The sequence below is a fragment of the Cetorhinus maximus genome, chromosome 1 (assembly GCF_964194155.1).
Source record: "Cetorhinus maximus chromosome 1, sCetMax3.hap1.1, whole genome shotgun sequence".
Lineage (NCBI taxonomy): Eukaryota > Metazoa > Chordata > Chondrichthyes > Lamniformes > Cetorhinidae > Cetorhinus > Cetorhinus maximus.
The window spans coordinates 158,099,314-158,221,209 of record NC_135879.1 but is presented as its reverse complement, the minus strand read 5'-3'; the positions used below and the strand labels follow the sequence as shown (position 1 = coordinate 158,221,209).

Below are 121,896 nucleotides of genomic sequence, written 5' to 3'. Positions count from 1 at the left end.
CACTCTCCATTGCTTGTGCTATTTCCATAGCGCAGTTCAAATCAATATTAACTTCTGCAAGTAAATAGTGCTGAATGGTTTTGTCATGTATGCCACAAACCATCCATTCCCGCAACATGTCAGTGAATGTATCTCAAAGTTGTAGTGCTCAGTCAATTGTTTGAACTTTACTATATAAGTTCCAGTGGACTCTCCTGGGGCCCTTACTCTGGAGTTAATGTTAAATCTCCACATAATCACTGATGGCTTCGGCTGAAAATGCTTCTTCACGAGGCCTGCCAGCTCGTTAAAAGATTTAGAATTGAGCGCTTTTGGGGCCATCAGAATACAGATGAGGTTATATATCTTGCTCCCGCAGGCACTTAAAAGAATTGCTTTCTGCTTCTCCTCTGCTGTTATTTCATTCACCACGAAATAAAAACCTAGGCGATGTACTTAATGGCTCCAGTCTTACATGGATGCCTCATAAGGATCGATTCTGCCAAAAAGTGGCATGACTGGTGAGTACACTTTTCTTTCCTTCCTTAAGAATCGATGTACTCACATTCAGGAGGCAAGGTGCAGCGTGGAGCTATTTATCCTTGTTGCCAAATGTAATGAACTTGGTGTGTCAGACAGGTTTCTTACTTGAAACAGATAACTTTATTTACAGAGCTCTTGTAGGCTCTACATGCTTGAACCAGGTCCACGACTAGGAAGCAGCGCCCCTAAGATTACCCGCGCTTAGGGCTGATTCGTCAGTACAATCACATGACCCCTAAAGGCGGAAGGGAAGATTTTACCCATAATCATTACAGTTTTGTTAGAATAAGGAGAAATAATTTCTGGTGACAGGAGGGTTGGTAACTATATAATACAGATTTAAGATAATTGGCAAAGAAATCAGAGAGGCAACAGCATTTTTAAAAAATGCATTACTGAATGCACTACTGGAATGCACTACCTGTAAGGTGAGGAAACCATTTGAATAGTAACTTGCAAAAGTAAATTTTATATATCCTTGAGAAGAAAATATTTACAGGGCTATGGAAAAAGAGCAGTGTAGTAAGGCTAATTGGATAGTTCCTTCAAAGAACCAGCACAGGCAAGTTAGCCCGATACATCTCATTCCACGTTCTAAGATTCTATGATACCAAATTGACTAAATCCCAGTCACAGTTTAGGGCTGAGGTTATATTTGAAGAAAAGATAAGCTGGTCAAATTATAGGCTCTAAAGATTATAGTCATCCTTTCAGTGATTCATAACAGCCCGAGCTCTTCATTATTATTTGTACTTAGATTAGGTTTGTTTAATTTTATATTTTAGCCCTGAATATCCTCCTCTCCACCTGTGAAGACACCAGCTCATGCTGGGATGAGATTTTGCTGAATTACCTTTCATTCATACTTCTTCCAAATGGTCATTATTCATGTCAGAGTGCAGACTGAGTGGCTTCAGGTTACTCAACTGCAGTGAGCATCACAGTTGTGCCTGTGGAAGAATAAAATACATCTACAGGTCAACTAAGGGCTAAACAGTTAGCACCATGGTGGAATACTAGTTCCCTCTCTCGTTAGCACAATGGTGGAATATTACAGCACAGTTCTCTCTTTTGTTCTAGCAGGCACACCTGCAGCTGCCAGCTAATTGAGCAGGAGGGGAGAAAGGGGAGTGTCATAGGCAGGCTTCCTGGAGTCCTTGAGACGGGATGTCTGCCCCCGGGATCAAGCAATGGTCATCTGTTCTCTAGAGTGTACACCCCCTAGCACTAAAGATAAGGTCAAGCATGGTTATCTATTCTCTGTCCCACTTCTATTACTATGTGAGCTTCCCCCAATATCCTGTATAGTCATAAACTTAGAATAGACTAATTGTGTGACAATGATTCTCAATGTAATTGATCATTGAAAGTTAGACAGCCTTATCACCTTCAAGCTCTTTGATATGTACAACTTCTACTATAAATACGTGTGTGCCCTGATGCTTCCTCAGAGTGTCAGCTAGCTACCTTGTATGCTACTGGGCTCTCCGTGATATCACGATTAATAAAGGCTTCCGAGACAAACCTCCAGGGTCTGAGTGTTCACTCTGATTTCCGCGACAGTGCCTGTTCCTGTTCTCGCTCAATATCCAGAAAGTGCATTTTCAAGCAGAATCTCCAGATGTTGCAGCCACTTTGAATGTTCCACCACCACCTAAACAGAAGAGAACTGGTTCACATTTAATCCCTCTGCACTTAAAATCTCCACAATTTCAGGCCCTGTTAATATTCAGGGCTTTGGTAAACACTGGTTCCACGCATCTCATTACCTTGGACAAATATAAATGCTTCGCACAAAGGTTCTATTTGCCAGGTGACAAAGGGTATCCACTGTGTAAATGCATCTAGGAAACATTGCTGGAGAAAATCAATCCTCTTTTCGGATCGGATAAACTGCTGGCATGAGACAAAATCAGGTAATTATGTTCTTTGTAATGACATGCTAGTATAGTTAGTAGACAGCTCTTAGTGCAACGTTTACTGAAATTTCCAAAAATCTTACTTTGGAAGATTGTAACATGCAGCCCTGGCCCAAAGCTAGCCTGGCGTGGAGTTCATTTATGTATTCTGCCCAGGAATCAGTGCAACCTGGGCTGAAATAACTGTATGAGCACTGATATCGCAGAGTTTAATTTATTAGTGAGTTATACCCATAAACACTTTCACGCTAGTTTCTAAGGTCTTCAATGCTGGTTCAAAAGTCGATTTGTCCAACTTCTTTTCCTTTAGAAAGATATTTTGTGCTGATTCCACTGTTAAGAATGCCATTGGATACAAGTTTTTGTGCTTCTGTGTATGTTGCATAATTTTTTCAATTACCTCATGTTATACCAGATAATAAATGATTTTATTGAAGCATGGTTTGTTTAATGTTAATTTTCACATGTTGCTTAGCATAGTGTGAATACCCAAAGTCAAATGTGTTCATGTGTTTCTGAAGACAGTAACATAACCTCCTCCGGAGGTCCCCAGCATCACTGATGCCAGTCTTAGCCAATTTGATTCACTACACATGATGTCAAGAAACGACTGAAGGCACTGGATCTGCAAAGGCTTTGAGCCCTGACAATATTCTGGTAACAGTACTGAAGGCCTGTGCCCCAGAACTTGCACCACCCCTAACCAAGCTGTTTCAGTATAACTACAACACTGGCATCTAACCGGCTATGTGGAAATTTGCTCAGGCATGTCCTGTACACAAAGAGCAGGACAAATCCAGCCCAGCCAATTACCACCCCATCAGTATACTCTTGATCATGAGTAAAGTAATGGAAGGGGTCATCAACAGTGCTATCAAGCGGCACTTGCTTAGCAATAACTCACTCATTAAGGCTCATTTTTGGTTCCGCCAGGACCACTCAGCTCCTGACCTCATTACAGCCTTGGTTAAAACATGGACAAAAGAGCTGAACTCCCAAGGTGAGGTGTCTGTGTTTGACTGAGTGTTGCATCACGGAGCCCTGACAAAACTGGAGTCAATGGGAATCAGGAGGAAAACTCGCTGCTGGTTGGAGTCATACCTAGCACAAAGGAACATCGTTGTGGTTGTTGGTTGTCAATAACCTCAGTCCCAGGACATCACTGCAGGAGTTCCTCAGGGTAGTGTCCTAGGCCCAACCACCTTCAGCTGTTTCAGCAATGACCTTCCTTCCATTATAAGGTCAGAAGTAGGGATGTTTGCTGATGATTGCACAATGTTCAGCATCATTCACGCCTCCTCAGATACTGAAGCAGTCCATGTCCAAATGCAGCAAGACCTGGACAATTTCTGGCTTGGGCTGACAAGTGGCAAGTTACATTCACACCCCACAAGTGCCAGGCAATGACTATCTCCAACAAGAGAGATTGTAACCATTGCCACATGACATTCAATGGCGTTACCTTCACTGAATCCCCCACTATCAACATCCTGGGGGTTACCATTGATCAGAAACTGAACTGGGCTAGCCATAGAAATACTGTGGCTACAGAAGCAGGTCAGAGGCTAGGAATCCTGCAGTGAGTAGCTTAGGGAGCTGACTCCCCAAATCCAGTCCACCATCTACAAGGCACAATTCAAGAGTGTGATGGAATACTCTCCACTTGTCTGGATGATTGCAGCTCCAACAACACTCAAGAAGCTTGACACCATCCAGGACAAAGCAGCCTGCTTGATTGGCACCCCATCGACAAACATCCAATCCCCCCCATCATCGATGCACAGTGGCAGCAGTGTGTACCATCTAAAAGATGCACTACAGGGACTGACCAAGGCTCCTTATGTAGCACCTTCCATGACCGCTACCATCTAGAAGGACAAGGGAGGCAGACACATGGGAACATCACCGCCTGGAAGTTCCCCTCCAAGCCACACATGTCCTGACTTGGAAATATATTGCCATTCCTTCACTATCGCTGGGTCAAAATTCTCAAATCTCCTCCCTAACAGCACTGTGGGTGTACCTACACCACATGGACTGCAGCAGTTCAAGAAGGCAGCCCACCACCACCTTCTCAAGGGCAATTAGGAATGAGCAATAAATGCTGGCCTAGCCAGCGACACCCAGAATGCATGAATTAATAAAAAGAATTTGGATAATATTAGGCAGTAAGTAATAAATTCTTAACTCATTACTTATAAATCCTGCAATTAACAAAAACATATATTTATTTTCATAGTAATTGAACAAAGGGATTAATCAGCATTGAGAAGCCAAAGGATGAAGAAACTTCTATATTTTGTTTATTTCGTGGGGTGCTTTCCTGAATTTCTTTCACAAAATAGTGAAGGTAACATTCTTTCTCTCCTTTTGCTTTGTAAATTAAGATTAAATATATAGAACAGCAGAGTTGATCAATTAAACATTGATCATTTTACAAGATGTAAAAATTATTCATGAAAGCTAATCACCACTAAACATTTGTAGGAGATTACTTTGGTGCACTATATATATATATATATATATATATAGTGACCATAATTACATAGAATTGCATTAAGAATTACAACATGGAAACAGGCCATTCCACCTAAACAATTCATACTGGTGCTTATCCTTCACATGAGCAGCAGTTCTACTCCCAATGTTGCCAGTCTTGTCCCGTATCCCTTTATTTCGCTTTCCTTTGACAAGCTATGTAACCTCATCTTAAATGTTGACATGTACTCTGCTTCAATCACCAATTATGGTGGCACATCAAAACCATCTGAGTAAAAAAAAAGTTGTTCTTGCTCTGTCCTAAATCTATTGCATTTAATCTTATGGGACAGATTTTTGCTACCGAGGCGGGTAGCCCAAATTGGGAAATTTTGCAAGACTCTTAACCAGGGGCTCTCACTACCCTCGAATGTCCCCACCATGTACTTTGGTATCAACGACATGAAACAAACTAAGGATACAATTTCCAATTTATGCGGAAAACCTTTATTAATCTACAAGGCAATAGTATATACTTACAACACTAGTTGCCCAGTAAGACCCGCATTCAAGTGCTCATCCCCGGGTAGTCAGCCCACTGAACGAATTCCTCCACACAACTTCCAGTGACTGAACAAGTCACACTTTCTGGTTGCAGCCCAATGTCCTTGGGAGCTGTGGCTTTATACCCCTTTCTAACCCTGGTCTCTTGGTGTAAAAGGTCATAACTTAAACCGAGTCATCCGATTGGATTACCAATCCCACCCTGGCTATGCAAAGATAACCTGCACATGGTCATTTCCTGCTCTCAGCAGGGGTGTGTCTCCAGGTACCTGCCAGCAATGGATGTGATTTCTGTATCTTGGGGAGGCAGGAAGGGAGCCACTCACACATACCCGAGAGACCATTGTCTAGTTCCGTTTCTGTAATCAGCATGTCTGGCGGATAGCCAGTGCCCCAATGGTATGTTCTGACAGTCTGTGTCTGTGTATGCATATATCCTTGTCCAGGCTTTATTTTTTGTAAAAAGTTCCACGTAAGCCTCAGCTTCTTCGGTCATAAATCTTTGTCCAATGTTCTCTGCACTCCACGTTCCTACCACTCGGTTTTGAGCTCAAGACATTGGTCCACTCATAACTGATTTGGATGCAAGTCTGAAGATTAAAAAGAAATAATGATGCCTTACAGCATCACAGAAATACACAAAATATCAAAATGCCTTACAATTTCCTGACTCAGCAGACCCGGCTCGCAGAAAGTGGCCTGTTAGACCAAATTTGTGCTTGAGGGGTGGGGGGTTGCAGGAAGGGGTGGGGAGGGTGTGGGATGGAGCAGGGTCCACCAACACCAGAAGAGGATCGGAGGTGGTTGCAGGAGTAGCTGAGTGCCGAGGCGGGCTGCCCCGGTTCTCTGGGCTTTTGTCCCAGATGTTTGCTTATATTTTAGGCCCTCCAGTCCTCATCCTGTGCATGCTGTGCATGGGTCAGGATGCCCTCACACCCCCATCTACTCCCATGCCACCTCCATTCCAATTCATAACCTCATAACCTCCATGCCAACTTATGGCACTTCCATGACTATACACCCAGTACAGTCCATACAGGACCAATGAACCCCACAGTAACAATGGCATGTATAGAACTGTTTAAAAAACCACCTGTTCATAACTTTCTTAAAAACACTGCGATTACGACAACTCTATAAAGGTGTCAATCAACCAGACATTTAAAATATCAATAACAGAAGGTATAAGCATTTGACACATTTTTATCTTGTGTAAATAAATATTGAATTATTGGCAAAAGAGATCACAGAAAAAATAACAAATTATAAGACCATAAAGCTGTCAATCAGGCAAAGTTTTCTCTTCTACCCAGCTTTGTCAACAAAATAAAATGAAGCTTGGCTTCTCATTAAAGGATTACCTCTGTTGACACCTTGCAAGTGGATTTTAGTAAAATAAGGCAGGATCAGGCCAAGGTAGACTGGGAACAGCTACTTGTGGGGAACTCTAAAGTGCAGGGTGGAGCTTAAGAAAGCAATTAAAACAGCAAAGAGCGGATATGAGAAAGCTGTGGCTGGTAAAAGTAGGGAAAATCCCAAGATATTCTATAAGTATATCAATGGGAAGAGGATAACCAGGGAAAGAGTAGGGCCCAATAGGGACCAAGGGGGCAATCTATGGGTGGAGCCAGAGGACATCGCTAGAGTGTTGAATGAATACTTCACATCCGTCTTCACCCAAGAGAATGAGGACGAAGGTATCGAGCTCAGGGAGAGAGACTGCGAGGTTCTTAAGCAAATTGATATAGAGAGTGACAAGGTATTGGAGGTGTTGACAGGCTTAAAAGTGGACAAACCTCCAGCTCTGGATGATTTGTGTCCCAGACTGCTGAGGGAGGCAAGGGAGGAGATCGCAGGGGCTCTGACCCAAATTTTTAATTCCTCTCTGGCCACGGGGGAGGTGCCAGAGGACTTGGAGAACAGCTAATGTGGTTCCGCTATTTAAGAAGGGTTGTAGAGATAAGCCAGGGAACTACAGGCCAGTGAGTCTCATGTCATTGGTAGGGAAACTATTGGAGAAAACTCTGAAGGAGAGAATCTATCTCCACTTGGAGAGGCAAGGTTTGATCAGGGATGTCAGCATGGCTTTGTCAGAGGGAGGTCCTGGCTAACAAATTTGATTGAATTTTTTGAGGAGGTAACCAGGTATGTAGATTAGGGTAGTGCAGTTGATGTAGTTTACATGGATTTCAGCAAAGCCTTTGACAAGGTCCCACATGGGAGACTTATAAAGAAGGCAAATGCACATGGGATACAGGGTAATTTGATAAGGTGGATTCAAAATTGGCTTAGTTGTAGGAGACAGAGGGTGATGACAGAAGGATGCTTTAGTGACTGGAAGCCAGTGTCTAGTGGCGTACCACAGGGATCTGTGCTGGGTCATCTATTATTTGTTATTTATATAAACGACATAGATGACTAGGTGGGAGGTAGGATTAGTAAGTTTGCGGATGACAGAAAGATTGGCCAGGTGGTTAACAGTGAGGTTGAATGTCTTGGGCTACAGGAAGATATAGACGGGATGGTCAAATGGGCAGATAAGTGGCAGATAGAATTTAACCCTGAAAAGTGTGAGGTGATACACTTTGGAAAGAGTAATTTGACAAAAAAGTATTCAATGAACGGCATGACACTAGGAAGTTCTGAGGAACAAAGGGATCTTGGCGTGTGTGTCCATAGATCTCTGAAGGCGGAGGGGCATTTAGTGGGGTGGTGAAAAAGGCATGTTGGACACTTGCCTTTATCAATCGAGGCATAGATTACAAAAGTAGGGAGGTCATGTTGGAATTGTATAGAACCTTGGTGAGGCCACAGCTGGAGTACTGTGTCAGTTCTGGTTGCCACATTATAGGAAGAATGTGATTGCACTGGAGGGGGTGCAGAGGAGATTCACCAGGATGTTGCCTGGGATGAAACATTTAAGTTATGAAGAGAGGTTGGATAGACTTGGGTTGTTTTCGTTGGAGCAGAGAAGACTGAGGGGTGACCTGGTCGAGGTGTACAAGATTATGAGGGGCATGGACAGGGTGGATAGGGAACAGCTGTTCCCCTCATTTGAAGGGTCAGTCACGAGGGGACATAAGTTCAAGGTGAAGGGCAGGAGGTTTATGGGGTATGTGAGGAAAAACTTTTTTATCCAGAGGGTGGTGACGGTCTGGAATGCACTGCCTGGGAGGGTGGCGGAGGCGGGGTTGCCTCATATCCTTTAAAAAGTACCTGGATGAGCATTTGGCACGTCATAACATTCAAGGCTATTGGCCAAGTGCTGGTAAATGGGATTAGGTAGGTAGGTCAGGTGTTTCTCACGTATCAGTGCAGACTCGATGGGCCGAAGGGCCTCTTCTGCACTCTGTGATTCTGTGATAATTGACACTGCTGTTGGCAAGTCCATCTCTTCAAAGAATTCTTGACTCTCCCAGAAGTGATCTGGCTATTAACCTCCATAGTAATTTCCAAAAATAGAACATGTAAAACGCTTGTCCACTGTACTTCAAACCTAACACCTCTATCCTTTTCATGTTTATCCCCCCAGGCAACTTGTCTCCTATTAATCTCTGCACAGGTTAATTAAATCACTCTCTCTCACACATACGCGCACACACACACACACACACACACACAGCCTTTTCCACAGAAAAGCACAATATTCGCCAAATATATTTTAAAAAAGCATCCATTCCTCACACCTCCCTCCTTGGCAAAAAATGCACCAATATAATTTCAAAAAGATAGTTTTGCTATTCAACCCATTTCTTATTCCTTACCACATTTAACTATACAAGCAAAACTATTACACTATAGTGTATATGCATTAGCCATGAAAATGTACACAGGTCTTTTGTAAAAATAGAGTTAATTCCAGCCCATTCTCCATTTGCCAATATCCAAGTTCCTTTTAATTTTAGATTATTGGCAACACATCTGCAATCAAATTTTCTCAGCCAGCCACATATACAATTTGTAAATTTAACAGTTGCAATAATAAACTCCACTGAAACAATCTTGGGTTTTTGTCTCAAAACTTTTCCAGAAACTTCAAAGGATTGCCGTCAGTATATACAACGGTCTCTGAAGAATTGTTTGCAACATACAGTTCAAAATACTGCAAAGCTAACATCAAACTTAAAGTCTCTTTCTCTGTAGATGAATATTTCTCTTGATGTACATTCAACTTCCGTGAGAAATACCCTAACTGCTTCTCAGTTCTTAATTCATCTTCTTGTAGCAACACGGCACCAAAACCCACATCACTGGCATCAATGGCCAACTCAAACTGCTCTGTATAGTCAGGTGCTGATAGAACAGGCTTTCTGTTCCTTTTAACAACCCAGTCAGCAAAGCAACTGCACTGCTAAAATTTGGCATGAACTTCCAATAAAATCCACTCAAGCCTAGAAATCTCAAAACTTCCTGTTTCGTTGTAGGCACTGGAAATTCCACAACAGCTTTTACTTTTGCATCTTGTGGGGCCACTTGACCTTGTCCAACAGTGTGGCCTAAATATGTAACTTGTGCTTTCACAAATTCACTTTTAGCCACATTCACAAGCAAATTGGTTTCCTGCAGTCGATCAAACGGTTGTAAATGTTCCTCCCACATTTGACTGAATACTACTAAGTCATCAATACAGACAGTACAATTGCTCAGTCCCTCAATCACTTTGTTTGTAAGTCTGAAATGTTGCTGCTGCATTTTTCATACCAAAGGGCATTACTTTGCATTGATATAGGCCATCTGGCATCACAACAACTGATGTCTCTTTTGCCCTTTCCGATAAAGGTAATTGCCAATATCCTCCAGCAAGTCAATTCTTGTGATAAACATTGACTGTCCCACTTTCTTGATACAATCCTCCAATCATGGAATAGATATGAATCTGCCTTTGTTACTGCGTTCACTTTTCAGTAACCAATACATAGTCTTTGCGATCCACCCGGTTTTGGCACCATTACAATGGGTGAACTCCAATTATTGTGACTGGGCTCTATGGTGTCATTTTGACACATAATTTTGATTTCTTTCTCTACTTGAGCTAATTTTACTGGGTTTAATCTATATGGGTGTTGCCTTATTGAACCTGAATTCCCCACATCAACATCATGTATAGCTAAATCTGTTTTCCCCAGTTTATTTCCACAAGTTGCTTTGTGTGACTGCAATAGTCTTTTAAATCGCTTCGACACTTTTCTGGAAGGTAATCCAACATCAAATCTAGATTTTTAAGCGCTTCCTCATTGTCTAATTTAATCAGAGAAAGATCAATTTCAGAATCCTGACTTTTACCCCCATTTCCTTACTCACAACTACTAGTGCCTCTTCCTGAGTAATATTTTCAAAGATTGATCCAGCCAACTGAATTTCAGCATCCCCCTCTCACTGTTTAAACTTGTGCACTTGTGACTTCATCACCACACAATCCAGAAACAATTGTTATGGCACAGATTATGGTAAATGTCAAGCTGCTCAAATCCGAGAGGGAAACTTGAAATATCTGCCACAATTGTTTTGCAATTTGTATTTTATTTTGAGAGGTGTGCCTTGAATTCAGTAGTAATAAGTCTACTCAGAGGTTTTTTTTTACAAAATTAAATTAAACATTTATTTATAAAAGAAAAGATTTTAAGCACATACATAGGTCTAAAAATTATTACTATGATTACTCCTAGCTCCCCTAATTAATCTGACCCTCGGTTACATCTCCGTTAAGGCAGCAGTAAAAACAAATAAATTTCAACAGACCCAGGCAAAGCACACAATACCCCGGACAAGGATATTTACAGTGAGTTCTTTTAGCTTCGGTTCCTGTAGACAGCAACCTGATGCTGAGAGGCTGGAGGCTCTTCACAATTGTGTTAGATCTTAGAATGCCTTCCCTCTTACACATAACCTAATTTCCCTTATACGTGTTTCTCCCTTTTTAATGTAAATCCCATTGTCCAATATGTTTTTCCAACTTTACTTTTTTCATAATATAAATCTTTCATAGTACTCATATTATCAGTATGCTTTGGGAAAAATAAACACACTGTTTGGCTTAGCCTCTTATGGATAGGTGTAACATCTCACCATCTCTCTGAAATTCAAACTACTCTGGTTTATCTAAAAATGCAAATGTTCCTCACACCTCACATTCTAAAACTTCAATCATGTTTACGTATTGAGGATTTCAAACCTAGCTTCCCTTTTAATAACTCATAAGCTCCAGACTACTTGCCTTCAATTCAATTAAAACCCCCACGCACATATCCACACAGAGAAACTAATTCAAACCCCACTATTAACCTACCTTTACAGTAAATCACAATAATATTATGAAAATTATTATACTTTAATGAAAACAATCCAGGGTGATCTTTCTGGTAAACATCAGTTGATTGTATCTCAACATGCTGCATTACTACAGTAGGCATTGTCAATATCTATGATCCAGCCTTATTACAATGGAAACATATCAATTTCTTTCCTTCAACTCTACTTTCCATCTTTGCATCTTTAGTAGACTGGCGTCCTTCAGCTTGATCTTTATTACTAATATTTTTACCATCACTAGGTTTTCTAGATCTCCAACTTCCCTGCTGATTTCCATATGACCCTTTTCCTCCACTGTTTGTGTGAAGTAGCATATGCATCGGCTAAAACAGCAGCTTCCCTGATCTTTTTGCTTTGTCTTTCATCTAAATATGTCTTAACGCTTAATGGAATGCTATTTCTAAGTTCTTCCATAATCATAACCTTTCTTACATTTTCAAACGTCTTGTCTAATTTTAATACCCTGGACAACTGATTTCAGATAATTTCTCTTTCTCTTGCAAACTCTACAAATGTCTGATGAGTTATTTTCCTTTTAGTTCTAAATTTCAACTGATAAGCTTCAGTGACAAGCTCATAAGTATCTAATATTGCCTCCTTTACTATCTCGTAATCTGCAGACTGTTCCTCTGATAAACTAGCATAAACATTCATTGCTGCACCTGACAAAATGCTTTATAGCATGATAGCCCAAATACCTCTTGGCCAATTCAATTTCATAGCCATCTTTTCAAATTAAGTGAAATATTGTTCAACTCCATCCTCTGCTTTGAAATATCTTTCAACTCCATTCCCTTTGATATTCAAACAAACTCTCAACTTACCTAAAAATGCACGTGTTAGATCCAGCCTATTCACTTGTACCTCAAACCTAACACCTCAATCCTTTTCATGTTTTAAACCCCCCAGACAACCAACCTCCTACTAATCTCTGCTCAGATTAATTAAATCATACACACACATGCACACACAAATAGCCTTTTTCACAGAATAACAGTATTCCCCAAAAATATTAGAAAAAGCATCAATTTCTTACACACATGTAAGAGGGTGGTGATGAGCTCTGTATATTTGTTTTTTTGGTGGAGATGCACTTTGAAAGGCAGCCAAAGGTGCAGTTGACCTTGGACGGTTGATTGTCTATGTCCTTGTTGACAGGGGCATTGTTTGAGATTATACTGTCGAGGTAGGTAAACTAGATAGGTACTGCATTAGATTGTTGCTATCAATGCTGATCTGCTGTGGATTATAAATCCCTCGGAACCAATGTTGGTACAGCATTTTTGATCTCTTTAAGATAATAGTAGGGTCAAAGGTATTTGTTGCTTCAGCGGAATAGTTTATAAGAGTGTCTTTGCCGCCTATGTGTGTGCCAGAAAGGCGTAATTGTCAGCAAACAGAAGCTCCATGATAAGCTCTTCTGCGGTTAAGAAAAAACAGAAAATGCTGGAAATACTTAGCAGGTTAAGTTTTGGCATGTGCCAGTAGTCGTTAGAGCTTCAAGAGACAATTGTATGTTCAGAAGTAGATTTATCTCTCTTGAGCATTATGCTGTTTAAAAAAAGGAGTTGCCCATTTAAAACAGAGATGAGGAGAAATATTTTCTCTCAGAGGGTTGTGAGCCTTTGGAAACCTCTTCCTCAAAAGGTGGTGGAAGTCTTTGAATATTTTTAAGGCAGAGGTAGATAGATAGCAAGTGGGTGAAAGGTTATCGGGGTAGGTGGGAATGTGGAGCTGAGGTTGCAATCAGATCAGCCATGATCTTATTGAATGGTGGAGCAGGTTCGAGAGGCCGAATGACCTACTCCTGTTCCTAATTCGTATGTTTGTAAAAGAGGGAAAAGGGTCAATGCTTAACACCGTTTGAGACAGGGAAGCTGTCTGAGACGGCTCCATTTTGCTTGATCTTACTTTCTAGCCTCCATGCATTTGACAGGGAATGGTGGGGAACCTTGGAGGACACCCCAATCTAGAGAGCATCTTCCAAAGTCTGGTCCATCTGATGCTGTTGAATGCCTTGATGAGATCACTACACTTTTCCTGGATTTTTTTCAGCACAAAAAGTATGCCTGGAGTTCTCCTATTGGGTCTAATCCATACTGACTTTCAAGGAGGCTTTCTTCAGCTATTGTTGGAACAAGTCTACTTAGAAGCAATTTGCATAAGATTTTACCTGAAATGGAGAGTAAAGTGACATATTGTCCCTTTCTCCCAGCATGCTGTAAATAGCTTTGTAAGCCTATCAAATATCACATCTCCTCCCTGTTTATAGACCTTGCTGGAATCCCATATATTCTGGGGGCTTTGTTTTTGTTTTGAATTGTGCTGTAGGTCTTGATCTCTTCAAAGCTTGCTGGTTCATCCAGCTCAGACTTCACTTCCCTCTGGGAGATCTTTTGTACCATCTACTGGTCACCAAACAGCTCTCAAAGTGTTCTGGCCATCAGGGAAAGATGGAATTTTTACCTATGACAAGGTTGTGCCATCCAAAGATTTCCACATAGCCAGGTGGATGCCAGTGTTGTAGCTGAACTGGAACATCTTGGCTAAGGGCACAGCGCAGCAAGTTCTGGAGCACAAGTCTTCAGTACTATTGCTGGAATATTGTCAGGGGCTATAGCCTGTGCAGTATCCAGTGCCGTTTCTTGATATCACGTGGAGTGTATTGAACTGGCTGAAGACTGGCACCTGTGATGCTGGGGACCTCAGGAGGAGGCCGAGGCAGATTATCCACCAGGCACTCCTGGCTGAAGATTGTTGCGAAAGCCTCAGCCTTATCTTTTGAACTGCTGTGATGGGCTCCTTCAGTATTAAGGATGGGGATATTTGTGGAGCCACCTCCTCCAGTGAGTTGTTTAATTGTCCACCACCATTCATGACTGGATGTGGCAGGACTGCAGAGCTTAGATCTGATCTGTTGGCTGTGGGATCGCTTATCTCTGCCTATCACTTGCTGCTTGGCACACAAATAGTCCTGTTTTATGGCTTCACCAGGTTGACATCTCATTTTTAGGTATGCCTGGTGCTGCCCCTGGCATGCCCTTTTGCACTCTTCATTGAATCAAGATTAATCCCCTGGCTTGATGGTAATGGTAGAATGGGGGATATGCCGGGCCAGGTTGTGCTTGAGTACAATTCTGCTGCTGCCCCACAGAGCCTCATGGAGGCCCGGTCTTGAGTTGCTAGATCTGTTTGAAATCTACTCCATTTAACACAGTGGTCGTGCCACACAACATGATGGAGGGTATCCTCAATGTGAAGGCGGGACTTCATCTCCGCAATGTGCAGTGGTCACTCCTACTGATACTGTCATGGACAGATGCATGTGCAGCAGGCAGGTTGGTGAGGATGAGGTCAAGTATGTTTTTCCCTCTTGTTGGTTCCCTCACCATCTGATGCAGACCCAGTCTAACAGCTATGTCATTTAGGACTCGGCCATCAGTAATACTACTGAGCCACTCTTGGTGATGGGGACATTGAAATCCCCCACCCAGAGAACATTCTGTGCCCTTGCCACCCTCAGTGCTTCTTCCAAGTGATGTTCAACATGGAGGAGCAATGATTCATCAGCTGAGGGAGAGCAGTACATGGTAATCAGCAGGAGGTTTCCTTGCCCATGTTTGACCTGATGCCATGAGACTGGAGTCAATGTTGAGGGCTCCCAGGACAACTCCCTCCTGACTGTATGCCACTGTGCCGCCACCTCTGTTGGGCCTGTCCTGCTGGTGGGGCAGGACATACCAGAGATGGTGATGGTGGAGTCTGGGACATTGTCCGTAAGGTATGATTCCGTGAGGATGACTATGTCAGGCTGTTGCTTGACTAGTCTGAGAGACATCTCTCCCAATTTTGACACTAGCCCCCGATGTTAGTAAGGAGGACTTTGCAGGGTCGACAGGGCTGAGATTGCCGTTGTCGCTTCCAGCGCAGTCAATGCCGGGTGGTCTGTCCGGTTTCATTCATTTTTTGTAGTGGTTTGTTACTGAGTGGCTTGCTAGGCCATTTCAGAGAGAATTTAAGAGTAAACCACATTGTTGTGGGTCTGGAGTCACATGTAGGCCAGACCAGGTAAGGATGACAGATTTCCTCACCCTAAAGGGGCATCAGTGAACCAGATGGGTTTTTACAACAATTTCATGGTCATCATTGGACTTTAATTCAAATTCCACCATCTGCCGTGGCGGGATTTGAAACTGGATCCCCGGAGCATTACCCTGGTCCAGCAACAATACCACTACGACATCGCCTCCGTTGATGAATTCATGCATTGTGACTGATGTCCATGATTCTAAACAAGGGAAGGAAATTTCCTTTGTGCATTAGGTGTAAATCAATTCTTAAGAACAGTTTTATAGTTTTGTTATATGAATATCATGATAGGAACGACCCCACAAGATGAGTCCTGGACTTAAATTAAGTTAGCCAGTGGAGGTGTTGAATGATGCTGATTGTAGATATCCAAGAAGTTTCTGAAGGGATCTGACAGGGTAGATACTGAGAGGATGTTTCACCTGGCTGGGAATCTAGAACATGCGGTCACACTCTCAGTTTAAGAGGTCGATCATTTGGGACTGACATGAGGGGAATTTCTTCACTCGAAGGATTGTGAATCTTTGGAGCTCTTGAGTCCACGGTGTTGTGGATGCACCATCATTGAGTGCATTCGAGGCTAAGATTGATTGATGGTTGTTCTCTCAAGGAATCAAGGATATAGGAAGCAGATGGGAAGTGCAGTCAAGGGAGAAAATCAACGATTTGAGAACTGAGAAAAGTTATTTTCGGGTATCTTCTACTGCTTTCTCATTTGTTAGTCCTAATGTCATGCGTTGTTTATCCTCAGAAAAACGCTGGGTATGGATGGGATGGGGTGTGGGGGTGGGTGACTGGGGTTAGGAAAACTATTATGTTTGTAGTGGCAGAAGGGACAGGAACCACAGATCAAGGATTTCAGTTCATTGACAGAAGAAGCAGGGGAATCACAAGAAAAACAAATCATGCAGTGAAATGTTGTGAGCTGGATTGCACAGCCTAATGGGTGGAAGAAATAGAATCAAGAATAAATTTTAAAAAGGAATGGATGAATACTTGGAAGGAAAAAGTTTTAAATGCTATGGGTTAGGAATTTGGAAGTGGGACTAACTGGACCCACCCTACATCCGTTCATAAACATTTCTGACAAACAGATTATTAATACAAAAACTTTTTAATTGCAGGATGTGTACGTGATCTGGTTCCAAATGTAGATTTTCCTGGAAATGACATTGAACCAGTCATTGCTCCAGACGCTAAGTATTGCCAAAAAGTATGCACGGAGAACAGCCAATGCCAATTTTTCACATTTTCAACAAGAGATCGGGAGGTTGACAACCAAAGGTAAATCAGTAACTACTTCATTCAGATGCTTAAATGGAATATGCAGTGTTTATATCAAATTTAGTTTATGGCAAGGCTTATCCACAGAGGTTGATGCTGACTGAAATTGGAGCAGCCCCTCACAATGGCCCAGCAACCTAGCATTCTTATACTTCCTCAATAATCACTTGTTGTTGCAGTCCTTGCTGTTACATGTGAAATCCTGCTAGTTCCATTTTTTGGCAATTAACCAAATTTCTTTTGAATTAAGTTATTACTAGAGGAATGCTTCATGTCTAATATTTGAAATAGAGCATCCATTTCGAATGTCCATGTCAACAATGTGTCATTAATCACAGCCTAACAGTAAAAATTAGAGTTTGGAATTCAGTTTCTTTAAGATTCAAACATCAGCATTTATAAACCTGGGACAAATCATGATAACACAGGTCAGAGCATCAACAACTTTCTCTGTGACTCTTTATTTTTGATTGAGGATGAATGAGGAAGCATATCCGCCTCATCACTGCAAAGTTATTATTCCAACCAGCATTTTGGCAGGGATTAGACATTCTGCAGATAATTGATGATCAAACCCCACCAATTTCTATGTTTCTAATTTGACCATCTGGAATCCAAACAAATGGATTGAATTTGGTAGATTTAGGTGAAGAAGAGGTTTTTGATCTCATTCTCCCTGAGAAACAATCTAACTGTTTTCCGAAAGCAGCAGCACAGACTTTACTCTCCAGCATTTACGTTCATTCCAAAAGCTCATGTTAACCATCTTCCAATTTTCATCATCTTTCAGATTTATTTGTTATTTGAAGATGAGCACATCTGGAGAACCGACTGTTAAAGCTGATTTACCCAATGTTGTCTCAGGATATTCCCTGAAACATTGCAGGACACAAAGTTGTGAGTAAATGCTAACACGCTAACCATGTTGGGTTATTTGATTTGCTGCCTAACTATATTTCCATGCAAGTGCTTAGTTATTGTGCAATACGTGGAGAAATTTGATTGGCACCCCACCAATAAACATTCATTCTCTCCACTGCTGATGCAGAGTGGCAACAGTGCATGTCAAGTGGAGGTGTTGGCATAGTGGTATTGTCGCTGGCTAGTAATCCAGATACCCAGTGCAATGCTCTGGGTACATGGGTTAGAATCCTGCCACGGCAGATGGTGGAATTGGAATTTGAAGTCCTCCTTACTATCCTCTGGGTGCTAGTGCCAAAATTGGAAGGGCTGTCTCATAGACTAGTCAAGCAACAGCCTGATATAGTCACCCTCATGGAATCATATCTTACAGCTAATCTCCCAGATACTACCATCACGATTCCGGGGTATGTCCTGTCTCATTGGTAGGACAGACCCAGCAGAGGCAGTGGCACAGAGCTATACACTTGGGAGGAAGTTGCCCTGGAGGTCATCAACATCAACTCCCAACCCCATGAGTTCCCATGGCATCAGGTCAAAATGGGCAAGGAATCCTCCTGCTGATAACCATGTACTGCCATGCCTCAGCTGATGATTCAGTGCTCCTCCATGTTGAACACCACTTGGAGGAAGCACTGAGGATGCAGAATGTACTCTGGGTGAGGGACTTCAATGTCCATCACCAACAGTGGTTCAGTAGCACCACAACTGACCGAGTCCTAAATGACATAGCTGCTGGACTGGGTTCGTGGCAGGTGGTGAGGGAACTAACAAGAGGGAAAAATATACTTGATCTCATCCTCACCAACCTGCCTGCCACAGATGTATCTGTCCATGACAGCATCGGTATGTGTGACAACAGCACAGTCATTGTGGAGATGAAGTCCTGCCTTCACATTGAGGATATCCTCCATCATGTTGTGTGGAACGACCATTGTACTAAATGGGATAGATTTCAAACAGATCTAGCAACTCAAGACTGGGCATCCATGAGGCGCTGTGGGCCATTATCAGCAATGGCAGAATTGTACTCAAGCACAATCTGTAACCTCATGGCCTGTCATAACCCCCACTCTACCACTCCTATCAAGTCAGGGGATCCATCCTGGTTCAATGAAGAGTGCAGAAGGGCACACCAGGAGCAGCACCAGACATACTTCAAAATGAGGTTTCAACCAGGTGAAAAACACAGGACTACCTGCATGCCAAAAGCATAAGCAGCAAGTGATAGACAGAGCAATGTGATCTCACAACCAATGGATCAGATCTAAGCTCTGCAGTCCTGCCTCATCCAGTCGTGAATGGTGGTGGACAATTAAAAAACTCACTGGAGGAGGAGGCTCCACAAATATCCCCATCCCCAGTAACGGGGCAGTCCAGCACATCAATACAAAAGATAAGGCTGAAGTATTTGCTACAATCTTCAGCCAGAAGTGCCTAGTGGATGATCCATCTCGGCCTCCTCCAGAGATCCCCAGCATCACAAATGCCAGTCTCCAGCTAATTTGATTCTCTCCACATGATATCAACAAATAGCTGAAGGCACTGGATAGTGCAAAGGCTATGGGCCCTGACAGTATTCCGGAAATAGGCCCGAAGACCAGTGCTCCAGAACTTGCTGTTCCCCTAGCCAAGCTGTTCCAGTACAGCTACAACACTGGCATCTATCTGGCTATGTGGAAAATTGCCCAGGTATGCCCTGTAAACAAAAAGCAGGACAAATCCTACCTGGCCAGTTACCACCCCATCAGTCTACTCATGATCATCAGTAAAGTAATAGAAAGGGTCATCAACAGTGCTATCAAGCAACACTTGCTTAGCAATAACCTGCTCACAGACGCCTGATTTGGGCTCTGCCAGGGCCACTCAGCTCCTGACCTCATTACAGCCTTGTTTCAAACATGGACAAAACAGCTGAAGACCCGAGGTGAGGTGAGAGTGACTGCCCTTGACATCAAGGCTGCATTTGACCGAGTGTGGCATTAAGGAGCCCCAGCAAAACTGGAGTCAATGGGAATCAGGGGGAAAACTTTGCACTGGTTGGAGTCATACCTAGCACAATGGAAGATGGTTGTTCTTGTTGAAGGTCAGTCATCCCATCTCCAGGACATCACTGCAGGAGTTCCTGAGGGTAGTGCCCTCAGCCCAACCATCTTCAGCTGCTTCATCAATGACCTTCCTTCCATCATAAGGTTACAAGTGTGGATGTTCGCTGATGATTGCGCAATATTCAGCACCAACCATGCCTCCTCAGATATTGATACAAATGCAATATGACCTGGACAATATCCAGGCTTGGGCTGACAAGTGGCAAGTAATATTTGTGCCACACAAGTGCCAGGCAATGACCATCTCCAACAAGAAAGAATCTGATCATTTTCCCTTGATGTTCAATGGCATTACCATCACTGTATCCCCTACTATCAAAATCCTGGGGCTACCATTGACCAGAAACTGAGCTGGAATAGCTATATAAATACCATGGCTACAAGAGCAGGTCAGAGGCTCAGAATCGTGTGATGAGTAACTCACCTCCTGACTCCCCAAAGCCTGTCCACAATCTACCAAGCACAAGTCAGGAGTGTGATAGAATACTCTTGACTTGCCTGTTTGACTGCATCTCCCACAACACTCAAGAATCTTGACACCATCCAGGACAAAGTAGACCACTTGATTGGCACCACATCCACAAATATTCACTCCCTCCACCATGACGCACAGTAGCAGCAGTGTGTAACATCTACAAGCTGCACTGCAGGCATTCACTAAGGCTCCTTCCGCAGTAGCTTCCAAACCCACGACCACTACCATCTAGAAGGACAAGAGGACCACCTGGAAGTTCCCCTCTAAGCTACACACCGTCGTGACCTGTGAATATATCACCATTCCTTCACTGTCGCTGGGTCAAATCCTGGAACTCCATCCATAACTGCACTGTAGGTGTACCAAGGTGTACCAAGGTGTACTCACAGACTCATAGATGTCTATAGCACAGAAGGAAGCCATTTGGCCCATCATGTCTGCACCTGTCAACTGAGATCTGACTACACTAATCCCATTTTCCAGTGCATGGCTCATAGCCCTGGAGCTTATGGCAATGCAGGTGAATATCTAAATACATTTTAAATGTTATAAGGGTTTCTGAATGAACCACCCTTTCAGGCAATGAGTTCCAGGCTCCCACCACCCTCTAGGTCAAAATATTTCTCCTCAACTTCCCTCTTATCCTTCTACCTCTTACCTTAAATCTATGCCCCTGCTTACAGACCCCTCTACTAATGGAAAAAGTGCCTTTCCATCCACCCTATCTATGCTTTTCATAATCTTATACACGTGTATCAGTTCCCCTCTCAACCTTTGCTGCTCCAAGGAAAACAACCCCAGCCTTTCCAATCTTTCCTCATAGCTCAGACCCTCCAGTCCAGGCAGCTTCCTGGCAAATCCTCTCCAGTGCAATCACATCCTTCCTATAATGTGATGGCCAGAACTTCACACTGTACTCCAGTTGTGGCCTAACCAGCATTTTACATAGTTCCAGCATAACCTCCTTGCACTTGTATTATATGCCTCGGCTAATAAAGGCAAGTATTCCATATGCCTTCTTAGCCACCTACTCTCCCTGCCCTTCACAGGTCTATGGATATGTACACCAAGGTCCCTCTGATCTTCAGTACTTTCCAGGGTTCTGCCATTCAGTGTAATCCCTTGCCTTGTTAGCCCTCCCCAAGTGCATTACCTCACACTTTTCCGGGTTGAATTGGATTTGCCCCTGCTCTGCCCACCTGACCAGTCCATTAATAGCCTCCTGCAGGTAACAGCTACTCTCCTCACTGTTTACCACCCTACCAATTTTTGTGTCATTCGTAAACTTCTTGATTATACCCCCTACATTTAAGTCCAAATCACTTATGTACACCACAAATAGCAAGGGCCCCAGCACTGAGCCCTGCGGAACCCCACTCTAAACAGACTTCCAGTCACAGAGACATCCCTCTACCACCACCCTCTCCTTCCTGCCTCTCAGCCAATTTTGGATCCAACACACCACTTTGCCTTGGATCCCATGGGCTCTTACTTTCTTGACCAATCTGCTATCAAAAGCCTTGCTAAAGTCCATGTAGACCACATCAAATGCATTACCCTAATCAACACTGCTGGTTACCTCCTCAAAAAAGTCGATCAAATTTGTCAAACACGACCTTCCCTTAACAAATCCATGCTGACTATCCCTGTCCAAGTGCAGATATATTCTGTCCCTCAGAATTCTTTCTAGTAACTTCTCCACCACCAAGGTTAGACTGACTGGCCTGTAATTTCCTTGTCTCTCCCTTCCTCCCTTTTTTCATAATGGGACAACGTTAGCAGACCCCCAGTCGTCTGGCACCTCACCTGTGGCCAGAGAGGATTTTGAAAATTACTGCCAGAGCCCCTGATATCTCTTCCCTTACCTCCCTCAATAGTCTAGGATACATCTCATCCGGGCCTGCGGATTTATCCACTTTTAAGGCCTCTAAACCCGTTAGTACCCGCTCTCTCTCTCTATGTTAATTTCCTCTAATATTTCACAGTCCTCCACCCTGATGTCTATATCTGCGTCATCCTTTTCCATTGTGAAGACCAACGCAAAGTATTCATTGAGGACTGTACCCACCTGTTCCGGGTTCCACATACAGATTACGTCCATGGTCCCTAATTGTCCCTACTCTTCCCCTAGTTATTATCTTGCTCTTTATATATTTAAAAAAAACCCTTTGGGTTTTCCTTTATTCTACCCACCAATGCTTTTTCATGTGCTCTCTTAGCTTTCCTAATTTCCTTTGTAAGCTCCCCTCTGCACTTCTTATACTCCTTTAGGGACTCTGCCGTATTAAGCCCCTGGTATCTGATATCAGCTTCTCTTTTTTTCTTAATCCTAGCCTTTATGTCCCTTGACACCCAGGGTCTCTTGAGTTGGTCCACTCCTTTGTCTTTATGGGAACATATTTGCTTTGTACTCTCGGTATTTCCTTCTTAAATGCCTCCCACTGCTCTGACATAGTTTTATTTGCAAATAGCTGCTCCCAGTCCACTTGGGTCAAATTACATTTCATATTAGTAAAAATAGCCTTTCTCCAGTTTAGAACTTTTATTCCTGGCCCAACATTTTCCTTTTCCATAACTATCCTAAATCTAACTGGGTTATGGTCACTTTCTGCAAAATGCTCCCGGACCAATATACCTTCCATCTGCCCAGGCTTATTTACGAATATTAGGTTCAGAGCTGCCCCCTCCATTGTTGGGCTTTCTACGTACTGGCTAAAACAGTTCACCTGGATGCAACTTAAGATTTTGCTCCCTCCCACCTTGCTTACTAAAACTATGCCAGTTAATATTTGAATAATTAAAATCCCCTACTATTACTGCCTTATTTTTCCCACACTTCTCTGAAATTTCATTACATTTTTGATCCTCTATCTCTCCCTGACTCTTTGGGGGCCAGTAGTACACAAACAACAGCATGTTTGCCCCTTTTGTGTTTTTAATTCTACCCATATAGCTGATTTGATGATCATTCCAAGATATCATCCCTCCTCACTGCTATAATTGATTACTTGATCAATATTACTGCCCACCCTCCTCTTCTATTCCCCTCTCTATCTTGTCTGAATACCCTATAGCCAGGAATGTTCAGCTGCCAATCCTGCCCTTTTAGCCAAGTCTCGGTCATAGTTATGATATCATACTCCCACGTGCCAATCTGTGCCCTCAGCTCGTCTTTCTTATTCCTCAGGCTCCTTGCATTAAAATATATTCCATTTAGCCTTGCTAAACTCACTTCTTTCTTATCTGGCCTATGTTTCCCCTACCTTCCAGACTCACTTACTAGTGTTTTAACTTCTAATTCCATTTCAGCTTCTCTCCCCTCTCAACTACATTTCAGGATCCCATCCCGCTGCCAATTTAGTTTAAATCCACCCCAACAGCATTGGCAAACTTCCCCGCAAGGATGTTGGTCCCATTGCTGTTCAGATGTAAACTGTCCAACTTGTACAGGTCCCACCTCCCCCAGAGAAGGTCCCAATGCCCCAGGAGTCTAAAGCCCTCCCTCCTGTACCATCTCTCCAGCCACGCATTCATCTGCTCTATCCTTCTGTTCTTATACTCACTACTGCGTGGCACTGGGAGTAATCTGGAGATTACTACCCTTGAAATCCTGTTTTTCAATTTCCTACCTAACTCCCTAAATTCTGCTTGCAGGACCTCTTTTCTCTTTCATCCTATGTCATTGGTCCCAACATGGACCATGACCTCTGGCTGTTCACCCTCCCCCTTCAGAATGTCCTGCAGCTGTTCCATAACATCCTTGACCCTGGCACCCGGGAGAGAATATACCATTGTGGAGTCACAAAAGTGCCTGTCTACTCCTCTCACTAATGAATCCCCTAACATTATTGCCCTTCCACACTTCTTCCTCCCACCCTGAGCAGCTGGACCACCCACAATGCCGTGGCCTTTGCTCTATTCAGCCTCCACAGAGGAACCGTCACTCTCACGGTTTTCCAAGGCCGAAAAATGGTTTGTGAGTGAGATGCACTCGGGGCATTCCCTCACTACCTGCCTGGCCCCTTCCTTCTGTCTGGTGGTCACCCACTTCCTCTCTGCTTGCACTTCCTTAAGCTGCGGCGTTACTGCGTCCTGAAAGGTGCTATGCACGAACCTCTCAGCCTCGTGAATGCCCCCAGCTGGGGCTCAAGCTCCAAAACCTGGAGCTCGACTTGCTCCAGTCGGAGGTACCTCCTGCACACATGGTCATCTAGACTGCTAGGAGCATCGAGGATTTCCCACATAGCACAGGATGTGCAAATCACGGAACTGAGCATCCCGGACATATCTTAACTAAATAGAATATAGACCCTTTCTTTTATTTGACCCTTTTTCCTAATTATGTATTTTTTTTGAAAAATATACTTTATTCATAAAATATCTCGAAGAACATTACAAAACATTTCAAAATCGCCATCACAAAAAGTGCAATCAGATTCAACTTTTACACATGGATCACGAAGTGGGTCAATACAATCAATGAATATTACAATCATTTCAATATGGTCATTACAGACAGTCAGACAGTGCAATGGTCTTGGAGTTATCAACATACATCATGTTGAGGTGAGGTGCTTCCATACAATTATAATACAATTAGTATTAGTATTCAATGCATACATTCATTGTGAGCCGTACAGCCCAAGGGGATCTAAACAATTCTCAGCCCCTCAGTGCACTATTGCAGAACGGTCTTAGACAGCGAACTTTCCCCATTGCGCCTTTGCGGCGGCTGCCCCAAACTTTAGTACGTCCCTCAGCACATAGTCCTGGACCTTGGAATGTGCCAGTCTGCAACACTCGGTCGGGGAGAACTATTTGCACTGGAAGACCAACAAGTTTCAGGCAGACCAAAGAGCGTCTTTCACCGAGTTGATGATCCTCCAGTTGCAATTAATGTTTGTCTCGGTGTGTGTACCTGGGAACAACCCGTAGAGCACAGAGTCCTCAGCACGTAGTGACACTTCTGTTTGCGTACTGAGGGTCTACGCATAACTTGATTCAGCCACACACAAAGGTGGCCATCAGGATGAGGGTGATGTTGGGCACGTTTTTTCCCCCTTTCTCTAGAGGCTTGTACATCGTGCCCCTGCAGCCACAATCCATTTTTGACCTCCAGATAAAGCAAAAGATGGCTCGGGTTATCGCCATCACGCAGGAGTTTGGAATGGGCCAGACCTGCGCCACATACAGCAACAGCGAGAGTGCCTCACACCTGATGACCAGGTTCTTACCTGCAATGGAGAGGGAGCGTCGCTCCCACATGCCCAGTTTTCTTTCCACCATAGCCGCTCACTCCTTCCAGTTTCTAACACATGCCCTGGTCCCTCCAAACCATATCCCCAGCACATTCAGGCTGTCAGCCCTGACGGTGAAGGGGACAAATGCTCGGTCAGCCCAGTTCCCAAAGAACTTGGCCTCGCTCTTCCCATGATTTACCTTGGCTCCCTTTTTCCTACTTATGTATAGACTAGATGCTAGATTCTCCTCTCATACTCTTCTCTAGGTGCTGCTGACTGCCTGTCCCAGGGTCCTCCTCTCTCATTCTCTTCTAGGTACTGCTGACTGCTTGTCCCAGGGTCCTCCTCTCGCACTGTCCTCATGGACTGCAGTGGTTCAAGAAGGCAGCCCACCAACACCTTCTCAAGGGCAATTAGATATTGGGCAATCAGCGCTGGCCTAGCCAGCGATGCCCACATCCCATGAATGAATATTAAAAAAAACAGGGAATGATCTATATTTTCTTTGATTTAATTTGACGTAAAATTAAGTCTTGAGAGGATATTCTCTGCTGTAATGCTGATACTGATTCCTCAAGGGAAGATAAGAACTCACTTAGAAAAGTGAAGTACAGAGGATGTTGGGAATCTGAAATAAATCACATGCTGAAAAAACTCGGTAGGTCAGGCAGTCACCTTTGGAGAGAGAAACTGAATTAACATTTTGAATTATTGAGAAAGGAATGTTGACCTAAGCGCCTGCAAGTTGATCTTGTCCAGGCTGAAAGAGCCCTTACATGTTACTGAATGTGAGACTTAAATGTAATGGGCTCATGACCTCAAATGAGGAAGATTTGGGTACAATTTAATGCCCTCCCTCAAGGCAGGTTTGGGGGTGGGGGTGCATGTAATCAGGCAGGAGGGGGCTGGGTGGAGATCTGCCAAATTCTGCCCCGACCCCGATTAAATCCGATGTGGGAAGTATCGTGGGTGGCCTTCCTGCCCCAGCCCAATTAAGTTCCTGAAGTGAGTAAATAATACCCACTTAAAGCCCTCATCCCACCAACACCAGGGGCAGTATGGTCAAGTGGAGTGTCGGATCAAAGCGTGCGTTTATGTGGTGACCATGAGCTAACTGCCAATAAAGCGGCCAAACTTGATAGACACCTGATACCAAAGATTGGGGAATTGTTATTGAAGCTGGCATGGGGCACCACAGATTCAAAATTAGACATGAGCCATGTCTACCAGCAGGTAGAGTTGGAAAAGGACTTTTGGTGACTCATCACCATTAATACACACCGCGAATTGTATCAATACATAGTGCCTAATGCCTTCTTAGGTAGCTTAAACTACTACGGCTGATTCCTCCCAAACCTCTCGACTGCGTTTGCCCAATTGTACGGCCTGCTTAAGAAGAAACAGAAATGAGGTTGGCAAGCCCCGTACCTGGATGCAATCCTGAAAGTGAAGCAATCATTAATATCGCTGGCCTTGTTGGTCCACTTTGACCCCAAGAAGGTCTTAGTTTTAACACATGACACGTCCCCTTATGGAATAGGGGCTGTCCTTTCACATCGGATAGCGGATGGCTCTGAAAGACCCATCGTACACTGTCTCGTACACTGGTCTTAGTGCTAAATTTTCTGGATTCCTCCCCTGTTCAGATCAGACAAATCCGTGTGTGGACAAGCTGGGATCCACAACTGTCTAAAGTCTGGGTGCAGGCCTCGAATGGTTGGTTAGGTGAATCTAAATCCGAGGAGGTGAAGCCCTATTCTAATCGCAAACATGAACTCTCCTGCCGGGATGGCATATTAATCTGGGAAACAAGGGTTATCGTGCCCCCGAGGGGGCGAAGGCCGTTATTAGCAGAGCTACATAGTGCTCACCTGGGCATTATCAGAATGAAGATGCTCGCATGCAGCAATTTGTGGCGACCAGGCACGGACTTGGATATCAAAACCCTGGTCAAAAGCTGGCCTCGATGCCAGCAGGTGCATAAGCTCCCCTGCTTAGCTCCATTGTACCCCCTGGGAATGGCTGGGCCGGCCATGGGTGCTCCTCCACCTCGATTATGTGGGATCCTTTTTGGGCACAATGTTCCTTTAACTGATTGGCTCCCTCTCCAAATGGGTGGACGTCAATGAAGTTCGGTCGCCCATGTCAGCTGCCACCATAGACAGTTTGCGGCAGAGTTTTGCAGCGCATGGGTTGCTGGAGGTCCTTGTGCTCGACAACGGGACTGCTTTTACCAGCAGGAAGTTCCACAGGAGGATCTGTTGGCCTCTGATTGGCCGACAGCTCTCAGGTTGGTGGGATTTCCATCCCTGGGATCCTTGATCCCGGTGGAGGGGAAGGCCCACCGCTGGCCACTAACGTGCCTGACTGGCATTTAATATGTCGGGCCTACCCCAAAGGGGCGATGCAATGTTCTCGCCCCATGAGTTGGATTAAATTCTGCTCAAGATGTGTGAGACAATGAAGGCAAATAGCATTATGAAATGAAGTCATCTCATCCACTTCAGTCAATAGTTTAACTTTGCCTATTGTAATGCATGTTGTAATAGAGCATTTAGATCAGTGATTTTAATTAAGAATGGTAAAAAGGAAATCGCAAATTATAACAGGAAATTGCATTTATCCCTTCAAGCTTCAGCCAAGAGCTGTATGTTCAGTATGACTTGTTCTCCAAAATCTGTTTTGCTTGATTTGTAAGTGCTTCAGGTTATTTGGAGGATTAACTTTTAAAACACAGAAGTACCTAAAATTTAGCACAGACATTAGACCTCTTTCAGTCTGTCGTGTTACCTTTGGGAATCTGTGAACTTGCACCAGAATGCCCCTCTGTCCCTCTACACTTCTCAGTATCCCACACTTTATTTATCATTTCCTTGTCATGTTTCCTGTCCACAAATGGATTATCTCACACTTCTCTGGATTGAATTCAGTTTGCCACTTTTCTTCTCACCTGACAAGTTCATTGATCTCGTCAAATACGTTTGATTAATGGAAACTTTGCTGTGAGCCTGCAGGATCCCTCAGGCTTCTGCTTTGCTGGGTGTGCAGCAATGGTGGGGCTGGTGGGTTAGTGTGGCATAAGAGGGAAGGTTTGCACAGAGACTCAAGGAATGGGAGAGAGCATTGATCTTGTAGTCAGTCATGAAGGAACCAGAGAGCTGAGTGAAAGGCAGTCTTACTCCCTGGACTGGGGCCAAGAGGTCAGGGTGAGAGATTAAAGGTCACCCTGGGGCTTTGTGGACCATGTTATAGGGCTGTGTATGGCATGCACGTCCTGGTCATACATATGTCCAGGGAGGGGAGAGGCCTGTGAGTCTCTGTAATAATCTCTGCAGAGGGTGTCCTGCGTAATCGCAGTCTGTTGTGCCCTGCACAACCTGGCGCTTCAAAGGGGAGATTCCTTGTAAGAGGACACATGGAGGAGGCTGCAAACTCCTTGGACAATTAAGCCTTGGAAGGGCAGGAGTCTGAAGAGGGCGATATGGGTCAGCTTCCATGTGAGGATGCCATCGAAGTGGCACAATGTGGAAGATGTGCCCATTACACACTGATAGCTGAATGTTCCAGGAGGAGTAAAGTACAGGCATGCACAGGAACTGAGCACATTTCTCCTGGCCCTTAGTGACATGTCATTGCTCTGAAGGCCTTTACAGGCACTGATATCGCAAGTTCTCCTTAATAATATCTGGGGGTTTGTGCCAAAATTGGGAGAGCTGTCCCACAGACAAGTCACACAACAGCTCAACATAGTCATACTCATGGAATCGTAACTTACAGATAATGTTGCAGACACCATGATCACCATCCCTGGGTATGTCCTGTCCCTCCGACAGGACAGACCCAGCAGAGGTGGCAGCACAGTTGTTTACAGTCGGGTGGGAATTGCCATTGGGAGTCCTCAACATCGACTCTGGATGCCATGAAGTCTCACGGCATCAGGTCAAACATGGACAGGGATACTGCCTGCTGATTACCACATACTGTCCCCCCTCAGCTGACGAATCAGTACTGATCCATGTTGAACACCACTTGGAGGAAGCACTGAGTGTGGCAAGGGCACAGAATGTTCTCTGGGTGGGGGCCATCAATGTCCATCACCAAGAATGGCTCGGTAGCACCATTACTGACCGTGCTGGTTGACTCTTAAATGACATAGCTGCTTGACTGGGTCTGCAGCAGGTGGTGAGGGAACCAACAGAGGGAAGAACAAACTTGATTTCATCCTCACCAACCTGCCTGCCGCAGATGCATCTGTCCATGACAGTATCGGTAGGAGTGATCACCGCACAGTCTTTATGGAGATGAAATCCTGTCTTCACATTGAGGATACCTTTCATTGCATTGTGTAGTACTACCAGCATGCTGAGTGAGATAGATTTCAAACAAATGTAGCAACTCAGGAGGCGCTGTGGGCCATCAGCAGCAGCAGAATTATATTCAAGCACAACCTGTAACCTCATGGTCTGGCATATCACCCACTCTACCATTACCGCCAAGCCTAGTTCAATGAAGTGTGCAGGAGGGAATGTCAGGAGCAGCACCAGGAATACCTAAAAATGAGGTGTCGACCTGGTGAAGCTACAACTTGGGACTACTTGTGTGCCAAACAGCGTAAGCATCATACGATAGACAGAGCAAAGCGATTCCAAACCTACGGATCAGACCTAAGCTCTGCCGTCTTGCTACATCCAGTTGTGAATGGTGGTGGGCAATTAAACAACTTACTGGAGGAGGAGGCTCCACAAATATTCCCATCATCAATGACTGGGGAGCCCAGCACATCAATGAATGAGATAAGGCTGAAGAATTTGCAACAATATTCAGCCAGAAGTGCCAAGTGGATGATCCATCTCGGCCTCCTCCAGAGGACCCTAGCATCACAGATGCCAGTCTTCAGCCAATTTGATTCACTCCACGTGATATCAAGAAACAGCTGAAGGCACTGGATTCTGCAAAGGCTATGGACCCTGACAATATTCTGGCTATAGTACTGAAGACTTATGCTCCAGAACTTGCCGTGCCCCTAGCCAAGTTTTTCCAGTAGAGTAACACACTGGCATCTACCGGCACTGTGAAAAATTGTCCAGGTAGATCCTGTAGACAAACATCCGGACTAATCCAACTCGATTATTTACCGCCCCATCACTCTACTGTGAATCATCAGTAAAGTGATAGAAAGGGTCATCAGCAATGCTACCAATTTTCACTTGATTAGAAATAACCTGCTCACTGATGCTCAGTTTGGGTTCTGCGAAGATCACTCAGCTCCTGACCTCATTACAGCCTTGGCCCAAACATGGACAAAACAGCTGAAATCCAAAGGTGAAGTGAAGTGACTGCTCTTAACATCAAGGCAGTATTTGACCAATGGTGGCATCAAAGGAACCCGATCAAAAGTGGAGTCAATAGGAATCAGGGGGAAAACTCTCCACTGGTTGGAGTCATACCTCGCTCAAGGGAGATGGTTGTGGTTGTCAGAGATCAATCATCTCAGTTCCAGGACATCACTGCAGGAGTTTCTCAGGGCAGTGTCCAAAGCCAAACCATCTTCAGCTGCTTCGTCAATGATTTTCCTTCCATCATGAGGTCAGAAGTGGGGATGTTCGCTGATGATTGCACAATGTTCAGTGCCATTTGCGACTCCTCAGATACTGAAGCAGTCCATGTCCATCTCCTTCCCTAACAGCACTTTGGGTGTATATACAACACATGGACTGCAGCAGTTCAAGAATGCAGCTCTGACCACCTAATTGAGGGCAATTAGGGATGGGCAATAAGTGCTGCCCTCGCCAGTGATGCCCACATCCCATGAATGAATACGGAACAAAGGGTCAACAATCGGCCTTGCACGTCCCACCTGCATGTTTCACCACGTTCTAATCTTCGGCAAATTCAGCAGCAAAATCAGTGTCCGGCTGCTCTGGGAAGTGAAAGTCAGGACACCAGCACAAACCCTGTGTCAACTAGACCTGATGTAGTCATTGCCACCTTAACCAGACACTTCTTGTTGACACAGAGATGTGCACATGGCTGGAGATGCCATCATGGCTGTTGACCTTGTGCTTTGGCACTACAATGAAGATAGCTATTTGATTATGAGACAATATTACTGGCAATTCTCCAAAATTATTGAGCAGGCATCACTCCAAGGTCCCTAGTAAACAGTACAAGTTTTAAGTGGAATTTGCAGTCACTTCCAGTAAAGAGTTTGACACATCTCCCTGACATTACGCAAAGGCTGAGTAACTAACAGGACTCAATGCGTTCAACTGACGAGACCATTGTCAGGAACAGCAAATGTATTTACAAAGGTGCATTATATATGATTGAATACCCATGACCCAATGGTGATTTCAATGGGTGGAATTTTCCCATCCTGCCTGTGTTGACTTTTAAGGCTCGTGCGAGCGGCAAATTTGGAGAGATGCCAAAAATCAGATTCCCGCCAAAAGGAAAGCAGTTTGGAATTTCCCCCTCAGCACTCCCATGGCGGGATGATGGATGGTCAGGTTTCCCGCTGATCCATGGCAGGAATGCTATTTGCCTGCATTACCATATCATGAATTCTTATTAAAAACGCTACCCGCCGGAATCACATTAGCCCCTGTCAATCTAGAGCCACATCAGCGGGAAATTAGACTGGCCTGAATCCCGTTTGGAAATAAATGGTGTGCAGCTGCCGGCCCTCTCTTCACTCATGACTTTGAGGTGAGTGCAACATTCAAAGCCTACCTGCAAGAGCACCACTCTGGGTTCTCATCAATGTTCATGAGACCCTACAATGGTGGGGGGTGTAATGTTGATCTGCTCACTGGCTTCCTCCATTCTCTGGGTGGGTGTTATCTGTGGGGTTCAGGCAGGGCAGCAAATCAGACAGAGACCAGCATTGTGACAGTGGAGAAGGAGGAAGGAGACACAGGGGTACAATGGGCAATGGTGAGGGTGGGGAGTGCTTCCACAGCATCCTCCTCTGATGTGTCTGGGGGCTGGGGCCTGTGTTGCCAGTGCTGCTCTGTGTGATCCTGCTGCTGCCTGTAAGAGAGAGAAGATAGATTTAATTCATGAACAGGCTGAATACAACATTGCACATCTCTCACTGTGGTTGTCAGAATGCGATCAACTCACAGGGGGCTCATCCGTACTGCTTTGCTGGGAAAGGCCGATCTTGCCTTCCCCACAGGAGCGACCTCTGTCCTCGCCTGCCAACTCATTGGTATCCTCCTCAATCTTGGAGAGTTCCTATGTGTCGGCTGCCTGTCTTCCAGTCTGGGCTGTCTCCCTTTTATCGTGGGCAAGCTAGGCCTGCATGAAGATAAATGCATAGAATGTGATGAGAAGGGATGCAGCAGAGATAGAGAAGCTTGCAGGCCTGCTCTGTGTGGTGAACCCGCCCCACTAAATGCTGAGGATGAAGTTTGCACAGGATGATTGATGAGATGCCGGTGAAGAAGCATTCAATGCCGATATCCCACCTGCTAATATCTTGTGTGATCCCTGAGCTGTGTAATGCTTTGAGTGCATAATGCCATTATGGGAGTGTGATTTTGGCGTGAGCTGAAGGATGACTTACCCTGGCAGTAAAAATGAGATCATTCACCCTCTTCCTGCACTGTGTGGTGTTTGTCGGTCGTGTGCCTCTGAGCTGACCTCCCTTGGAACAGCCTCCCAGGCTGGAGAGGTGACATTGGTGGACCTCCTGGATCCATCCCTCGGGCAGAGGACATCCCAGTGTTGCGTGACACCTTGAATCAGGGCCACAAGGCAATCATTGTTGAATCTTGGAGCTGCCATCTTCTTCTGGGGAGCCATCTCAATGTTCTTGTAAACACAGCTGGGCTTCAAAGAGTAATGTGTGCATTTGGGTGGTGTCTAAATATGGTGTTAGGACCTTCTACCCCAATAAGTGACAGCTGGGTGAATGAATCAGTGTCCGTCTCTCCATGTGATTTGGAGACCTACTCCTGATTTTTATTAATGAGCTTCCGAGCCCAAAATCGGGCGCTATTTCCTGCTCCACCGGCCAGCAGGAAATGTGTCGCTAATCCCGCCCGCCACCGAATTTAGTCTCCAGGACGTCTCTATAAATGCCACTTGAGATTCGTTTGAGAAAGGAATGTACCATCATTTAATGAACTAAGACTAACAGGAGGAATATGAAAAGTGGATGTGATTATGGAGAAAAATTGCATTGTAAATGACAATTTTGGTTGTAATGCAAAGTTTCTTTGTTCATTCTAGCTGAGACTGAGTAATGATATGATCACTGATAGAGTAATTTTTACCATGCTGATTTTGTTTTGATTGGCATCAATGCTAAATAAATTCTAGCATGGTGTAAAATAGGTTCTGTTTCGCTACTAGTCTGTTTTGTACACCCAACCAAAACCAATTTCAGTCCTTAGTATCTATTTTTCCTGAGTGTAGCACCAGTTTCTTGGCATTATTTGTACAGTAAAAGCAGAAAGATGCACCCTGATATATTCCAGTAGTTGAGCACAGAATACAAGTTCAGAATTATAATCGCTGGTTCTTCTTATTTGTTTGCCTATGTAATGGGCAGTAAAGGTGTATTTGTATTATAAAGCATTCAGGATCTGCTTACTGGGGTGAGTGGTGACCCTGAATCCAAGTATATATCTGGTATAAAGAATTCAAAATTGTGACAACGACAGTACAGGGTGTTTTTGCCATTAGGAAGCCATTGAACCTGTATTTTGAATGTCAATGTGAAATTATATTATGAGTGAACATGTGTTACATTAAAATGTGCTTTCAAAATGATCACATTTGTTTATATTTGTCGTTGTTTTCCAATCATTCATTAGTTCCTTCTCTCATCTTTTTCAGCCTGTTTTGAAAGCATTTATGAAGGTTTGGACTTTCGGGGAAATGACATTCATAACTCTGTCGTAGAGGATGAACACAGTTGTCAAAGAAAATGTACAGAGGAACCTGCCTGTCAGTTTTACACCTTTTTAAATGGAGAATATCACAATCATCAATACCGGTTAGTCAGTGGCTCAAATAATCTAGTTTGTACAAAAAATCTCATCATTTAAATAGATGAATGTCCCCTCAAATCCATCATTTGTTAATAATTTTTCTGACAGTTTTTATCTAACTCTTCTAACTCAAGGGGTGCTTGCTAAGAATAAAAAGAACTTGTTAGTGAACATGACCAGCTCAGAGAATTAAATTCACCCAATATCAGCAACAGAGAAGACATGCAGAATCAGAGGATGGGTAAGGATTTTGTAAATATTTCAAAAGCACATGTTTCTCTGTAATGTTTCTGTGATTCTTTTTAGGTACATTTGCTACCTCAAAAAAAGTGAAAGAGGAACTCCAGGAAGAATAACTATTCTTCAGAATGTTGTATCTGGATTTTCTTTAAGGGAATGTGGACACAAGAACTCAGGTAATTCCATAATAAGTTTTTTTATTTTGATTGTTAAAACAGTGATGTAGAAGCTGACTATCAGTACAAATTTCTGTCAAAATTTCTTGTTTCTGGTAACACATTCTCTTATAAAGAAGATACCGTGTGACCTGATAGTGGAGCTAAATTGATGAATTCATGCATGGTGACTGATGTCCATGATTCTAAACAAGGGAAGGAACTTTCCTCTGTGCATTAGGTATAAAGTTTTAGATTTATAGATTTGCCTTTAATGATGACCACTCATTCAGCTTTCTAGCCTTAATTTAAAAAAAAATGTAGACTTCTTACCCAAAAATGTACACACTCAGTCCTAGATTAAATAGAATTTGCTAGCTGATTTCACATCCTCCTAACACAAAAGCCCTACCTGAGTCATTTAATGAGGACCCATTTTCAGCTGCTTCTTAATTAATTTAGCTGCTCTATCACTGGAGGAAGTGCAGGAGGAGGATCTTGCCATGCAGGTGGCAGCTCCCCCCCAACATTCAGGTAAACCGAATGATGACATACTGAGATCTGGACAATGACTTAATGAAGTATGAAGCTTTCCAGACCCTGGATGGAGATATTGATCTGAAACTGCTGAGTCGTGTGTTATCAGCAGAGTGGGAGGTCAGAGGGGAGGATGAATGCTGGAGTTAGAATCACCTATTCAATGAAGCGTCCTCAGAGCTGCTGACTGAACCTGCGGATGGTGCTGGGCAGGATGAGGAGGAAGCCAAAGTGCTGTTTGCACCAGCCTGATTGAAACAGGAATCTGGCTGTTAGTTTATCAACCTATTGTTGCTGTTTTTTTGATGATCTGATATTTGCCCTGGATATTAATGTTAAAGTGCCAGAACTTGAAAAGTAGAAAAAACCCTGTTTAAGGCTGGGAAGTACAGAATTTAAACTGTAGCATTCAGTTTAATGCCAGATATAAACTACAAACTAAATTAGATTTGTACAAAGTAAAAATAAAACTTTAGACTTCTTACTCAAGAATGCAGGCTCTCAGTCCTCCAGTTTGTTTGCAGCTCGAGGAAATTCGGATCCGAGCTGAGGAGCTGGAGTCCGAGTTGCAGACATTGCGCCACATCAGGGAGGGGGAAAGTTACCGGGACACTTTGCTCCAGGAGGCGGTCACACCCCTCAGATTAGGTCATCCAAATTTGGTCTGTGATCAGGGACAGGAGGGTGTGACTGCAGGTGAGGTAGATATGGGGACCCAGGGGGCAGTGTTCGAGGAACCTCAGACCCTCCAAATGTCCAACTGTTATGAGGTTCTTGCAAGTTGTGTGGATGAGAACAGGGACTGCAGGGAGGATGAACCAACTAACAATGGCACCGTGGTACAGGGATCCATTCAAGTGGGGGGAGGAAATAGGAATGTAGTAGTGGGAGGGGACAGTATAATTAGGGGGATAGATGCTGTTCTCTGCAGCTGTGAGTGTAAATCCCGAAGGCTGTGTTGCCAACCCGGTGCCAGGGTTAAGGACATCTCCTCAGGGCTGGAGAGGAACTTGGTGTGAGGGGAAGGATCTAGTTGTCATTGTCCATGTTGATACCAATGACATTGATACGACTAGAAAGGAGGTTCTGTTGAAAGAATTTGAACAGTTAAGAGCTAAATTAAAAAGCAGAACCTCCAAGGTAATAATCTCGGGATTACTACCTGAGCCACTGGCAAACTGGCATAGGGTAAATAAAGTCAAGGAATTAAATGCGTGGTTCAAAGATTGGCATGGGAGGAATGGGTTTCAGTTCATGGGACACTGGCACCAATACTAGGGTAGAAGGGAGCTGTTCTGGTGGGATGGGCTTCACTTGAACTGTGCTGGGACCAATGTCCTGGTGAATCGAATAACTAGGGCTGCAGAGAGGACTTTAAACTAAATAAAGGTGGGGCAGGGGAGGGTTCTGGAGAGGGGATACATAGGCTTACAAAGAAAAGTGATATGGCAGCATCTCGTGAATGAATAAAAAATACATAATATAATCAAGCAGAGTCAGCATAGCTTCATGAAGGGGAAATCATGCTTGAAAAATTTATTAGAATTCTTTGAAGTGGTAACAAGCAGGATAGATAAAGGGGAACCAGTAGATGTAAAATATTTGGATTCCCAAAAGACGTTTGATAAGTTACCGCACATAAGGCTACTTAAGAAGATAAGAGCCTATGGTGTTGGGGGTAGTATATTAGCATGGATAGAGGATTGGCTAACTAATAGAAGACAGAGGGCAGAATTTTCTGCCTGTCAGGTGGGCGGGCCCGACCCAATCTCTGGCGGGCGGGGAGCTGATCTCCGCCGGAGAAGCGGGCCGCCGCCATTTTACATGGGTGGGCCAATTAAGGGCGCGTGACGTCCGCCGGGAAGCGCTATGTGCTTCCTGTGCGGGAGGGGGGAATCCCCAAAAGTGAGAGTGCGCTCTTTCATGCATGCGCTTGAAAGAGCGCACATCTCCCTGAGGCAAAGTGCAGCCTCAGGGAGATCACTGACAGTTTTAAAACTATTAAAAATAGAAAAAAAAAATTCCCTAACATGTCCCCCACATGAGATGGGACATGTTCATAATTTACATTATAACTTTATTAAAATGTTTAAAACCCTGCATGAAACCTCATCCCGCCAGTGGGATTCATGCACAAGGACCCCCAAATCCCTCTGCGCTGCAGCTTTCTGCAGTCTTTCCCCATTTAAATAATATTCAGCTCCTCTATTCTTCCTGCCAAAGGGCAGGTCCTTTAATTGTTTTAATGATCCTGTCAATGGCCTCAATTGGCCATTGACAGGTTGGCGGGCCCGCAGCTGATTTTGCTGCGGGCCCGCCTTCCTGAAAATTTTAATGGGGTGGGATGACGTCGGGGGTTCCGCCTGATGTCATCCCGCATCATTTGATGCATCGGTGAGTGGGCCCCACCACCTGCTCGCCGACGGCAAAATTCAGCCCAGAGAGTTGGGATAAGGGGGGCATTTTCAGGATGGCAACCTGTGGAATGCCACAGGGATCAGTGATGGGGCCACAATTATTTACAATATATATTAATGACTTGGATGAGGGAAGTGAATGTACTATCGCCAAGTTTGTGGATGACAAAAAAGTAGGTGGGAGGGCAAGTGGTGAGGATGACACAAAGAGTCTCCAGAGGGATATAGATAGGTTAGGTGAGTGGGAAAAACTTGGCAGAAAGAATATAATGTGGGAAAAGGTGAGGCTATGCACTTTGGCAGGAAGAATAGAGGAGCTGAATATTATTTAAATGGGGAAAGACTGCAGAAAGCTGCAGCACAGAGGGATTTGGGGGTCCTTGTGCATGAATCACAAAAAGCTAGCACACAAGTTGCTAGCATGCAGGTAATAGGGAAGGCAAATGGAATGTTGGCCTTGGAGTATAAAAATCGGGAAGTCTTGCTAAAACTATACAAGGCACTAAGTTATACCATACCTAGAATACTGTGAACAGTTTTTGTCCCCATAACTAAGGAAAGATATACTGGCATTGGAGGTAGTCCAGAGAAGGTTCATTCAGTTGATCCTGGGTATAGAGGGATTTTCTTATGAGGAGAGGCTGAGTAGGTTGTGTCTATACTCATTGGAGTTTAGAAGAATGAGAGTTGACCTTATTGAAACATATAAGATTCTTAGGGGGCTTGACAGGATAGATGCTGAGAGATTGTTTCCCCTTGTTGGAAAGTCTAGGACTAGAGGGTATAATCTCAGATTAAGGGGTCGCCCATTTAAGTCAGAGATGAGGAGTCATTTCTTCTCTCGGAGGGTACGGAATCTGTGGAATTCTCTACCGCAGAGGGTTGTAGAGACTGGGCTGTTAAATATATTCAAGACTGCGATAGATTTTAAACATTAAGGGAATCAAAAGTTATGGGGAAAAGACAGGAAAATGCAGTTGAAGATTATCAGATCAACCATGACCTCATTGAATGGTGGAGCAGATTTGATGGGCTGAAAGGCCTACTTCTGCTGCTATGTCTTGTGGTCTTGTGGTTTTGCCAGATAATTTATTGTTTTCTTGTATGTTGTGCCCATCTTCAATGGGACTCAACAAGTTATTTACAGATACATGAAAGTCATCAGCCAAAAATAATTAGTGAAACATACATTTATTGAAATACAGGACAGCTACAGACAACAGACAAGTACAGGATAATTTCTGCACTTAAACTTCGGCAGAGAGTATTATTTTGATGAATATGGTATTGTGGTGTTGGGGAATTTTCTACTTTTTTGTGCAGAGTGGGAAAATCACAATTTCAAATAGCCTCTAAAGTTGATTTTGTGCAAGTTGCGCCCAGGCTCAGTCAATGCCCTCTCTTAAACACGAGGGAGGCCTCGCTGGCACTATTTAAATGGCTAACCATGCAATTTCCTGGTAAGGTGCTTCTGACTTTTTTTTATTCTTTCATGGGATGTGAGCATCGCTGGCAAAGCAAACATTTGTTGCCCATCACTAATTACCTTTGAGAAGTGGTGGTGAGCTGCCTTCTTGAACAACTGCAGTCCATGTGGTGAGGGAAAACATACAGCATTGTTATAGAGGGAGTTCCAGCATATTGATCCACCAACAGTGAAAGAACACCCTGCTAAGTTACAATGTTGTGTGGCTTGTAGGGGAATGTAGGGTGAAGGGTTAACATCAGAAGGATACATGATGTTGATGCAATAATGATGTCAGATCACATGACTGAGAAGGAGGAGAAGCTCTAGTCTTGTGTCGGGGTCCACCTCGTGGTGTAAATGCTTGCTGTAAATAAAGAGTAATGGTGTTAAGAAACTATAGACTTGATAGCATACTTTGGGAGAATAGGAAATCCCCAAAACCCCTGTCTAGACCCCTGGTACAATGAAACATAGTGGAAGCAATTAAAAGACCCAGCAAACCTTAAAAAGTGAAAGCGCTGGCAAGAAAAGAGATCCTTGAAGGATGGACAAAATAAAAAATAAGACTCACTCAGACATCAGAATATCACAGGAGCAGCAGATACAAGCTGGAAGCTGAACCGCAGTGAGCACAGGCCCATGTTGTAATAAGGGTGTCGGTTGTTGTGGCTCATTGATGAGACCTTGAATCTTGTATGTTTAAACATGAACCCTTTATTGGTAGTCTTAAACTATTTACAGATCCTAGGTTACTGTCATGCATGGCGTTGATCACCATGCAGGTAGTTGCTTCTAGAGCGTTCTCTCTAGATTGTTCTCACAGACTCTATTACCATGTGACTCTACACATCATACCGTGGGTGATGCTATTCCCCAGTCCCACATGAGCCCTTGCTCTGCCCAGCACCTTTACATTACAATGGCATGCAGGCGCGTACCTTGTCGGGTGGGCATGGTGGGCGGGCCAGGAGCAGTCGCAAAGCCAACCGCGATGGCCCTGACATTGATTTCATGCTAGCTGGCCAATTAACGGCAAACCAGCGTGAAATGTGCACTGCAGCGCTCAGCACTGCCGGGGTGGGGGTGGGAAGAGGGCGAGTGCAGAAGCGCGAGTGTGCACAATGAAAGCTCCCTGAGGCACAGAGCTGTCTCAGGCAGCTGAAGATTTAAAAAACACAAAAATTAAAAATTTACCACTGTGAAAACCATGTCCCCTCATGTGAATCTGTCACATGAACAGGGACATGTTATGAATGAAATTTCAAAATTTTTATTTAATTTTTAATTGCTGTTGGAAACCTTATCCCTCCTGTGGATGAGGTTTCCTAAAAAATCCAAAGGCTGCTTGGCCTTTTTGCCTGCCCGCCATCCATAATGTTGGATGGGCAGTGGAAAATTTCAGTCAATTATTATTTTACTGACCTTCATAGGCCTGTTAATTGTCAGTGGGCGGGCTGCCAACTCTTGCATGTGCCTGCCGCCCGAAATAACGCGATAGTGCATGGTGACGTCGGGATGCTTGCCCAACGTCATTGTGTGTCATTTATGCTCGAGCAGGTCGGGCACGTGCCTGCCCACTCAGGGTAAATTTCTGCCCATAGAGTTGAGATCTTATTAGTTCTCCCCATAAACTAAGATAAAGGCTGCAACAACGACACTTTATATTTTGATTGTAAGTGTTAAACTAGTTTGTTAATTGTTTGGATATCTTAACTATTTTCATTCTTAAGTGGACCTGGGATTTGAAGATAGTACTTTTAGATGAACTTATTTATCTTGGATTTACACCTTATAGTGTTCAAAACAATATTATAATGTAATCCAAGATTTAAACTTGTAATAAAGTATTATATAGTAACCATTAAAAATGTTGTAGTCTCAGTCTGTAACTTCACAAACCCTATAAATCTTCTAGAATTCTTAATTATAAGATTCTATAAATTTTCTAAGAGTGTTATTCTTAGAAATAATGGATGTGTTTCAATATAACATATTTATTTCTTGCTGAGATAATTTTGTTTAGTCTAAAATCTCCTAGAAGAAAGGACATTTTATCATAGGACCAAATCGCTAGTTAGCATAGCTGACTAAACTCGTATGATAATTTAGAATTTCTTTTAATTGAGCTTTTAATTTAGCATAAAGTTCAAAAGGAAAATTGACCCTTGCCAGTGGGGAGTGGAAGGGTGCGGGTGGGTGGTAAGGGTGTAAAGATAACAGAACTCTTAACAGGTGGCACCCACCACTTAGGGCATGAGGTTAAATAATATTTTAAACCATTCTAAACAAAGTTACCATCTGATATACTAGAGGTTAAATAAGGAATTCCTGCAAAACTCATACTTAATAAATAGCAGTCCTCGCTGGAATTTTTCAAATTCAAACTAATCTCCTTGAGGCAGCTCTGTGTCTCAGGGAGATTTCTGATGCACGCAAAAGAGCGCAGGCCCTGACTCAGCCTACCCCCCCGCCCGCACAGGGAGCGCTCAGCGCTTCCAGGTTCGTGTCACGCTGGGCGGGTCTGTCCACGTAAAATGGCAGCTCGCAGCTGTTGTGTCGATTTTCACTCCCTGCACGGCTGCAGGATTCACTGCTGACTTTTCCAAAGATTAGGGCCTGGTGAATCATGAGGGTTGAAGATTCAAGTCCAAATGCTGAACTTGCTCTCGATGTTACTGGTTGTAAAGGCCTTTCAGTGGCGTGGCACTAAGGGACTTGAAGAAATGTGGCAATGTCTAGTTGCCTGCACCTTACTCCTGGAATCTTGTGGCTATCAGTGTGGCATGGGCAAGTCTCCCATGTCATGCTTCTTAGGTGGCATCCTCATGTGGAAGCTGACCCTCACCTCTCTCTTCAGGTTCCTGCCTTTGCTGCTCTTCTGTCTGGGGAGCTCTCAGCCTCCTTCATTTCTTGCTCTGGCAAAGGATTCCCCCTTTGAAGTGGCAGGTTGTGAAGGGCACAACAGACCATAATAATGTGGTACACCCTCTACAGAGAGAACTGCAAGGCCCCACCTGAGCAGTTCAAGCATCGGAAACACATTTTCAGGGTGCCAATGGTCTGCTATGCACTGCATTGTATCTCTCCACCAAGGCACTCTGAGGATGACGTGCGGGTGTCATGAGCCATTGTTTGAGCGGGTACCCCATATCCCCAGGCAACCATTCATGTAACTGCCAAGGCCCTTCAAGAATGTGAGGAGCCTGGGAGTGACTCAGGAAGTATGAGTGGGAACTCCCAGGGACCTGGCACAAACGTGCATGATGTGTTTCTGATGATCGCATACCTGTTGAACATTCAGGAAGTGGAAACCTTTCCTGTTAATGACACCACGAGCTGCTGCCATGGAGAACTCAAAGCCACTTGTGTGCAATTGATTGTACCCTATACTCTGGGGAAGCCTGAGATAGCTGCAAACCCCAGCCTGGCTAGCCTCATTGAATGTGAACTTCATGTAATGATGACCATTACTGTCACCTTCTTGATACATTTATGTGTCAAGGGCTGTGAGATGTGGATTCCTGTAACGATGAGCAGACAAAACTTCCAGTCTTCCATGTCGGGCTCCAGCTTCCCCACCCACAGTCTCCCCTCTGCCTGCCATCATTTCCCTACCTCCTAACCCCACCATACCCCATGGTCCTCCATGTGTCTGTCATCCTTCTCCGCACCACCCCAATCCCAACCCTGGTTGCAATGCTGGCCCCTGTTTCAGAGTGCAACCCTGCCTGAGACCCACAGCACAAACTGAGTGCTGTCCTCCTCGAGTACGAAGGTATCCACCATGAGCAGAACAACCCTACACCCCCACCAATGTGGCGTCACACTGGCATTGGTGAGAACCCTGAGCAACACTGTGGCAGGTAGGCTTTGAATGCTGCACTCACCTCAAAGTCATGAGCAGAGTGAAGGCAGACAGCTGCACACCACTTATATCTGCTCGTGATGTAGACCAGTCTAATTTCCCGCTGTTGTGGCTGGGAGGGGGAATGTGATTGCAGTGAGAAGTGTTTAATATGAATATTCATGACATGGTAATGCATGCAAATGACGATCCCGACATGGATCAGCAGGAAACCCGACCCGCCATCAGTCTGGCATGCAAATGGTGAGGGGAATATTCTGAATTGATTTCCTGCTAGCAGAATTCTGAATTTTGGCCTCTCCCTGGATTTTCTGCTCCTACCTGCCACAAAACCTGTCACTGGCAGGACTGGAAAATCCAGCCCATGTAACCAACACAGAACCCCCAGACGGGATGATAATAGGAAAGACATGGACAAGACCACAGTGTCCTAGCTACTCGTAAAGCCCCAAAGCTGAACAGTTCTAGAGATAACGCCAGTAAACCTAAAAAAGTGAAAATGGTAAAAGAGGAGGCAGCATTCGATGAGGATGTCACTCAAAAACTCAGGAATGACTAGGACAAGAAGAAGGTTTCCCTTGGACAAAAGGGAATCAAGGACCCTATAATATATATCATGATACTGGCTCTGATATGTCAGTTATCAAAGAATCTATTATTTACTCTGTTACAGATGATTCTCAAGTAAAAAAATATGAAAATCTTTTAGCGTATGAAGGAAATAAAACTGCTTAAGTCCCTATTGTAAAATTACATGTTACTACTGGGACAAAAACAAAAAGTTTACATTTAGCTGCGGTAAAAATCCTGTCTGCAGACATCCTAATAGGACAACCAAACATATATCAATCTTTCACTACGAAACAAAACCTGATGACAGAGAAATACATGTATAGTCACAATCAGATAAGACTATGTTAATCAGAAAAAAGCAAAGAAAGGCTTGAAAACCTCAAAAGAAAATATTATAAAGGATGACAACAATTTGCAAAGCAATTTGGCATGTACATTTGAATAAACCTCAACAAAGGAGGATATCATAATGTACAAAAACAATGATAATTAAAGAGGGAAATGACAAACCATCCCTAATGGAGACTATTAACAAACTTGAAGAACAGGGAGTATTAATAAAGTAAAATTCTAGAATTAACTCTCCACTGCTAGGAGCTGCTGAACCAGATGGAAGATGGAAATTGGTGACACATTACATGGCCTTAAACAAAGTCACAAAACTTTGTACGGCCCAAGCCCAAAGCTGAGCCCAGGTATTGCAAGGGGTTGACAGAGGAATGTACAAAACTACAACTGTCTTAGCATAGGAAAACAAGAGCAGGAGTAGGCCAGTCAGCACATCATTCAACATGATCACGGCTGATCATCCACTTCAGTACCTTTTTCCACACTATCCCCATATCCCTCTACGTCATTGGTATTTAGAAATCTGTCAATCTCTGCTTTAAACATACACAATGACTGAGCTTCCGCAGCCCTCTGGGGTAGAGAATTCTAAAGATTCACAACCCTCTGAGTAAAAAAAAATCTCCTCATTTTGATCCTAAGTGACTTCACACTTATTTTGAAATTGTATCTCCTGGTTCTAGATTCCCCAACCAGGGAAAACATCTTACCTGCATCTATCCTGCCTATTCTTTTAAGTATTTTGTAGATTTCAATGAGGTCACCTCTCATTCTTCAAAACTCTAGAGAATACAGGCCCAGTTTCCCCGCCTCACTTCATAGGACAGTCCCTCCATCCTGGGACAAGTTTGGTGAACCTTCATTGCACTTCCTCTATGGCAATAATATCCTTCCTAGGTAATGGAACCAAAACAGCACACAGTACTTCAGGTGTGGTCTAACCAAGGTCCTGTATAATTGAAGCAAGACTTTGTGACTCCTGTACTCAAATCCTCTTACGATAAAAGCTAAACATGTCATTAGCCTTCCTAATTGCTTGCTCACCTGTATGTTAGCTTTTAATGACTTACTGATGAAGGCACCCAGGTCCCTTTTTACATCTACAATTTCTAATCTCTTACCATTTAGGAAATACGCTGCACATCTGTTTCTCCCACCAAAGTGGATAACCTCACATTTTTCCACATTATATTTCAGCTGCCATGTTCTTGCCACTCACTAAGTCTGTCCAAATCCTCATGAAGCTGCTTTGCATTGTCTACACAACACACATTCCCATCTAGCTTTGTGTCATCTGCGAACTTGGCAATATTATATTCGGATGCCACTTCCAAATCATTGATATATATTGTGAACAGCTGGGGCTGAGTACTGACCCCTGTGGCACCCCACTAGTCACAGCCTGACAACGCGAGAATGACCTGTCTATTCCTACTCTTTGTTTTCGGCCTGTTAGCCAATCCTTAATCCATGCCAGTATGTTACCTCCTATCCTATGTGCTTTAATTTTGCTAATCAACCTCCTGTGAGGGACTTCATCAAAAGCCTTCTGAGAATCCAAGTACACTACATCCACTGACTTCCCTTTATCAATTCTGTTGGTAACATCCTCAAAAAACCCCAACTGGTTTGTCAAACATGATTTCCCATTCATAAATCAATATTGACTATGCCCAATCAGATCTTTATTATCCAAGAGTCCATTTATCACACTCTTTATAATAGATTCTAGCATTTTCCCTGCTACTGATGTAAGGCTAACGGTTCCGCAGTTCTCTGTTTTCTCTCTCCCTCCCTTCTTAAATAGTGGGGTGATATTTGCCACCTTTCAGTCTTCAGGAACTGTTCCAGAATCTATAGAGTTTTGGAAAATGATCACCAATGCATCCACTATCTCCATAGCAACCTCTTTCAACACTCTGAGATGTAGAATAGCCGGTCCTGGGGACTGATCTACCTTCAGTTCCATTAGTTTCTCCAATGCAACCTTCTTTCTAATCTAATTTCCTTCAATCCCTCATTCTCCCTAGTCCTTTTGATCTCTAATTCTTGGAGATTTCATGTATCTTCCTCAGTGAAGATAGACACAGAGTAATCATTTAGCTTCTCTGCCATTTTTCTATTCCGCATTATAAATTCTCCTGACTCTGCTTGTAATTGACCCACGTTTGTACTGCTGAAAGGAGAGACATGTGGAATCTTTTCATCTTGCACTCTTCAGGACACTTGCAAGAATTCCAATATAGGGGGAAGACAACAATTTATACTGCTTGTGAAGTGAGCGCTGATTGGTTGGCAAGTGGACTATGATTGCCATGGAAAATGCACCAGTGATGGTGACTGACAGTTAACTACTAAGCATTGTTTGGAATTTAAACCAGGTAGTTTGACCCTGATTGGTCAAGGCATTGCCCTGAGGAATGAATGTTTAGCTGAAACAGACACAATGTGTGTACATGTTCTTTCTGTCTATAAGGAACAGGGCCCTGTGTATTAATATACGTAGTTTCCAGTACACATAAATGTGTCACATTGTGAGCCCAACTGACAATCTTAAATTGATTGTCAGCATAATTCTTAGCACACTGAGGATTATTTAGCAAATATTGTCCGATCGCAGAATCACATCTAATGTTGGACACTGTTTTTTTAAAATTCATTCACGGGATGTGGGCTTTGCTGGCTGGACCAGCATTTATTGCCCATCCCTAGTTGCCCTTGAGAAGGTGGTGGTGAGCTTCCTTCTTGAACCACTGCAGGTACACCCGCAGTGCTGTTAGGAAGGGAGCTCCAGGATTTTGACCCAGCGACAGTAAAGGAATGGCGATATATTTCCGAGTCAGGATGGTGTGTGACTTCAAGGGGAACTTCCAGGTGGTGCTGTTCCCATGTATTTGCTGCCCTTGTCCTTCTAGATGGTAATAGTCGTGGGTTTGGAAGGTGCAGTCTAAAGAGCCTTGGTGAATTCCTGCAAGAGGATCCCACAGCTGGGAGGGCTGCAAGCACAGGCTGGTTGGGTACAGTCTATACCTTGCCCATTGTGAACAGCATTTGGGACATGCTGTTTGATACGATCCACCAGTCTTTGGGACGGACGGCCTATATACCTAGCATCACATGGCACTGAAATTCATACACCACATTACTCATTTGTGTGATAGGCAGAATACCTTTTTGGCTTGATGGCAGCATCCTTTTAGTGGTGAATAGCACTCGTGTTGCTACTGCATTGTTCACCTGTTGCTCAAATGTTTGAGATACCTTGCCATTCCAGGGTAATCTGAGGTAGACTGGGCACTTTTCAGGGCTGAAAGTGATGACCTTAGGTCTGTTCATGAGTATGCGTGATATACAGCGTGAAATGATCTGATCAGGGTAGCCACTATGCTGCAGGATGCCTTTGATGTGCCCTATTTCAGCATCAAGCTTGTATGGTGAGCAAATGGCTCGAGCCCTCTTTACAAGGTTGCCGATAAAAGCAATTTTATTGTGTGTGGAACTGTAAGAAACCCAAAGGGTATATTGACCAGTGGAGATAGGCTTGTGGTAGACTGTGGTAGAGAACCATTGGATAGAATTATAATTGATTTTATTGGACCATTACCTAAATCGAGTGGATACAAATATGCACTCATTTGTGTTGACCATTGTACTAATTTTGTATGGCGTATCCCCACCAAAGATGGAATGGAATGTGCGCTTATTGGAGCTCTTGAAAGAGAGTTAATTCCTATTGTGGGAATGCCTAAGGTATTGCACTTTGACAGAGGCAGTGTCTTTGACCGGAGTTTTCCGGCGCTCCCACCTGTGAGATCTTCCAGTTGTGCCGGTGTCAATGGGCGTTTGAATGGTTCATCGCATCCTCCGCAGGAGAACCCAAAGCAGCAGGGCTGGAAAATTCTGACCTTTATTTCTAAAGCTTTCCAAGAATGGGCAAAAGAAAAAAGAATCCCCCTCTAGGACGATATACGTTATCAACTGAACCAGCAGGAGTGGTGGAAAGGAAAACTATGAAGTAAAGGAAGCTTTAATGAAACCACTTTCGATTTGCGGCGGTAAGTGGAGCACTAGAAGAGATACAAATAGCTTTACTCAGCCATCCAATATTATCCATCTGTATAGTGTCTCCAATGACTCTGCCTTCAGTGAGCTCAGTGGAAAGGCTCACCGTGCTCGCGGTGACATCGTCGCCTGCACTCTTCCCGCCCCCACCCCGGCAGTGCTGAGTTTTTCAGTGCAAGTTTCATGCTGGCTGGCCAATTAATGCCCAGCCAGCATCAAATCGCAGTTGGGGGCCGATCATGACTGCTCCCGGGCCCACCGATCGCTCGGACTCGACGAGTGCAAAACTCAGGCCCTTGACTCCCTGAAAGAAACTACTAACAATTTTGACCTGTCACCTGAATAGTTACTAAAGGAACTGCCCCATAAAAAGCGCTATAAAAATTTAGGATATTGTTGTTTGGTAACATGGGAAAAGATACAGAAACCGCCTAAGACAAAGAAAGGACAGGAAGAAGGATATGTATGGAATCATTATGAAACAACACTAGCCTTAAATAAAATTGAGGGTTGGGGACAATCATTATACCCTCTTAGTCCTTACATCCCTTATAAAATAATAATTAATGGAAAGAAAGAAACATTTAGGAGATGGGAATATCAATAAGAACATCAGTGGAATAATTTAGAAATTCCAGAATCATATAATGTGACAGTTTTTTGTACTACACAATATTATACAGATAAATTCGTTAAAAACTTGGAATTCGGATGGGTAATCAGAAATGGATATTGTTTGGGACGACTGTATAAATATAGATAATACAGTAAATGTAGGTTGCTTATCAAAAGACTGAAAAAATGAAACTAAAGTGAATCCCACAACTGGGTATAAGCTTTTTAAGGCAAATCTGCCAGGAACACATCAAGTGTGCATAATTCCTTTTTTGACAATTTTCACAGGCATAACTTTCTATGCCATATTTTGAGGGAAAACAGATATAGAACAAATGAAAGGATATAATTCATCAAGCTGCTGGGAGAGAGAAATCTTAGGAGGGAAAACAGTTAATGTGGGAAATACAAGATATTGTGGATTTATAAAAGGACCATTATGTCATAGCAAAATTGTCGTACAGATTAATACACATCAGCCATGTTCAAACAGAATCAATAAGACCATAAGACGTAGGAGCCATTCGGCCCATCGAGATCATGGCTGATCTGATAATCCTCAACTCCATTTTCCTGCCCTTTCCCCATAACCCTTGATTCCCTTACTGATTAAAAATGATGATGATCAAGTAACAGCATCAAATGCAAAAGTTTATTCACTTCATTATTTGTGTAAGCTCCAAGGATGGGATTTAATAAAACAAAAAATTGGAAAAAAAATCATAATTAAATAAAATAGAACAAAAACATTACAAGACACCACAGCAGGAATAAACGCTATTGTTTTATGAGCTGAGTGAATTGCGGTCAGCAACAGGTATGTTAGTTAATGTTGACAACATTATAAATAATAAAAACATCATTCAACAGAAAACACCATAGATATAATTGCTAATTCAAATCAAGCAAATAGCAGAATGGGGATAAAGGTTTTAACATCAAAAGCTTAAAGGATTATTTAGAATTTCAGAAAGAAACTCTCATATCAATACTGAGACTATCTCTAAAAGAACTATGATCATTGTCAGAGATAAAAAATAGAGACACTAATTGATCAACTAATGAAAGAAAAATTAATTTGAGATTGACAAAGAGCTACACTAATTAGTCATTTGAAAGAACAGGAATTGTCTTGGTGTAAACAAATCAGAATATTAGAGAGCTTATACAACAACTAAACAAACCTTTAACTGAAGTCAGGCTGGAGGAAGCGAATAAAATTCCAAAATGGTTAGGTGATATTGGGAAAACTATTTCACATCTCATGCCAAGAATGGGAGAAGGAATAGCTTCAATATTCTCTTGGACAGGACTCACTTTTACAGGATAAATGGATCTATCTTAAATTTTGGAAAATACCTTATGGCAATTATTATTGTTGCAGGGATTGTACTTCACATAATACTTATAAAATAATGAAATTTATTTAAGTATACAGGTTCCAATGCAGAGGACCAGGTCATACTCTTCTACAGGAACTTGACTCAGGATAAATACAATTTCTTTACATGACGCTGGAACATTGAAGTAACCAAATACGTAGTGATTTCTTGAGACAACAGGTGATCTAGAAATAGAAATGAAGAAGTTTTCATTCTCAAAAGTGAACTTTCAGTGTAAAACTTGTGGTAAAGTATATCATTAAAAAAATACAGAACATCAGGTTGTTTTTTTTAAATTTTGGACATCAGGAAACCATTACATTACAGAATGAAAACTAAAATCACAGCTCAAAACCTCATCTAATAAAATAAGATGGCAGATGGAAGTACAATTGTGAAGCAACTTTTGCCATACGTGACTATGTTAAGCACATACATTGTTTTGGCCTTCTATCTGAGATATAAGAGAAAAAGGCCTGGAATCACAACTAGTTATTCACAACAAGAACTTCTTTTACATAGATATCCTTATGGGTATTTCCAAAATTTTAAAAACTGGACAAAGACCTTTTAAAATGTCTAAACTTATGTCTGCCTGTGACCCTCAAACAAAAGGAGCTACCTGGCAGTATCAGGGAAACACCCACCTTGTTATCTCTGAAGAGACACTAATGACTACACTGTGGGCTGCACAGATGAAATTCAAAGAGATCTACACAAAGGCCATCTGCATTTCATAACCCAGATTGCCAACCAGAGTCTATTCGTTTACTAGGACAAATGGCCCCACAACCTTCCTTTCAATTCTTAATGGTTGGGACTTTTAACAATCTCGGAGGCCCAGATGTGGGATACACATCCCTTTTCAAAGACAATGTGGAGAGCTTGTGTAACCGATAATATTGCCTTGCTGTACTACAAAATCTCAGTCTATCATTTTACCATCCAACTATTAGCATCACAGAAAAGGAGCTCTGCCTAGATTGAATACCTGGCCACATCTATACAGTTTCTGCTGGAACTTCTGTACCATTGCCTATAAGACGATTCATCTTTGCATGCCTATCTCATCATGTGACGTCAATTTTACTGCATAGGTGAATTATACAGCCTCGGTTTTCAGTCTGCCAACATCTGTGAAGGAATACCTTATTGGACTTTGATTCTGAACTCTGGAACCCACATGAAACAATATTTATTTTCTCTGTCGTCTTTGCACTGTAAATCTTTCTTTTCTCTATCCCTCTTTTATTGTATGAATGCAAAGGAGGCAATTTTACGACACTCTTCCCACATTTTGAGCCTGAGCAAATAAATTAACTCATTGAGTTCATCCTATCTTGAGTTTGCTGTGGGGTTATTAATAGAAAATTACATCACACAAAAACCTAGCATCACACTGGCATTGAAATTCTTATGCCACATTACACATTTGTACGATAGGTCGAACTTCTTTTTGGCCGTATGTCCCAAAGACTGGCGGAGCATATCAAACAGCATGTCCCAGTCGCTGTTCGCAACGGGCAGGGTGCAGACCATACCCAACCAGCCCGTGCTTGCAAAACTCAAAACACAGTGTCTAACATTGGATGTGATTCTGTGATTGGACAGCATTTGCTAAATAATCCTCAATGTGCTAAGAATTACGCTGACAGCCAATTTAAGATTGTCAGTTGGGTTCGCGATGTGGCGCATTTGCATGTACTACATATATTAATGTATGTACATACATTAAAAGGAGACCCTTTTCTTTGCAGACAGAAAGAACATGTACACACATTGTGCCTGTTTCAGCTGAACAAAATAAGTGACAACAATTCACTAACTCATTCCTCAGGGTAATACCTTGACAAACCAAGGTCAAACTGCGTGGTTTAAATTTCAAACAATGCTTGGCAGTTAACTGTCAGTCACCATCAGCGGTGCATTTCCCATGGCAATACCACTGGCCGACCAATCAGCACGCTCTTCTCATACAGTATAACATGTTGTTTTCCCCTTGAATTGCTATTCTTGGGAGTACCCTGAAGTGCTGTAACCTGCGAGGCTACGGACCAGGAGCTGGAAAGTGGGATTAAAATGAGCAGCAAGTTTCTTTTTTCTCTTTTTGACTGGTGCAGAGACAATGGGTTGAATGGCCTCTTTCTGCATCGTAACTTTTCTGTGGTTCTATGGAGTGTAAGGCAAAAAGCTTAGACATGTTTATTTTTTCAGCAATACTCAAGTTCTATACAATCGAACGACCCTTATTAAAGAATTGTCCAGTTTATATCTTTGCTCTCATTTGCTCACATTGTTTTATTTACTTTCAGGGTGCACAGCTGATCTTTTTAAAGACATAGATTTTCCTGGAAATGATATTACTTGGGTCCTCGCACCTGATGCCATATTCTGTCAAAAAATTTGCACTTATCACCCTCGGTGTTTATTCTTCACTTTTCTTAAAAAAGAGTGGAACTTTGACCGTAGAAGGTAATTTGGCTGCTATGTGTGTTTGGAAATGTGTTTAAACTGGAAGTTCCTTTTTAAAAAATTTCTTCTAACTTGGTAGTGAAATTTCAGTCTGAAGTGGAAACATTGGGTGATTTTTAATGGAGATGAGAGGGGTTTCAGTTGTAAGCTGGAGAGCTGGTGAGAGTCCCACATCACCTCTTTTTGGGAAGACCCACCACATTAATTGCCAATCAGTCATTTAATTGGGCAGGAGTGGGCCTTCCCTGGGATCATGGACAGTGCGGGGGGGTGCAGAAATTCCACCCCATGAAAGCCACTGGCCAAGCAGAGGCTGGCAGCTGTCATTGCAAATAGTGCCACTGGGATATTGGTGGGTGCTACCGGCAATACACCCAGCTGATGCCCAGGATTGCCGAGGGATCCAGACTGCAGGTGAGTGATCGTGGAATGGGGGTTGCCGGCTGGTGGAGGATTGACACCAAGGATGGGCAGTGTGGCTTTTAGCTGCAACCCCCTCCCAATGTCGAGTCTGTTGATCAAGCACTGATTGCTTTTGAACGAGGAACCCCACCCCACCCCCAAGCCGGGAGCCCGTAAGTGACCCCAGCAGGGTTTGCTTTTCGAGCTTCCCACATTCATTAGGGAGCCCCCTGCCACCACTGGGTGAATACCAGTGGCGGCAGGGTGAGGCCCTTAAGTGGGCATTAACCTTAGGGCCTCAATTGGCTGTGGGGCGGGAAGGGTCCCACCTGGCACCCTCCCACCTGACTAAACGTCCCTTTGTCATCAAACTCGCCTTAGTGGAGGGCATTACATTTTGTCCACTGAGTCGTATGCACAGAAGGAAATTAGTTGCCTGTGCTGGGTCTTTGGCAAAGCTATCTAATTAATTCCATTCCATTGCTTTTTCCACATAGCCTTTCAATTTTTTTCTTCAGTACTTCTGACATTTAACATAATTTGTTAGATGGCCAGCCCAACTTTGGATCAGTTTTGTTTTATGTACATTGCTTACATTGTTTCTTACTTAAGTGGAATTGATTTTTTAAAAATCCATCCTTATTGAGGAATAGATGATTATGAATATTTTTCTACCAAGTATTTGGACATCATGCTGAATGATGGGAGATGGTAGCATAGTGCTAATATTGCTGGCCTAGTAATCCAGAGACCCAGGCTAATGCTTTGGGAACATGGATTTAATTCCCACTAAGGCAGCTGGTGGAATTTGAATTCAGTTCATAAATCTGGAGTTATAAGCTAGTCTCAGTAATAGAAACCATGAAACTATCATTGATAGTCATAAAAAAACCCATATGGTTCACTGGTGCCCCTTTAGAGATGGGAGATTTTAATTTACATATAGACTGGAAAAGTCAGATGGGAAAAGGTAGCCTAGATGAAGAGTACATTGAATGTTTTCAAGATTGTTTCTTACAACAGCATGTTCTGGAGTCAACCAGAAAGCAGGCTACACTAATCCTGGTATTGTGCAATGAGATGGGAGTAATTAATGATCTCACAGTGAAGGCGCCCTAGGAAGCAGTGACCATAATATGATTGAATTTTGCATTCAGTTTGAGGGAGAGAGGAGTGGGTCTGAGACTCAGTTTTAAAATTTAATTAAGAGCAATTATGAGGACATGAAAGCTGAGCTAGCTAATGTGAATTGGCAAAGTAGGCTGAAGGATAAGCCAATGGATTTGCAGTGGATAATATTTAAGGGGATATTTCAGAATGCACAAAATAGAGACATTCTAACCAGTAAGAAAAAGTCCAAGGGACAGACACACCATCCGTAGTTAACTAGAAAGGTTAAAGATAGTATCAAACTTAAAGAAAAAGCATATAATTGTGCAAAAATAGGTGGCAGGTCAGAAGATTTGGCAGGATATAAGGAACAGCAAAGGATGACTAAAAGATTAATAAAGAGGGAAAAATTAGAGAATGAGAGAAAGCTAGCCAGGAATATAAAAACAGATAGTAAGAGTTTTTATAAATATTTTAAAAAGTAAAGAGTTACCAAAGTGAGCATTGGTCCTTTAGAAAGTGAGTCTGGAGAATTGATAATGGAAAACAAGCAGATTGGCAGATGAATTGAACAGGTACTTTGCATCAGTTTTCACTATAGAGGATATAAGTACCATCCCAGAAGCAGCTATAAACCAGGAAAAGGAAATGGGGAAGGAAGTCAGGAAAATTACAGTCACCAGAGAAGTGGTACTGAGTAAATTTTTGGAGCTGTGGGCTGACAAGAGCTCAGGTCCTGATGGACTTCACCCTAGGGTCTTAAAAGAAGTGTCTAGTGAGATGGTTGATGCATTGGTTTTAATTTTCCAAAACTCCCCAGATTCGGGGAAGGTCCCATTACATTGGAAGATAGCAAATGTTACTCCATTATTCAAAAAGGGAGGGAGACAGAAAGCAGGAAACTATAGGCCAGTTAGCTTAACATTTGTCATAGGGAAAATGTTAGAACTTTTATTAAAGAAGTTACAGCAGGGCACTTGGATAAGTTCACAGTCATCAGGCAGAGTCAACATGGTTTTGTGAAAGGCAAAATGTGTTTAACCAACTTACTGGAGTTCTTTGAGGAAGTAATGTGCTATGAATAACGGGGAACCGGTGGATGTACTGTACTTAGATTTCCAGAAGGCATTTGATAAAGTGCCATATCAAAGGTTATTGCAGGAAATAAAAGCTCATAGTATGGGGGGCTAACATATTGGCATGGATAGACGATTAGCTCGCTAACAGGAAGCAGAGAGTAGGTATAAATGGGTCTTTTTCAGGTTGGCAAGATGTAACGTGTGGTGTGCCACAGGGATTAGTGCTGGGACCTCAACTGTTTACAATTTATATAAATGACTTGGGATGAAGGGATTTAAGGGATGGTTGCCAAATTTGCTGATGACACAAAGATAGGTATGAAAGTGAGTTGTGAAGAAGACATAAAGAGGCTAAAAATATATATAAATAGGTCAAGTGAGTGGGAAAGGATCTGGCAAATGGAGTATAATGTGGGAAAATGTGAAATTGTCCATTTTGGCAGGAAGAATAAAAAATAAATATATTATCTAAATGGTGAGAGATTGCAGAGCTCTGAGGTGCAGAGAGATCTGGGTGTCCTAGTGCATGAATCACAAAAGGCTAATGTGCAGATACAGCAAGTAATTAGGAAAGCTAATACAATGTTATCATTTATTGTGAGGGGAATTGAATACAAAAGTAGGGAGGTTATGCTTCAGTTGTACAGGGCATTGGTGAGACCACATCTGGAGAACTGTTTACAGTATAATGGTCACCTTATTTAAGGAAGGATGTAAATGGGTTGGAAGCAGTTCAGAGAAGGTTTACCAGACTGATACCTGGAATGGGTAGGTTGCCTTATGAGGAAAGGTTGGAAAGGCTAGGCTTGTGTCCGCTGGAGTTTGGAAGAGTAAGAGGCGACTTGATTGAAAGATACAAAATCCTGAGGGGTCTTGACAGGGTGGATGTGGAGAGGATGTTTCGTCTTGTGGAAGAATCTAGAACCGGGATCACTGTTTAAAAATATGGGGTCGCAAATTCAAAAGATGAGATGAGGCGAATTTTTTTCACTCAGAGGGTCATGAGTCACTGGAACTCCCTTCCTGGAAGGGTGGTGGAAGCAGAGTCTTTGAATACTTTTAAGGCAGAGGTGGATAGATTCTTGGTAAGCAAGGGGTGATAGGTTATCGGGGGGTAGGCAGGATGCCAATTTGGGGTTATTATCAGATCAGCCATGATCTTATTAAATAGTGGAGCAGGCTCAAGGGACTGAATGGCCGACTCATGTTCTTTGTTTATATGTTCGTATGTTCGTATGTATGCAGAGAAGGAAATCTGTCAACCTTACCTGTGATTCCAGACTCACAGCAATGGCTCTTAACTGCTCTCTGAAATAGCCTATCAAGCCACGCAGTGGACAAGAAATGCTGGCCTTGCCAGTGCCGCCCTCATGTCATGAAAGAATAAAGAAATAAATGTTTAGCTTACTAAATAAGGCAGCACTCATTCCTACATTGCATGTCATTGACAAAGTTTAGGCACTTGAAACATATTAATGTTACATACAGAGCACGACTGATTAAAAGAAAGTTTCTTCTGTGCATGGGGGAAAACAAAATCGTGCTTTTAATAAGAATATGTTTATAATTAAATTACATCGCTGTATATTTATTTGGTTAAAATTTGTTCTAGCGGCAGTTATGACTATCAATGAGTTGCAGTACTTTGCTTCACAATATCATTTAAAACTGAACATTTTCCAGATTTAACTGTTACTTAAAGGAAAGTAGAACTGGAAAACCATCAAGAGAAACAAAGTTACCGAATGTTGTGTCTGGATTTTCCCTCAAATTGTGCAAGCACCTAATAAATCGTAAGTGAACAAATTAAAAGTCACATTTAGTTGCTTTTTAAAATTTGTTACATGAGAGTACCCGCAATGAATAAAAGTCTGTTGACACTCATTTTTGAGCCTCTTAAAGGCAGCTAGCCCCTCTTAAAGGGGAGGTGCACTCAATGGAAGGGAATTGCTGCTGACGGTCTGTACTAACACTGGCTGAAATAGGGGCTGCACAAATTGAGCACCAAGGAAGAAAGAGGGCTCCTGGGTTCATGGAAATGGGGTGGGGGCAGCGCTGGGGCCCTTTATCATGGAGGTCGCAGGAGGAGTGAGGCCATGTTTCATGCTTTCATGAGTAGCCAAAGGTGATAGAAGTAAATGACCAGGGAAATCAATGTCCAGATTCTGGTCCCAAGGACTTGGCAGCAAACCAGCAAGAAGTCCAACACACAGGTGGTCAAGATCAGCAAATGCATCTTCAAAGAATATCTCCTACTTCCCGCACTACCAACTTTTCACACTGCTCAATACACTTGCCCCCGTCACCCATTCATCACCAATCCATAGCACTCAGGCCCAAATTTAAGACACTTCACCCTCACTCACATTCCAATCCTGCTTAAGGGCCTCATCCTGCCACTACTGGTTTTTAACCAACGGTGGGCGGGGGCCACGATATGTGGTGGGTATCCTGTAGCCTGGTGTGGGGGCAGATGGTCCCTTTTACTTGAGCAGCCCATGCTTAACGGAGATAACTGCTGGAGGCATCGGCGCCCATGGGATGAAATGCCAGCTGCCCTAAATGCTAACCTCCCTCCACGCGCACCACCCCTCCACAACCCCTCTTCACTGGATCCGCCTTGTGAGGAGCTGAGAGATGAAAATTAAAATCACTGCAGCATCATCACTGAAACAAGTGTGCAATTAATGTGTGACAAGTTTACATAAACAGTTCCTATTATAGCTAGTAGTGGACTTTATAATGGGAAAAACTGCCAACAGGAAGTAATGTTTTTATAGACAGGAATACAAGCTGATATAAGGGGCAGGTGCCCGCCTGACACACCCAAGCATGAAATAGCGTGCGGTGGTGTTGGGCGAGCGTCCTGACGTCATCGCACACTCGCGATTAGCAGGTGTGCATGAGAGTCAGCAGCGTGCCTGCTGACAATTAAGAGACCTATTAAGGCCATTAATCGATTAATTAACCACTATTTTTCGCTGCCCATCCAACATTACAGTTGGCAGGCGGGCGAATCGTCCAGGCAACCTTAGGATTTTTGAGGAAACCTCATCCTCCAAGGGCGGGATGAGGCTTCCGATATTAATTTAGAAAAAAATGTTTGGGCAGAATTTTTATCATCAACATGTTTAGGTGAGTGATTCTTATGGGTGGAAATTTTTTCCGGGATTTTAAAATCTTTATTTAAAGGTTTAAAATTCTTCAGCTCCCTGAGGCAGCTCTCTGCCTTCAGGAGGCTTTCATTCTGCGCTCCCCCGCGCCTGTGCTGACTTCAGTGCTTGCCCTCCTCCCGCCCCCACCCCAGCAGCGCTGAGCCTCTCAGTGTGTGTTTCACGCTGGCTGGCCGTTAATGGGTTAGGTGCAGGTCGCATGCGACAGGCTGTTTTTCGGCCGCTCTCGGGCCCTCACACTGCGTCCACCCGCAACTCCAAAATCCTGCCCAAGGTTTCTATATAACCAAAGACAAGAGGTTGGTCAGCAATTGTCAGTAAAGAAGTGCAAGACTAATTTATTCATTTAAATATAATTTGTCCTGGTACCCAATATTTTTAGTTATTGTAAACCTTATTGACATTAACTGTGTGAATAATCTATAGGGCTGTTTTGTTGAGCCTATGTAATGTCTCATTGTTATTGGAGTACCACTGAAAGCAGTACCAGAATAGGAGCATTACTCAGTTTTAACCTTTTGGAAAATTGATGGGTTTGCAGATTTATTTGTTTCTTTTATCAATGAAGTTTTTGTAACAAGTTACTACATACATAAACTGAGAATTTTGCAGTGTATGTTTGAACTCATTTTAAAATAATTTTACAGCCTGTGCTTCCAGTGTTTATGAAGGATTGGATTTTCTGGGGAATGACTTTCGCACAGTTGATGTGAAAAATTATCAGGATTGTCAAAAAGAGTGTACAGAGGACCGCCATTGCCAGTTCTTCACTTATGTAACACAAGATTACCATAATGTTATTCAGCGGTAGGTTCATACATTTATTAGTCTAAATCTAAGCAACTGCAAAATTGATGCTCCCCAGTCAGAATTATGAATGAATTTTGCTTGATCACATTCAGCCTAGAACCAGAACATAGGAACAGGAGAAGGCCATTCAGCCCGTCGAGCCTGCTCTACTACTCAATATGATCATGGCTGATCGAACACTTCAATGCCCTATCCCCATAACTGTCTGTTTACGTTATTGTTAATCAGGAATCTATCAATCTCTATCTTAAACATGCACAATGAGTGAGCTTCCATGGTCCTCTGGGGTAGAGAATTCCAAAGATTCACAACCCTCTGAGTAAAGAAATTTCTCCTCATCTTGATCCTAAGTGGCTTCTTCTTTATTTTGAAATTGTGTTCCTGGTTCTAGACTCCCCAACCAGGGGCAATATCATACATCCATCTACCCTTTTAAGTATTTTATAGGTTTCAATGAGGTCACCTCTCATCCTTCGAAATTCTAGAGAATACAGACTCACTTTGCTCAATCTCTCTTCATAAGACAGTCCTGCCATCCCTGGTCTGGTGAACCTTCGTTGCACTCACTCTATGGCAATAATATCCTTTCTGAGGTAAGGGGACAAAAAGTGCACACAGCACTCCAGGTGTGGTCTAATCAAAGTTCTGTACAATTGAAGCATGACTTTGTGACTCCTGTACACAAATCCTCTTGCAATAAAAGGCTAACATTCCACTAGCCTTCCTAATTTCCTGCTGCACCTGCATGTTAGCTTTCAGTGACTTATGGACAAGGACATCCAGGTCTCTTTGTACATTTACACTTTTCTAACCTCTTACTATTTAGGAAATACTCTGCACATCTGTTTCTTCCACCAAAGTGGATAATCTCACATTTTTCCACATTATATTCCAGCTGCCATGTTCTTCCCCACTCACTAAGTCTATCCAAATCCTCCTGTAGCTGCTTTACATCTTCCTCACAACTCACATTCCCGCCTGGCTTTGTATCATCTGCAAACTTGGAAATATTACATTTGGTCCCCATATCCAAATCATTGATATATATATTGCAAACAGCTGGGGACCAGTACTGATCCTTGCGATACCCCACTAGTCACAGCCTGACAATGCAAGAATGACCCATTTATTCCTACTCTCTGTTATCTGCCTGTTAGCCAATCCTTAATCCATGCCAATATATTACCTCCCATCCCATGTGCTTTTATTTTGCTAATCAACCTCCTGTGAGGGACTTTATCAAAAGCCTTCTGAAAATCCAAGTATACCATGTCCATCAACTTTCCTGTATCAATTTAGTTAGCAACATCCTCACAAAACTCCAACAAATTCGTCAAGCATGATTTCCCATTTGCAAATCTATACTGACTATACCTAATCAGATCATGATTATCCAACTATCCATTTATCACATCATTTATAATAGATTCTAGCATTTTCCCTACTATTGATGTCAGATTAACAGGTCTGTAGTTCCTTGTTTTCTCTCTTCCCCCTTCTTAAATACTGGGGTGTCATGAAGCTATTAATGTATATAATATTATTGGAAAATATTTTTCTTTTAAAATAGAGGTTTAGTCTGTGGCTGTGTCTTAATTAGATTGAAACCAGCTAGTCTGGGTGCTTTGATGTGTACTAGTTTTGATATGTTAGAGAGATAGCATGCATTTGCATTTTTTTCAATAGAGCATTCAAGAAGTGGGGTGAATTCTGGCACCTAGCGAGCAGAGACCAAGCAAAATGTTTATATTGCTAATAAAATTGGTACTATGAAAGGGGTTTTATTGTTAGAAGAGGCTGGTGACACAATGAGAATTTACATTCAATGAGCTGTGCTATGTATAACTTCAGCAGTTTTGTGTGTGTAAAGCAGAGGCGATGTGAGATCAAATGCAGCTATAAGCCTCCATCTGCCTCCATAGGAACCAAAGTGAAAAGAACCTCATTTTGAATTTGTAAGGTGAAAATGCTTTGCCTGGTGTCTAGTTAAGTCCATGGGTGCTGTTGCCTTAGTGGAGATTAGTTTGGAAATTTGTTAAAAATTATGATTGTAGTAATTTGTAGCCATGTGTATATATACTTAACTTGTGTAAATTAATAAAATGTTTAATTTAGCTTAATATAAAACCTCTGAATCCTGAATTTAGAGTTGCACCTCAAACCTAACGCTTAAAATTATAGGTTATGACAGTTGTTTAAAGTTTCCCTCTGGGATTTAAAAAAATAACTCAGCTTTACCAATTGCTCAGTCACAACATGGGATGACATTTGCCAACTTCCAATCTTCAGGAACCATTCCATAATCTGTAGAATTTTGAAAATGATCACCAGTGCATCCACTATAGCAACCTCTTTCTGGGATGCAGAATATCAGGCCCTAGGGACTTATCAACTTTCAGTCCCATTCATTTCTCCAATATAACCTTCTTACTTATACTAATTTCCTTAACCTCCTCATTCTCCCCAGTCCCGTGGATCTCTAAAGCTGGGAGATTTCCTGTATTTTCCTCAGTGAAAACAGACACAAGTAATCATTTAGCTTCTCTGCCATTTCTCTGTTCCCCATTATGAATTCTCATGACTCTTCCTGCAATGGACCCACATTTGTCTTGGCCAAACACTTCCTTTTTATATACCTATAGAAGCTTTTACAGTCCATTTTTATGTTTTTTGCTAGATTGCATTCATATTCTAGTCTCCCTTACTTTACCAGTTTCTTGATCTTCCTTTGCTGTATTCTAAAAACTTCCCAATCCTCAGGTTTAACTCTACTTCTGCAATTTTATAAGCCTTTTCTTTTAATCTTATACAATCCTTAATTTCCTTTGTCAGCCACCATTGACTGACATTTTTTGGGTTTTTGCACCTTGGAGGAATGTATAGATGCTGTAAGCTTTGTAATAGTTCTTTAAAGACTATCCATTGGCTATGCACAGTCATACCTTTTAATGTATAGAATAAATACAGCAATGTACAGGTTTATGGATTTATCAGGATGCTACAAAGGTAGAAGTACCATAAGTTAAAAAAATGTCTACAAATGTGAAGTTGTATCTTTGCCTAGCTGGATTGCCAGAACAAAGTAATGTTTATGCATGTTCATTTGCCCCCTTTAGTCAAATCTGCTACCTGAAAAAGAGTGTAAAAGGAATTCCACCGAGAATTAATATTCTTGACGATGTTGTATCTGGATTTTCCTTAAAGGAATGTGGACTAACTGCCTCAGGTAAAGGAGTGACTTATTCAATCTTTGGATGACATAAATCAGTCCGAGTTGATTTTAATAGCGCTACCATAAGCTTTGTAGAAAAAGGTTTGTTTGGAGTGGCTGATTGATCTCAATTGGTCTTCAGTTTTACTCACTAAATTAATATGTGGTATGTTGTACATTTCAGAATTATTGGGCAAGTAGAGCAATTGCACTATTTATGTAAGTAATTTAAGACTATCTTTGGAGAAGTTGGAGATTGAGAAGTAGCCTCCTTTATATGATTAAAATGTCACCTGTGAGTTCTCCTGGTGACATCATGTTAAATGTAAGTTCTCAGTCACATACCTAGACAGTTTCAAGTTTGATTTGAGATGGCAGTAAATGTCTTATAGTTAGCCTGAGTATTCCTGGGGAAAATCAGCCAGAGTTTGCTCTTCAGTCAGCCTTGCTGGAAAGCGTTCAACTGCTAGTTCTGGGTAAGAAGATGATCCAGCTTGACTGCAATGTCTACCATTAGACTGCTGGCATTTAAAGCAGGATTTACCTCAGTTTATTATTTGATTTTGGGCATATCAGGGCAACAGCAACAACATGTATTTATATAATGCTTTTAACACAATAAAATATCCCAAGGTGCTTCACAGGAGCATTATCAAATAAAATGTGACACCAAACATTTGGAGAGATAATAGGGCAGATTCCCAAAAGCTTGATCAAAGAGATAGGTTTTATGGCAACTGGAGGCATGAAAGATGGATCTGTATCTCTGTGTATTTTCAGCAGGACAGGACCAACAAGTATTTGAAGTGCCCACCTCAAGTGGGCAGATATTTCATTTTGTTATGTATTTGGGAGCATGTCAGGTCTGCACTGCAGTTTCCAAATTTCTAATGTTCAGAGTACACTCATTAAGAACATTCTTTAATGCATGCACTTTTCCTCTTCCACTACTAGTCTACTTTTCAGTTACATTAAACTCATACCTGAAATCATACTAAGGATCTGACAGAGTAAAATTGCTTGTAAATAGTTCACTTCCATTTCATCTGTCTAAAACCTGCTATTTGCCACTCTGACAACAATAACAATAAAGACAAAAATCACTGACTAGCCTCATGCATGGAGAATGGGGAGTGTGACTTCAACAAGTTACTGAAAAGTAGCTGATAGCCTCAGAATCCCACTGCAGCAATAAGTGTCACCCTGAGGAGTGGTGAGAACAATTTAGCTTTCGGATTACTGGTAATAATAAGAAAGCTTTGAGCAGGTTGGGCCATTGCTGGTAACCCAAATTACTGCAGACTGACAAAATGGCTGTCAATACTTCGAAAATACACAGAATAGAGAGAAACTTTCCCCTCCAATATGTGCAACGAAATAGTAAAACTGACTTTTATAAGTGGTTTGTTCTTTATATACGCACAAAAGAAATCTTCACCCATAATTCTTCCTACTTGGACATTTAAAATATTGTAGGATTTCTGCAATCCATACAAGTTTTTTTTCATTTTATCTTATCTACAGTTTGCAAGAAGGAACTTTTGCACAACGTTGATTTTCCTGGAAATGATATTACTAGTGTACTGGCTCCCAGTGCTGAGACATGCCAACTGATTTGCACATACTATCCCAATTGCTTGTTTTTTACATACTTAAAAAACGAATGGAGAAGGGACTCCAGGAAGTAAGTCTTTGTTTAAAAAAAAATCAAAGTTTTGCTTTGGCCAAGTGAGCCGTAATATTAAAGCAAAATACTGCAGATGCTGGAAATCTGAAATAAAAACAGAAAATACTGGAAATACTCAGCAGGTCAGGCAGCAACTGTGGAGATAAACAGAGCTAATGGGTTAGATTTTACCAGCCCTTTAGGACTGGGCTGGGAGGTGAGAAGGTTGACAAAATGGTGTGTGTCAGGAAACATTTGAGAAGAGAGAAACTAAGATAATGAGCAGAATTGTAACTGCCAAAGGTCATCAATTCAGGTGCAGGTGGAGGGAGGGGAGTTGGTTAAATCCCCAAGAAGTGCTGGCGTGTTGGAAATCCAGCATAATCCTGCTCATTTCTGGCTTTTACTGGGGCATATTCTGAGTTTTGTGGGAAATCTTCATCAAGCTGCTGGGACAGTTATTTAAATATTCAATTAGTTGTGCCTATAACCCAGAATTCTGGCTTTAACAGGTGGCACAGAGGTTTCCCTGAGTGCGTGGAACTTGCCAGGGTCATCAAGGTGAGAGAAGAGCAGGGAATGGTTGATCAATGAAACTGACAGCTTGGAAAGCTGAATCTGTATAGCCGCTACCCTCCCTAAGTGAAAGGTTTATGCTCACAGCACTTGTTCTGAGACTGTGCTTTCATTGCTTTAAAGGTGATTTCCAACTTTTTGGGAGTCATTTCACCTATCTTGGACTTCGTCCACTTTGATCTGCACTTCACTGTTTTCAGCCTTCCCTACAGTATGGAAGCATATTATGCAACTATACCTTGGGACCTCTGAGGAACAAGAAGAGCAGACAGCAGGAGCAGCAACATCAGCAGCACCAGAAACAGTAATAACACCAATGGTGGCTGCTTTGTCTATAACCACTCCATAGACAGAGGGGATGGATACAGAGTTCCAGCTCAAAGGAGGTGAGCCCCTCAACACAGGGTATACAGGCAGAGAATCAGCTCTCTCATAAAGTGCATCAGGAGGCTTAGGCTTCTGTGGCAGGTCACTGCTGACATCTGCAAGTCAGCCTCCTAGAACAAGACCTCTTTTCAAGAGGGCCAGGTGAGCATGCATTGCCAGTAGCCATCAAAGTTACCACATCCTGAATTTCTGCCATTGCGACTTCTCCCAGAGATCTGCTGGTGACATCTCCAGCATTTTCCGATCTGCTGCCCACAAGCATATCTCCCAAGTGACTAATGTCTTGTTTGCCACTTATGTCAACTTTGAGTCCAGTCAGAGGGCTTTCACATTTGTTGCAGTGGCTGGGTTCCTACAAGTACAGGGAGTCATTGACTGCATACTTGTGGCACTCACGGTGCCCTCTGATCAGTCCGGAGGGATTCCACTCCTTGAATGTTCAACTGGCATGTGGCCAGTGGAAGATTTTCATGTGCAAGATATCCTGGGAGTTGTACTAATGTCTTCATTCTGCCACAGTCACAACTCCCTTTGCACCTTCATACAGAGTGACTGGGCGGTTCCTTGGAGACAAGGAGAACCCTCTGAGGACCTGGCTCATGACTCCTGTAGGAGCCCAACTCTGATGCAGAGGAATAGTGCAATATGAGCCACATGATCACAAGGGTGATCATTGAACAAACCATTGGGTTACTGAGGATGCAAGTGAGGCGCCTGGACAGATCTGGGAGATGAACCTTAAGTATATACCATCTGTACCTTGAATGTTTGTGATCTGCTATGGCTTGCACAGCATTCATGGAATGTGGGCTTCACTGGCTGGGCCAGCATTTATTGCTCATCCCTAGTTGCTCTTGAGAAGGTGGTGGTGAGCTGCCTTCTTGAACCGCTGCAGTCCATGTGGTGTAGGTACACCCACAGTGCTGTTAGGAAGGGAGTTCCAGGATTTTGACCCAAAGACAGTGAAGGAACGGCGATATATTTCCAGGTCAAGATGGTGAGTGACTTGGAGGGGAACTTCCCGATGGTGGTGTTCCCATCTATCTGTTGCCCTTGTCCTTCTAGATGGCAGTGGTTGTGTGTTTGGAAGTTGCTGTTTAAGGAGCCTTGGTGAATTCCTGCAGTGCATCTTGTAGATGGTACACACTGCTGCTGCTATGCATCGGTGTTGGAGGGAGTAAATGTTTGTGAATGTGGTGCCAGTCAAGCGGGCTGCTTTGTCCTGGATGGTGCCAAGCTTCCTGAGTGTTGTGGGAGCTGCATTCATCCAGGCAAGTGGACAGTATCGCATCACACTCTTGACTTGTGTCTTGTAGATGGCGGACAGGCTTTTGGGAGTCAGGAGGTGGGTTACTCGTCGCATGATTCCTAGCCTCTGACCTGCTCTTGTAGCCACAGTATTTATATAGCTAGTCCAGTTCAGTTTCTGATCAATGGTAACCCCCAGGATGTTGATAGTGGGAGATTCAGTGATGGTAATGCCATTGAACATCAAGGGACAATGGTTGGATTCTCTCTTGTTGGAGATGGTCATTGCCTGACACTTGTGTGGCATGACACTTGTCAGCCCAAGCCTGGATATTGTTCAGGTCTTGCTGCATTTGGACATGGACTGCTTCAGTATCTGAGGAGTTGCGAATAGTGCTGAACACCATGCAAGGAGTCCAGGGGAGGAATGAATCCAGGGGAGGAAGAAGTCTGTGGGGAGGAAAGAGTATTGGGGGAGAGAATGTCCAGGTGAATGTGCAAGGGAGGAGTCTGTGGAGTCAATGATTGCCTCCTGGGGAGTGAAATGAGAGTGGGCACGGTAGGAGGGAATGGTGAGTCTAAGAGGGAGCAGAGTGAGCTGGTAAGGTGAGAGGGTGAAGGTGCAACAGTAGCAGTAGAAGAGACGTCAAGGGCGGTTGGTGGGGGCCCAGAGGCAGACATGGACCCTGGGGGTGTGAAGAAAGAGGCCGGGGAGGTCAATGTGGATGCGGGTGGGATTATCAGGAATGTACGGAATGTACATGTTCACCCGGACATCCCGGAAAGAAAAGGGTTCTGGTTGGTTGGTGAGGTGGGGAGGTGGAAGGTGATGTCAGGGGGGACAATAGTAATGGGGGAAGGGACATGGTTTACTGCGGGAGGGGAAAGGACGGGGGGGGCCTAAAGACATATTTCTTGAAAAACTGAAAGTGAAAGGAGCCTTGTGTTGGGCAGGAACAGGTTCTGCATGGGAGTGTGATCAGTGGGTGGGCAGAGATGCAGGTCAGCTCAGATAGACAACAGAAAGAGAACCCCAGCAGGCAGCATTGAAAATGCTCGGGACAGTAAGATGAGTGCAATGGAGGAAGGATCCGCCTGTGTGGGAGAGTGCTTGCAAAAGGCTCCGAAAGGTCCTGCCACACGCACACTTCTCCCTCCAGAATCACTCGTGGACCAGCTGCATGCAGCTGACCTGCTAGTGGGGGAGGATGCAGGGGGTGAACTTGCGAAGCCTGTAAATGAAGCTGAAAGGCAGTACTACACGGATTTTCGGGTTGTCGGGTGGCTGGGCCTGGGTGCGGCTGGGAAACGGTCCCCCGATAGCGATTTCATGCCAATTAATGGCCAGCCAGCCTGAAAGGTGCACTGAGAGGCTCAGCGCTGCCGGGGTGGGAGCAGGGAGCTGCCTCATAGAGCTGAACCATAGAACCATAGAAAAGTTACAGCACAGAAGGAGGCCATTCGACCCATCTTGTCCATGCCAGCCCGAGGGCACCCAGGTGCCCTTTCTAATCCCACCTTCCTGCCACCCGGCCCATAGCCCTGCTGCTTACAGCACTTTAGGTGCAGATCCAGGATCCAGATCCAGAGTTTAGAGTTTCTGCCTCTCCCACCAACTTGGGCAGCGAATTCCAGACACCCACTACCCTCTGCATAAAAAAGTTCTTCCTCATGTCCCACCTACACCTTCTGCCACTTATCTTGAATATATGTCCCCTGGTTCTAGAATTCTCCACCAAGGGAAACAATTTTATCCTGTCCACTCTATCTATTCCCCTCATAATTTTGAACAATTTTAAAATCAAAAATAAAGACTTTCAAAATCTGAAAAAAAATGTCCTGACATGGGGCTAACACACAATAACATGAACAGAATAAAAATTCTGCCCAAAAATTTATATTTATTTTTTATTTCATTGTGGAAACCTCATTCTGCCCTTAGATGAGGTTTGCTTAAAAAATCAAAAGGCCACCTGCCCGATTCATCCACACGCCAACCATAAGGTTGGGCAGGCAGCGAAAAATATGCTCAAATTAATTGACTAAGGACCTTAATAGGCCTCTTAATTGTCGGCAGGTGTGCTGCCGATTCTCACGTGTGCAGACTGACCAAAATATCGCATGAGTGCGCGACGACATTGGGACGCTTGTACGTTGTCATCGTGCAATATTTTTTGCCCGATCTGATCGGGCTTGTGCACGTCCATGGGACATAAAATCCTGCTCATTATTCAGTGAAAGTGAATACATTTTCAGATTATAAAATGATAAAATGTGTTCATCCACTCGTGATCAGAATTTCTTAACATTTCTAGGCCTATCGCTTCTTCTAGGTGCTGCCCTGACATCCGCAGCAGCTGTGGAGACAGCCTGTGCAATGGTTGGCCCTGTTGCCTCTGGCTTCAGCGTGGGTCCTCTGAAGAGCCGTGGCCTTGAGGGCCCTGGCTTGCTTTGACTGTCCTCCTGTGGGCCAGCTGCTCCCTCTGTGGTGACAAAGGACGAGATTGAGGGGGGTCACAGGCTAAGGTAACTCAGAGGGAGAGGACAGCCTCTGCGATTCCTGACTGGATGACCCAGGGGTGCCCAGGTGCCACTCCTCCTCCCTTTGGGTGCCCAAGGGCCCCAGCTTGATTCCTTGAGGGGAAGAAGGACCTGGAGGGACATTGAGGTGCCCTGTTTCCCCCTCATGCTGCCACTGCAGGAACTCACCCAAGGCTACTGCGATGGAATGCAGATCTGCACGCATCCTTGCATTCTGCTGGACTAGGGTCTCCATGGCATCTCCCATGGAGATCTCCATATGCACACATGTGTGCACCACTTCATCTGAAAGCAGGCGGATGCAGTCCTCTGACTCACGTGCTACTCTGTTGAGGGTTCCTAACAGCTCTGCGTGATGTTCCCCCACCTTCCGCTGACTCTCCATGATGAGTTGGAAGGCCGAATCCAGAGGCTCGTTACATGAGTCCGACCTCACAGATGCCTCTTCCCCAGCAGTCCTCCGAGTGCCGGGGAGCTCGGATGAACCTGCTTCCTCCTGTTGCGGACACATGTCCATGTGGTGACCACCAGATTGTGAACTCGAGCCTGCTCTAGATCTAGGTCCCACCGAGTTGTGAGTCTCTGTGCTAGTGGAGGGTGTGGGTAAGCGCTGTAATGGGTCTTCCAGGCTGTTTACTTCCAGCTCTTCAATGGAGGAGGTGTCCTCTTGGCTGGAGGTGATGACCTGGATAGAGCTGAGGGACTGGCTGGCTGAGGGTGTCAGTCACTTGGCAGAATTCCCTGTGAATCAAAGTCGAGATAATTAGGGCATGTCAGCAGAGTCAAAAGCAGGAGAGCGAGCACTCACAGTTACGTTGGGAGAGGGATGATGTGATGCAGGATCCTCATGTGGGTGTTCACCGCCGAGCTCACCACCACTGCAGGCACAGTCCACGTCTTCATCAGTCAGTGCTATGGCACGTTTCCTCAAAGTGAGTAAGGGGCCTAATGTGGGCCACTCCCCCCACTGGTCTGGGACCTGTCCCTAATGTTGTGAAACTGCTTCTCCTGCATGAAAACAGATGGAGAGTGTGTGAGCAGGATACATGGCACTGTGTGGAATGTTTGTGTGGTGAGAGGGGCCATGGACAGGATGAGGACACAAGTTCGAGAGGATGTGAGTCTGATGGAGATGTGAGGGTGTGTGTGAGAGTTAGTGGTGTTGTCCCTTGAGGTGTGAGATCCCTGTGGATGTGTGATGGGTTTGCGAGTTTGAGTTGAGAGTGACTTACCCTGGCAGAACAGATGAGACCATTCATCCTCTTTCTGCACTGGGTGGCTGACCTCTTTTGCAGGACATTGGCACTGACCACGGCTGCCACTGCTCGCCATGCAGGATTGGTGACCTTGATGGCCTTCGTCCAGAGCTGGGTTACAGGACATCATGGCGGGCCTCCATGGCATCCAAAAGGCATTCCAGGGACGTGTCACTGAATTGGGAGGTTGCAGTCTTCTCGCCTTTCGGGGCCATGTCTTCTGTGCAGCAGTCCTGGATTGGAAGCACTGAGAGGTGTGTGTGTGGCTGCGCTTTAAATATGGCACCTGGCATGAGGAAGGAGCGAGTTGACGGCATGGTGGATGATTAGGATGATACGGTGAGAAAAACTGCCATTGCGGCCTGTGGGAAAAACGTCCTTTTTCCTGCTCGCTACCGTACTTAGTGCAAATCTGGAACGATTCCATCCCTTGAGTGCAGAACATGACTTATTTTGGAAAGCTAAAATTGGCAGTGATGTCACACAACTTCAGTGGGTGGGAAATCATAGCAGGATATGGAGCAGCACGCATTGAGGAAAACTTAGAAGAAATACTAAAAATGTCAGAACCATACCCTATGGTTGACTTTGGCAGTGGATTCTTTTCTGGACAATATGGGTTGGATTTTCAAATTGGGGTCAGGAACCTAATACCTGGACAATTTCCGATCCCAACCCCGCAACGCGTTGCTCACATGACGCTATCTTGAAATGTAAATGGCTTAATTGGGCCAGAGGTGAGCTTGGTATACAATTAGTGGCACTGCATGTAACCAGGAGGCAGGAGGTGCCTGCAGAGCATGAGGTGAAAAGAAATGTGGCAGCCATGATGAGGCCTGCTTGCCTTGAAGAAGAGAGCAGGCAGCACCTTGGAGCACCAACAGCCTCACTGAGCACAAAAGTGGCCAAACAGTCAAATGGAAGTTAAAGCATATCATCCGGTGCAAGAACCCCTAGCCCCCGAAATTTTTAATGTATCTTAAATAAACTTTATAATCTTCCCACCTTGAGCCCAGCAGCTTTGTACCGGCATGTGCACTAACATGTACCAGACTATTTGGGTTAAGTGATTTCAACTTTGAAAATTGCTGCCTTGCCTTCCCCGGCCCATTAACAGGCTCCCCTGCCCCCCACCCTGTCTGACCATTAAAAAAGTGTTGCAGAGGCAGCGGGATTGAGTGCTGCCTTCCGGCAAAGTGATTGTCAATTCACGCTCCCCGCTCTTGCCTACTCCACTGGCAATTGAAAGTTCCAGCCTTGAGCCTGACTTAGTTAAAAGTTGAGAGTTCTTGCTTGTAAACATTAAGAGTAAGTTTTATATTCATTTTCAACTTCTTTGCAGAAATTTTTGTTATTTAAAGGAAACAAACTTGGGACTCCCATCAGTGTCCAAACCATTGAGAAATGCAGTATCTGGTTATTCACTTCGAAGTTGTCCAAACATTCCTGGTATGTAGAGTTCATCGTGTTTTACTGTATCATGTTTTTTTCTGAAGTTGCAGAGATTTTGGATTTCGTATCTCAACAATTTGAACCATATTATCTAAGGTCTAACATTTTCTTTTAATTTATGACACTTTAGATCTAAATGACATAGGGCTGAATTTTACCGCCTGCCCAATCATGGGTCATTTGAGGCACTTAAGTGGCTAACTAAAGGATTTTTCTCATGGTGCAGGAGGCTGGTGCCAACCTGGTGGCATTGTGGCCAAGCTAGGAAGGGTGGCCCTCAAGGTTTCGACTTCCCACCCCCCATGCCCAGCCCGCCCTGTCATTATGGCATCCCCAATCCCTCTCGCTGGGACCTGCTTGCTTGGCTCCGTTGAGACCCTGCATTTTCCTGAAATTCTGGGTTTGTTTTTATTCATTCATGGGGTCTGGGCATTGCTGGCTGGGCCAGCATTTAATGCCCATCCCTAACTGTCCTTGAGAAGGTGGTGGTGAGCTGCCTTCTTGAACCCCTGCCGTCCATGTGGTATAGGTACACCCACAGTGCTGGTAGTGAGGGAGTTCCAGGATTTTGACCCAGCAACAGCAAAAGGAACGGCTGCCCCTGCCCCCCCAACCCCCACCCCAACATGCCTCAAGCTTGAAGTCCAACAGGCGACCGGGGCAAGGGCTGCGCAACATTACTGTTCACTCACTTTCAAGTTCCCCTCAAAGTGCAGCCCACCAAGTGCATGTCTTTTATGTGCTGTTGTGAAACACGTCGGCGTGCTTTCCCGCTGATGTGGGCGGACGATCCAGCGGGTGGGGGGACAACTCCGGCAGGCAGGCCTAATTATGATATGCTGGCGTATTACATTGAGGTTCCCGATGTCCGAATGTGGGAAAAGTGGCCCGCCATTGGTGGGCTGAGCGGACGATCACGAACTGGTTTTGCGGTGAATCCGATCACGCTATGTTGTCCGCTCACACCACCGAACATGCCTGACGCCAGCGGGCACGGAAAATCCCATCCATGGACTATATTAAAAATCGGTTCAGAATCAGGTTAAACTTCCATATTCATTGACTAGAGTTCATGTCATTTCAACAACAGCCAACAGAATCCATAGGCCACCTCAGCTGCAGAGAAAAAGGTACGTGCTATGATTTTTCAAATGCAAAGGTAACAGATAGAATTGCTGAGTCGGTGATTGCATCCACTCCCATGGAAGCATTCCTGAAGGATCTGCTAGGCAAGCTCAAAACATATAGCATTGAAGAATGGACCTAAGTAAGAAGCAATCTTCACAGGTCGGCAAAGCTTACAGGTGCTAAGCACAATCCCAATTGTTGATGCACTCATGAGAACACCTGAACCTAACAAGACATGTGGGAGGTGTGGCCTTCTGCATGCGCCAAGGAAATGCCCAGATTTCCATCAATTCTGCAATGCATGCGGCAGAATGGGCAATTGGCAGTAGCCGTGCACTAGAGCAAAGGCTGATGCAGTTACAAAGAGTCGTGCACTGATTCAAACCTTCAAGCAATAAGAATGACCATGTGGTATCTCATCAGAAACATATGCATGACCTGACTGACAAACCAGCAAAAGACGATGTGCATGATGAAATGAAGAGCGGTGAACACGTTTCACAACATAAATCCCATGGAAAACATTAACATCACCACACCATCTCAAGTGTTTGCCAAGATTCAAATTATTTGACCTAAGAATTGGCAACTACTCATTACTGGCCAAGATTGACATGGGCAAGTGTCAACATATTACACCTGCAAATTCTAAAAGACATGTATCCACAGATATAGAAGGACATGGTAAAACCTACTGCTGTGAAACTTTCAGTGTATAAAGGTTCACTAATTCCATGTGTAAGTTCCATAGTCCTGGAGTGCAAGTACAAACAATCCTCCTGGGTGTTATAGATGTTCTACATTATGGAGACCAAAGGCCCAGCAATTACAGGTCTACTGACATGCTGTGACCTCATACAAGTCACAATCCATTAAATTCGTCAGACATTACGAGGCAGATCAATCTCAGAAACTACTACCTCAGTTCATGACCTAACATCAAAATATCCTGAATATTTCAACAAAATTGTCAGTTTCAAGGGGGCTGCAACATTACACTTGCAGGAGAATGCAAGCCTGTCAATTGATCTGGTACATTTTGTGCAACACAAATGCCAGCAGCTAGAAAAAGAACTGATGAAAGATTCCACACTACAGAAACTGTGGAAAACCATCAGTGAAGGATGGTCAAATTCAATTCAGCATGTCCATGAATACGTGAGACAATTTTGGCCTAATCGGAATGATCTGGGCATCTCCAAGGCAGTCATTTTTAAAGGCAAGTAGGTCATCATACCAGAATCTTTACATCCTGATATTCTTCAACAACTTCATCATCATTCACACATAGGCATACATTGGATGAAAAGACTCAAAAGAGATACAATCTATTGACAGGATATGAATGAATAATGACATTGAAATCATCGTCAAGAAGTGCGAAGCATGTCAAGAGCATATGCTTAGTCAGCACAAAGCACCATTTGATTCACATGAAGTTCCTACCCATCCTTGGTCCAAAATCACATTCAATCTCTTTCATGTCCATGGCACTGACTTCGTCATGATCGTTGACTATTTTACCAAGTACCACATTATTCGAAAATCACACACAATATTTCAAGCACAACTGTCACATACACTCTAAGTGCTATTTTCAGTTTGTTTGGTGTGCCTAGGTAGATCATTATAGCTGACAGTTCATAATTTAATGGTAAGCCATTTCAGGATATGTGTGAGAAGTGGAATATTTATCACACTACTTCTTCTCCTCATTACACTAGTTCTAACAGTCTAGCTGAACAAATGATTCAGATGGTGAGATCCTAATTCTCAAATGTAGGCTGACCAAGCAAGATCTACACATTGCAATACTACACCTGAGAGCAACACCTTTTAAGTGCAACTATTCCATCACCAGCACAGCTCATGTTTGGCAGGTCAGGGTGCACCAATTTGCCTACTCTTACCCATTCTGCTCTCTCAAACTAGAGAGAAACTTATAAAACTGCAAGAGAAAGATGACCGACGTGCATGATTATACAAGTACAGAACTGCCAAGTTTACACTTCGGACAATAAGTTTGCATCCAGGATCCCACAGAAGGTACATGGTGACAAGGATTTTTTCAGAACCAAGGTCCTATGAAGTCATTACACACAAAGACGTAACCGAGGATAAATCAAATCCATTTCAGCTCCTCAAACCACTGTACAGTTGTATTGCATCTAGGACAAGATCCCTAATGGCAAAGTTCAATTTTCAACCTGCCAATCCCTGTGAAGGAATACACCACTGGACATTAATTCTGGACTCTTGACTCATGTGAAACAATTATTCTTTACCTTGTGGTCTTTGCCCTGTAAATCTTTCTTTCTCAATCCCCCTCTTTTATTGTATGATTGAAAAGGAGACAACATTGCTACCTTCCTCTCACGTTTGAGTGTGTGCAAATAAACTAACCCTCTGGATTTACCCTATCATGAGTTTGTTGTGAGGTTATTAATAGAATTTGGATCACACCGAAACTGAGGGGTTGGGAATACGCCACTGCTTATAAAGGAGGAAATCAAAATCAAAACACCTTTCTGTTTATAGATGGGTGGTGAGAGGAGAAATCAGGGATGTTTAAATTAACCCCTCCCCCTCCTGTACATGACAATGTGTGCACCTGCAGGAGTGCCTTGGACATATAAGTCTCCTTGCTATAGTAAAGGTATATGCCAGGTCTCTCTTCGTAGACCATAACCTGGACCTCTGTTTGCTTGTGCCGAACAACTCATCTTGCCAGAGCACAGCAGGTCATGGATTCTCTTCTCTGATACATGTATGTCTGCTTACATACACTAACCTTATCTTCTCTATCTCATCGATGCCTCATGTTGGCAGGGGGTGGGAAATAGGGCTATATGAATGCAGTGGCCTGGTTTTTGCCCCAGTCACTCCCAGATGAGATGTTGTGTTCATGAACACAAACTACTGTTCTTGCCTGCTCCCTCTGAGTCACACTGTTCTGCCATTAGAGTGTGCAGCTGTGAGGTCCTGGTCCAAGTCTCAATTGCATGGCTGCACCCTGAGAGATGGTTAGAAAGAGCGTAGGTGGCTGGACAAAGGGTACTGGCAAATGTGGTTTGTATCAGTCATCCCCTGGGCATTATACTAATCTGAGTCAATGCAGAAGTTAGTGTCAAGGTGCTGCTATCTCCATGGCTCTGTCTAGTGAAGCTTTGGTACAGTGACCTCTTTCATTATAAAATGCATAGGTAGCAATAATGATTATATTTTCCCAGGGAAAGCCAATGATGGGCCATCCCTTGCAGTGTCAGCAAGCAGTTGGACAACTATTACAGTTATCTTTCACCTCACCGTTGTCTGACATCTCCTAGCAACTGCAAACCATCCATTCACTTCCTGCTTCGGAGCAAGAACTCCTTACTGGACTTTGTTTTAAAGTCCAACCAAGCCGAGTAACCCATGTTGGCCTCCTCATTGCCATTGTTTCTGGGAGCGGTGGGCATGACTCCAGCTTGCACCCACACTATCTACCTCTGCGCACCTGACTCAGGAGGGAAAGTTTACGCCCAGCTCTGACATTCAGAACCCCAGTCACCGCTTAAAATTATGGCCTTATGAGGAGTGGTTGGAGGCTCCACCTAGGTAAACCGTTTAGGAGATCTACGCATGTCCGGGACAAGGCATGACTGGGTAATATTGAAAGAGATTTAATTCATTCAGAAGTAATGAAAGATGCAGCTTTGTGCTAATATTACAGGAACACTCAGATAGATCTGCTCACAAAAATTACAACGACAAGCCTAAACAGAATCAATAGAGATCTACCTCTTTTCAGTTGAAGAGATTTTTTCATCCATGACCATCTTGTTTAGTCCAATCACTGCTATCCAAATGCATTGATTCTCTATGTTTGGGATCTTGCACTATTTTATTTTTCTGACAGTAGGAATTCACAGAATCACAGTGCAGAAGAGGCCCTTTGGCCCATCGAATCTGCACCGACACGGGAGAAACACCTGGCCTACCTACCTAATCCCATTTACCAGCACTTGGGCCATAGCCTTGAATGTTATGACATGCCAAGTGCTCATCCAGGTACTTTTTAAAGGATGTGAGGCAGCCCGCCTCAACCACCCTCCCAGACAGCGCATTCCAGACCATCATCACCCTCTGGGTAAAAAAGTTTTTCCTCACTTCCCCACTAAACCTCCTGCCCCTCACCTTGAACTTATGCCCCCTCATGACTGACCCTTCAACTAAGGGGAACAGCAGCTCCCTATCCACCCTGTCCATGCCCCTCATAATCTTGTACACCTCGATCAGGTCGCCCCTCAGTCTTCTCTGCTCCAACGAAAACAACCCAAGTCTGTCCAACCTCTCTTCATAACTTAAATGTTTCATCCCAGGCAACATCCTGGTGAATCTCCTCTGCATCCCCTCCAGTGCAATCACATCCTTCCTATAATGTGGCGACCAGAACTGCGTACAGTACTCCAGCTGTGGCCTCACCAAGGTTCTATACAACTCCGACATGACCTCCCTACTTTTGTAATCTATGCCTCGATTGAAAAAGGCAAGTGTCCCATATCCCTTTTTCACCACCTCACTAACATGCCCCTCTGCCTTCAGAGATCTATGGACACACGCGCCAAGTTCCCTTTTTTCCTCAGGACTTCCTAGTGTCATGCCGTTCATTGAATACTTCCTTGTCAAATTACTCCTTCCAAAGTGTATCACCTCACACTTTTCAGGGTTAAATTCCATCTGCCACTTATCTGCCCATTTGACCATCCCGTCTATATCTTCCTGTAGCCCAAGACACTCAACCTCACTGTTAACCACCCGGCCAATCTTTGTGTCATCCGCAAACTTGCTAATCCTACCTCCCACATAGTCATCTATGTCGTTTATATAGATGACAAATAATAGGCGACCGAGCACAGATCCCTGTGGCACGTCACTGGACTCTGACTTCCAGTCACTAAAGCAGCCTTCTGTCATCGCCCTCTGTCTCCTACAACTAAGCCAATTTTTAATCCACCTTATCAAATTACCTTGTATCCCGTGTGCCTTTCCCTTCTTTATAAATCTCCCATGTGGGACCTTGTCAAAGGCTTTGCTGAAATCCATATAAATTACATCAACTGCACTACCCTCATCTACACACCTGGTCACCTCCTCAAAAAATTCAATCAAATTTGTTAGGCATGACCTCCCTCTGACAAAGCCATGCTGACTATCCCCGATCAAACCTTGCCTCTCCAAGTGGAGATAGATACTCTCCTTCAGAACTTTCTCCAATAGTTGCCCCACCACTGACGTGAGACTGGCCTGTAGTTCCCTGGCTTATCTCTACAACCTTTCTTAATTAGTGGAACCACATTAGCTGTTCTCCAGTCCTCTGGCACCTCCCCCGTGGCCAGAGAGGAATTAAAAATTTGGGTCAGAGCCGCTGCGATCGCCTCCCTTGCCTCCCTCAGTAGCCTGGGACACAAATCATCCGGAGCTGGAGATTTGTCCACTTTTAAGCCTGCCAACACCTCCAATACCTTGTCACTCCCTCTATCAATTTGCTTATGAACCTCGCAGTCTCTCTCCCTGATTTCAATACCTTCATCCTCATTCTCTTGGGTGAAGACGGACGTGAAGTATTCATTCAACACTCTATTGTTATAACTTCAATGTTTTTTTTTTTGCAGATTGCCAGTCCAATGTTCATTATAATCGATCATTTGAAGGAGAGATACTGCATGTTAAAGAAGTTAATGGTTATGCAGAATGTCAGAAAATTTGCACAGACCATATCCGTTGCCAACTTTTTACCTACAAATGCAACCAGGAACAGTATGATCGTTTTATTTTACTTTTTAGTTGTCAAATTGAAAGTATTGAAAGCCGCTGATGATTTTTTTTAACCTATTTTAGGTGCAGTTGCTATTTGCAAAAGTCCAGAACAGGTTTACCATCCAGAATAGATGAACTTATTGGGGCAATCTCTGGCTTTTCTTTGAGACTGTGCACTTCAAAGGAAGGTAAGTATTTAATATGGTCAGTATTTTGTACACTCCTTTGATTTCCCTTGCAGTATGTATATAATACTTAAAATTCTTTGCACTCACAATTGAGGAACTCTTAAAGTATTATGAATGGGAATTACTTTTCACTGAAAGGAGGAGGTGTTTATTAACAATATTTTTTACATATCTACTTTTGTTTTAGGTAAAATAGTCACATACTTCTTACCTTGTTAACGGCATAACTAGATTTAGTGTCAGTTTGATGCGAAACCAGTGTAGGATAGAGATTATCCCTATTACAGCGCTGACGTTAAGGAATCTACAATATCTAGTTCAATATCTCTAATGCAGAAGACATGAATTAGTGCAGTTAGGCTATCATGTCTGAGCAGTAGTAATTATGATGCCAATCTACTGTCAGGTGGTTGGTAGCGTTCACTGTAGTTCCTTCTTATGTTTTTAACACATCACAAATTAATTTCTTGCTTTGTTTGTCAGCCAATACTTTCATGTTGTTGGTTACTAATCCCAGATTAACTAACTCTTAGATGATGAAACTCATGATGAAACTCCCAAGAGGAGTTCTACCATGCTCCAATATTTGGAAGTCTTACTACTGCAGCATATAGGTCACACTTCTATGTGGCTTATTGTCACCGGCACTCATGTCTAGTTGCCCAAATTTCATCAGGGTTTGAGATGCATTCCTGAACGTAAGTCTTCTGGGACTGTAGCAGAGAAGGAGGACAATTAGGCAAAACCTGTAAAGACTGGGGTAGGTTTTAATATTTGGGCAAGATCTCCTGCTGGCAGGAAGGCTGAGTCATCTCAAGATACAGGCCTAACTTCCAGGCCATTTTCAGCTGTGTAAGAGTAAGTGTGTCAACATGGTTGACTCTTACCTGACCTCCGAATCTCTCTATTTCTATCTATATCTCTTTTTGTCTGCAACTCTACCTGTCTATCCACAGCGCTCTCAGTCTATTGATTTGTTGATATCTGTATCTCTTTATCCCTGTCCGTTTATCTCTACCTGTCTGTATCTGGGGTGTTAATAATGATGGGCAATAAATGCTAGTCATGCCAGTTACACTCACATCCCAATAATGCATTAAAAAGTTGGGCCATTATAGTGTTAGAACTTTTCTATTATCCTAGGTGATCTCCTATGGTATTGTACACAAGAATAAAGACCAGGTGAAGTGGGGTTAGAAGATAGGACATAATTGAATCAGTTTGTACAGGTGTAATTCACTTACTTTTTTGAAATCATATATTTTGTTCTTATCTATCTATAACGCTTTGATTTTATATGATTATTTTTAGTTAAATAGAGAAACATATTGGGAAACGGACAAGTTGATTGGAGCTTATGGGGAGGACTTTTCCCTCGTTGAGCAAGCTTGGCGGGGGCTGGCGGGGGCGGTCGTTAAGCCGACCGCTGCCCGTAATTGGGGACAGACTGTGATTTCATGTGGCGGGCCAATTAAGGCCCGCCCAGTGTGAAACGCGAGTGGCAGCGCTCAGCGCTGCGTGTGTGGGAGGGGGTTGGAGGGCGAGCACGAATGTCACGCAAGTGCTCGCTTGAAAATCCCCCTGAGGCACAGAGCTGCCTCAGGGAGATGAACAATTTTCAAAATAAAAAATAAAGGCTTCTAAAATGTTACAAAACATGCCCCCTCAAGTGACACTGTCACATGAGCAGGGCCATGTTATTAATTAACTTTTAAAGTTTTTATTTTATTTTTATTTGCCGTTGGAAACCTCATCCTGCCTGTGGATGAGGTTTCCTAAAAAATGCAAAGGTCGCTTGGCCTTTTTGCCTGCCCGCCAAATATAAGGTTGGATGGGCAGCAAAAGATTTATTTTAATTACCTTTTTAATGGCCTTTTAATTGTCGGCGGGCGCGCTGCCAACTCTGGCGTGCATCTGCTGACCGAAATGTCGCTCAAGTGCGCAATGACGTCAGGACGTTCGCCCAACATCATCGCGCGTCATTTTACGCTCGGTCGGGTCAGGCGCATGCCCGCCCGCTGAGCTAAAAATTCTCCCCAATGAGTTTCTCTGCAAAACAGGCTGAGGAGCCAGGAGAGATGCTGCAATGCCATCACTGGTGAGTGGTGGTAATTGTAGCATGCCCAATTTACATAGGCAATTTCTATTATAATTGTGGACTTAGTCATTTATAATGAGAAAAATGACAGGAAGTTTACATTGCTATAGAAGTATTAATATATTATTGAGTAATATTAGCTATCAAAGCATGACTGTAATAATATGTTTGCATTTTTTCAGTTTGTGGGCAAACAAATCAAATGCATGCCAGAATTTTTGGTGGAAAATTTTCACATCCTGGTGAATGGCCTTGGCAAGTGTCTATCTATCTTGACCAATGGGTTGAATTCAGCCATTTCTGTGGTGGATCCATTATTGCCAGCCGTTGGATTATCACAGCTGCTCACTGCTTTGAAAGGTATAAGATTTACCTCAAGAAATGAAACTCTTCACAATGTCTAGTTACATGTCTTAATCCCTAATTTATCATCAGTGTGACCTTTCTATTTCCTACAACAGACATATTTGTTGTCCCTCTCTATCTGATAATATTAATTTGATGTTAGTTTTGAGGCTGAGGAGCTTTAATTCAATTGGACTGAAAACCAGTCTTCTTGTTTTGATATATGGAGATACTTTGATACTTATGGAGAAATACAGTTTGTGATATTTATATGGGATTCATTTCTTCTGTGTACTTTTACGTTTATTTTTCTGATGCTTATCAAGTCCTTTTTTCTACTTTCTCTCTATTGTAGTGCTGCCAAAACCTGCCTGTGTCTCCTTCCTAGTTCTCCTTCAAGATTTCACTACTGCTGCAAATTTTGTAACATTGGTATAACAGGCTATTTTCATATAACCTTGATTCACCATCAACAATGCCACAGGGAGATCCGCTAGTATGCAAAATAGAGAATAGGGCCCAAATTTTTGCAAAACCAGAAGGCTTCCGTGCATTAGCCAAAATGGTGCTAGAGCCCCAATTCTGGAAGTCCTGCCCCCGAATCCAGCACCCACCATGGTGCCAGGGGTGAGAACGGGGTTGGGATGTATTTTACACATCCGCAGTTCACAGAGGCAGTGGAACATTTAAAAGCGCAGCTGCCTTCAAACACAGAAGCAATTTTGGATACCCAGATTTCTGAAACACGACTCATGTGCTTAAAAAATTTGATTGAAATCTAAGCCTGCTGGAGTTATTTGGAGAGGTCTGGTATCCCTTCGGGAGAGGTCAGGTACCTCTTTGGGATGGTTAAGGATAGGCATGAATGTAATACAAAGTGGTTAAGGTCCATGGAACGGTCAAGCTGCCAAGTAATTTAAATCCCCTGCCCTTTAAATTTTGAAAAATAAAAACCAGCCTGCAGTTGAAAAAAAAATGGTGCTTGCAATTTCAATAGATGTTTCTTGACATAAGCTTGAGGGTTATCATTATAGCATTATTTCTGCTTGACTGCTTCCATAACCTAGCGTTATCACAGTGGGGGTGGGGGGGATGGGGGCTGTAAATTCACAGTTTGACAACTCCAAAATGGCTGCAAAGAGATTAAATGTCTTTGATGTGGGGCTATAAATACAAATCTTTGGTTTTATAAGGGATTGAATACTTGAAGGAATCTAAAGGTATTGAACAGGCTTTTATCAATGAGTGTTTTTTTAATATAGTGAAGTCTGTAATAGATATTTAGAAATTTATTTCATCTCAGCATGGCTCCTGAGGTCTAACCATGGTGCATAGTGAGTGACTTGACATGTAGGGTCTAAGGGCAAAGGGTGGTGGGTGGGAGGGTATAGATTGACATGAGTTGGCATCAAGTTGGCATAGGGCTATAAAAGGACATGATGGTGGGTAGAGGGGAATAGGTTAACATGGAGAGTATGAGGAGCCATAGAGTGTGGGTGGGAGCATGAGGTGGCATGAGTTGACATGGATGGGGCATGGGGAGTGTGGGGAATGAGGGGTTGCGAGGGTAAGGTCTGTTTTTTGTTTTATTGCTTTTATTACAACTGAGACAAAGTCCCAGAGCACTGGGTTGGCCTTTTAAACAGCCACCCTCGGCACCTGGCTGCCTCCACACTGTTTCCAGGGACAGCAGGCCCAACTCAGTGTAGCACCTGCCGCCCTGAAAGGAAAGTCTGACCATTCTGGGCACTTTCACAGACTGAGAAGTAAAAATCTGTGCCTAAGTCTTTGTATCATCTTTTTTCAGTGTTGCTGCCATTATCACAAACATTTCATTTCCTTTTATGTTGTTGTCTCTTTTGCATGGAAGTAAGGCAGATAATTACAGAATTGTTGCAGCACAGAAGGAGGCCATTCAGCCCGTCATGTCTATGCTGAATGGCAAAAGGAGCAATTCATCTAGTGCCACTCCACTGCCTTTGGCCCAGAGTCCTGAACACTCTTCCTTTTCAGATAATAATCCTATTCCCTCTTGAATGCCTCAGTTGACCCTGCCTCCATCACACTGTCAGGTTGCGCATTCCAGATTCTAACCACTCACTTTGTGATAAAGTTTCTTCCAATGTCCCCATTGCTCCTTTTGCCAATTACCTTAAATCTGTGCCCCCTTGTTCTCAATCCTTCCACCAATCTACTCTGTCCAGGCCCCTCATGATTTTGAATACCTCTATCAAATCTCCTCTCAACCTTCTCTTCTCCAAGGAAAACAGTCCCATCTTCTCCAATCGAACTGTGTAAGTTTTTTATCCCTGGAACCATTCTGGTGAATCTTTTCTGTACTCTCTCGACGCCCTCACGTCTCTCCTAAAAAAGAAAAATCATTATATCTGTTTTTTTGAATAATATTGCAGGACATGGTAGAAATAGAAAATGCTGGAAATACTCAGCAGGTCTGGCAGCATCTGTGGAGAGAGAAACAAAGTTAATGGTCCAGGTCGATGACCATTCTGATGAAAGATCTGAAATGCTGGCAAGGATTTTAATGGCCTTGGGAGATAGGGCTGAGAAGTGGGTGGCGGCGGGGTTCGTGGGGGGAAAGTGGGTGGGGTGTGGTGGCATGGTAAAAATCACAGGAAGCCAGGTTGAATCGACTCCCTGATGTCCTCCTGCTGATGGGACATTTTATCCGTGTCAAGACCGGATATAGAAAGGCTGTCAGCCCTTGAAGGTGGGCAGCCAATTTACACATGTAAAGACTGAATTAAGGACCATCTTATGTTGCTGTCGACATTTTGATGACAGCAGTGTAGTCCTCTGCCATGTTGAGAGGCTGCCAGCTATATAGGGGCGGGGGCCATGGACCAAAGAAGGGGCTGTAGGCAGGGTAGGCACTCAGCCCCAGTCACCTCTCTGGAGTGGTTTGCCTTCCAACACTCAGAACAGTGATTTAAATTTTTTTTTACTTGCCTGGCCCAGCTCTCGAGTTCTCCTGCATTCTTCAGCAGCGACCACAGCTGAGGCTTCAGAGCTGCCAGCCCTGTGATTGGGTCAGCAGCATTAGGAACCCATCCCCTAACCTTAATTGGATGACGGGCCTACAGGTGGCCATTTAGGAGGCTGCCTGTGGCATAAATGCCAAGCAGATCCCATTCAGTTAAGCGTGGGCTCAGGACTTGGTTTTTACCCCAAAGTTGGAGTTCTGACACCCCTTGTGAAATTCATCCTGTTAACTCTAGTTTGTCTCTCTGCAGATTCTGCCACACTTGCTGTATGTATTTCAAATTTCCAGTGTACACAGTATTTTGCCTTTGTCATAATATACAAGCATTGATATGACACATTTGATTATAGTATACTATTTTAATTTGTTGCTGAACTATAATGTGGACATTTAACAGGAATAAGAATATCAGACAATGGAAGGTATATGTTGGTTTAATAAAGTTATCAGATATTACAAACACAACCTTGTTCTACAAAATTGAAAAGATAATTATCCATGAAGAATATAGCGATGTGACTGCAGGTTATGATATTGCTCTACTCAAGGTGGAACGAGAAGTGCCCCTTAATGGTAAGTGTGCTATCCAAATTTAATGCACTATTGATATTTAATATTGACCCCTATAACATTCTATACAAGGTGGCCATCCAGGGTTCAAATTCCAACAGATCCAAACTATTTGCTTACAATAAATGTTAAAATCAAGGAAAAATCATAAAATAACTTTATTAACATTATCAATAGCTATATATAGAGCAGCACAAACAACTTGCAATTTCAGTAGATACTTACAATGCACACTTATAAAATGTCTTTAACACAGAAAGAAACATCCCAGAGTTCTTCACTGAAGTGTTAGGATGTGTTATAATAGGGGCAACAGAGTTTTGGATAAGTACAGGTTTATGGGGTTGGGGAGAATTGGAATGGTCAAGCCTGGAGATGAAAAAAGCATGGGTGAGAGTTCAGTGTCAGATAGACTAAAGCAGGTAAGACAGATGGGCAGTGTTATTGAGGTGAAAGTGCTGATCTTTGTAATGGCGTGAAATTTCAGGATTTAAATTTTTTTTTCCAGTGTCTGTAAATTGCTCATATTGACTATACTTCACCATGGCCGGGATTTTCCAATCGTGGGGGGGAGAGGGGGGTGGGGGGGGGGGAGGGGGAGGGGGGGGGGGGGGGGGGGGGCGGAACTCCCGACGTCATTCCGGCCCATTTAAATTTTCAGGTAGGCGGGGGCGCAGCAAAATCAGTTGTGCGCCCACCGACCTGTCAATGGCCAATTGAGGCCATTGACAGAGTCATTTAAGTAATTAATGGACCTGCCCGTCCAACCTTAAGGTTGGCGGGCAGGCCAGGAGCCCTGGTGGGCTTCAGAAAAAGCATGAAACTTCATTCACGGGCAGGATGAGGTTTCATGTAGGTTTTAAAAAATTTAATTAAAGTATTTTAAAAACTTATGGACATGTCCCAACTCATGTGACAGTGTCAAATGAGGGCACATGTCAGGGAATTTTTTTTTTTATTTCTAATATTTTTTACTGTGGAGCCTATCTCCCTGAAGCAGCACTTAGCCTCAGGGAGATGAGTGCGCTCTTTCGTGCGTATGTGCGAAAACGCGCACTCTCGGGTTTAGGGATTTCCCCCCCCGCCCGGATAGGGAATGAATAGCACTTCTGTGTGGATGTCACACAGGGCGGGCCTCAATTGGCCCGCCCATGTAAAATGGCAGCATGCCCCTGATCGGGGGTGCCTCCACACGCCCACTCTTCAACTTCCCCACCGATGGGGGGATAATTCTGCCCCATAAATTCCAAGTAATGTACAGAAATTTAAATTATGTACATAAATATCAAGAAGCCTGAAGTCTGGAATTAAAAACAGAGGGTTGAATTTTCATGGCCCATTGGAGGTGGGTTGTAAGGAGAGAGGCTGGCAGTATGGTGACAGAATGAGTCGGGAGGGAAGCCAGATGTCATCCTGTTGCCTTGGCATATTGTTAGCGGTGGGAACCTCAGCACTGTAGTGCCCCCACCAGACAGATGATTGAGCCACTTAATGCTCCACTTAAAGGCCGCTTTCTGCTCTGACCGGCACTTTGCATGTGTCACGAGGGCCAGTTACCGTGTAAGGAGATCACCAGTTAAACCCTGCAGCTTTCCAGTGGGTTTCCGGGGGCTTGGGCACTCCGTAGTCCACGGAGAGGGCCTCCTCTGACAATGGCCACCCTGGGGACAACAACACTGCCAGTGCACGACAAACCCCCTCCCCCCACCACGCTGATTTCTGGAGGTCATCCTGTCTGGCCCCGGCTTCCTCCCAAAACCTACATGCTCTTTTAGGGTGTCTTGTCATTGAGGCGCCCTCATCCTGGAGCTGCAGCCTCAAGAGTGTTCCACTGCTTGCCTCCCCCATTTAGACTATCCACTGCAATCACTCCCTGTGTTAGCAACTTCTACATTCTCATCATCCTCTAGGTACAGGTTTTTCTTCTAAATTCCTTACTTCTGTAATCTCCTCCAGCCCCATAACCTCTGAGATATCTGTGTACCTCTGAGTATGGCCTCTTGAGCATTCCCAATTTTAATCACACTGCCTTTGCTAGATGTGCCTTCTGTTGCCAAGGCCCTAAGCTCTGGAATACCCTCTGTCAACTAGTCGTCCACCGAACTTAATATATTACCTTCAACTCCTCGAGCCCTTTATCTTGTGTGTTAACCTTTTGTGTGGCACCTTATCAAATGCTTTTTGGAAATCCAAACATACTACATCTAACCTACTAGTTACATCCTCCAAAAACTAAAACTAATAAATCTGTCAAATTCTACTTCCCTCTCATAAAACTATGATTATACTATGATTTTCTAAGTGTGTTGTTAAGACTTCCTTAATAATAGATTCCAGCATTTTCCTGATGATTGATGACTGATGTCAGCCTAACTGGCCTGTAGTTACCTGTTTTCTTTTTCCCTCCTTTCTTTTTTCCTTCTTTCTTGAATAGCAGTGTTACATTTGCTAACTTCTGATCTGCTGGGACTGTTACAGAATTTTGGAAAATTATAACCAGTGCATCCACCATCTCTGCAACTATCTCTTTTCGAACCCTAGGATGTGAGCTATCAGGTCCTGGGGTTTTGTTAGCTTTCAGTCACTTAAATTTCTCCAATACATTTTCCCTGCTGATATTAATTACCTTAAATTCCTCAGTTTATTAGCCCCTTGGTTACTCTCTATTTCTGGTATGTAATCTGTGACTCCTACAATGAAGACACAAAATATTCATTTAACTTCCCAGTCATTTCATCATTCTCCAAAATAATTTCTCCTGCCTCTGCTCTAAGGCAGCAATGTTTATTTTAGCTGTTCTCCTCCATTTGATATACTTGCAAAACCTCTTACATTTTGTTTTTATATTCCTGGTTAGTTTATTCTCATATTCTTTTCCTTTTTCTATTAACTTTTAGGTCACCCTTTACTGTTTTCTAAGCCATTCCCAATCTTCAGGCTTACTGCTATTTGCACCATTCTTCCTGTAATGTAATACTACCCTTAACTTCCTTAGTTAGCCACGGAAGATTCCTTCTTACTGAGTTTTTGTTTTCTAGTGGAATGTATTTTTGGTAAAAATTTTATATAGTTTCTTTAAATGTTTCCCATTACTGCTTACTGCTGTGTCTTTTAATGTATTTACACAATCAACATCAGTTAGCTCTTCTCTGCTATTTATTTAATTGATTTTGTTTAAGTTTAAGATCCTTATTTGGTACTAGAATATGTTGCTTTCAAACTTAAAATAAGGCAAATTTTTTGATCGATGGGCGGATGCCACCCAACCCGCTCGAGCGTGAAATGATGCACGTTGACGTCGGCCGAGCCTGCCGACATCACCATGCACTCTCGTGATATTTCATGAGCAGGCGCGCGAGGGAGATGGAGGCGCGCCTGCCATTAATAAAGAGGCCAGTTAAGACCCTTGACACACCAATTGTCTCTGAGATTACGTAGCTGCGCGAATTTCAGCCATCACATGGGCGAAACGGACCAACAGGCAGGCCACAATTTGCAAAAGCTCACCCACGGGCGTGATAAGAAAGGTCAGCAGCATTGTCAATATGAGTAGTGAGGAGTTTTGGAGATTGTGTGTTGCCGGTTGCTTACTTGAACTGGACTGCTACGTCTCGCTTCAGTGCTGCATTTTGAGCATTTCTAGGCTTCATTTCAGGATTCATTAAGATAAAAGCAAAAAACTGCGGATGCTGGAAATCTAAAACAAAAATAAAAATAACTGGAAAAACATTCTCTCTCCCCTTGTCCAGTCCCTTTCCACCTACGTCCATGATTCCTCTGACACCCTAGATCATATCAACAATTTCCAGTTCCCTGGCCCCAACTGCCTCCTCTTCACCATGGACGTCCAATCCCTCTACACCTCCATCCCCCACTGGGATGGTCTGATGGCTCTTTGCTTCTTCCTCGAACAGAGGCCCGAACAATCCCCATCCACCACTACTCTCCTCCGTCTGGCTGAACTTGTTCTCACACTGAACAATTTCTCCTTAAACTCCTCTCACTTCCTCCAAATAAAAGGTGTGGCTATGGGTACCTGCATCGGCCCCAGTTATGCCTGTCTCTTTATGGGGTACGTGGAACATTCCTTGTTCCAGTCCTACTCCGGCCCCCTCCCACAACTCTTTCTCCGGTACATCGATGATTGCTTCGGTGCTGCTTCATGCTCTCGTCTGGACCTGGAAAAATTTATTAATTTTGCTTCCAATTTCCACCCCTCCATCATTTTCACATGGTCCATCTCCGACACTTCCCTTCCTTGACCTCTCTGTCTCAATTTCTGGTGATAGACTGTCCACCAATATGCATTGCAAGCCCACCGACTCCCACAGCTACCTCGACTACAGCTCCTCACACCCCGCTTCCTGTAAGGACTCCATCCCATTCTCTCAGTTCCTTCACCTCCGTCGCATCTGTTCTGATGATGCCTCTTTGAAAAACAGTTCCTCTGACATGTCCTCCTTCTTCCTTAACCGAGGTTTTCCACCCACGTTGGTTGACAGGGCCCTCAACCGTGTCCGGCCCATCTCCCGCCCATCCGCCCTCACACCTTCCTCTCCCTTCCAGAACCATGATAGGGTCCCCCTTGTCCTCACTTATCACCCCACCAGCCTCCGCATTCAAAGGATCATCCTCCGCCATTTCTGCCAACTCCAGCATGATGCCACCACCAAACACATCTTCCCTTCACCCCCCCGGCGGCATTCCGCAGGGATCGTTCCCTCCGGGACACCCTGGTCCACTCCTCCAACACCTACTACACCTCAACCTCCTCCCACGGCACCTTCCCGTGCAACTGCAGAAGGTGGAACACCTGCCCCTTTACTTCCCCTCTCCTCACCATCCAAGGGCCCAAACACTCCTTTGTTTCAGGAGGTGGTCACACCCGGTAGATTAAGTACCTCAAATTTGGTCAGTGGTCAGGATCAGCAGGGTGTGACTGCAAGTGAGGCAGGTAGAGGGATCCTCTGTTCAGGAACAGAAGAGCCTCAGCTCTTGACCTTGCCCAACAAGTACGAGGTACTTGCTCCCTGTGTGGATGAGGAACAGGGCTGTAGGGAGGATGAGCCAATTGACCATGGCACCATGGCACAGGAGGCCATTCAAGAGGGGGGAGCAAAAAGACAAGTGGTAGTTGTAGGGGATTCTATAATTAGGGGAATTGATAGCATCCTTTGTAAGCAGGATCGAGAGTCCCGCATGGTATATTGCCTGCCCGGTGCCAGGATGAGGGACATCTCTGACCGGCTTGAAAGGATATTGGAGAGGGAGGGGGAGGGTCCAGTTGTTGTGGTCCACGTCAGGACAAATAACATAGGTAAGACTAGGAAAGAGGACCTGTTTGGAGATTATCAGGAACCAGGAACTAAATTAAAGAACAGATCCTCAGGGATTATAATCTCTGGATTACTACCTGAGCCATGTGCAAATTGGCATAGGGACGCAAGGCTAAGGGAAGTAAACACGTGGCTAAAGGAGTGGTGCGGGAAAGAGGGGTTCCATTTCGTGGGGCACTGGCATCAGTATTGGAACTGAAAGAATCTGTACCGTTGGGATGGTCTCCACCTGAACCGATCTGGGACCAAGGTTCTAGCGAAGAGGGTAAATAGGGTGGTCAACAGGACTTTAAACTAGAAAGTGGGGGGGAAGGGAAGGGTAAAACTCCAAGAAGTATGACTAATGGGAAACAAAGCAGCAGGTTAGCCCTCTATCCAGCTCTACTTGTCCCACCACCCCCCTTTAAACCAGCTTATATTTCACCTCTTTTCTATTTTTCCTTAGTTCTGTTGAAGAGTCATACAGACTCGAAATGTTAACTGTGTTCCTCTCCACAGATGCTGCCAGACCTGCTGAGCTTTTCCAGGTATTTTTATTTTTGTTTCTGGATTCATTGTTGTCTTCCAGGCCCCCGGAGGATTCAGACCGTGTGGGCCCTTCCAGGTATCAGGAAGCCTTCCATAACCCTGGTAATGGGGATTATGGTCTCCGCTGGAGGTACCTCCTCTGAGGAGGAAGAGAGGGGCAGAAGGGAGAGAAGGCCAGGTGCCCCAATGCAGCTTCCAGGGGAGCGACCTGTGGGAGGAGAGGTGCGGGCACAAGGGGGGGCTGGGCCAGCTCTACAGTCCAAGGTGGAAGAAGCGACAGAAGATGACACTGTCCTGCTGCCAGGGTTTACAGGCGGCGATGCAGCTCCCTCAATATGTCCAAGGTGCAATGCCAAAGGAGGCTCCATCTCTCAAGGGAGATAGTGACCTCCATCTGTTAGATGTTTTGGCCTGAGATCAGCTCCAATTGTGGGGGTGGACACCCCATGCCAGTGGCTCTGAAGGTCACAGTGGCCTTCAACTTCTATGCTTCCGGCTTGTTTCAGGGCTCATTGGGGAATCTATTTGGTGTCTCCCAATCAGCTGTCCACAGTTGCATCAAACTGGTGACAGAGACTCTGTTCAGACATGCATTGACTTTCATTCATTACTGTACAGACAAGGCCAACCAGGTCAAGCGAACCAGAGGCTTTGCAGCAATTGCTGGGTTCCTTGCATTCAGGCTGCACACAAGTGGCCATCAAGGCGCTAGCGGGTGAGCCAGGTGCCTTTGTCAACAGGAAGGGATTCCACTCCATGAACGTGCAGATAGTGTGTGACCACAGGATGCAGATTCTGCAAAGCTTCCATGACACTTACATCCTGAGACATTCCCAGGTGCCAAGGCTCTTCAGTGCTCCAGCCCGACTGGATGGATGGCTGCCCCTGAAAAGGTGGCCCATGACACCTCTCCGCCACCCAAGAACAGAGGCTGAGCAGTGGTACAACAGGAGCCACGCCTCTACAAGGGCTGTGGTAGAGAGAACCATAGGTCTTCTCAAGATGTGCTTCCAATGCCTGGACGTTAAGGGGGCACACTGCAATACCCCCCAGATCGTGTGTCACTGATAGTGGTTGCATGCTGCGCACTCCACGATCTGGCACCGGAAAGGGGGGACCCACTGGAGGAAGAGGATCTTGACGTAGCTGCACAGGCCACAGATGATGAGTCCAGTAGTGGGTCCGAGGTTGAGCACGCTCAGGAGAATGCTGAGAGCATGGACGTTGACCCGGGTAACCTCCAGGGAGGCAGGGACATCCGGGAAGCTTTGCTCCAATGCTCCTTCAGCTAGCCTACCAAATAAGAAAACCACCACATGCCAGGGCTGCAGGCTCCATACTCGATTCCTGACAGGACCATTGCCTTGGCCAACAACATGCACTATGTGTCTTTGCAAGACACACGTCCATCATTACATAATAGTCTACCCTGCACCCACAGAACAAATGAAGCATACAGAGGCCAATAGCACAAAATAACATCTCATTTAATTGTGTATGTGAAACATAGCTGAAATGAACATAAACTGGTGTTCCTTGTCACACCATTAAACAAGATTAAGCAAAATGGGGGAACAAAATATCACCCATGATAAGGCCGTCTTGTGCTTAAGGTGCTTTACATCTATGTTTATGGGTGCTTCCCCCTCGCTGGCACCATGGAGATAGCCTATTCACTCTGCTGTCTTGTTGGCTTGATAACCTTAGTGGTTGTCCTCTGGCTCGTGGAGCCTATGAATGCCCCGTCTGGGAGGGAGCGACCTATGCCATGGCTGGCATCTCCCCAGTCACCGCAGCCTCATTAGATGCCACGGTCACTGGCAGAGGGGTGGAGGAGCTGCTGCCGTCATCCAGGGTGCCCTGAGAGGAGCCCGCAGAGATGATAGGCAGCTTGTGCGCCAACATGAGGTCGCTTTGGACCTCCCTGCTCACCATCGATGGATGGGCACCTAGCTGGGATACTGGGTGCCCAATCCATCTCGCACACTGACACTGGCCAGCTCAGATCATTGCCGGTGTGTGGGCTTGCAGGTACGAGCACATCCCCAGGAACCGCTGATTGTGTCCCTGGAGTTGTCTCTCCATGAGAGTCACCACTCTCTCCATGGAGGAGGCGTTGCGCTCGACCATGAGGGTCAACGCAGTGGTCATACTCCGCAAGGACTCCTCCCAAACGGAGACCGTGGCACGCATTCCCTCGTGTATCTCCGCCAGATCCTCCCATACACCCCACTGAACTTCCAGGATCTGTTGCCTAATGGATGACTCCAGAGGCCCATCATTAGCCATCGTCTGAGCATTGTCCTGGGCTCCAGCAGCCTTCCGACTGCTGGCGCCCTGGGCACTCTCTGCCTCCGCCTGCACCTCAAGTGAGTGTGAAGTGCCCTCATCAATGTGCACCGAGATACTAGACACTGATCCTATGCCCATGGAGGTGCTGGTATCTGCGCTGGTGCCTGTTTGACAGACAGGGTGCGACGCATGTGCGTGCTGAGCATGGTGGTCCTCAGGGGTCAGGGGTGGGCCTTCAGGGCCCTCATGGCAAGTGCCTGCTGGTGAACCTAAAAGGGACAAGAAGGACATGTCATTAGCTTGAGTCATGACACTGTCACTGTGCATGCCAGGCACCCTGGTGAGACAATAGATGTCTGCATCATGGTGCCCTCGTCTTTCGATTATCAATGGGGATTCCAGTTTCGACGGTCACATCAATAATTTTTTTAATCAGTCGTGGGATGTTAAACGCTAGGCCATCATTTATTGCCCATCTCTAATTGCCCTTGTTCAAACAGCACTTTTTTAAGAGTCAACCACATTACTGTGGGTCTGGAGTCACATGTTGGGCAGACCAGGTAAGGACAGCAGATTTCCTTCCCTAAAGGACATTGGTGAACCAATGGGTTTTTATGACAATCAACAATAGTTTCATGGTCATCATTAGACTTTTAATTCCAGATATTTATTGGATTCAAATTCCATTTGAACCTGGGTCTCCAGAGCGTTATCCTGGGTCTTTGGATTACTAGTCAAGTGGCAATATCACTGTACCATCGCCTCCCCTCAAATATAGAGACAACACTACAATGGTTACAATAGCCGACATTCTCACCTCTTACCTTCGTCTGGCACCCCAAGCTCACTGTGGCCACTTGACCGAGATGCATGACGCCTCTCGAGCTCCAGTGCCTCCTGCTCATAGCACATCAGGATTAGGAGCTGTGGGGGAACCCCGCCAGTCCGTGACCTCTCAATATTGTTATGGGATGTCTTCGCTTGAAAGGATAGAGGAGCATTGATTAGTCCACTCCCTACCTGCATCGCCATTGCAGCCTGGCCAACCCCACCTGAGGAACACCTGGCAGGGCTCAGCCAGCTCGTGGCCCTCGAGCCACAAGGCACTTAGTCCATGCAGCCAGGGCTCACCCTCTTCGCCAGCCCCAGCGTCATTGATAGTTTCCACTCACACTCTAACACCCCTCAGGTCCACTGGGAGATGGCCAGCCCTTAACTGACCCATGCCAACACGGTACTCACCCTTCCCAATCGCAGGAGATCATTGAAGCACTTCCGGCACTCCACCAATGTGCGTCTCACCACATCGTGGCTGCTCACCCTGGATGCCACCTCCTCCCAGGCCTTTTTGGTGAGCTGCGGGGGCCTCCTCCTTCCGTCTGTGGGACAAGGGTTTCCCTCCTGATTGCCACCTCCTCTGGGAGGGCTGCGAGGTGCTCATCAGAGAAATGCGGGGCCTACTGCCCTGCCCTCCCACCTGCTGTGTCCAACCGCACTGGAATCCTTCTTCACTTCAGCGTCCCTCATGGCAACCTTCCAGGGGCTGCCTGGGCCGCTTTTGAATCGGCCGCCGGGTCGCCATTGACCCGGCGGATATCATACCCCCACTGCCGCCCACCCCTTCTCGCAGCGTTCCCAGCTGCCTTTTGCGCTGGGCGGGCCTTAATTAGCCCACCAGTATGAAATCGTGGTGCCGTGCCGATCGCAGGCGGCAGTTGGCTTCCCGAACGCCCCTGTTGAGCCTGCACGCCAAGGGTAAAATTCTGCCCATAGGATCCAGTTGTATTCTGATAACATTTTACCGGAGGATTACTTATGATGAGAGGAGCTGGTGGCAGAGTGGTATTGTTGCTAGCCTTCGTATTTCAGAGACCCAGGATAATAATCTGGGGACCTGGGTTCAAATCCCACCATAGTAGATGATGATAATTGAATAAAAATATGTAATTAAAAATTCCATTTTCAATGGAATTCCATTAAAAATGGTTCACTAATGCCCTTTAGGGAAGGAAACCTGCTGTCCTTACCTGGTTTAGCCTACATATGACTCCTGACCCACAGCAATGTTGTTGACTCTTAAATACCCTCTGAACAATGGAAATAAATGCTAGACAGCAATGCCCACATCCCATGAATGAATGAAAAGAAAAGCCTGCTAAATAATACTGCTAAACACTGCATATTTTTCCAGGAAACTGGTGCAAAAATATACTACAAACTCATCTTCCAGACTTCTTTTGATTTGATTTATAATCACTTTTCCTTGACTGTCAGTGGGTCAAAATCCTGGAACTCCCCCCTTAACAGCACTCTGCGTGCTCCTACACCACAAGGTCTTCAGCGGTTCAAGAAGGTGGCTCACCACCACTTTCTCAAGGGCAATTACGGATGGGCAATGAATGCTGGCCCAGCCAGTGATATCGACCTGCCATGAACAACAAAAAAACATATTTGGCTGGATTTAGTCCTAGTGATGGGATCCCCCACTGGTTGAAGAAACGGTGGCTGCCCTCTATTACTTCCACTGTGGAGGCCCAGCACTATTCAAGTGTGCTCAGGCACTTAACTGGCCAGCTTTGGGCTCCCACAGGATCAAGGACCCCAGGTCAGAAATGTTGCCCCTGTCAGCTGCTGGCCAATCAGAGGCTGGCTGCTCTCAATTGTTGGCAATGATGGCTGCTGCCTGTAATGCTTGTAAGCATGCAAGGCCCAGCCAGAGGATTGCTGCTGAATCCCTGGATGCAGGTGAGTGAGGGTGGGATGGGGGTCACAGGGGGAGGTTGTCGGAGCAGGGTCAGAGGCAAGAGCAGGGCTGTGGCTTTCAGTGGCACCCCCTCTTCACGATGCTGGATCCCTTTATTGGGCAGTGAATGCTTGTCAGTGAGGGACCCCAGCTTATGATGCCACAGGCAAACCTGACAGAGTTTCTGGTCAGCCTTTGGGAGGCACAGAAACCATGCAGAGCCCTGTGAGTACCATTAAACCCTAGCCCACTAAATTCCAGTGGGCTCAAGGATATTTGTTTCGAGTGCCTCATTAATGAACCTAATTGGCAGCAGGGGGATTCCTGTGTTAATTCTAATTCTTCCGCCACCCACCACCACCTACCCCCCCACCCTCCCCCACTGTCATCATGCCTGCTCCAGCGAGCTCCACTAAATTCCACACATTGTCATATTAAGGCACTATATTGTGAGGTTACAGTTTAAACTTTTTTTTATTTTAAATATGTTTATTTAATTCAATTTTATAACTATATAATATTTGCACAGATTATCAAACACCAATATGCCTTCCAGCTTCAGAAGAGAATACCCCTATTGTAGACAAATGCTGGATAACAGGTTGGGGGGAAACAGCGTCAGGTGAGTTACAATTACAATGTCATTTGATGAAACTGAAAAATAATATAAACCATATAGCGTGCTCATAGCAGCTCTAGTGTCAGAAGCACAGTTAACAAGTCCTGATTATATTGTGGTACAGATTTCAAGGAACTTCCCAAAAGGGTGAGATGCATTCTACATTCATACAGTTTTCTTTCTCATTGTGACTGTGAATCCCAAATGGTATTTTGCCTCCCTTGTGCCTGATGGAGGCTATAATGGAATAAATGGGAAAACCTCTGGTAAGGGTCGGAGAGCAGCCAAAAGTTGTAGACCATATTGAACCCAATGGCGTGGGTGGAAATAAAATTTGGATCCTGCATAGGAAGTTTGAGGATTTAGGACTAGATTGAACAACAAGACCTGAAGGGTGGCAATCTTCAGATTACTTCCAGTGCCATGCATTGAACACATTAAGGAGCGAGGAATAAGGAAGGTCAGTGCATGACTGCAGGGTTGGTGCAGGAGGGAATGGTTCACATTCTTGAGGAATTGGAGTAAATTCTGGGACAAGGAATATTGATGGGATAGCCTTCCACTGACCCAAAATGTCATTAATCTCCTTGTGAAGAGGGCAAATGGAGTCCGGGAAGGAGAACGTTTAGGCTTGAAATGAAACAGGAAAAGCAGGGTTAGAAACAAAAGGCTTAGCTGAGATAAATAGTAAACACTATTAGAAAGGAAAGGGAATAGATTATGATATTGAAGGAAAAAAATTAAATGAGAAAGGAAATTGGAAAAAGAATAAGGGCTAATGTTCCAAAAAAATGGAGTCAAGATTGGTGAGTGGGTGTGTGAATGCACAAAAGAGTCAAAATAAAATTGGAGTGTTAGGAGCATTAATAACTATGGAGGGATATAATATAATAGTTATAATAGAGATGTGATTGTAAGTTTGGGCAGAGCTGAGGGCTTAATATTCCACATCATAACATTTCAGGAGAGATAAAGACAGTAAAAAAAGGTGTGGTGACAAGATAGTGCTGGTGAAGGATATATCACAATCTTAGAATGTGAACATATGCCGTGGAATTGTGTTAAGGCAGAATATAAACAGAGAGAGCTACAGGGAGAGAAATGGTACAATTCTTGGGCTGGAATTTTCCAGCCCCTCGCGCTGACGGGATCTTCTGGTCCTGTCGGTGTGGATGGAGATTTCAGTGGCTCGCCGGACCTGCCGCTGGCGGGCTGGAAAATTCTGTCCTTGGAGTGCATTACAGGCTATCTAACAGTGGAGATAAGATAAGGAGATCTGCAGACAGTTTAGAGAGAGAGATGTAGGAAAAACAAGGCAATAATATTGGATGATTTTAACTACCCTAAGGTAGAATAACATAAAAGTATTGTATGTGGTCAAAATAGGGAACACTTTTGAGAATACACCCAGAATTTCTTCCTGTGTGAGTATATTTCCAGCACAACAGGAAAGTTAAGCATTGTTTGAATTAGCTTTTGGAAATGAAGTTAGACAAATAACCTAGTAGGTAAACAATTGGAAATAATTGGAAATAAGGGCCGCCACATAGTTACACTCAATGTAAGAATGGGCTGCTGCTACCTGGAATCACTGACACCCATTCCCTGAACCACACCCTCTTCTATGAGCAGAATCATCCGTGCTCACTGGCATCAGGCATCATGGCAGGCATGAGCGGACAATATGGCGGGAAGGCCAAAAATCGGTTTCACGCCATCGTGAAACACGTTTGCAACTGCTCGCTCCACCTGTCAATGGCAGGCCATGTTTCCCGCTGCCGGACATTGGGAACTTCATTTTAACACATCTGCATATCATTATAAACCCAGCTCACAGGAATCATCCCCCCATGGCAAATTTATTGCCCACATCAGCAGGAAAACATGCCGGTGCAGAACATATCTTGACAAGTCTGACGTGCAGAAGTCGGGACTTACTGTCAGGGCCTTGGTCAATTCGCGGACATCCAAGGAGCAGAAGATGCTTGAGCCGAATAGCTACCGGACCCTGGAGGAACATCTATTACATGCTGGGTAGATTCTGATGGTCGTGGCTCTGCGGCTGTGATGTTTGTGCTTAACATTTATGCCTTTTTGTAAAAGGATAGTTTAGTTAAAAAGGAGTGCTATATGAAATAAAACCTGACAGTAGGGTATGCTAAGTCCCGGAAGTATTGCCCTCTGGTTTAAAAAAAGAATAAAGGAACCTTCCGGTTTTACACACACAAGTTGTGGTTCAGAAGCAGATACATGTCTGTGTGCTTTTATTCTAAATTGTTAGGAAGTGACAAAACACTTCAAATGGCAATGAGGATAAGATCATCATTATTAGGGGCTTTAGAGACTTTTGATCCAGCTACTATGGACTTTGTAGTTTATGTCGAGCAAATGGAACAGTTTTTCATTGCGAGTGAGATTGAAAAGGAAAAGCAGGCCTCAGTGTTTCTTAGACATCAGAATGAAGAAATTCACTTTACTGAGGAATCTCATTGCCCTGACAAACCAGCAGATAAAAGCTTTAAAGAGCTTGTGGACATTTTGAAAAAGCACTTCGATCCCAGACCAGCAATTATTGCTGAGAGATTCAAGTTTCACTGAAGAGAACGGCATGAGAGTGAGTCAGTTTCCCAGTCCCTGGCCGAGTTGAGAAAATTAGCGGAACGATGTGACTTTAAATGCTACCTGGAAGAAACTTTGTGTGATCGCTTGGTTTGTGGGCTAAGAAATGAAAGAATTCAGCGTAGATTGTTAGCACAGCAAGAGTTGACACTGAAGAAAGAGTTCGAGATTGTGCAAAGTATAGAAATGGCAGAGAAACAAGCTAGAAATTTGGAAGCACATTCTAACAATGTCAAAGTTAAAATAGTAAAATCAGGGTATACTCGCTTCCAAACATGTTACCGCTGTAATGGAATAGGGCATAATGCAGAAGTCTGGAAGTGGAAAACTGCTGATTGTCACTACTGTGGGGGAAAAAAAGGACATGTACAGCGTGCATGTAGATCAAAGGCTGACCACAGTAAAACAGTGCCGCCAAGAAAGGGCATCATGAGGAGCACACAGACAAGTCGCGCTTGAAAATAAACAAGCAGTTTGAAAAGACGCATTACTTGGAAACAAAATACAAAAGTAATGCGAGTCCAGACGGGACACAAAGTGAAACTAACAGCGACAATGCAGAAGAGCAATTGTATTACATTCAGTCTGATCTGAAACTAGATGAAGGACTAAATGTTGGCACTGCCTTAAATGGTAAAATGGTTGAAATGGACGTTGACACTGGACCATCTATTCTATTGCTTCAGAGAAGACATGGGAGAAAATTTTCAAGAAATGCCCATTGGAGAAAACCCTCTTCCAGCTTAGCACCTACACTAGTAAGCCTGTGAATATACCTGGAAAAATGTCCATTCAAGCTAAATATGGAGATCAAATAGCAAAGTTGCCATTTATCTTTGTATGCAGAAGCCTTCCAAACATCAGCTCAGCAGGAGATACGCCTGTTGTTGAATGTGGAGTGTTACAATACATCATCAAAAAGTCCTTCAGCTTCAACTTCCAATTTGTTTCTGTCCTCATATTCAATATGGCCTTTTTGAATATCTGGACAAGTGGCTCCTGGGAAGAAACATCAAGCGTTGAGGGGCACTGACCTATGATGTTGAATCTTCCTGTGGTACCTGGAAGAGACACACTGATCAGACTAGAGAAGCCAAATTCAAGGAACCAAATTTCCAGGGATCTCCAGTCACAGTGGAAGTTTTCTGGGAAACATCTGCTCCAGTTGGTGAAACCTGACTTGATTCACCTGACAAAGCTGTAGCTGCAACTGTTGGACCCTGAACAGAAACAAGTGGAACAGCAGAACCTTCCATTTCTAAGCAAACAAACTGAGGTACTTAAGCCAGCACTCCTCTCTAGACCGAAGCGAATCTGCAAACTGCCTGACTGATTTGTTCCTGGCTAAAGGAGGAGGAGATGTGATGTCTGTGTTTAATGTTTTATTTGAAAAGAAGTGTTATATAAAAAAACCTGACAGTAGGGTTTGCTCAGTCTCAGATGTATTGTCCTCTGGTGTAGAAAAAGAATAAAGGAACCTTCTGGTTTTACACACAGAAGCGGGGGTTCAGAAGCAGTTACGTGTGTATGTGCATGCGTGCGTGCGATTGTGTGTTTTTATTCTAAAATTTTAAAAAAGTGACAAAACACTTCAGCTGCGAAGTGCAGATCACGGAAAGTTGAGAGTCACCACTGGGGGCCTGCTTCGGGACTTCAATGTTTTGGCCATGTTCTGCAATGGATGATTGTTAAGGGGGTGGAGAGGACAGTCCAGCTGTGGAAGATGTACCTGGTTTGGGCGGGGGAGGTGGTGAAGAAGGGCTAGGTTTGACTGGGAGAGGAAGGTGTACTGGGTTGTGGAAGAACGGGGTGTTGGGGTGAGGTTGGGAGGGGGTGGGAAACAAAGATGTCGGGGGGGTTAGTTTGGGGGAGAGCAAAGGTGCCGGGGGGATAAGATCAGGAGGGGTGATGGAGTACAGGGGGAGGAGGGGGTAATGGGGGAGAATATGGCAACTGGAGAGGTAGATGTAAGGGAGGGAATTCACAGGGGTGAAGGAGTCCAAAGTGGGGAAGGAGTCCAAGGGGAGGAACAAGTCTGGAGGGGAAAAGGTGTTTAGGGGGAGGAAGGAGTCTGGGGGGTGGAAGGAGTCTAGGGGGAGGAAGGAGTCTGGGGGTAGAGGAAAAGAGTTCCGAGTGGGGGCAAGGAGTTCCGAGTGGGGGCAAGGAGTTCCGAGTGGGGGCAAGGAGTTCCGAGTGGGGGCAAGGAGTTCCGAGTGGGGATGGAGTCCAGAGGGGGAAAAGAGTAAGGGGGGAGGGGAAGATGTCCAGGCGAATGTGCGAGGGTGGGGTTTGTGGAGTCGATGACTGACTCCCGGGGGACGAAGTGAGGGGGGGCATGGCAGGAGAGAATGGTGAGAATGAGGGAGGGCAGAGTGAGCCAGTAGGATGCAAGGGTGAGGGTGCGACAGTGTCCATAGAAGGGATGGTGAAGGTGGTTGATGGGGCCTTGGAGGCAGATACTGACGCTGGGGGTGGAAAGGAGGAGGCCGGGGAGGTTAATGTGGATGGGGGTGGGAATTTAAGGAAATAGGGAACGTGCACGTTCACCTGGGCATCCCTGAAAGAAAGGGTAGGTGATGGTGGAAGGTGATGCCAGGGAGTCGACAGTGATGGGGGAAAGAACATGGGTGACTGTGAGAGGGGAAAGGATGGGGGATCTAGAGAAGAATGTTAGATGCAGCATGCTTGTAAATCCAAAAGTGAATGGATACTCGTGGTGGGCGGGAACAGGTTCTACATGGGAGTGTGGTCAGTGGGTGGGCGGAGATGCAGCTCAGCTCAGGTGGGCAACTGAAAGAGAACCCCAGCAGGCAGCATTGAAAATGCTCAGGATAGTGAGATGAGTGTGATGGAGGAAGGATTTGTTTGTGTGGGAGAGTGCTTGCACAAGTCTCTGAAAGGCCCTGCCACAAGCACACTTCCTCCGCCAGAACCACTGATGGTCCGGCTGCATGCAGCTGAACTGCTAGTGAGGGCGGGATGCAGGGGGAGGACTCGCGAAGCCTGTAAATGAAGCTGAAAGACAACATTAAACATTATTCAGTGAAAGTGAATATATTTTTTGCAAAGCTAACAGCAGAGCAGAGTAAATCATTCAGCAACTTGTCGTGATTTGTAATTCATGGGATATCTGTTCTGCTGGTTGAATAGCACATTAATAATACCATTCACATGCCATTTGTTCCAGGCCAAATTGGTCCAGTATACATAAAATTGTATAAGACAGGGAAGAACTTTAAGAGATCTATATGGAGTTGAGGAATGGCTTGAGAATTATCATGCTAAACTTTGTGGAGTTTTTTGTTTATAATGGAAGGTGTCCACATCATCCATGTCTTATATGTTCTCATTCTCTGACATGTTAAAACAGAGCTTTTGAATATACTAAAAGAACTAAAAACTAAATCTGTGGGATGGAAAAATTTTATAACCCAAAAAATCTCCAGACAGAAACAGGGAGAATTGTGTTGGGGTAAAAGGTGGGCAGAGTTTTGATGAATATATTATTCCACTTATTTTTCACTTCTGTCCACTAAGTTGCCACTCCAACATTGGGTGGACACTGTTACTCACAATAAGAGATTGTGGTGGAAGACCCAGGCTGGTCTTTTGATTTAAGCTGGTTTATTTTCAAGACAACTCCTCAGTGCTGTTAACTTCCAAGTAGCTTCCACACAAAGTGTTCCAGCTGTATCTTTTTATTCTATTTAGATGGGATAATCAATGCCCATCACCTGTCTAACTAGCAATTGTCTTTAACAAGGTGATTGCCATATTAACAGATACTGACATAAAATCTGTGAAAAGCTTGTAAATGTGTAAAGGAATGCATTAAAATAAAAAATAAATCAGTTTTTGATTTGATGTAAGCAGGCATATTCACTAAAGTGAATATACTTCTCTATTATGCACTTTAATAATCTGTTGTGAATATTTCAGGTCAAAGATCTCAAATTCTTTTGAAAGCACCTGCTCCTGTAATGAGCCATGGGGCATGTCAATCACATTATCCAGAACATAACATAACAGAACACATGATATGTGCTGGTTATGAAGAAGGCCAAATAGACACATGTAAGGTAATGTAAATTTATGTTCAGATGATGAGAGGTACTCATAGTGGCACATAAATACTTAGCTGTTTCACTGATATTCCACCATAACCAGGGTTAGGAATTAGGACAAGAATAGGTCAAGTTCTGGTTTGGTGCTATGGTTTTCTGCTGACTTTGTGGCAGCAGAGTCTCAGCCTGTCCCTTGCAAAGCCATTGGTATAAGAGGGGGAGGTGCCCAGGGCAGAGACACTGAACTCCTGCATCTAAAAGCTTCACTGGACATGGTGTAGGATCTGGAAAAACCAGGTCAAAGGATGTATCCCTTCTTCCTGCCTTTTCACCAACTTGGGTTGTGTGCTGTGCTCATCAGGGGCACCACACTCCTGAAGATCATACCCCTTTATTTCTCCCCAGGTGGCTTCCAAAACTTGCCTCCCCCCCCCGCCACCCCCCCCCCCCCCCCCACCCTCCACTCCTCTCACTCTCCCTCCCTAGGGTGCCCGATTCCTTCCTGCCCAAAACAGCCTGCATTACCTGTCTCTGGCATCCATGACACTTCTGGTTGGGGCCTTGAACTCTCAGTCCCAGCAATAGCCATTACTCTCTTCTGGCACTGCAAGAGCTGCTGGCTAATCAGGCTGGCTGGCAGCTGGCGAGAGCGGGACTTCCTTCCACCGTGGGGCAGAACTCTGATCCTCAGCTTGTAAAAGCTACCAACTTGGGTGAAAAAGTGGCCTTTCTGCTCTCGCCTGCCATCCACTACCCAGCATATGATGGCTGTAGAGGCAGAATTTGGGCCTTAATTTGGCATAAGTTGGCTACTTAAGGGCTGCAATAGGCCCAAGGGCAGGTGGGCTAGTGGGCACCTTACCCAGCCCTTTTCCTGTGTGAAAGCTTAGAATTTCTTGTCCATAATTTCTGTTCCCATAGTTTGCAGATACCATTGAGATGGGAAACTATAAGCTGTGTGAGCACTGATATAAATATTAATATCAGAGTATGTGCAGCAGTAAAATGGCAAATTTTAATGTATGGAAAATACTATGGGATATACCGAAATGCCTGATTATCTGTACCGGAAGGGCAAATAAATCAAATTAATTTATAGAATTAAATTTGATGTGACTTGTAAACTTAAATATATGCTGATCTAATCAGAACTGTTTGTTCTGTTGAGGTTAGCATGGGTGGAAAATATCACACATGAACAAGGTAACATGTAAGCACCCAAAACTAATTTAACGGTCATGCAAAAAACAACAGATCACGCGTTAAGAAAGATATGTGTGCTTTGTTTTTTGGGCTATTTGTGGAGCCTTGGAAAAAACGCCTTAACTTGTCTCTTGTCAAACTCTTTCGAGTTATCAACAGTCACAGATTGCAACCCTTTCGAGTACAATCACAGTTCTGGGTTTTTCCGGGAGTGGGACATTAACCCACAACCCTCTGATTCAAAGGCGAGGGTGCTATGAACTGAGCCACAGCTGACACCTCGCAAGATGAAACCCTACTCCACTATTGATAACGAGGCTGATTCCTTGATCAGGCTCCAAGTGAGAAGCAGTGCCTGCTTTCCACCATTTAAATTACTGGACAGTAACTCAGGCAAGTAATTCTCCTGAAGTGCGCTCACTTAGAGCTCCACTCCTCATTGGGAGCACTAGATCAGGAACTCTGCTAAATAATCAGTGCTAATATAATCATTGGAATGCAAGACTAAGGAAAGGTTGACTTCACACTTTTGACACAGGATAAAATTGATAAATAATAAACTGGGAAACATGAATAATAATTTCTAATATGTATACTTATACAGGGAGATTCAGGAGGTCCTTTAGCATGTCAACATAAAGGTACTTGGTATTTGATTGGAATTACCAGCTGGGGCGAAGGATGTGCTATGGAAGGAAAACCTGGAATTTATACTCGTGTGTCAAAATTTCAAACTTGGGTACACGAAAAGATTTCAAATGGTAGGAGCCACTTTTCGCATCATCTGCATGCTTTCATCTTCCAATTATTATTTTTGTATCTTATTTTTCACTTTTTGAGAAGCAATCCAAAAGATTTAAATATGTGTGATGAGACTAAACATCTTGCTGAGAATCCAAATAGGAAGCTAACTGGAATTATAATTGAAAACCAAGTCCTCCAAGAAGGAGTGGCGAACGACAGAGCACTGCTTGCTGATTCAGACAGTCTGACGAAAGGTCATCAACTTGAAACACTTACTCTGTTTCTCTCTCCACAGGTGTCGCCTGACCTGTTGAGTGTTTTCAGCATTTCCTGATCTTATTTCTAATTTGGTGTCTGGGAGAACAGAATCAAATTACAACAGTCTGGATTACTACTTGAGATGTTTCTGATAGCTTTGGGAAACAAATAATTATTTTTACTTAATATTCTATAACAGTTATGGAATTAAGAATAAAGTAAAGTGATTGTTAATTTGTGTATGTTATGTATCTAGTATGTGTACTAGATGTTTGAAATGATGCATTTCATAAAATATATTCCATAGTTGCTTTGGGACAAAATAGTACTAAAAATTACTCTTCGCACTGGACATTATACACTTCTTGACACATGCTACAATTGAAGCACCGTTTTTTAAAGATCACACCATCAAAGGATAAACATTGACGAAGGTAATAATTTGTTCCATCTTAACTCATCTACCTGTATCTTTGGTATATCTGAGGGATTCTGTTCTACTACCCTACATGTATGACCATCCAAGTGTTCATCACTCTCTGAAGACAAGAATGGTCCTTTCACCAGTATAACTATGGTCCTTTATTCTGACACTTGGCTTTACGTTGAAGCATTGTCCTAAATAGTTTGTATATTTCTATAAGGTCCACTCTCAGTCACCTATTAAGGCTAATGTTTGCCCAATTTCTTCATTCCCCTGTCAAAACCCGCCCTTTAGTGACAGGGTTCAGCCTGACGGATCTTTAGTCTATTGTCTCCATGGACTGAATAGCCCCACTATGAATTGGGAGGTGGGAAGGGTGCATAAAAGCTGAAATAAGTAAATCCCGTTCATGGAAGCTCTGCTATCCTAATGACAAGGCCTCATTAGCATGTTGTAAGGCCGTCTCCGGCTGGTAGTCAACCATAATTGACAGTGTGCCTAATTTGGTGGAAGGGAAATTTAGCAGTAGGAGGTCACAATCAGGGATCCTTGGTAACAGTCCTTGGCACTGGGAAGGGGGCATCAGCTCTGGGCAGCAATCAGGACTGCTAGACTTGGGAAGAGGAGTGAGGAGGTTGGAGGCTAGAGCTGGTGGAGGCTGAAGGCTTTCTTGAGGGGTCTGGGGAACGCTCTTGTTACTCCTCACCCACAAGATATGCAAAAAGAATGCAAGAACACAGGACTTAACAGCAGCAATTGATTATAAGGCCCATTGAGCCTGCTGTGCTATTCATTACGATTATGGCTGATCTTGGGCTTCAACTCTTACTTTCGTACCTGCTCCCCATATCCCTTGATGCCCTGAAACAACAAAAATCTGAATATCCCAGCCATAAATATATTCAATAGTGGAGGGTTCAGAACCCTCTGGGATAGAGAATTCTAAAGATTCACAACCCTTTGAGTGAAGAAATTTCTCTGCATCCCAGTCCTAAATGATTGACCCCTTATCCTGATACTGAGCCTCCGTGTTCTAGATTCCCCAACCAATGAAAACAACCTCTCAGTGTCTACTTACGTTTATCTCAATGAGTTTAGTATGCTAATTAGGCCCTGCCTATGTTTTGCAGGAACTCATCAATGGTCTGATTTCTGCACTTTAAAAATGGTAGGATTGGGAATGGGATTGGGCTGCCTGATTTTAATATTGCAGTCCCAAGCAATCCCTTTCCCCTCTTGACCTTGTCCTACCTGTCAAGGTTTGGAGGAGGAGTTAAAATTGGAACCAATGTTTCCCTTATGTCTTATATTTCATCATAGGACCAAAATTCCACGATGCCTGTACTGATGGATGTGCAGTGGGGTGAAAAATCTAACTACTCATGTAACTTAAAGGGGACAGATATCTGTGCCACATGCATTACCTCCTCATGGAATAAAAGGGACAGTAGCAACATGGATACAAAATTGACTGATTAATAGGAAACTGAGGCTAATGGTCAATGGATATTTTTCAGGCTGGCGGAAGATTTGTAGTGGAGTTCCCCAGTGGGGATTAGGGCCCTTGCTTTTCCTGATATATATTAATGATCTAGATCGCGGTGTGAGGGGACAATTTCAAAGTTTGTGGATGATACGAAACTTGGAAGCATTGTAAACTGTGAGGAGGACAGTGCAGAGCTTCAAAAGGACATTGACAAGTTGCTGGCAGGTAGAATTCAATGCAGAGAAATGTGAGGTGATGCATTTTGATAGGAAGAACATGGAGAGACAATATAAAATAAGGGGTACAATTCTTAAGGGGGTGCAAGAACAAAGGGACCTGGGTGTATATGTGCATAGATCATTGAAGGTGGCAGGACAGGTGGAGAGAGCAGTTAATAAAGCATAGCTTTATCAATGGGGGCATAGAGTAAAAGAGCAAGGAAGTTATGCTGAGCTTATATAAGTCACTAGTTAGATCTCAGCTGGAGTACTGTGTAAACTATATGATGGATGTGAATGCATTGGGGAGAGTGCAGAAGAGGTTCACAAGAATGGTTCCAGGGATGAGAAACTTGAGTTATAAAGATAGATTGGAGAGGCTGGGACTGTTCTCCTTGGAGAGAAGAAGGTCTAAGAGGAGATTTGATAGAGATGTTCAAAATCATGAGGGGGCTGGATAGAATAGATAGGGAGAAGCTGTTCCCGCTTGTAAAAGAATGAAGAATGAGAGAGCACAGATTTAAAGTGATTTGCAAAAGAAGCAAATGTGAGGTGAAAAAAAACTTTTTCAGTGATGGTGGGTCACTGGCTCTGATGACAATCACATAAGTAGCAAAAATATTGATGCTAAATTCCCTGTGATAGTCATTGGCTGCAAAATTCAGGTGCATAGTACTCACTTTCTTGATGCTACAGCTAGCACTTCATCTCCAAGATGGCACCTGTGGTATGTGTGCATGGACAATTCTTGCACTGGCCACACCATTTTGCTGGTGATGTTAAACACATGCAAGGAGTATCCATGAAGGCATGCAGCATTGGCAGATCATGACATCAATCACTGTGATGTCAATCATCTCCAGCAAATTATCCGTGGGCATGCAGGTAATCTACAGAACAGATGGGAAACTGTTCAATCCACGCTGCTTTCATTCCAAAACCAAAGCCACTCCAACCTCAGCTATAGAGTCTCAGTGCTTGTGTGTGCGCTCACCCAGAGACTGAGCTCAGGTCATTGTCAACTTCTTCTCTGAAGCATATATGAGAAAATGGGCCTTTCACTAAACACCTGGAAAACTACGGTCCTCTTCCAACCAGCTCCCACAGCACACCCCCTACCCCCTACCCCCACCCCTCCTTCCCCCCACCATCAAATAAGGTCCTGAGTGAGATTCTGGAAAATGTGAACCATTTTCTCTATCCTGGGAGCCTCCTCTGGACAAAGGCAGACAAAGATGATGAAATTCATCATCGCCTCCAATCTGCCAGCCTTCGGGCGAGTGAGGAAAACAGTATTTGAGGACCATGATCTTAAACCTGAGACTAAAGTCATGGTTTACTAGGCAGCCGTGATCCCCGCACTCCTATACGCTTTGGAGATTTGGACAACCAAAGCACTGGAGAAGTACCACCAGCAGTGACTTTGCAAGATCCTTCAAATCCAGTGGCAAGAAAGCTGATTCAACAGCAACATCCTCTCCGAGCCAATTTGCACAGCAGCGAGGTGCTAAATCACTCACAACCAGCTCCGCTGGGTGTAACATGTCGTTTGGATGCCTGACACCAGACTCCCAAAGCAATTTCTCTACTCAGAACACATCCCCTTCTCCATGAAGGCAAGTGCATGCAGCTATGCCTGTCCCTGACAGTTAGGTGCTCCTGTCTCTGGTTATACCACACCATAGGAAGAATTTTACCCCCGCCGGGGTGGGGGATGTTCAGGATTGGGCGTGTCTCCAATCAGCGCCCCCAATCGGGGCCGCGCCGCCATTTTACGGCCCGCCCAGCATGACATCCGCCAGGAAGCACTGTGCGCTCCCTGTGCGGTCTGGGGGAGATTCCCTGAGCCGAGAGCGCTCTTTCGCGCATGCACACGATAGATTGACTCATCTCCCTGAGGCTAAGTGCTGCTTCAGGGAGATCGGCGCCAAATTCAAAAATGTGAAATATAGAAAAATAAAATGTCCCTGACATGTCCCCTCATGTGACACTGTCACATGAGTTGGGACATGTCCATCATTTTTAATTAAACTTTTATTAAATTTTTAAAAACCTGCATGAGGTTTCATGCTTTTTCTGAAGCCCGCCAGGGCTCCCGGCCTGCCTGCCAACCTTAAGGTTGGATGGGCAGATCCTTTAACTACTTGAATTAGTTTTTAAATGGCCTCAATCGGCTGTTGACAGATCGGTGGGCGCATAGCTGATTCGGCTGCGCCCCCAAAGACCTGAAAATTGAAATTACACGGGGTGATGTCAGGAGTTCCGCCCGACGTCATCCCGCGTCATTTTATGTGTTGGCAAGCGGGTCCCGCCCCCTGCTTGCCGAACTCAATATCCTGCCTCATATTGTGCAAGAGAGGGTTAAGTATTCAGGGGGTGTGTGGCAATATGTTTGGATGCTGCTGCTCTTACAGTTCAATAGCTGGCAGTGTGTGCGAGCTGTGAGATGTGAATGTGTGACTTTCAGCATTGCTTAGTATGTGATAGGTGAGATGAAGCTGAACATGAGGTATGAATCGTGATTGATAGAAATTGAGTAGGTAACAAGCAGGCCTGATAAAGGGGATGTAATATGTTTGGATTTCCAAAAGGCATTCGATAAGGTACCATACATAAGGCTACTTAATAAGATAAGAGCCCATGGTGCTGGGGGTAGCATATTAGCATGGATAGAGGATTGGCTGACTATTGGAGACAGAGAGTTGGGATAAGGGGGGCATTTTCAGCAACCTGTAACTAATGGAGTGCCACAGGGATCAGTGCTGGAGCCACAATTATTTACAATATATATTAATGACTTGGGTGAGGGAAATGAATGTACTATCACCAAGTTTGCGGATAACACAAAAATAGGTGGGAAGGCAAATGGTGAGGATGGCACAAAGAGTCTACAGAGATATGTAGACAGGTTAAGTGAGTGGACAAAAACCTGGCAGATGGAATATAATGTGGGAAAATGTGAGGTTATGCACTTTGGCAGGAAGAATAGAGGAGCTGAATATTACTTAAATGGAGAAAGACTGAAGAAAGCTGCAGCAGAGAGGGATATGGGGATCCTCATGCATGAATCACAAAAAGCTAGCATGCAAGTTCAGCAGGTAATAGGTAAGGCAAATGGAATGTTGGCCTTTATTTCAAAGGGATTTGAGTATAAAAATAGGTAAGTCTTGCTAAAACTATACAAGGCACTAGTTAGACCACACCTAGAATACTGTGAACAGTTTTGGTCCCCCTATCTAAGGAAAGATATACTGGCATTGGAGGCAGTCCAGAGAAGGTTCACTAGGTTGATCCCAGGTATGGAGGGATTTTATGAGGAGAGGTTGAGTAAGTTGGGCCTGTACTCATTGGAGTTTAGAAGAATGAGAGGTGACCTTATTGAAACATATAATATTCTTAGGGGGCTTGACAGGTTAGATGCTGAGAGGTTGTTTCCCCTTGTTGGAGCGTTTAGGACCAGAGGGCATAATCTCAGAGTAGAGGGGCACCTGTTTACAACAGCGATGAGGAGGAATTTCTTCTCTCAGAGGGTAGTCACTCTGTGGAATCCTTTACCACAGAGGGCTGTAGAGACTGGGTTGTTAAGTATATTCAAGGCTGAGTTAGACAGATTTTTAATCAGTAAGGGAATCGAGGGGTTTGGAGAAAAGGCAAGAAAGTGGAGTTGAGGATTATCAGATCAGCCATAATTGCATTGAATAGTGGAGCAGACTCTAAGGGCTGAATGGCCTACTTCTGCTCCTACATCTTATGCTTTTATGGTGAGTTATGCAGGGTATATTGCATTGACCAGTTTACGAGGCTAGTCCTGCAACGGGTAAGGAATGCATTTGAACATGCATTTACTGACCTTCACCACACTTGTGATGTCATTGAGCTTCTTATGACACTGCATCCTGGGGCTATACTCTCCTCCTCTGCACATCTTCCACCAGTCTCCAGTACAGCGTTGAGAAATCTTGATGCCTACTCTCTGTCATGCTGTGCCATAATTGTTTTTAATATTCATTCTTAGGGTATGAGCATCATTGAAAAAGCCAGCATTCAGTGATCATTCCTAAGTGCCCTTGAGAAGCAGAGACTGAACTGCCTTCTTGAACCACCACAGTCCTTGTAGTGTAGGTACACCCACAGTGTTTTCTTCCCCTGTAGAAGTTTTATATAACTGAGTGGCTTGCTAAGCCATTTCAGAGAGCAGCTGAGGGCCAACCACATTGCTTTGGGTTTCAAGTCACATGTAAGCCAGGCTGGAAGGATGGTGGATTTCCTCCCCTAAAGGTCACTAATGAACCAACTTTTTTTTTAACAAGTAATCCAGTGATCACAATCATTATTAATGAGACTAACATTTTATACCATGTTTATTCATTAACTGAATTTAAATTCCCCCAGTTGCCATGGTGGGGTTTCAACTCTTGTCTCTGGAGCATGAGTCCATGACTTACTAACCCAGTAACATTGTAACTACTACCCCTGCTTTTCTTCTATCGCTCACTCTCTCCTGTGACCAATTCCAGGTTCTGCTCTAGCCAGAATGCACCTCCCTCTATAAGAGATGCAGGCTGGCTTTAAGTACTTCCAGCTTCTCAAGTTTTGCTGCTGAGGTGTGCAGCCACTCAACAGTGGGCTTACATCATTCAAATGAACAGGCTGCATCGCAAGCAAAGGGTGAAGGCTATTTCCATGTATCACAATCCCCATGCTCGTTTTTCGGTCTTATTGAGTTTGCGGCCATTGACTGGAGGATAGATTGCCTTTATGAGGCCTCACTTTCACCAGAAAGTTGAAACCAATGGAATCTTTCTCGGGAATGTCAGCTTGCCAGTCCTGCCTCACTGTCAAATGAGGACAGCGTGGCTGAGTGCAGGAAAGATTTGTTGCCACACCTGTGATATCCTGCAGGACAGAGAGAGACTGGTGCGTGCATGAGTTCAAGTACCCAACTGAAACTGTTTTTCTTTCCGTTTGCTTGTACACATACATAAAATGGCCACAAGAGGGTGCTATTATTTATTTGAATGTACAGAGTATCTGCAATAAGGTAGGTGAACTAGTGGCACAAATAGAGGCCAATAATTTAGATCTAACTGCCTTTACAGAGACATGGTTACAAGGTGATCAAGTTTGGGAAATAAATATTCCAGAGTGTGCAGGAGGAGGTGCTGGTGTAGTGGTAATGTCGCTGGACTAGCAATCCAGGGACCTAGGCTGATGCTCTAGGGATATGGGTTCAAATGTGATGGGCTGGTGGATCTTGAATTCAGTTAATAAATCTGGAATATAAAGCTAGTCTCAGTAATGGTGACGATGAAATTATCATTGATTGTCATTAAAAACTCACCTGGTTCACTAATTCCTTTTAGGGAAGGGAATCTGCCATCCTTACCTGGTCTGGCCTACCTGTGTCCCCAGACCAACAGCAATATGGTTGACTGTTAACTGCTCTCTGAAGCGACCTAGCAAGGGCAATTAGTGATGGGCAAGAAATGCTAAAAGAAAAATTGGAAAGACAGACAGATTGGTGTCCTGTTTGGTAAAGGATGACAGAAGGACATTATTGAGGAAAGATCTAGCTCAGAAGATCATGAAATAGAACCAATATAATTAGGAATAGCAAGAGTCAGAAAACACTGGTGTGAGTAGTTTATAGGCCCCCTAACAATAGTTACACCATTGGACAGAGCATTAAACAAGAAATTATTGGAACCCTGAGCGTACCAATATAAGGAATACAGAAAGTTAGCATGCAGGAACAGCAAGCAATTAGAAAGGCAAATAGCATGTTGGCCTTTATTGCAAGGAGATGGGTGTACAAGAATAAAGAAGTCTTGCTACAATTGTACAGGGCTTTGGTGAGACCTCATCTGGAATACTGTGTGCAGTTTTGGTCTCTACATTTAAGAAATTACATTCTTGCACTGGAGGTGGTACAGCGACGGTTCACTAAATTAGTCCCTGGGATGAAGGGGTTAACCTATGATGAGAGGCTGAATAAATTGGGCTTATATCCTCTGGAGTTTAGAAGAATGAAAGGTGATCTAACTGAAACCTACAAAGTTCTGAAGAGGTGATAGGGTGAGTGCTAAGAGATTGTTTCCGCTGGTCCAGGAATCCAAAGCATGGGGGCACAGTCGCAGGATAAGGGACTGATCGTTTAGGTCTGAGGTGAAGAGAAATTATTTCACTCAGAGGGCTCTGAATCTTTGGATTTCTCTACCCCAGAGGGTTGTGGATGCTTCATGGCTGGATATACTAAAGGCTGGGACAGGCAGATTTTTGGTGTCTCAGGGAATCAAGGGATAGGGGGAAGGGGTGGGAAAGTGGGGTTGAAGTCTAAGATCAGCCATGATCGTATTGAATGGTGGAGCAAGCTCAACAGGCCATATAGTCTACTCCTGCTTCTGTTTTTGTGCTCTTGTGTTACATTGCTCCCTCCTTAATAAAAAAAGTTAGCAAAATTTAAAGTCCATACAACTTATATACATTTCTTGTTTTTCATTTATTTACAAATCCAACTTAACCACTGATTTCCTATTCCTAAGAGGGTATCTCCTTTCTTGACCTAAACTTTCAGAACGTGGGGAAGGACTTTAACACATCTTACCCTGAGCCTGAGGAGAAGTTTTCTCCAACGGACTGATTTTGCCCTTGACCTTCAATTGAATTTTCCACTCAGACATGACTGTCTGACTCTGATTTAGACCTGAACTGGTTTCAGGCACAACTTGTGTTGGAGTAAGTATTGGTACTCTACTCGTATCCCAACCATCCAGTTAATCAGAATCATTTGATTCTTCCCAACTTCCTTCTTCTTTGTGAATCTCTGAAGGTAAAAATAGTCTATATGTATGAACGTAACATTTTCACTACCAAATGTCTTGACCAAATATATCCGAGGACCACATATTTCATGACTGGTAGCCCCTTGAAACCCATATGATGCTGATCTTTCACCTTTGGGCCACAGTCTCAGGATACGGGGCAGGCCATTTAGGACTGAGATGAGGAAAAATTTCTTCACTCAGAGGGTGGTCAACCCATGGAATTCTCTACCACAGAAGGCTGTGGAGGCCGGGTCACTGAGTATATTCAAGAAGTAACTCATCTCCTGACTCCCCAAAGCCTGACCACCATCTACAAGGCACAAGTCAGGAGAGTGATAGAATACTCTCCACATGCCTGGATGAGTGCAGCTCCTATAACACTCGAGAACTTGAGACCATCCAGGACAAAGCAGCCTGCTTGATTGGCACCACATCCACAAACATTCACTCCCTCTACCACTGATGCACAGTAGCAGCAGTGTGTACCATCTACAAGATGCACTGCAGGAACTCACCAAGGCTCCTTAGGTAGTACCTTCCAAACCCATGACCACTACCATTTAGAAGGACAAGGGCCGCAGATAGATGGGAACACCACCACCTGGAAGTTCCCCTCCAAGCCACTCACCATCCTGACTTGGAAATATATCGCCATTCCTTCACTGTCGCTGGGTCAAAATCCTGGAACTCCCTCCCTAACAGCACTGTGGGTGTACCCACACCACATGGACTGCAGTGGTTCAAGAAGGCAGCTAACCACCACCTTCTCAAGGGCAATTAGGGATGGGCAATAAATGTTGGCCTAGCCATTGATGCCCACATCCCATAAATGAATAAATACCGTCAGGAAGAAACAGTATTCTTGCATCTTTTCCATTCCAGTATTATGTATTTTCTTAAATATTTTGTATTAATCAAGAAGGAAGAAACTTCTTGCATTTCTATAATACTTTATATTATTTAAATGAATGGATAGTTATAGTCATAGTCAGAGACTTTAGATAGTTTCCACTTACTTACCTGGATAGTTAGCCAGGAATGTTAGACAGAAAAATCCTAGTCTAACTCCTGGGTAGCTATACAACCGACCTCCCTCGAGCCCCAGCAACCCTCCAGTCTGCCCAACTCCTGCCTCTGATCCCGACTACACCTCACGAACCTCTGACTAATCCCCGCCCCTGAACCCCTGACTGCCCAACACACCCTGACCCGACATGACCCGACCCCATCGACTGGCTCCCCCGCAACTCCCAACACCACCCCCGGACCCGACCTCACCACCCGACTGTCCTCCCCCCAACCCTCTGATTCCCCTTCGGACCCACCCAACTAGCTTCCCGACACTCCCGAACCTGCAACTCCTCCGATTCTCTGACCCCCATGACCCAACCTGACTAGCTGCCAATGCCCGACCCACCCCAAGCACCCTGACTTCCCTCCCAACCTGACCCAACCTCACCACCCTTACCTACTTACCTTAACCACCCTACCCTCTTACCACACCCACTCTACCCCCTTACCCACCCTACCCACTTACCTTACCTACCCTACCCCTTTACCCACCCTATCCCTTTACCCACTTACTTTACCCTCTTAACAACCTTACCCCCTTTCTCACCCTACTCACTTCCCCCATTCCTCACCCACCCTACCCCTTTACCCATTTACCTTCTCTGCATAGATTTTCAAAGAAACTTTGGGACATTTAAATTCTCTATTTACCAGATTACAGCAGCTACTGCCATAAAAAGGGGGTGTGATTTTTGCACGAATTCTCTCCGCTGTTCTTTCCGAGGTTTTCAGTGCTGACTGAGTCCTACAGGATCCTCCATCGGAAGATTGCACGGAAAAATTGGAGCAAGGTGACCGTGTTTCTTTTTGTCTGATCAGGGTCGGTAATAGGAGTTCTGATCCTGAATGGGACACTCAGGTCAACATCTCACTGGAAATATATGGCCTATAAGTCTGATCTGTGAAAGGATTTGACAAAGTGATCCTATTCACTCTGTTGAAGATTTAAAATATCAGAGGATACAGGTGAAAAATTGGAAGTCGGGGCTCAGGAGAAATGGTGGCTGGAACTTTTTCCACCAGAGGGTGCTAGAGAGTTGTAGAATAACTCAGTACAATCACATAAGCAGACAATATTCATGAATTGAAGAGAAAAGTAGACATATATATGTAGATATCTGAGAAAGAAAGGATTTAAAACCATAGTAGGAAGGTGGGGAGGAAAGATCCAGCTTTTCATGTTATTGAAAATTCCTATATTTTAATGGCAACTTTCCTTTTGTGAAGGGTAATTTCTTACTGGTGCCAGCCCAAAACTTACCGAATTTATTGAGTTCAGTTTACAAATTAATACGGTGAGATTTGAACTCATGACCTCCGCATTACTAGTCTAGTAGTATTTCTCTGAGGGTACAATACCTACAATCTTTGATTCTATCCTCTCTCTGGCTGCTCCCTCAGTTTGATCCAATCTACACACAACTGCAATATTTTGTTGGACTCAGTGCAAAGTTTCAAAATTCCATGTCATATCCACTACCAAGACCACTTGCTATCGCCCTTTCTTATCTTCACTGACACTGATACTCTCAATCAGGTCTTACTGAACACACTCCTTAATAGACTTTTTTTATTCATTCATCAGATTTGGGGGTCACAGGCTAGGCCAGCATTTATTGCCCATCCCTAATTGCCCTTATTCAGAGGGCATTTAAGAGTCAGACACATTGGATCTGGAGTCACACATAGGTGTCTGACAGGTAAGGACAGCAGATTTCCTTCCCTAAAGGATATCAATGACTTCTAATTCCAGATTTTTATTGAATTCAAATTTCACCATCTGCCGTGGTGGGATTCAAACCCAGGTCCTCGGACTGTTGCTGTAGGCCTCTAGGATACTCGTCCAGTGACAATACCACTATACCACCACCGAAACCTTGTCTTGCTTTAAATCTTGATCACCCATCATCTCCATCCTCACTGATCTGGCAGAAAACTGATAGGATCAGATTGACTGCAGTTTTTATACCCTGCCTGACCTTACTTTCTAAGTAAGGAAGGGTGAGGTGCAAAATGGGTGACCAATCTGATCTTATCAGTTTTCCTCCAAACAGGTTAGGTTAACATTAACCTCCAAGTTTTCAGTTATCTCTTCTAACTCTTCCAAAAAAAGATCAGTGACTGTGAAAGACCTCAAGTTACCATTCTACAATAAAGACCGTTTAATCATTGGTTGATTAGTTGTTGCTATAGCAGAATTGAACCCCACACATAGAACAGGGGGCAAATTGCCTTAATAGACGGTGGTAACAAAATTGAAGTCCCTTTGGACTGTCTTTCCATTAAGTCAAAGCTGACTCCATATGGGTAACAGCTATAATTTTAATTTAAGAGTGTAAGTGATACTTAATACATGCAGTGTTTGAGCAGCAGTTCACAAGGAACAATTGAGAATTACATAACACCATTGAGATTTGTTAGAAGGTGTGACCCTTTCCCCATACCTCCTGCTCATGTTTGCTTATCCACCTCTCTGCTGATTTCCTTGCCTCTTCTACACTGAGAATGACCCAAAGTCACTAGAATAAACCCCTAGACTGGAGCTACAGAAAGATCCACCCAAGGTGTATCTTGTGTATCCCCTATTCTACTCAATCATGGGTCGAGCACATTCTGTGTCCAGGCACAGACTTTGGGCCTCTGGTTTTAGCCATAGTACGAGCTTTTCCTATTCTTGCTTTCTGTTTCTATGGTTGATGACACGCTCAGGGATCTTGATGACAACCTAAGTTATATCTGTAAGTAAAATCTAGGTCTAGAAATCTCATTTTCCCTAATCATAACTGGGGAGAAATAAGGCTAAAGTAATATAATCATAGATTAGCAAATGTAATATTACTGTAATCTATGAAAGATCAGTACTGAATAATGGTACAAGATATCCATCTTAACAAATTGTAAAAGTCAGCACATTCCCACCGACATTAGAAGAGAAAAGAGATAAGCACTGTGGACAGCTTTAAGTCTCATTCTGTTCTTTTCTCTCCCTCTAGCAATAACAATTAGTTTTAGTAATAACAAGGACAGTTATGATACTGCGTCTGCCTTGAGTCATCAGACAGTCCAAGAGCAGTGCATTTTTGTAGGGCAACGGCTCCAGCTGTTATGACCTCTGGATATGAAAAAATCGTTCTGTTTTAAGCTGTCTCTTTATCTCAAGGTAAAATGGAGTAGTGGAGATTAACATGTGACCTCATACGAAGTCTGTCAGGACACAAGTCCATGTAATCTGGTTGCCATGGGGACAGGGGCCAAGGTTGAAACTTATTGAAAGTAAGATGCACGTTTTAATGCCTGAACACAAAGAAAAAGGCAGTTATTCTTGCTGCTTGCAGACTCATAGGGCAGAATTTTCTGCCTGTCGGGTGGGCGGGCCCGACTCAATCTCCGGTGGGCGGGGAGCCGATCCCCGATGGAGAAACGGGCCCCGCTGCCATTTTAAGTGGGCGGGCCAATTTAGGCCCGCCCAGTGTGATGTCCGGCGGGAAGCGCTATGCGCTTCCTGTGCGGGCGGGGGGTGGGGGGGGAATTCCCCAAATGAGAGAGCGCGCTCTTTCGCACATGCACACGAAAGAGCGTACATCTCCCTGAGGCTAAGTGCTGCCTCAGGGAGATCACTGAACATTGTTCAAACATTAAAAATAGAAAAATAAAAAAATCCTTAATATGTCCCCCTCATGTGACAATGTCACACGAGATGGGACATGTTAATAAATTTCACTAAAACTTTATTAAAGTTTTTTAAACCCTACATGAAACCTCATCCCGCCGGTGGATGACGTTTCATGTTTTTTCTATTCCCCGCCGGGTCTCCTGGCCGACCCACCAACCTTAAGGTTGGACGGGCAGGTCCTTTAATTGTTTTAATGATCCTGTCAATGGCCTCAATTGGCCACTGACAGGTCAGCGGGCCCGCAGCTGATTTCACTGTGCCCCCACCTTCCTTACGATTTAAATGGGCAGGATGACATCGGGGCTCCCCCCGATGTCATCCTGCGTCATTTTGCGCATCGGCGAGCGGGCCCCGCCCCCTGCTCGCTGACAGCAAAATTCAGCCCATAGACAATAAGGGTGCAGTACCTGGATCTGCACCTTAAGTGCTGTAAGCTGCAGGGCTATGGGCTGGGTGCAGGAAGGTGGGATTAGAAAGGGCACCTGGGTGTCCTCGGGCTGGCATGGACAAGATGGGCTGAATGGCCTCCTTCTGTGCTGTAATTTTCTATGGCTCTATGGTCAGACCGAGAGATTTTTGGGAATAAGACTTACAACAGGTGCTGCTATGCCAGACTGTTTTGGGGTTAATCACCAAATGGAGGGATGGTGACGACAGAATTCCTGTTTGAGGAAACAAGGATTATGAAGAGTTAAAGACTACAGACTCACTAAAGGATACCTTATAATGGAAAGTCCATTCAATTATGCTCAAAGGGCTGAGTTTGTTTCTGACTTTTTGACTGTTCAAAAAGACACTGGAAGCTTTACCCTGGTGAAGTGGGGAGAAGAGATTCTGTTAGAGCCGGGAGGAAATTTGGACTTTAAACTCAAGACTACATGTCCACAGAGAATGCAGTGTATTGTATAAACGTGGTGTGATGTTTTTAGTTTTGTTAAGAAGCTGCTAGGGAATACTTTTATCTATAGTTTAGTGTATTAATTGCCCACTAAGTAATGTTTAGTCTATGTTAATTTTAGTGTATTTGTTGCAGCAAACACCTTAAAAAGAGAAATCTTATTGTGTGATACTTTGAGTTGATCATAGGGAAACTCACATCTGTTAAAAGTTATTGATGTCTGTGGGGATCATAGCACAGCAAAAAGTTTAAGGGTCATTTAATTCTTGCAATCCCTAATCCTTCTAAAAACCATCATATGTCTTTATTTTAACACAATGATTACAATATGTAAAAATACTAAATATGTGACAATACTAAATAATGTTTTCAGCATGAAGTAGAAATAACTAACATGTGATCAATTTCCCATTAAGGTGGAATCAGGAGAAATTCATCTTCACCTTTTGGATTGTGAGCATCTGGGCAAATTAATGGAAAGTTAATGGAAGAATAAACATTCAGGAACTTGGCATGAAATTATTCTAAGAAATCTGTGAAGAAACAATCCTGGAAGATGGTGATTAAAGACTGATATGACACAGTGATGATTGGTAAATAACAAAATGAAGCAGTTGATTAAGGACATCAAGGCAGCTAATTTATGTGAAACAAGAGCTGACGTTTTGATGTGATAAATACAGCTTAGGCATAGCTATCTGTAAATTACAATGGGTTTGATGTTGTTTCATGTTCTGAATAACTAAAAACATTGAAGTTACTCACTGGACTGGACTAAGTAGCAAAGAATTCTGACTGCGGTGCATCAAAGAATTAAACAAAGGACAGTCAGGGTGTCAATTTTGGAAGAGGGAGTAAAATCTCAAACCGGCCGGCTTTAAAAAAGGCTGCCCCTTGGCGATTATATGCTGTGGACGGCCTTAACAAGCTCAGCTTGGGAATTCCTCCCTTCAGTGGAGGTAGCCCTGCAGCCAGCAGCTCTTGCAGTTCCTGTAGTGACAGAACTGAGTAGTGGGCGCAAGCTGTCCCATTAAGAAGGCAGCATGGATCCCAGACTCAGATAAGTCTAGGGTTTTCAGGTGGGAAGGGATTGGGCACCCTAGGGAGGGGTGGGAATTGGGTTTTGGCGGCCAGGGCAGGGTAGGCATCTTGGGCGGGTGGGGGTGCCCCCGTTGTGCACAGGGTACCCCCCAAAGGTGGCATCTCACCTTCCCCGCTTTTTCACCAGAATTAGGCCTTTAATTGCTCTGATTTGGGCAATTAAGGCCCTCAACAGGCTTAAGGCTAGGAGGGCTAGTGGGCGCCTTACCCACTTACCATATTATGGGGAATGGGCCAGATATGGGAAGGAAGGCAGTGGGCTAGCCGCCCATCATATTTTACGTGCCTCCCTGGCCAAAAACATGCCCGGCGAGTACTGTAAAATTCACCCAGGAGCAACATTGAAAGCTCATTTTAGTCAACTGTAGAACATTGCTATTTTCATATATGAGATAAAAACTGCTAATGAAAGTTTATGTTTCTTTCAAGAGGATTCAGAATTGATCTTTTGATGCTAATTGATTTGGGTGTTTATTTATGAATAGAATTAACATATGATCCTTTTTCAATAAATATTTAACATTGATTCAGTAAGCAATATTATAAATAAGCAATATTATAAGTAGACAATGGACCCGAGAAAGCGACAGTGGTTACAGAATATGCCCATAGACCATCTTACAGGCACAGACATTTGACACAAACAATGCACTCAAGGCAATTGCATATACCAGTATTAGAAACATGTGGATTAGGATTGTGAGATCTGT

The 121,896-nt window shown here is 44.0% G+C and overlaps 1 protein-coding gene and 1 long non-coding RNA gene across 2 annotated transcripts in view; both read left to right on the top strand.

The window, feature by feature from the left end:
• Nucleotides 1–2,102: 2,102 nt before the first annotated feature.
• Nucleotides 2,103–105,868, top strand: LOC144684657 (plasma kallikrein-like). Its single transcript, XM_078548734.1, has 20 exons — nt 2,103–2,438; nt 4,681–4,791; nt 17,006–17,165; nt 17,956–18,062; nt 34,757–34,916; nt 35,218–35,327; nt 52,886–53,045; nt 57,320–57,429; nt 59,457–59,616; nt 62,736–62,845; nt 64,355–64,514; nt 71,847–71,953; nt 78,739–78,883; nt 78,965–79,071; nt 81,352–81,529; nt 84,913–85,088; nt 96,514–96,606; nt 103,162–103,301; nt 105,094–105,250; nt 105,529–105,868. The coding sequence occupies exons 2-20, from the start codon at nt 4,722–4,724 to the stop codon at nt 105,537–105,539; spliced, it is 2,421 nt and encodes an 806-aa protein (XP_078404860.1). The 5' UTR covers nt 2,103–2,438; nt 4,681–4,721; the 3' UTR covers nt 105,540–105,868.
• An 8,176-nt stretch (nt 105,869–114,044) lies between these two features.
• LOC144689608 (uncharacterized) overlaps nt 114,045–121,896 on the top strand; it is a 7,950-nt gene continuing 98 nt past the window's right edge. Inside the window, exons 1-3 of the long non-coding RNA XR_013578672.1 lie at nt 114,045–114,354; nt 116,176–116,305; nt 120,502–121,896. The exon at nt 120,502–121,896 is cut by the window's right edge and continues 98 nt beyond it. This is a non-coding gene — a long non-coding RNA (uncharacterized LOC144689608). The remainder of the gene's footprint in view (nt 114,355–116,175; nt 116,306–120,501) is intronic.

Coding starts and splice junctions, on each gene's coding strand:
- LOC144684657 (XM_078548734.1), top strand. CDS start 4,722: ATGAAGAAACTTCTATATTTTGTTTATTTCGTGGGGTGCTTTCCTGAA. Junction 4,792..17,005: donor TCTTTCACAAAATAGTGAAG/GTAACATTCTTT, acceptor TTTTAATTGCAG/GATGTGTACGTGATCTGGTT. Junction 53,046..57,319: donor TGGAACTTTGACCGTAGAAG/GTAATTTGGCTG, acceptor AACATTTTCCAG/ATTTAACTGTTACTTAAAGG.